The 143,231-nt window shown below is 35.7% G+C and overlaps 13 protein-coding genes across 19 annotated transcripts; 6 read left to right on the forward strand and 7 right to left on the reverse strand.

The window, feature by feature from the left end:
• Positions 1–10,984: 10,984 nt before the first annotated feature.
• Positions 10,985–17,304, forward strand: LOC132064894 (B3 domain-containing protein Os03g0184500-like). Of its 3 annotated transcripts, none has more exons than XM_059458058.1 (8): positions 10,985–11,221; positions 11,321–11,395; positions 13,771–13,802; positions 13,914–14,085; positions 14,193–14,399; positions 15,916–16,006; positions 16,524–16,712; positions 16,774–17,304. In XM_059458058.1, the coding sequence occupies exons 1-8, from the start codon at positions 11,075–11,077 to the stop codon at positions 16,881–16,883; spliced, it is 1,023 nt and encodes a 340-aa protein (XP_059314041.1). In that variant the 5' UTR covers positions 10,985–11,074; the 3' UTR covers positions 16,884–17,304. The 3 variants fall into 3 exon arrangements, with proteins under 3 accessions (XP_059314041.1, XP_059314040.1, XP_059314042.1); XM_059458057.1 differs by having other exon boundaries at positions 10,986–11,221; positions 13,908–14,085; XM_059458059.1 differs by having other exon boundaries at positions 10,994–11,221; positions 13,908–14,085; positions 16,786–17,304.
• Positions 17,305–20,697: 3,393 nt separating this feature from the next.
• LOC132064895 (B3 domain-containing protein At3g19184-like) lies at positions 20,698–24,098 on the forward strand. Its single transcript, XM_059458060.1, has 7 exons — positions 20,698–20,969; positions 21,753–21,851; positions 22,862–22,893; positions 22,992–23,151; positions 23,344–23,550; positions 23,710–23,798; positions 23,883–24,098. The coding sequence occupies exons 1-6, from the start codon at positions 20,826–20,828 to the stop codon at positions 23,743–23,745; spliced, it is 678 nt and encodes a 225-aa protein (XP_059314043.1). The 5' UTR covers positions 20,698–20,825; the 3' UTR covers positions 23,746–23,798; positions 23,883–24,098.
• A 476-nt stretch (positions 24,099–24,574) lies between these two features.
• LOC132064896 (uncharacterized) lies at positions 24,575–39,550 on the reverse strand. Its single transcript, XM_059458061.1, is given in 18 exon segments — positions 24,575–24,933; positions 25,040–25,126; positions 25,267–25,353; positions 26,833–26,910; positions 27,087–27,215; positions 28,149–28,244; positions 28,822–28,932; positions 29,130–29,225; positions 29,320–29,421; positions 31,128–31,208; positions 31,631–31,757; positions 32,194–32,377; positions 32,727–32,826; positions 34,259–34,335; positions 34,539–34,644; positions 35,860–36,041; positions 38,131–38,304; positions 39,318–39,550. Coding segments are annotated over 18 exon segments (1,923 nt in total). The 5' UTR covers positions 39,373–39,550; the 3' UTR covers positions 24,575–24,882.
• Positions 39,551–59,417: 19,867 nt separating this feature from the next.
• Positions 59,418–77,149, forward strand: LOC132064897 (autophagy-related protein 2). 3 transcript variants are annotated; one of them, XM_059458062.1, is made up of 15 exons: positions 59,418–59,863; positions 61,458–62,521; positions 63,280–63,428; positions 63,930–64,105; positions 64,210–67,425; positions 67,517–67,629; positions 69,683–69,887; positions 70,194–70,307; positions 71,766–71,873; positions 71,965–72,097; positions 72,534–72,736; positions 75,417–75,613; positions 76,160–76,235; positions 76,404–76,466; positions 76,793–77,149. In XM_059458062.1, the coding sequence occupies exons 1-13, from the start codon at positions 59,660–59,662 to the stop codon at positions 76,233–76,235; spliced, it is 5,958 nt and encodes a 1,985-aa protein (XP_059314045.1). In that variant the 5' UTR covers positions 59,418–59,659; the 3' UTR covers positions 76,404–76,466; positions 76,793–77,149. The 3 variants fall into 3 exon arrangements, with proteins under 3 accessions (XP_059314045.1, XP_059314046.1, XP_059314047.1); XM_059458063.1 differs by having other exon boundaries at positions 76,409–76,466; XM_059458064.1 differs by lacking the exon at positions 61,458–62,521 and having other exon boundaries at positions 59,708–59,863.
• A 1,174-nt stretch (positions 77,150–78,323) lies between these two features.
• On the reverse strand, positions 78,324–79,561 carry LOC132062824 (uncharacterized). The gene is made up of 2 exons (XM_059455307.1): positions 79,077–79,561; positions 78,324–78,661 (listed from the first exon to the last, which is right to left on the reverse strand). Exons 1-2 carry the CDS (start codon positions 79,477–79,479, stop codon positions 78,651–78,653), a joined length of 414 nt encoding a protein of 137 aa, XP_059311290.1. The 5' UTR covers positions 79,480–79,561; the 3' UTR covers positions 78,324–78,650.
• An 18,703-nt stretch (positions 79,562–98,264) lies between these two features.
• LOC132064898 (pentatricopeptide repeat-containing protein At2g15690, mitochondrial) lies at positions 98,265–100,800 on the forward strand. The gene has a single exon (XM_059458065.1). The coding sequence runs from the start codon at positions 98,358–98,360 to the stop codon at positions 100,206–100,208; it is 1,851 nt and encodes a 616-aa protein (XP_059314048.1). The 5' UTR covers positions 98,265–98,357; the 3' UTR covers positions 100,209–100,800.
• Positions 100,801–102,060: 1,260 nt separating this feature from the next.
• Positions 102,061–102,945, reverse strand: LOC132064902 (calmodulin-like protein 30). Its single transcript, XM_059458070.1, has one exon. It carries the CDS (start codon positions 102,795–102,797, stop codon positions 102,240–102,242), a length of 558 nt encoding a protein of 185 aa, XP_059314053.1. The 5' UTR covers positions 102,798–102,945; the 3' UTR covers positions 102,061–102,239.
• Positions 102,932–106,839, reverse strand: LOC132064901 (protein disulfide-isomerase SCO2). 3 transcript variants are annotated; one of them, XR_009416664.1, is made up of 4 exons: positions 106,226–106,839; positions 104,957–105,083; positions 104,400–104,602; positions 103,298–104,297 (listed from the first exon to the last, which is right to left on the reverse strand). XR_009416664.1 is itself a non-coding variant. In XM_059458067.1 (3 exons), the coding sequence occupies exons 1-3, from the start codon at positions 106,625–106,627 to the stop codon at positions 103,294–103,296; spliced, it is 600 nt and encodes a 199-aa protein (XP_059314050.1). In that variant the 5' UTR covers positions 106,628–106,830; the 3' UTR covers positions 102,932–103,293. The 3 variants fall into 3 exon arrangements, 2 of the variants coding, with proteins under 2 accessions (XP_059314050.1, XP_059314051.1); XM_059458067.1 differs by lacking the exon at positions 104,400–104,602 and having other exon boundaries at positions 102,932–103,364; positions 106,226–106,830; XM_059458068.1 differs by having other exon boundaries at positions 103,298–104,602.
• A 254-nt stretch (positions 106,840–107,093) lies between these two features.
• Positions 107,094–109,280, forward strand: LOC132064900 (GDSL esterase/lipase At5g03980-like). Its single transcript, XM_059458066.1, has one exon. It carries the CDS (start codon positions 107,974–107,976, stop codon positions 109,108–109,110), a length of 1,137 nt encoding a protein of 378 aa, XP_059314049.1. The 5' UTR covers positions 107,094–107,973; the 3' UTR covers positions 109,111–109,280.
• Positions 109,281–109,630: 350 nt separating this feature from the next.
• LOC132062825 (probable LRR receptor-like serine/threonine-protein kinase At1g67720) lies at positions 109,631–113,728 on the reverse strand. The gene is made up of 9 exons (XM_059455308.1): positions 113,367–113,728; positions 112,467–113,001; positions 111,223–111,686; positions 110,844–110,979; positions 110,662–110,733; positions 110,510–110,578; positions 110,209–110,280; positions 110,040–110,111; positions 109,631–109,952 (listed from the first exon to the last, which is right to left on the reverse strand). Exons 1-9 carry the CDS (start codon positions 113,446–113,448, stop codon positions 109,922–109,924), a joined length of 1,533 nt encoding a protein of 510 aa, XP_059311291.1. The 5' UTR covers positions 113,449–113,728; the 3' UTR covers positions 109,631–109,921.
• Positions 113,729–114,432: 704 nt separating this feature from the next.
• LOC132064903 (uncharacterized) lies at positions 114,433–117,948 on the forward strand. Its single transcript, XM_059458071.1, has 7 exons — positions 114,433–114,586; positions 114,697–114,770; positions 116,968–117,034; positions 117,121–117,243; positions 117,330–117,413; positions 117,502–117,588; positions 117,691–117,948. Exons 2-7 carry the CDS (start codon positions 114,703–114,705, stop codon positions 117,775–117,777), a joined length of 516 nt encoding a protein of 171 aa, XP_059314054.1. The 5' UTR covers positions 114,433–114,586; positions 114,697–114,702; the 3' UTR covers positions 117,778–117,948.
• A 615-nt stretch (positions 117,949–118,563) lies between these two features.
• LOC132064904 (protein CYPRO4) lies at positions 118,564–121,888 on the reverse strand. The gene is made up of 3 exons (XM_059458072.1): positions 120,086–121,888; positions 118,712–119,103; positions 118,564–118,681 (listed from the first exon to the last, which is right to left on the reverse strand). The coding sequence occupies exons 1-2, from the start codon at positions 121,703–121,705 to the stop codon at positions 118,804–118,806; spliced, it is 1,920 nt and encodes a 639-aa protein (XP_059314055.1). The 5' UTR covers positions 121,706–121,888; the 3' UTR covers positions 118,564–118,681; positions 118,712–118,803.
• An 18,379-nt stretch (positions 121,889–140,267) lies between these two features.
• Positions 140,268–141,463, reverse strand: LOC132062826 (ethylene-responsive transcription factor ERF109-like). The gene has a single exon (XM_059455309.1). The coding sequence runs from the start codon at positions 141,383–141,385 to the stop codon at positions 140,510–140,512; it is 876 nt and encodes a 291-aa protein (XP_059311292.1). The 5' UTR covers positions 141,386–141,463; the 3' UTR covers positions 140,268–140,509.
• Between the last annotated feature and the right edge of the window lie 1,768 nt (positions 141,464–143,231).

Consider the following 143,231-nt stretch of genomic DNA (forward strand, 5'->3'; position numbering starts at 1 on the left):
AAATTATTTTTTATATATAAATAGTAGATGTTGAACCCCCTTGGCTTCCTCATTTCTTACTCTTTTATATTTGGGAAATTTGCTTGCCATAACTACCTCTAAGACTTATTTATGAATAATAACTACCTTATTTTTTATTTAATTTCGTAGCTTTATTTTTCCACAATTACATTCCATAACTGGTCCAGTAACTTTCAAAATACATATACCTCTCTGCATTCTCCCTCATTACACATTTAAGATTTTTCATCTTCTCCAAACCCTAAAAGAAATTCTCTGTCCTCTCCCCTCCTTCCCCTCACTGCCGCCTCTCTCCCTTCATTTCTCTATCTCCGGCCTCTCCTCTCCATCCCCTCACTTACCTCTCCCTCCCTCCTCCATCTCCACCACCAACGCCGCTGTCAGCACCACTACCACCACCACTACTAACATCTCCAAACTCGAGAAGCTTAAGCTTCTAGTTCTTCAGATCTGAACTCCATATGCTTCATGTTGTTGCTTTAGATAAAGCTAAACATGGTCATAAAGTTGTGTTTATCGCAAAAAACAAGGCTCGAATCATCGAATTACATGGAAAAACAGATTCCTTTTACGGGGATTTTGAGTAACAAGGCCGAAGAAAATCCAGGTCATTTTAGTTTATGATATGACACCATTTCATCTAGGAGTTGAGCATATTGTGGAGATTTCCCTTACTTTTATTTTTCATTTTTTCTTAAAAGGAACTGGACCCAATGTTGGGGAAACAGATGTGGCCATTTGTTTTGTTCTCCGGTGAAAGTTTGACTCGCGTTTCCACCCTCTGTTGACTGTATTCTCCATTTTTTTAGTGTACATAGAGTGTATTTTTTGTATTTTCACCGGAGATCCGACCGGATTTGACTGTATTCTCTATTTTTTAGTATACTTAGAGTGTATTTTTTGTATTCGCTTGTATTTCTGTATTTCGAAGGAGAAATTGTGTATTTGAATAATCAAATATAGTGAATGTTCCAAATATAGAGCCTTTTTTTGTGTAAATATAGTGAATGTTCCAAATATAGAGCTTATTTTTACTCCATTTTGTTTTCCCGATTTTTGTATCTCGTTGTATTTCAATGTATTCATCTTTTTTTGGTGTAAATATAGTGAATGTTCCAAATATCGAGCCTATTTTTACTCCACTTTGTTTTCACGATTTTTGTATTTCAATGTATTCATCTTTTTTTTTTTGTTGTAAATGTAGTGAATGTTCCAAATATAGAGCCTATTTTTACTCCAACTTGTTTTCACGATTTTTGTATTTCGATGTATTGATCTTTTTTTGGTGTTAATATAGTGAATGTTTCAAATATAGAGCCTATTTTCACTCCACTTTGTTTTCACGATTTTTGTATTTCGCTATATTTCAAAGTAATGAAATACAACAGCTGGGACATTAAAGGTAGCTACGGTTTGTAATTACCAAACTTGTAGCTATATATTGTTAAGAGCTAATAAAAGGTAGCTATTTATATAAGTTTCCCTTTATATTTTTGAACCCCCTGGTGAAAAATTTTGGCTCCGCCATTGCTCATGTGAAATAGCCCACAAACCACACAAAAGAGATAACCCGCACTAGGCAAGCCCGGTGCGATGAGCTAGACCCAGACGGTAAATCCGTGTTGTTGTAGACAGGGGTTTTTGAATATGAGACCTTCATTATAGAAGGCCCATGCTCAACCAACTGAGACACCCTTGCAGGTGATTATATGTAAACTTTTAACTTAGAGAAAATTTTAATAAGAATTAATGTTGGACAGTCAGAGGAACAATATGCTGCTCTTTCCATTTAAGTCGTTTTAGCCTTGTCAACATTTACTAAGTCACCCTATTTATTAAAAACTTTTTGAAAATTGATATCAAAAATAGTAACACTTCTTTCTTGAACTTTTAAAGTGACAATTACTTTTAATATTTTTTCTTTATGTAAAATAATTGTTAATTTGAGACAAATATAGCTACTACTATGGGTAAAAAAAAAAATGGGCTTATTATGTGGACAGTGGAAATAGTGGGTGTAAACTTTAAAATAGGAAAGTTTTGGAGGTGCAGTGGACTAGTGGTAGATATCGCTAGTGGACAAGTGGGAAATCACACTTTTCCGCTCGAGAGGGGACCTTGTTTGACAAAAGCCGTAGACTTTAAACTGGTACATATTCTGTACTTCATAAGAAATGTAGACATTTCATCTACTTCACCACTTGTCATAAGATATTAAACTACAGTTAAATACCATTCGGTCATCTAGTTTACAAAATATGTAGACAATGTACATGTAATCTATAGTTTATACTAAATATACATATGCTATACATATATACATACTTATACACTATCTATACAACCAAAGTATATAGACAGTGCATACATCGGTCATATTTGATAAGCTAGATGGCCGAACGATACATATTCGTAACTTTTCCTATTAATTAATGCAGCGGACTTAAAGCAGTACATTTTGATATTCACTTTATGTTTCTTTTCCTCTCTCAAATTCGTTGTTGTTACTGTTGCCTTTTGCTATCTATTTATTCAAGAAATAAAAGAGGAATTTTACAAGATGAAAATTGTCATTGTAATCTAGGCTAGCCGCTTTTCCCATGGTGGATTTTGATCACATGTTGTTTGTTTTATCAAATTGGTGACGATTCATGATATTCAAGTAAAATCTTAATTTTTCATATTGACTCAATTTGGAGAAAATGATATCTCTTGCCCTCTTACAATTTGAATAAAAGAAAATGATCTTTTCAGATATCTTATGTGATTCTTTTTTCATATTTCTTATATGTAAAAATGAAGATCTCTTGTAAAAGGGTCATAAAACTTTAAAAAAAATTGTAAAGTGCTAGAAAATCATTTCTCCATTTGGAGTTTGTAATATGAGTAATGAACAACAATAACATACCCAGTATAATCTCATAAGTGGGGTCTAGAGATGGTGGGGTCTGGAGATGGTGATGTGTTCGCAATCCTACCCCTACCTTTGTGAAGGTAGAGAGATTGTTTCTGATAGACACTCGGCTCAAGTAAAGCATACAAGAAACATTATAGAAATGAAATACGGTAGTGAAGAAGTCATGCTGAAAATAAAGGAGAAAAAAATAGTAACAACAACAAATAATACGATAACCGAAGTAAAGTAAACAACTGGTAAAAATAAAATCGAAAATTAAGATAATAGGAGAGTAATAATAATAATACTAGTGAGGAAACCTAGACAACTGGCAATATCTACTTACCTTCTACCATAATCCTAGACATTCATATCTTCCTATTTAGGTTCTCGGTAAGCTGCATGCGTGTCTCGTCCTGTCTAACCACCTCTCCCCAATACTCTTTCGGCCTACCTCTACCTCTTCTCAAAACCTATCATCGCCAACCTTTTACACCTCCTCACTGGGGCATATGTGTTCCTCCTCTTCACATGTCTGAACCATCTGAGTCTCGTTTCCTTCATCCGGTCCATCACGGAGGCAACTCCAACCTTGTCTCGAATGTCTTCATTCCTAATCTTATATCTCCTAGTATGCCCAGATATCCATACAACATAACTGACCTGACAACCAACAAAAAATCATGTATGTTAGTGAATTTAACTTGTTATTATTTGGAGCTTGATTTGTTAGAATTTATGGATTTGCACATATATTGTATCAAGAATAATTGTATGTTGTTTGCTACCATTATAGTCGACCCTCATTAACCTGATCTATTAGGTTTAAAGTTAAGTGGGCCTAATTGGATAGCTCATAAAGTATGGGCATTTATGTGTAGATATCCGGTTGTAATTTCTAATTTGGAGCCTATTTGGATTGGCTTATTTTAGGTGCTTTTAAGCCAAAATAGCTTTTAAGCACTTTGTAGTGTTTGTGTGAAATAAAAAAGTGTTTTTAAGCACTTATTTTTAAGTCAAAGCAACAAAAAGTCATAAGCTAAAATTCTGAATTCCTAACTTATGACTTTTGATTCCTAACTTATGACTTTTGGCTTATAAGTCAAAAGTCATAAGCCCATTCAAATGAGCTCTTAATGGGCTCATAAGCTAGAATTCTGAATTCCTAACTTATGACTTTTGGCTTATAAGTCAAAAGTCATAAGCCCATTCAAATGGGCTCTTAATGGGCTAAATTAGAAATTCAAAATTTGTGTCACTATAAATACAAGGGTGTCGTCCCTAAACCATACGTGGGGTTTCTTTCCTGATTTCGGCCGTTTTCACGAATTCAGGTACGCTTCCGGCATCTAATTTTTATTTCTCGATGATTTGACATGATAGTTCTTGAGAAAGACGGTGGTCTTCATCTCTTAAAGTTTTGATTCCAACATGGTTTTATTTTAAGTAATTTTTTTAAGAAACCAATAAGGTTTTAATTACGTGCTTGCTTTGTAAATTTGATGCAAAATAAGTGATTTTTCACAAAATCAATAAAAAAATAAGTCTACTAAAAATAGGTAGACTTATTTTTTTAAAGCAAAATGATTTTATAAAAAAAAAAATTATTAGCGAAAATGGTATGTTTGCACCATTTGTGTAGCGACAAGGTATATATGAACTACTTTTTTAACGAGGGGTATACCTGCTCTAAATCACAAAGTTGAGGGGTATGTTGCACATTTTCCCTTTCTAGTTTAATGGGCTAAACTAGAAATACAAAAATTGTGCCATTATAAATACAAGGTTATGAACCCCAAACCAAAACTAGGGTTTCTTTCCTGATTTTCACCGTTTTCAAGGATTCAGGTACGCTTCCCCATCTAATTTTTATATTCTCGATGGTTTGACGTGACAGTTCTTGAGAAAGACGATGGTCCTCGCTTGTTGAAGTTTGATTCCAATATCGTTTTCTTTAAGTAATGTTTTAGCTTTTAAATTTAGTCCAAAATAAGTGATTTTTTAAGAAATCAATAAGGTATTGACTACATGTTTGCTTTTTTAATTTGATCCGAAATAAGTAATTTTTCACAAAATTAAGAAGATATTTATTGTTTTTCCCTCAATATTACCATTGTCTAATAAATGATTGAACAAATTTTTAAGAAATCTTTACAATTTTTCATGAGTAAATTTGAGAAAAATGAAAGTTAATATAGCCAGTAATATTCTTAGTTAAAGTTTCAAAGTAGCTTTCACATGCATGAGTTAAGGCCTCATTTGTTAATGTTTTTATTAAGATTAAGATTTAGATGTCTGAATCTGAATATATATATATATATATATATATATATATATATATATATATATTTAAATATTAAGATGTTGTATTATGAATTGAATACTGAATAATTGAGGCTTTTTATTTTTTAACATCTGAGTATATATATAGATTGATTTTTTATTTAAAAAGTAATAAATATAAAATTTAATAATATATTTAATTAATTTAATATCAGCAAACATCTTAAAATATCATATAACGGTTGATGGTGGTGATTACCCGTAGTGACGGTTATGGGTGCCTAATGGAAGTGTTTTGGGTAGTAGCTAATGGTGATGGTGACTGCTAGTAAAGATTATGGTGGTTGTTGATAGTTCTGGTGGATGATAGTGATGGCTCATGGTGTAGTGAATGATGATTGTGGTGGGCGATATACGGTGGTTGACTTATGGTGGTGATTGTCGAGAGTGATTGGTGATTGTTTTGGTAATGATAGTTGGTGGCGACGAGTGTAGATGGTTGCTAGTGATGGTGATGTCTGATTATAGTGATTGACAGTAGTGGTGGTTGTGGCTAAAGATGGTGGTCGTGGTTGGTGATGGTGCTAGTTGATAACATTCTTAATTAAAGTTTCTAAATATATACATTTTGTTTTTATTTAAAAATTAATAAACATAAATTTAATAAAATATTTAATTAATATAATATCAACAAACATTTTAAAATATCATATAACGATTGATGGTGGTGATTATCCGTAGTGCCGATTGTGGGTGCCGATTGGGGATGGTGTTGGCTAATGGAGGCGTTTTGGGTAGTACCTAATGGCCATGGTGACTGCTAGTAAAGATTATGGTGGTTGTTGATAGTTGTGGTGGATGATAGTGATGGCTCATGATGTAGGGAATGATGATAGTGGTGAGCGATATACGGTGGTTGACTTATGGTATGATGGTTAGTGATGGTGATGTCTGATTATAGTGATTGACAATAGTGGTGGTTGTGGCTAAATATGGTGGTCATGGTGGTGCTAGTTGATACTGATGAGCGGTGACGACAGTAGTTGATAATAGTGAGTGATAGCAGTAGCAGTGAGCAGTTGGAATTAATGAATTGTCATCTTTGAATAGATATCTTAATGACAGTAGTTGGTAATGATGGTTGGTGGCGATGAGTGTGTATGGTGGTTAGTGATAGTGATGTCTGATGAGCGGTGGCGATAGTAGTTGATAATGGTGGGTGATAACAGTAGCAGCGAATATGTGGAATTAGTGAACTTTCTTTGGATAGACATCTTAATGACAGTAGTTGGTAATGATGGTTGGTGGCGATGACTATGAATGGTGGTTAGTGATGGTGATGTCGGATTATAGTGATTGACGATAGTGGTGGTTGTGGCTAAAGACGGTGGTCATGGTTGGTGGTGGTGCTAGTTGATGATGATGAGCGGTGCCGATAGTAGTTGATAGTGGTGGGTGATAACAATGACTTTAATCTCGAACAATGAATAAAAATGGCCAAACTTTGATCTCCAGAAATAACATATAAAACGAATACAGAAATAAAAAGAAGATTAAGTTCCTTAAGGTTGTGATCGAAATTGCATTCATAAAACTATAATATAAATGTAAAATAAAATAAAAAATTAATCCAAGCCCACAAAATTCACCATGTATCCTTAAGGAACTTAATCCCATCAAATACCGAGGTAATGAAATGCTTTACCGTAAAAAGGGTATCTCAAACTCCAGTAAGATCACACGGCACGATATACCTTTAATGCAGAAGTTAGAATTTTTTTGGATCGATGAAAACTCAGGCTAGTCCTTGTCACGACCCAACCCCGTAGGCCGCGACTAGTGCCCGAGTTGGGCACCCGTACACGCCCGTTAATCAGAGGTAGCATACGAATAACTAATACGACACACAAATAACATATATATACGTAAAAGTGGAACGTCACCCCGAAGTCACAAAGGTACAAATATACCTATCGCTATCGCGATCCAAATGGAGATGATATCACGTATAAGCCGATAAGGCTATCATAGTATGTGACGTCCAAATCACAAATCACAGAGACACGACCGAACAAAGGAATACCCATAACTCACACATATATGTCTACGTACCCCAAGAGTCATACCAGTAATCATATGACGGGACAGGGCCCCTGCACCCGTGAATAAACATATACATATGCACAACAATGTATCCGGATCGAGTATAGGCTCGAAACATCGCGGAGCGCTCCAAGTCACCGAACAGAATCCTAAGTTGGTGGATCATCCAAATAAATATCCGTACACATGCGCGCACGAAACGCACCCCCCGAAGAAAGGGGGTCGGCACGAATATGTATCGAGTATGCAAAGCATGAAATATAGTAAATAGGATCATAGTCAAACCGTAAGGCTACAAAGTAAATGCAATATTCAAAATATCAAAATGCTTACTCATAAAAATACAAATCATGCATAGGCTCTTAGAACCCGGTCGCCCGCTGTCGTCGGCGCCACGCCACATCATACCTTTAAGATTTCATATCTCCGACACCCGACATATCATATCACATCATAACGCCGTAACACCCCATAACGCCAAATATACACGGTACCGGCCATTAAGTGGGACGCGCGTGCCGGACACATCATACTCCGAATATATCATAGCGCGCACGAAACATAACCCCGGACTCGAAGGACGGACATAGCAACCATACGCACGAGCAGCAGTCGGGAGACTATATGCGCTTTAAAAACATTTTTCCAAAAACTCATAAAATAATCAAAGTTGAATTATCATTTAAAACCAAGGCGATAGTCAAATCAAGTTTCTTCCGAACGTTGTTCGGAACATATCAAATGTAAATTTAGGACTCGTAGACACGTATTAAACCATGTGAGATAACTTATGAAAAGAAGGGGCATAATCGTCATTTCAAACTCGATAGAGAAGTAAGTAATCGGCGTTCGAAGGTTAAGACGTTAATCACACTAAATCCTTTTTGAACGCCGCAGTATTATACAAAGGAGAGTCTCGGGGCCCACGGATGAGTATCGAACCGATCCGGTCCATTTATGAAAGTTAGAGACCTTATCCATTGTAGAATCTCCCGCGAATGTTTCGAAGCGATCCGAGCTCGTCATGAAAGTTACGATTGTTCGTAGTTACGAAACCTTTTCGAATAAAAACCTTTATAAAATCCTTGAAACCAAGTCATGTAAAAACACAAGGATCATGGTTCGACCGCATTAAGAGTGCCAACATAAAGGAATGAATAAAAATCGCACACAAGCCTCGACCTTAAGAACGTGGAGTCACCCCGAGACTCGTATCACAATCTACTTACGACTAAGACATGCCACAAGAAGGAAAGTAAGCTTCACATACCTCGTCCGCTTCCTAGATTAATCCAAGCTTACGTCTTGGCTTCTCCAAAAGCTACAATAACATCATTAGACGCCAAACATTAGTCATACGCACTTAGGAATCCAATTCTAGGCTAGCACTTTATTTACAAAAAAAAATTGCAAAGATCTCCCCTATAAATTCAACAACCCCGAGAATTCAACTCGGCCAAATCTTCAACAACAATACCAACAATCATACTAGGAACATCAACAATCAATTCAAAAGGTATTCTACCATCAATAACTCTTTTCTACATATTTCGACGACATTCCATTTTTATTCAACTCAAGCACTTATATAATCAAGCCAACATCAATGCTTACATACATTCAAGCGTCTAATCCGAAACCATTCAAACAAAATTCAAAAACATTTCAACCAAACCACAAAGTATCCAAACGGCCCAACCATTGTACTACATAACCCGAAGCCTTCCAAATTCAATCAAAACTACGACAACACATTTCTTTCTTCCAAATTCATAAACTACATCAATAATCCGTATGTTAACAACATCATTTTCATCAATTCAAGAAACTATATTAAATTCACATTAGCTTCTAAAACAGCCCATATACGTTTTTCCACTTCAACTTACATCATTAAGCTTTCATTATCATCATATAATCCACAACAACAACAACCAAAACACTAAATAAAATTAGTTCATCATATTCTACAAAATGACCCACTACACGGCTCAACTTCAACACGCAACATATCATGATTTCCATCCATTTTTACACATTACAACACATTCAAAACATCCATAACATGCCTAATTCCAACCATTCAACCCACATAAAATAGCCCCTTAATCCATAAATCTCAACAAAATAACAAACTAGTTTATAACAATATTTTCTCCGTTCTAATCCGTTAAAACTCTAATTAAACTTGTTAACAATGAAAAAGGGACCTTAGTCTTACCTTTAAGTATGCAACAAAGACGTCACCCTCTTCTTCTTGGCTGATTTTTAGCCCAAATTGAAGGCAACGTAACGTACAACACTTTTCTCTTCGCGAGCTTCGCGATTCGGGCTTAGATTGTGGTCAAAATTTGGTTTCTCTCTCTACCTCTCTCTCTCTCTCTCTCTCTCTCCATCTCTCCGAAAATCTGGATGTTTTGGTCTGAAAATGAAGGAGAAAGCTGAAAATTTCACTTAAATGGCATGGGTATTGGGCCTCGACCCGACTTGGAATCGGGTTGGGCCGAATCCACTGTCTCGCCTCGACCTTTTGCCTTAAAACGTCCATATCTCCTTATCCCGATGTCACTTGTGAACCCACGACCTATGGTTGGAAAGCTATTTCAATTATCTACAACTTTCATTCTGGGAATTTTCCCAAATTCCAAACTCATAATACCGCTTTGGCCCCTCGAAGTCAGATCACCCGAAGACGTTTTCTTAAATCGTCCTTCGAGGGCTTACACTCATTTTTTAGCTTATCATGTCCTTCTTGGACTTGCTCAACTTCACACGTACTACTCATATATCTCTTCATATGTCCTTTATAAAATCCCAACATGTGGGTCCCACCTAACACACTACCACTTTGGCCTTTTCATGAAATTTTTATTTCAACTTCTAGCCCCTAATTTCTCTTAATATTCCATACCAATAAAATTCATAAACAACTTATACATTACACCAAATCGAAAAATAGCCTTGTCCTTAACTTGTCGCAACTAACTTAAAATATTCCAACGTACAAAATACGGGATATAACAGTCCTCTAAATTTATAGGCAACGAAGGATAGTGTAAACATGTGTTATTGTGCCTTATCGAAAAAGTTAAAGTTTTTCAATGTGAAATGAGTTGGTGTCTTTACAAAAAAGTCACAACCCATTCAAAGTGAACGGGTACCGTTCAAATTGCATCTTTTTTCGAGTAAACAACTCTTCATTTCTCATCCACACCACACATAACCCAACAGATTTTGGTTCTAAGATTTCAAATAATAATATTCGGTGATTATTTCAAATAAGTGATTGTTTATGAAACTGATCAATTATTTCAATTTCAAATTGTTTATGAAACTGATCAATTATTTCAATTTCAAACTTAAACTATAGAATTTGAAATTAAAAAAATAAGTTTTAAAATCTTTTCAAGTATTTTCAGGTTTTACTTTACTTTCATTCATATTCAGACATAACTCCAACTATCAAATATTAATTTTAATTTTATTTTGATATTTTTATTTAAACCCCACTGAAAAAATGTCCAAAATACCAAGTGTTAAATGGAGTTTCCCTTTATGGACAACTTCTTACTCCAAAGTTACGTACAATACAACTAGCAGTAGCAGCATCCTCTGACTGGGCCCGCATTTCGCTGTACTTGTCTCGGTTGCCTATATTTTCTTTCTTTGTGTCTTTCTCTTTTCAAACTAATATTTTAAAAAAATATTATATAAATAAATTTCTATGTATTTCAGGTAGCATCTCTCTGCAAAGAACCTACATCGACATCCATGGAAGATAATAGGAATTTAATTAGTTCTGTAAAACCTGTGAAAAAAAAATGTAAAGAAGGTCAACAAAAAGTAAAAACTCATAAACATAAAGCCACTTCACATTCTTCTGCTTCAACTTCAACTCAAACTGATCCTAAACCAAAGGTTTCATTTCTGTATTTGTTTAAGGGTTTTATTTATTTATTTATTTAGGGAGATTTTTTTTGTTTTAATTTTTTTTGTGTGTGTTTGTTTTGCTTGCAGATTAAGACGGTGGAGTTGGATAGGAAAAAGATGGTTCCTAAAAAGCCTAGAAGTGTTAAATCTAAGGAGAAGGAAGTAAGAATATTTACTTTTTGATTTATGTTTTGTTGTTTTGCTTGAGGATCTAATGACTTATACTAGGTAGATATTTTTATGTGTGATATTTTTGTGGGTTTTCGATATGTTCTTGACTTTTGATCTGATTAGATTTGCCCCTATTTGCTCATGAATGTTCTGCTTTAAATCCATTAATTGCTTATGGATGTGGATGACAGTAGAGGCGGAGCGACGATTTCAACTTTATGGGTTCTGGATTTTAAAACGACGACTTCAAGTGCTAACGATTTTTTGTAACGCAAATGAACTGTTTGAGCAAAAGCTACTTGGTTCGGCTGAACTCGTATCCGTGCTTCTTTTTCAACTTTATGGGTTCTGGATTTTAGAACGACAACTTCAAGTGCTAACGAATTTTTGTAACACAAATGAATTGTTTGAGCAAAAGCTACTGGGTTCGGCTGAACTCGTATCCGGGCTTCTACCTCCGGACGCGGATGGGAGATATATTTTCCTGCTTGGTAATTGTAGGATTATCCTGTTTTCTTTCTACGTTATTCTGTTAACGAATAAGATGGATCCCTAGCCACCAACTGTATTGGTTAGTTCTCAAAATGGATCTGGATGAGAAGGAGATGGGGTAGGCGATTGCACGCTTTAGATGTGTACACTGGTGCGGGTTTCCTCCATTTGCAGCTGATTCCATGAGTTGTTCTCCTCCTCAATCTTACTTGTAGTGAAGGATAGGAAACAGAAGAATGAAGAGGCGTCCTCGAGGAGTCAGAGTGTGAGCGTGCAATTCTACACTTAAGTCGATGGTGTTCTATGAAAGATGACCGGAGTCAAGGGAATAACAAAAAGGCGTAAATAATGTTTTATGAAAGATGACCTGAGTAAACAAAAGGCATGGAACTTAAATCAAAAGGCTCACAGTGGGTGTGTATCCTTTGTTGAGCGTAGAGTGTTTACGAGTCTGTGTAGGGTTACAAACTCGTGCCTTCTTTCTTTTGTGTATGTATGTGTATCTCTGCCCATCTCCCTTTTTCTCATGTTTCTTTTGTTCCTCCTTTGTGTACTCCTTCTAGTGTTTCCTTGGTATGTTTGTGTGTCCTCTATTTCTCCTCGGTGCCTTTGTGTCCTCTCTTGGCGGATAAGTCATGGGACATTATATGGTTGCTTAAAGTTTGTTGGATAGTTGCTCTGGGTTGGTTGCCTATAATGGTGCTCAGTGGTAGTTATCTTGTGTTGGATAAGGTGTTTAGGTAGGTACTCACTCCTCTTGTCTATGATAGACAAATGATTGAAGTTGATGAGACTTGCTATGACACGTTGATGGTGATTGTTCTGCTGTGTAATAGCATGGAAGGGTTTTTAAGATGGAAGTAGGAAAAGATGCTTGTTACTTGTTTCTCGAGTTAAATTGATCGTGATGGTTACTGATATGAAGCCTTAGATTTCATTGTTGATCGTTGCTCCTTTCATTTCTGGACTTTCTTTATGATCTGCTTTTCTAATGTTGGTTGGGTTATATTGGCTCATATACCAACAAGTTTGGTAGTTGGAGTAAACGTGAGATTAGGTGAAGATACACACAAGAGTGTGAAAATCTAGCTTCATACGAGAACTTAGAAACTCTATGGTACTTGGTAGATCAATTGATGTAGTTTGCGTGCACTTGCTTTATCTCTCAATGCATTAAATTCTTATACGCACGTTCAAATATCTGTTTTTTTATCTTATGATTTGGACGTCTGTTAGGATGCAAGGTCTGAGGGTATTGGCTTAAAAATAGAGTGTGTTAGTGTACACCATATAGCATATTGTGTTTGATGAAATGATGTGAACAATGTAGAAAGAAAGGAGATGCTATCTTCACTGAGAAGCTAGTAGTAATTCACGGATTGCTGCCTAAAGAATATGCTACAAACAATTTTCTAAGCCTGTAGGAAAAGATCTTGAAAGCACTTGATATGCTCCCCGTTCGTTTTTTTTTCTTTCGATTTTGGGATAATGGTGGTGTCTGGGCCAAATTCTCACGTTTTCACTTGGTTTGGCTGCACAAACAATATAACACACAATATAACTTTTCGGCAAAGACTGTTCAACTAACCACCCTTCAGCCTATGTTGCTCTGCCAATGCTCTCGTCTATAGGTGTCTTTTACTTCTTCAATTGGAGGCGTAGCATCTCTTTTGAATCCTGCACTTGTTTGCTAATAATATGTAGCATTTTATGTTGTAATTTTTTTTTGTTTTTAATTCTTTAAGTTTTTAACTTCTAGCTAGCCAATTGTAACAATATAGTGGCACACTTGAAACTTCTGTACCTCGCGTATGATGCTCTTTTCTTATTGATTGACTATGAAATTATAACCGAAATTTTGCATTGTCGTACAGGTGAAATCTAATCATCCCACAAAGGCTGAGAGGTTGGCATTTTATTTGACTTGCTTTTCCTCTTTCCTATCCCCAAATCTCCACTTTTTTCTTTTTCTTGATGGTAACTCATAAGCAAATTTCTGAATCTGTTGAAGTCATAGCAATAAACGTAAGGGGAGTAAGAGGACAAGGATGAATGACCTTTATGATGATGTTGAAGCTAAATATTCTGTTTTGGAGCGAGCGGAAAGGGTTTTATCAAGCCTAGCAGATGAATTTCCCAGCTTTGGAAAGTGTATGCTCCCTTCAAATGTTGCTCATGGATTTTGGCTGGTAAGCCTGAAACCTCATAATCTCTTTGGAGCAAAAAGGTCATAGAGATAGAATTTAAACAATTTTTTCTTCTAACTTCAATTTTTCCTTCCTTTTTGCAATGGTAGCATCTTCCAAAGTCATTCTGCAACATGCATTTACCCAGTCATGATACCACTGTCATTTTGGTTGATGAATGGGGCAATGAGTACAAGACAAGTTATCTTCTAGAAAGGAATGGCTTAAGTGCTGGTTGGAGAGGATTTTCCATCTCTCACAGACTCATTAAAGGAGATATTTTGATTTTTCGCTTGATTGAGCCTTGCAAAATGAAGGTAACCTTTTAAAATCGTGACACCTACATAGTTAAGCCTAAATTGTTCTTGATATTGGAGGAATAGAGATATTTTTGTTTCATCATAATAAAGATGACCTCTTAGACATGCTTGTAATTTTACTTTTAATGTTTGTTATATTGAGTTTGGTAAAGAGGTATCTATAACAATTGTTCGAGATTTGAAAAGTAGAATAGTTAATTGATAGGATGTCATATTAAGTTTAAATAACATTAACAAACTACTTTATATTGGTTATAAAAAAATAATGCTAGCTTCATATCAGTTTGCCTTATTGGGGAGAGGGGAATTTTCACCTAAAGGAATTGGACAGGGGGAGTGTCAAAAATGTGAAGTTGTTTAACCTTAACTTATGGTGTTATATGAGGCTAGGGATTGTTTGTTACACGGCTGCCAGACTGTTAGATTCAATAATGGCTTTTAAAATGCTGACAATGTTGTCTTGTCATGAAATTAGATAAAGACTACAGAGGAATATAGGCAACATGGGTTGGTGGGCAAAGCTTCTACGAGTGTCTTGGTTACAAAATACAACTTACAAGTAGAAGCTGCAAATCTGGATTTCCTCCATCTTACTAAAAAGGGAAGCCCGGTGCACAAAGCATCCTGCATTAGCAGGTCCAGGAAAGGGCCACACCCCAAGGGGTGTGATGTAGACAGCCTACCCTAATGCAAGCGTTAGTGGCTGCTTCCACTGCTCGAACCCGTGACCTATAGGTCACACTGAGACAACATTAATGTTGCCCCAAGGCTCCCTTCTAATGGGCTTAAATTGGTTTGCGTCAGATTGGCCTATGGACCTTAGTGCGAATGCTTTTTGTTCCTTTTTCCCATGGACACATCTGTTTTGAAAAGGATAAATTAGTTGAGCCTGATAAGTTTCTAACAGTGGCAGCAGCTCTTTGTTCTCCATGTTCATTTCAAAATATCATTCTAGTGAATTGTCACGACTGATCTTGTTTGTCGGATATATATAATGGATCTGATGGACGAAAAGATTGTTGACCACCGAACCCGTTGTCCCCAATGCTACAACAACAAGGGTCCAATTTGCCAATGTGCCCTATTTGTTGTTGGCTATTGGCAAATAAAAGTTTATATAGTGAAATCCATTTTTGACTATGGATTTTGGCCAAGAAGGGTCAACGTTGCTAACAAGTTAGGGGGTAAAACTCTGGATAAATTCTGCTTCTTGTAAAATTGAGGTCGTAGAATATGATAATTTAACTGGCTACTGATTGAATATCTTGTAAATATCTTGTGATCAAAATGGCTTCAGCAGTTTTTGAAAGAACTCATGGATCTTCGGCAATGAAAATGATAGAAGGTAAATTGAGATGGGAAAGCAATAGAAAGTCTATTTTTGTTAGAAGCTGTGATAGTATGATTGAGTGGGGCTCTTCTGAACTCTTACAATGCTCCCGCTTGTCTGCTCCCTTCTTAAGACATTGGTTTCATTTATGTATTTTCTGATTATTAAGAATGATGTTTCTAGGTCTATATAGTCAGAGTAAGTGGCCGAGACGTAGTAGATGCAGCTCTTTGCCTCATGAATTTGGATATTTTGAAGAAATCAATGGAGTTTGGTAATTTCATCCTTTCTGCTTGTCCACTTTTATTGCTTTAGGGTCGTTTGGTAGGATGTATTAGAGAAAATAATGCTTGTATTAGCTTTGGTATTACTAATCCCTTGTTTGGTACACTTTTTCAACCTATTTATAGCTAATGCAAGTTTTAGTTATACACCAATTTAACTAATACATAGCAAATCATGGTATTAGCAGTACCAACACTATTAATACATGCTAAGCATGGTTAAAAACAACATTGCCCTTGAAGTCCCTCAAAGCTAAAGAATGTGGAGGGTATTTTTGTAAGCAAATAATGTTTTAGTAATTATGCAATGCATGTTAGTTTTGATAGACCACACCAAACATTCGATAAGAAATAATCTCAGCATAACTAATCCCAACATTACTAATACAACTTAATCAGTACTATTATTTGTATACACCCTACCAAACGACCCCTAAAGGTAAAGGTTCTCCAGATTTGGTTGTTGATCTCCCTTCTTCTTTCTTTGCTTGTGCTTGGAATGAGAAGATCTTGTACAGAAAGATAATGGGAAGCGAAAAAAAGCAAAGCGTTTGGCGGAGCCTTCTTTCGTCGATTTATCAAAACCAAAAGAGCATGTTCAGAATGACAGCCATAGTGCTGTTGATTTAAATGTTTCACCTTCAGAGCACCGATCTGAAAATAACAGTGAAGATTTGGGTTCCGAGGTTCTAGAAGGTAAGGTGTACTCTTAATTGCAATGCTTATAAATGTTTCTGGAAACCATTATGATATACAGGGTCAATTGCAGGTTCGGATGTTACCAACCGCTTGCAAGCTAGTGAAATATGCTTTTCCGGGACATCATTTTTACATGATAATCCTCAAAAGAGCATATCTTGTAGGTAGATTGCGGAGGACTCTGACCATTCGTTTGAACTAACAAGTTCTATCATGAGAAGCTCTGTAGAAATACAACAAACACAACTTATAGGTTTTTGCGCTGAAGCATTTGATGAATATATATGTGGCAAAGGACTGGAATGAAGCAGAAGTTGACTCCTCAAAGTGAAGATCTTTTTTGGATGTATAATGCTTTTGACCTTATAACTTAAAAATGAGTTTTGTCTATTACAAAAAAAACTTAATACCTTGTCCTATAGGCTTGAAAGATGTAATTTTGAGATGATAGCATATGATATGTACACTTTTGATATTTGTACATAGACGCACACAGGGATGTAGTTGCATATCGCACAATACTGATCAATGAATTTCTTTTATTCATTTGAAAATTACAAATTAGTCCGAAATACGAGGTTTACTTTAACTATCTCTCTTTTCGACGATATGCAGCTGGTGGCATTTATTTGACTTGAAGGTATCGATGATTTCATAAAAATGGCAGATGAGAAGACAATAGTTGAATTTGTAGTACTCACGGAAAATATTACTCCTCTGGATATAATGATTTTGTAAATTTTGGTCCGAAAGAAATATACGTAGTAACTACAATCCTTCACCTAAACGTGGTTAATCATTACATATTCCTGCCTTATTAAATCATTTAATCATGGTAAGTTAATATAACTTGGTGTAAACACTTGGTAGAATAATGTTTTACCCATTACCTCCTCCACCCGTAAAAATTTACCTGTTTGGCCATAAAAATTAGTATTCACTTTTTCTTTTTCGAAATAATTTTTCATTTTATTTAAAAATCAGTGTTTCGCTGTGAAAATTTCAAATGCAACTTGAAGTTAGATTCAAACTTGAAAAACAGCTTAAAAAATATTTTCCAACTCCATCTTCATAATTCAAAATAAAATATTCTCTCCTCTCCTTTGCAAAATGTATAACAAGAAACAGCTTCATTTTCAAAATTTTCAAATAAAATTAAAAATATTTGATTTCTACGGCCAAAAGCCAACTATGTAAGTTTCATATCAGTTGTAATAATTAAAATAGGGTAAAAGGTCAAAAATACCCCTCTACTTTGTCTTAAGGGCTAAAAATACCCTCATACGAATTTGGATTAAAAAAACCCTCCCGTCATTAAAGTTTTTAAATATATCCCTGTTTTAATGGAAATTTCAAATCCCCAAAATAACTCGATTTAATTTTTAAATCCGCTTCATCATTTACGAATCGGATTCAAATGATGGAGCGGGTTTAAAAAATGAAATTGGGTTACTTTGGGGTTATAAAAATTAAAATATTGATACTAGACTTATTTTTTAGGCCTGCAACACTTCTCAACTTCTGTACTGGGTAACGTACCCTCACCTCATTCTACAACCAAAAAAAAAAAAAAAAAATGAGGTAAAGGCAATTCTTTTATTCAATTATTAGTATAGAGATTTCTGACGGAAAAAAGAAATTAAAAGTCCAGAGAGACGAACATATTAGAAATTTTAAGTTCCAAAGAGTGTTCAAATACATTTTTTTTTTGTACGGAATGCCCTCAAAGGCACTGATTTTTAATTTTTGCCCCTGAAATTGGTGATATTTAACTTTTGTCTTTCGCTAAAAATCGTTTGATTTCGGGTTCAAATCCCCACTTAGTCAAAAATTTAAAAAATAAATTGTAAGGTAGAATTTGGATTCACAAGACAAAACTTTGCCTCAAACTCTACTTGATCATGCAGAGTTTGAGGCAAACTCTGCCGTAAGTCATAGTTTGAAACTCTGCCTGATTAGATAGAGTTTGACTGCAAACTCTACTTGAAACTATGCCTTAAGGCAAACATTTTTTTTTTGTTTTTTTTATTTATTCAATTGAAATTTTGCAAAACTCTACGTTAAGGCCTAACTTTTGCCTGAATATGCTTAATTTTGCTACGAAATTCTGTCTTGCAATTTTTTTTTATTGAGCCAGAATTTGAACCCAAAACCTCGAATATTAGGCAAAAAATAAAAATTAAAGACCAGTGGCTTTGAAGGACAATCCTGCAAATGACCCGTTGAAATATAGATCACCTTTAAAACAGAAATCCAAAGGGGATTTGCTAGTAGATCCTGAGTTCTAAGATTAGTTATGATTAGTAGAAGAATATTACTCCCTCCCTCCACCCCATATTAGTTGTTCACGTTATTATAAATATTTATTCCAAAATACTTGTTCATTTACAAATTCAAGATAGAATTAGTCAAGTTTTTTTTACTTTGTCCTTAACAATAATTATTTTTTAAAGTAACCAATATTAATTAGAGTGCAGTTAATTGGAGAGACATAAAGGTAATGTAGTAAAAATACACATTTATTTATGAGTTCTTAACTGACACAGAAAGTTTGAAAAGTGTTTGACAAGAATATAGACTTTAGGAGTAATAACTCAATTAATATATCGGCAATCAAAGAAGTTCATTTATTTAAAAATAACCCAATTAATAGCTCAATTAGTAGAAGAATATTAATAACTCAATTAGATCTTAAAATATCAGCAATAAAAGAAGTTCATTTATTTAAAAAAGCACCGCTGGGTCAAGACTATTTGTCCTCTAATGCAACTTTTATCATTAAAATAAAATAAGAAAATTAAAAGATATTATTTTTTCCGTCTCAATTTATGTGACATTTTTTTCTTTTTATTCAATTTTGAGAAAATGACAATTTTCTATATTTAACGTAATAATTTAATGTTGAACTTTCCATTTTATCCTTAATGATTTATAACAACACAAATATCTATGCATTATTTTAGACCACAGATATCAAAAATCTTCTTTTATTTTAAATATCTTGCTCCGTCAAACATCTTCACATAAAATTATTACGATTAAGAGCCTGTTTGGATGAGATTAAAAAAGTAAAGATAAGCCAAAAAAATAAGTCAATATGTCGCTTTTTTTAAGCTGTCAAACGCGTAACTTATTTTTTTGCGCTTATTTTAAACATAAAATGACTTATAAATCACGCGCAATTCGCAGAATCTTCTTCTTTAAAGGCTTTAAATTTTTGGCTTCTTCATATTAAATCGCTTAAATTTCGCCTTCATTTAACACCCATAGCGTGCCAAAGTTCAACTCACGCCGCAAATAAAATTTTTAAAAATTGCACATAGCTTTTTTAATTTCGCGCCATTAATAAAGATACACCTTCATATGGAATTACACATTTACGCCGGACCAAGATACTCACGCCTGATGGCAGATTTTCAGATAAAGAGCCATTGGACATAACTTTGATAATTCCTTCACAAAGTTATGCCATGGGGGTATACTTTTAATGGCAAACTTTACGCCGACTCAAGATAACTTTGTGAAGGAATTATCAAAGTTTATAAATGGACCCTAAGATACTTATGCCGAAGTCTCATACTACAGTAAGGCATAAGTATGCCGGTCCCGTGATAACTTTGATAATTCCTTAACAAAAGTATGCTTGATCCGCAGATAGCTTAAATTTAAACTTGCCTTGCGAATTTTTTTTTTTAAAATTTTGATCCGCGTCAATGTTCAACCGGAACTCATGGGGTGTTAGCCGAAGGGCAAATTTTAAAGATTTCAAATATGAGGGACAAAATTTAAAGACCACCCCAAACGAAGGGCACTCCGCGCAAAAAAATGTAAACTGATCAGCCAAACAGTCAAACAAGTTATACTTAGGTAAATTTTTATTATGTGCCTTACCTGACACACACTAATAGCGGGAAGCGTTTTATCTTTTGCCTAAAAAAAGAAAGTTAAATGAGAGTACAGCTAAATGGCATTTGAAATTCAAAAAATCCAAAGTGGAGCCAAACGAGACATTATTATATTATATTGTCCACAAATCAAGGGTTAAAACAGTGGCTTGTTTGTCCGATCATCTTCTTTCTCTTTTTTGGAATCTTGTCTTTTTGAAGAAAAATGGTGGAATCAAAGAAGAAGATGTTAGCCTATGAAGAAAGCAGATTGAAGAGATTGGAAGAGAACAAGAAGAGAATGGAAGACCTTAATCTCACTAAGCTCGCTCAAGCTGTTCGTAATGCTACTTCCCCTAAGCCCTCTCCTGTAAGTGTCTTTTTTCTCTCTGTTTTATTCATTTGTAGCTCCAATAGAGCGGAATCGATATACATCACTTATATACCCGATCTTAAGCTAGCGTTTGTACATAGATTTGGTTGAAACTTGGAAAAAAAAAAATATTGGAGATGCATTTTAGTACCGGGGCCGGCTCGACTATAAGGCAAATAAAGCAATCGCTTGGGGCTTCAATTTTTTTGGGGACCCATTGTTCCCTTAAATATGTATTTTATATTAAATGTTGCCTCAACTGAAAGAAGTTTTTCAAAATTAAAATTGATAAAATCTTATCTAAGATTAACAATGTTTCAAGAGAGATTGAATTAGCTATATTATCAATTTAAAAGGAGTTGTTAGAATAGATTGATTATAAAACAGTAATTAATGATTTCTCATCTAAAAAGGTTAGAAAAGTAGATTTTAATTAAAAAAATAAAATATATGACTATTTTTTCTTTTAAAAAAATCAGGGCGGGCCTCGGTTTGAAGTTTGGGTTTAGGCTCCAATATTGTTGAGACGACCAACATTTTACTTGAAATGAAGTTGAAGGTTTGTGAGTAGAAAATTTGAAAAACTAGTCTAAATCACTTTTCGAAGCTTGAAAAATTCATCTTTAAAAACTGGTCACTTTTTATAACCAAACAATGTTTTCGAAAATATTTTTGAAAAAAGAGTGAAAAACGATAGCTTAAATAGTTTGGGATTGAGATGTAGTTGATTGATTGGTTTATCGTGTCTTGATTTGCTTAAATGTGATTATGGGATGTTAGATGAAGAAGATGAAGCCGCGGGTTAAGCAGGAGGTGGATAAATCTACTGTGAGAAGGTCTAATCGTGTTGCTGATAAGCCTGCTCCAAACTATAGAGAAGTAAGCTATATTTCCTCTCTATGTTTCTTACTGCTATTTCCTTGGGATTTTTGTTTGTTTTCTTGCTTTGTTCCCCAACCCCTCAGTATATCAACAGTCATTTTCACTAGCTTCATTGTGACTCCAATTCTCAACCAAGAAATGAGAGGTGGACGCATTGTTATCTATAGCCTGTTTGGATACGTTTTTGGGAGGCCAAAAGTGTTTTTTTTTTTTTTTTTGGGAAAAAGTGCTTGTTTTTAAAAAGTGAGTTGTTGGGCCAAGCTTTTAAACACTAATTGCAACTCAAAAGTGTTTTCCAAATTGATTAGTTAAACACAAACTGATTGATGTTTTTTTTTTTTTTTTTTTTTTTTTTGGGAAAAAGTGAGTTGTTGGGCCAAGTTTTTAAACACTAATTGCAACTCAAAAGTGTTTTCCAAATTGATTAATCAAACACAAACTGCTTGCTTCTCAATACTTTTTTGAAAAACACTTTTGAAAAAAGCTGTTTTTAAAAAAGGTGATTTTAGAAGCTTGGCTAAGCAAGCTATTGATTTGAGATTTTTCTCTTTTTTCTTTATCTTACTGTGGGAAACTGGAAATGATTGCATACTGAAAAAAATGTGCTCAAGATACTATATTTGGTAATCTGAAAACTTCTCCAAATAAGTTCACAACTTTCAACATCTGATGCATATTTCCTAGTTGATCCGTAATAATCCGGATATATATTCAATAATACTATGCCACCATCTATTCATTATGTCCTGTTATTACTTCAAGCCTATGGGCTCTCTGATAAAAAAAAATTGTGGTTGTTTTTACTTTTTATATCTCTTCAATATTTGATGTGTATAAGCGAATTTCTTGGTTGATCCGTTTCTCTTCTCCTATGATATATCCAGTAGTCCTCAGTAATACTATGCCACTTTGTATTCAGTATGGTGTAGTATTAGTTTCCTTCCAATTGATATCTCAGACAATTATGATCAAGTTCATTGATGTATTGTATCTCTTGATTCTGACAGGTTCCTGTTGAACCTATGGAAAGACCAAGGAGGTTTGACTAAAAAATATATATTTCCGTTTTTTCTTGATCTCTTGAGTGATGCATCTATAGATAATCTGGGCCTAACATTATGACTTTTTGATTTATAGCTACCAGCGAAGGGATTTGTTAAATCGCGTATATGCAGCAGATGAAGATAGGCGGTATGCTATAGAAAGAGCAGAGCAGTTAGAATCGGAGATAGGTGCTGATTTCCCAAGTTTTGTGAAACCTATGCTGCAATCACATGTAACTGGTGGGTTTTGGCTGGTAAGTGAAAGAAAAATGATAAGCTCGCTGAATGGTATTCCCTGAAAAGTTATAAAGTTTCTCACTTGGAGCTTTTTTCTGAAAGCTTAAGCACTGTTAAGAATGTACCACTTCTTTTTGTTACAGTTTTGTTGACCCAAACTAGTTTGTGATAAGGTATAGTTTATTGATCTCAAGTATGGTTCTTTTTAGGGTCTTCCTAATCACTTTTGCAAGAGACATCTCCCTAAACGGGATGAATATATCACCTTGATTGATGAGAATGGAGATGAATCTGAGACAAAATACCTTGCATTAAAGTCAGGGCTGAGTGGTGGATGGAGGGGTTTCGCCATTGATCATGAATTAGTTGACGGCGATGCACTGGTTTTTCAGTTGATTGCGCCAACAAGATTTAAGGTAGACTGAGCATGTTATGTACTATCATTGCATCTTCTTTTTACAAACAAATGCATTTCTAAATACATCTTGAATCTATAAATGTCCTCCCTAGTTGTGGGTTCTGAATCTTGTGTGACAGAACACTCCCAGATTTTTGAATCCTACTTGATATTTCAGGTTTACATCATAAGGGTTAACCAAGCGGAAGATTAGGAGAAGAAGGGGCACAAAATGTTATAGAATTGGTGCAGCATGAAATGAATCACGTAAGCAGTTGTAACCGCTAGTTCTTAGTACTAATTGTTAGTACAATATTTGGTACTAATGTTTTATTTTCGTGTGATTGGCAGGGAACAAGATGCAATTCACCTGAGTGTAGCTTTTGGGACTATCCTTCTCTCCGTAGATGTATGTTTATTAAAGAACTTGGAACTAGCATCATTGTAATTATTATTGCTGCTTGAACACTCCTTGGTTTATGACTTAGTACTAATGACGGCAAAGTTCTCAACTGCCAAAACTCAACCATGCAATTCGTATCGTGCTGTAGTTTTGTTTATCCTGTAGCTTTTCCTCGTAGTTTACAGGATGTATTTAGTCAATAGTTATTATTTATCTAGCACTAGTATTTCATTAATTTACGGGTGTTTTATTTTGTCAGAAAATCCCATGATAGTTAGCAATATGTTGTCAACTGATGGAATGATATTACGAGTTAACAATATCTAGGGTGCCACTATATATTTTATACAATTTGTCTGGTTGTAAAGAAGCTACATAACACAACAGATACTATTTGTTTAGTAAGAGCAAGATTAGACAATAGGAACAGCAAGAGTGTAGGAAGAATGTTATCTTATCATAGATTCAACTTAGTTCTCCAGGCTCACTAGTTCTTAGACCTTCCTAGAAGGTGGCCAGGACTTTGAGTATTCTCTTAGGTGTACTGATCCTTTAGTTGGTATGGTAATATTTCTTGTTATTGCCAAAAAAAAAAAAAAAAAAAAAATATCTAGACCAAAAAGAAATGATATTAAGACTTAACAATAACCACTGCACGATAGATTGATAAACATGAATAAAGTGGGTGTTCTGAGAAATTTAAAGGAAGATTGAAATACGAGCTGGAAAGTCTCTTAATTTCATGTATTTTCAACATAAACAGGTTGAAACAAAACAGTCACCTTATGACAGGGGAACAAGTTCGAGTAATGTTGTACCGAATGATTATCACAGTTCCTCTGTTTTGTCATTGTACAGAGCACCTAACACAACAACAGGGCTATACTCTCAGAAGTGTTATTACGGCATCTTTAATTCTCTTTGGACTCTGATATAGTTGGTCTGTACCTATAGTTTTGCAAGTTGTTGAGCGTATTTTGGGTCAATGCAAACAACAACCTGCAAGGTTTTCCACATCATGAAAACGGATAGTAAGAATTAACGAAAGGCTGAAAACAATAGAAAACAAGAACAATGAAAATAACTAAACGCCCTTCTCCCATACCTTTCCAGCACTTTTACCAGAATGAAGGTACTCAACAGCATCGGCAACTGAATGTAGGCCAACAAATTGTTTGGGATCTATGGCAATCTTCGAAACATAGATGACAGAAAATTGTTACTTTTATCAGCCAAACATAAGATAAATTCATGAGTGGGTGGATAATAATCAGCTCTTTAACAAATCCAATTCAACTTCTTCAAGAAATTTGATCTGGCAGATATACCAACCTTAAGCTTTCCAGAAGAGAAAAGATTAACCAGTCTATCCAAATGCTCTTGCCATAGGTGAGCATATTGTATCAGGAAAAATCCAGCCTGAGAACAAACTCAAACAACCAAATTAGCCAAAGATATAAAGATACCATACACTTGAAAAAGCCTGACATCCAGACAGAGGTAAGCATGCTTCTGTAAAATATTACAGATAAATTAAACAAGATGATCACAAGCAGTGTCAAAATCCTATTTAAGATCCACAAAAGAAGAGTTTCTGACCACAAATTCCAAATCTCTTAGGAAATCAAAGAAACTTCTTTACTGACGACAACTGCGAAATTGTGTTCAGCCCCAAGAAGTTAGGTGACTGGTGTAGGATTCCTGTTTAAGCTCTTTATCCTACTCCAATATCTGTGTTTCCATTGCAGTGGGCACTCAAAGCTTCACCACTCACTGACTTCATTCCTGTTAGGAACTATGCTAACATGCTCTTTATCTCCTACAATTAATGTTCATGCTCCCAAGATAGGTCAGCCATGGATTTCTTAATAACATAAATTTCTGGTTGGATTTTTGGTAGTCGATATCCTTCTCCATGGCTGCCATTGCTGTCCAAAAATCGATAGACACTGATAATGTTGTCACAACCAATTCAAATTTCTAGCAAGAATCTCCTAAGGAACCAAGGAAGAAAGCTCCATGAACAGAGATCTAGTTTTTCAAGGACAGAAGGAGAGATCAGAGAGAGAGGGACTTATGATATGATTCCATTGAATGTCTTAATCTTCTATACCAATGACAATATATGACTAGAGGTGGCGGTCCAGTAAATAGTAATTATAAATTATAATATGCCCTTGAAAAATATTTTGATGCAGATCCTTCCCAAATTAACTTATCAAACTCCTGGAACAGGGTGTGATGATTGATATTATGTACTATAAAATATCCAACCTCGTTCCGTTCCCAGTCTGGGACTTCCTGAAGATAGGTCCCAGAGCACTTGGTTTCCATCCCTCCTTCAGAGTTTAGCTACTGTGACCTCTTTATCTAATCAAAACTAAACTGGGAACTCTTCTTCTACCCTTTCAGGGCCGAATTCCAGCACCATAACTCCAACCTAAACCAAATTTGGTTGCTGACCTGCCGTTACCAACATCAAATCAAATAACGACTAGGCAATCCTTGATCACCTCATATACCTCTCCATAAAATATCTATAATGGTGCCTTCCTCAGAAAACCACCATACTATCAGCACCCATATTTAGGAAAAATCAGCTTCCTCTTCACATGCAAATTCTTTACAACCACTTTCCAATGGCTTGGTTGAAGATGCATATACCTAAGCCTCCTTCTCAGATGGGACCATACCAAATGATATCAAACATACAGATTAATGTGATGAGTATTATGCATTTGTAATCAAGCATGAAAAATCAAAGTGTAAGATCTAAAATTCATATTTTAGTTGTTCTATAACTTGAGTGAAAATTCACAATTGCAGTGAGCACATTCATGATATGATACTATATAAGGAACATATTAGATCACTGAAACAAGAGACAGCAGGACATACCACCGTTTGACTTTTCGCTAGAAGCTTTTCACATATTCCAGAGTAATTCCGAGGTTTCCATCCATGTTCTCCTTGATACTGAAACCAGAACTTAGTGAGTTGGCTTTCAAAGTCAAACTAACAAGATAGGTGTGTTGAGATACCGATAGAAATAGTATTACTAAGAGATCATTACAGCAGCCAACAAGAAAAAGAAGAAAACGACATTAAACCACCAAAAGAAGAATAAGAAAGTGCATCTATGAGAAGTTAACCTGGGAAATCATCCCAATGACAACAAGTCGTCCATAGACAGCCAATGCATTCAAGCAAATGTCGAACATCTCACCACCAACAGACTCATAGACAATATCAGCACCTTTAGGGAACTCCTTCTTTAAAACCTAGTAAAGAAAAATATGTATATACAACTAATTACAAAAAGTAGCTCTAATCTGAAACTAAGATATCAGATGCTCACCCATAAAATCAGAACTACAGCAAACACTAAGAACTTGTTTCAAAAGGAATGATAAGCAACATAAAAACAGAGCAGCCACCCTGAAATTAGACATCCAAGCTAATACTGCACTAGGTACTCAGGTTTTGCTGCTAATATATCTACATGGTAATGGTCAACTTGCACTCTCCACCCACTACGATGTTTAAAATTATACTTCATGAACTTAAATTTACCGAATCGACATTGCATAACACTTTGTTTCCACTTATTTATTCTGTTTTTGCACATGTTCTGGGCCCTTTAGGAAGAAAAGTTACAGAAAATGAGAGTTCTGTATATAAAGTATAGTGTGACAGACACTCATCTCTATCAGTGAGTTCTTGATTAGTGATAGTCGGTGAGAAATCCAGCTCCTCAGCACACTTTTATCTTCCAATGATGGCTGGTAGAGAAGGTGTACTATGATGACATTCCTTTTCAACAGCGAGGTGACAACATCAATTGATCAATCAACATGCTAAGCCGCAATCCCAGAATATTGGTCAGCTATACAAATCCTCGTATCCGTTCCGCTTTATTCAGGTCCATTTCACTCAGCTATGACATGATTTATTTTTAAGGCAAATTAGTGATTCTCTAAAACTAGAGGTTCTCGAAAGACCCCCATTGAGAAGCTCTTTCCCCATGAAGAGTTTGACATTTATAAGAACTACCCTGGAGGGCTTCCATGCTTTTTCACAAAGAATTCTGAGGGATTACATGTTTAATGCATTACAATAACACTTGAATGACAAAACTAATAATATGATATGTACCCAAGACAGCAGTGTGCAAGTTATAAGCACAGATAGCCAGTGAGTTTGAGAAACTTAACAGTTTTTAAATCTTCCGCTTTGTAGTCAATGACTCGATCAACTCCCAAATCCTTAAGAAGCTTGGCCTTTTCATTACCTCCACAACATTACATATACTGTGTTATCCAGCTAATTTTCAACCCCAAGCTGTTATAAAATAGTTCATGTGTGTGTGTGTGTGTGTGTGTGTTACATACATATTATATAACAGGACAATAAGAATTAACAGTACAATACAATATATACAGATACAAGAAGCAGGGAGAGAAGATATGACATGAATTCACCTATACAGACACTTCCAGAGGGAGAAACACTTGAAATGTGGAAAGGGAGAATATATATAAAAAGAAAAGCAGCACAACTACTAGAAAGACCAATCTAGTAGGTAAGAAGCATTCTGAAAATGGATAATTTTTGCAAGCTATTTGTTCATTTTTTAACTTAAACCTGTACGGCTAGTTTCCCATTTTTAAAAGGGAAAGGCAAAAACACAAAAGATAAGTTGTACAATAACTTCTGATATTCACTGGAAAATTGTTTGATAAGAATGGTATTTGCTGCAAATTATTTGACGGGGTCAAAAATATTTTATGATAGGTCAATAACCACTTATTATTTTCCTTATTACATCGTAGAGCACACTTTTATTATCTTATATGTGTTGTGGACAAGAAGGCTTAACCTAGCTACTCTTCTTGCAGGTTCTTTTTTTCTTTTAAGCTATACCTGCACTGCAAACTGCCCTGTCGCTCCTGCAGCAGCAGTCACAAGAACAACTTTTCCTGATTCCATTTGAGCAGCCTACAGATTCAATGGTAAATAATCTAACCCAAATAAGCAGAATGAACTGAAACATGCATGTATCAACCCCAACTGTTACTAGTATAAAATAGCGAGCACGCTGTATGTGACTACAGACTGTCCTCCTTCACCTGAGGCAACAGAAACAGGGGGACAAGATTCTTCAAAGACTTATACAAAAGAAAGCTTAAATTAACCTTTTCCAAAGCAATTGATGCAGTGAGTCCGGAGGTAAGCATTGCAAGTACTTCTGGATCTGGCTTTGCTACAGGAAGGATGTGTTTGGCAGGGACCTGAATATAGAAGCCAAATTACATAAAACTCACCAAGGCAATGACAGATTAGACAATTAAACCTGATAAGAATAAATGTGCAAAGCTGCAGTACCATGACGAATTCAGCATAACCACCAAAAGTCATGATGGCAGCAGGCATACCAATCTTTAAATTTCTAACAGCATCACCAATTGCAGCAATTATTCCCACAGCCTGCAGTACAGGAGGCTTAAATTTGAGGCAAGCTAATTCAGGAGTTAAAAAAAATATTTAATGAAGAAAGCACGGAAGTACTCCAACTTAAGGAATTAAATTATGATCAAAGTAGAAAACTGACTATCATGCAATACTCCACAACACATTCAGAAACCAATTCAATCTTCCAGCATTACGACTGGTACCAGCTAATAAAACTATAGTTAACCATCACGTGGTCAAAATGAAAGCCCAAGAAGGTAGCAATAACATAACATGACCAAAGAATACATTAACAGGAGCGTCTCCATATAGGCCTTCAAACTTGCAACTGAAGGGGACTGAAGTACAGATGGTATGGTTTAAAGCAGCTAAAATTCAACAAAACACACCAAAGGCTAATTTTAGTCATCTTGCGTTGAAGTTGACTGAACTCTTGCCAACATCAGGATGCGGATATCAGGGAGAGGGATGATGGAAGAAAAGGAGAGATATATCATAGGTAAAGGAATTTGTCTTGGATGCCTCCTTTAAGAAAATGGGCTTTAAGGAGCCAACAAGTGGTTTGAAACTTTGAGCAATGGAGGGGTGTTCATGTAGACTGGGAAGGAAACTAAGGAGAAGACTAAGAATAAGACTGTTGCTTCGAGTCTGCTTCTTTAATATTCCTTTTCAATCAATTAAAAAAATAATATTTTCCTCTCAATCACCATTTAAAAACAATTTAAAGGATGGGAAAAGAAAAACTTGACATTTGAAAGTGATAAACAATTGGACCAGCCAATACTTTTAGCATAACCTTGAAGAGACGATTTTTATTAAAATTGTTGTTGTTGTTGTCTTTTAGGTCGGTGGAATACCATAACCTCCATCGAGTCACAACCATTCTTTTTGTAAAGCAGAAAGATAAACCAAAAGAACGCTGAAATAACTTCACTAAATGGATTGATGTGGAAAGTTAAATAGGTTCTAACTGATTAGTGCACATCCCTACCCATGTCTCATTAGCAGCTTCCGGAAAGCACCACCACTTTGTTATCTATTTTAATTTTATTTTTTGGCTCAAGGAAAAGCACCAGAAATTTGTAATAAAAAAAAAAAAAAAAAAAAAAGGATACTTTGAAAGAGCTAATGCAGTAGACTCTCATCCTTGTTCAATGTGTTAGATTACCTAGTCGAATCAAATAGGGCAAACGATACAGAATCTCAAGTGAAAATGTGCATCAATAAAACATTTACCATGAAAGTAAGAGTTCACTGAAACTAAATCAGTACAACTACAAATCCACACAAACATTTTCTGCTAACTGCTTGACTAAAATATGGACCAATATCTATGTCAGCTTGAAGGACAGTGTAGGAGCTTCTTTATTTTTTCCAAGTGCTAGTAGTTGTAGCTGTGGGTGGGGCTTTTGTTCCTATGGATCCGTATTCCAATCTATGACATCTCAGAAATCATGCATTTTGATAGAAAATAATAAAGACAGAAGATCGCAGCAGCTATATGGTTTTCCTATGCTGCTCCCTCCAATCTCTCTCTCTTTATATATATCTATATATGTGTGTGTGTGTGTGTATGTATTCAAACACACACGCATACACACATTTATAGACACATACACATAATATGTAGTGGTGTATATATGTGCTGCATCCATTCATTTTTTTTTCTCATAGAAATTTTCAGAAACAAACCCAAAGAATTAAGAAAGTTCTTTTTGTACCTCGAAGCCAGAATCCAGTGGAAGGAGGGAGGTGATGTCTTTGCCATTTCCACTGAAATATCGCCCTGAGCTGAAGTTGACCTATTGCAAAATGCTTCTGTCAGTGAAGAACTTATTAACCATGTTTGTGTATGCATGTCTGGGGGGGGGGTTTACGGGGGCTTGCAAAATGCTTCTGTCAGTGAAGAACTTAACCATGTTTGTGCATATGTAGGGTGGAGGATAGGGGGGTTGGACATGTCCATCATATGCATTGCCCCAAAAGGACCTTAATAAAATCAGCTAGTTACAAGTATGTATCACAAGCAGAACAATAAGCAAATAAAAAGGATACAAAATTCTCTGATGATTCATACAGATGAATTTGTATTTTCCAGTTACCATTTAAACACAGCTTGCACAGACTGCATGAGGACAGGGAACCACAAAGTCTATGCAATTATTTAGTCTGATGTCAACAAAACTGAAATTGTGCATTGCAGAAATGGAAAAATGAAACTCACATCACTAGCATTCACACCAGCATAGATGACTTTTAATAGAACGTGATCTGGCTTGAGTGGCAACCTCAATTCAGTGCGCACGATTCTGGTAGCACTACGAAAATTGTGACTCAACGTGTGAACGACTCTGGAGAACAAGAATCAGAAGCAAAAAGCGTCAAAAAAATCATCAGAAATAACGAGGGAGAACCTCCGCAGAATTAATAAAGTAACGAACAAAAGTAACAAAAGCAAATAAAGAAAGGGGAAATCTTGCAACACTAGCAGCATTGGCAGTCACCAACTGCATATGCCAAAGAGAGGTTGAGGTGGAACAATGATAATGGGGTTTCTTTTCTTTTCCTTTCTTCCTTTCTCTTTATTTTTCTCTTTTTGTTTTTTGTTCTCACGTTCCTCTGTAGGAGGATACATTTGTAGATCGGCACCGTGATAACATGTGCAGTTGAAATTTCACATGTCCTCAACAAGAGAAAATAATCGATCATGCTCCTCAACAAGAGAAAATAATCAATCATACACATGATCTTTCCAAGAGTAGAAGAAGAAATCACACAATTACTTACACTTTTTCAAAGCTGTGAGGAATCTGAAGATCCATTGGAACTGTGACCAAAGATTTTTTGCGTGCTTTCGGGAGGAGGTATTTTGCTTCTTCTGCAGGAGTTGGCCAATACTCCAAGCCCCTTCTGTTAGTAATCCAAAGACATGACCCTGCTTTACTCTCATCTCTGATTAGTTCAAAAGCACCTGTAAAAAGCAGGTATTGCATTAAAACTGGAAAAGCTATATTTCAGGCTCTCTGTTTTTGAAAGAAAATCTCTTATTGATTTACTTCTATCTTGAATGGCATACTTTTTCCATATTCTCCAAGTGAAACAAAACAATTTGAAATAATTTAATGGTGCAAAGAATTTCACCTAAGAAAAGAATAGATTTTGCTTGTTTTCGTCCTTCAAACACAGAAATAAGTGGACACCAGTAGAGTAACAAAGTTATCGGTCACACAGCTTTATCATGTTATGCCCAAATAAACGTAGTGGTTGGTATTGACAGTTAAAACATAATTCTAAGGCAACGGAATTGCAGTAAAACATACCTTCCACCACAAGTTCCATAGGAAGATACCCTCCAAGTTGACCAACAGTTGAAGAATTGATTGAAGAATTGATCTTTTCTGCCAAGTCAGTTTGGACAAACTGTATACGACAAGTAAACAGTAAATTCTTGTCTGAGGTTAACACACATCAATCATGTTATGTGCTCTCTCTTCACATCAACAATATCATGTTTGCAATATAAGGCAGCTTTCTAATGTCCCACAAAAATATGATGCTTTAATTCTGAAAGACATTTCTTAAAACTTTTGGTCAGAAAGAGCAACTTCAGTGATGATGTGGAAAGATCTATTTCACTATATCAGTGGTAAGAGAGAGAGAGAGAGTGTATCCAGTATTTGTACTTGTGTGTAAGGAGGGCTTGTTAGAGAGAGAGAGATGAGGTGAACACAATTCAAGACCCTCTACTCAAACTCACCTTTCTTTTCGGTTAAGCAGTTCAACTTCTCAAAAGCATTTTACCTCCAATGCACCAAAGTGTTAAGAAAGGAAAAGAGTCTCAAATAAAAATTGAAGCTGAAATCTGCTTTAATAAGACCCTAGTTCCCACTTCCACCACCCAAAATCCTTTTTGTTTAACTTATATCTATGCTCTGGTTGAGGAGGATGCCAGCAAGGTCATGGTCCCACTAGAAATTCTGTATGAAAACTAGACTGCCATTGATTCAAAATGCTCATCTTTTGCAAGGCCAAAAAGCCTTTTGAGAAAATACAGAAGACATGGATAAATGCCATATCTGCTGGTGTTCAGCTTTATATAGCATCCCATTTTATTCAGTTCCATCCAGTAAAAGCATGTCATGACCAAGCTGGTAAATAGCCTAGTGAGAAAACCTAAACTGCCATCACTTTGCAGCTATTATTATGGTAGTAGAATGTTTCTTATCCATCCTGCTTTAAATTAATTTCTGCAAACAAAAACTCCATCCATATCGAATCAATATTTGCTTTCTTTTGTTTTAGCTTGAATATTTAACCATTTTAATTACTCTTTAAGAAACATAAATTCCTTAATCAAACTCTAATTCACAAATTTAAGTGTAAAATTGACGGGTTGGGGCATGACTGAGCAGGTCAAAACATGTTGTGAAGTACGACTAATGACCTTCTTGCGCGAACCCAATATTAATTTTTTGAACACGCTCAATCTTACTTTTCCCTTTTGCCTCTTTGGACTTTAAATATTATAGAATCACGGTGGTAATTCATTTTTGCATGTTGTCTGTATATTGTCTTTTTCATCCATTTGATTTTCTTTCCTTCTCTTTTGCGCCCTTTCTTTCTCTATATTATTCGAAGCTGAGCTATTTGTTTGCGTGGAGCAAAACAGTGGCTCGAGAGATGGTGATGCTAAAGCTTTTAGGGCCTCCAAATGGCAGTGATAAAATAGGGTAACAGATAGCATATATGGGCCATATCTAAGACTGACTAAAATCTCTGTAATTGTGTGTGTAAGAGAGAGAGAGAGAGAGTCACTTTCCCTCTATCAACCTTATACGAAAGATCAGAGTACCTCAGGGCAGAGCACATTGATGCGGATTCCTTGGCGCTTAAAAGGAGCAAGTGATCTCGTAAACATGACAACACCCCCTATAACAAAACCCGTTCTCATTATACTCAATGGTTGCAAAGAGAAATAAATAAATTTGTGTTTCATGTAATGGACCAGCAGAAAATAAGAGAAGAAAATAGAAATGGATGAAGAAGACAGGAAATCAAGAGCTAATTTAAGACCAAAATGGGGGCTGGTTGCAAATGATATGGTCCATATGGACTAGGATAAAACATCTAACCTTTGGAGGCAGAATAGATAGGGCCTGCATACATCGGATAGAGTCCTGAAGCAGAGCCTAAATTTATTATTACACCTGGCTTTTGGGTAGTTTGCATGGCTTGAATCTGCAAAATATGCGTTTATGGTTATCTGACCATGAATGAATGAACAACAAAGAGTTTTAAAATATAGAAAATGGTAGAAAACATACTTGGAACCTGTTGCACGTATAAGGTGCTCTAAAGCTAATGCATTTCATCATAAACTAAGAGGCTGACTATTTTTTTTTTTTTTTAATCAGGTAAAGTTTTTCATTAATAATAACAAGGCCAACATGGCCGTATATACTAAGTAATATCACCTGATCTGGCCATTATTGTTTGTCGGAGGCTGTAAATGGAGTTTCCTCTGATAGGGCGCAGATTTAAGAATATATCACATGGACAATGATGTGGCATCGGGTTCAATTATGCTAAAATGTATATGACAAGTATACTTTAGTTTGAAGGATTCATACCATTACCGTGTCTTATACATTTGAAACTTGCATGTCAAATGGAGTTAAAGATAAATAGTGTTACAGAGAATTGTACGATCTAGTTGTAGTATACCTCCATTGCCCTGTGCGCACCCGAAGGGTAGCAGCTGCGGGTTCCTTTGTCATCAAAAAAGTTGTAGTATTCCTCCACTAACATTACCTTAACATCCATTCCAATGCTAAATAATTTGTCTTTCACAGAGAATTAGGGATTATCTAAAGCTAGAGATTCTCTAAATCCCACACTTAAGCCCCACACGAACATACAAGTCTCTAACCATAATAAAAAGATCTTGACAAACATTGGATCTAATGTAAATTTAAAGATTCTCCCTTGTATGGATCTTTTACTTCCATTATGTTTTGTTCGTAGTTAAGTTTAAGCAGATTCTGAGAGGTGATAAATCTTTTGAGGCAAATTAGGTCTACCTTATCCTCTTTTGTAAACTTCAGTTGTCATATTATCGCACCGAAAGACTGCAAATGGAGCCTAATGCAACTGCACTTAACAAAAACTCCAATCGAGCTAAATTATTCCATAGCTCAAATCCTAAAAACCAACCTAATGTGAACATTTACCTAATAGAGAGAACATTTTAGTCTAGTACAAGTAAATATCAACCTTAAAAGTTTTGACAGGACAACCATAGACGTATCTCTCCACAATTTTAAATATGTGAAAGAATATTGATAAAAGAAGATTTTTTTTCTTGGTTCCAATGAAGCTTCTTAACAGCTGTAACATGGTAAACATCGATATCCATCAACTTGAGCAACCATAAAACAGTGAATCAGAATTTACCGCAAGACGAGTGCTATCTATAACTCCGACGAGGTTCACATTAAGTGTGTGTCTCCAGCTTTTAGACCCATCAGTTCGATCTTTGCGGAATGGAATAATGTCGCCAATGCCTGCGCTGTTAATACAGATATCTAGTCCTCCATATGTTACAAAATGCTTCTCGAAAGCAGCTTTTAGTTCTCCTGCGCAGATGTTGAAGACGCCATTACTTATTGTAAAGATAGGTTTATATTTTGCAGAAGACTTACTTGATGACAATTATGCATCAACAAACTTCCATATACAATGTGTGTGTGTGTTTTTTATTATTTTGCAGAAGACTCACAAACAAACAAACAAACAAACAACAACTATGCCTCAATCCTAAGCAAGTAGATGTGGCTATATGAATCCTCACTGACCATGTCACTCCATTTTGTAGAAGACTTGCTTGATGAAAGTTATGCATCAATAGACTTCCATACAGGATGTGCGTGTGTGTAATCACAAGCACATTTATCCAAGCAAAAAAATCAGTGCATGGATCAACTAGCTGGGAAGATTCTAATTCTTAAGGGTTTCTTTTGAATCTTGAGTCTCTTGATTAGAATATGTGATCCACAAAATTAGCATCCCTTTCTGTTAAGGCACAGAATGATGGTCATTTGAACGCTTAAAATATAAAGGGAACTGAAAGAACCAGGACCTGCTCCAAATCCTATTATTACCAATGGTACTGCAACCCTCCAAAGAGTAAGGATAGCATCTCTCTATTTATTTTTATATTTTATGGGTAAAAGAAGGACAGCATCTTATGCCTGCTCAAATATTTCAACAAAAGCAACTCTGAGCACCAACCATCAGATGGTTAGCTTATATGATAGACGGGAAGTTTCAAAGACTGGAGATTCTTGGAGGCTACTATGCTGTAAAACTTCTAGCTATGATTTGACCCTGAAATTCTGTTTCTCTCAGAACATAAACATCAGTGCATTATATTGTACTCACTAAGTTTGTTTTTTTGTTTGTTTTTTTTTTTTTTTTTTTGATAAGGTACTCACTAAGTTGTATGATAATTTCTTGTGCTGAAACCCGTGAAATTAGGCACCTCTAAGATGTGCCTTCATTGTTTTATAAGTCTTTATTGCACAACAAAGACATAAAAGACTTGTCTTTTCAAACTGATTGTCCAATTAGCAACAGTTCTCGTGCCAAACAGATGCATTCAGCAACTATGTCCAGACATAACATATCCACCGAATGGATAGGCTTTCCCAAGCTTTTAAAAGACTGTATCAAAGATATAGATAGCCAAGGCTGAGCTAAAACCTGTTGGGCAATTTGGAATCTATGACCAAGTTGCACATTTTTTAAAAGGTTATTGTGGCAAGAATCAATCTATTGTATCTCTAGTCAGATTTACGCACATAAACAACATACAATATTTGTTGCTTTTGTCATTGGTTCTCAAAATTGACAAGAATGCACCACGTTTGCTTGATCAAATTGACACTGATTGACCAATATAGAAATATGCTAACTGTTGATAATACCAACTGACTGAATAGTGTTTACTAGCATCGAGACTCTACGGTTTCTCTCTTCTCACTCTCCTATCTCAGCCATGACCCCCTTCCCCCTTCCTTCTTTCCCATCTGACAAACTGCAGATTAGCCATGTTTTTTTTATGTGCATTGTAACAGCATTCGTAAGTCAAGTAGAAGAACCTTAGTAATAAAAACACCCAGCAAGATTGTTCTTAGACAAAAGGCCTAGCAAATCCAGAAAGAAAAACCCCAACCTATTAAAACAAGCTAAAGGTTTGGCCCCCTTGAGATTTGAGAATGTTGTCCGACTCACCCCCCACCCCCACCACTCCAGGATGTTACAACCTCAAAACTACACAGCATTCACATTTCATTTACAAGAGCATTTATGAACATGTTAGATAATGAAAGGAAGTCTCAATTACTTGCCAAATGACCCAAACCAGAAGTTTCATCTTCAAACATACATAGACACAAACTGCAGCGCGAGAAGTTAGGAGGTTCACAGCCATAAGTCCAAAGCGCGTACAACTTGGTGTACCACAGCATACTGCTGGACCATCATAAAGGTGGAAGGTAGAAGTAAAACAGAGTCCAGTCTTAACTGTGCACGTGCATCTACGGCGTTTAAAACAAAAGGAACTTCAAACTAAAGGAATACTATGAATAATGCAGTTGATTTTGTCACTTCTCGTTCCAACAATAAGATTTAATTTGACTCAAACGACTTAAAGATGTTACGTGCCTGCATCAGTGACATCACATCTGATGAACATAACAACTGGAAATTCCAGTCCAGAATGGAATTTGGAGCACTCTTTCTCAGCAAGGGCTGCAACTTCTTTGCCTTTCTCTTCTGAGAAATCAACAATTGTAACAAAAACTCCCTTCTGGGCAAGAGCCAGGCTAAGTGCCTTACCTGCACGTGAACCATACAGAAAACATATTAACATCTAGAAGCCTTGCTTCACAGCTCGTAGAATCTTAAAAAGGCACTTTCTGGACACATCGTACAAAGGAATATTCAGCTGGCTAACCCAAATGTTACCTTTTAAAGGAGCTCTTTAAGCAAGCATAACAAAAAACTCTGCTTATGAAACTCAAAAACAAAAACAAAAACAAAAAATTGACATTCCTATAAAACTAGAGCTAGTAAGACTCAAAAAAACCAGAACAGGCATCCCTATTAAACTAGAGCCCTCCATCTTGATAATTTAAAATCAATTGCAATTAACCAACTCAGTACCAGATGAGAAATTAACTGCAGTGTTTACTAGCTCATTCATACATATATACATATAATATGTGTGTGTGTGTGTGTCCATTTATATAAGTATATAAATATGGATAAATAGCCAACCACAACAACAACACTACTACACCTCAATCCCAAACAGGTTGGGGTTACATAGCCGACACAACTAATGTGACATAATTTCACACTGATACAAAGTTGATTAGAGGAATAATCATCCAATAGTAGTAGAGCAAGTATGAATCCTCCTGGATGGTGTTATTTGCCTATTTTCTTATTGATACAAGCACGTTTTAAATTGTTAGTCTAGACAGTGTGAAACTCGTACACATCATAGCTATCTCAATTCCTTAAGCTAAGAGTTGATTTTTCGGATGATCACTCAACTAATAATTATTATCTCATAAGTCACCTTTCTTCTTTCTACTTGATTCCAATTTCCTTCAACAAAGAAAATGAGTTTCTGAGATAATAACTATTAGTTGAGTGATGATCTGAGAAATCAACCCCTTATAAACTAATACACCAATGAAGTGATTACTTCTGTATCTGTCTAGTGCATCTGTGAATAACACTTCACTTTTAGTTCGAAGCAAAAAGAGTAATACAATGACAAAGCAAAATAGAAATATATATAAACGATTTATGATGAATTGAAGTTGGGAGTAATAAAATACCAATTCCGGAGGCACCACCAGTGACTAAAGCTGATAGGCCTGGCTTGAGCTCCATTGGATTTGATTGATCAACTGGAAATGTCAGACGGCAAATTTACTTTGTTGTTTCTGTTTCGGATTTACGTGTGAATTAATTCACATTTATAAGTGACCAACCCATGCCTAGAGTTCATCTTTATCGAGGCGGGTGCCCCTATGATGCTAACTTTTTACGACAGTGTCTTGTAACTTGGCCGGCTCTTGTCATGCTGAGGTTGGCAAAACAAAATATTTAATATCAACGAAAAATATTTTTTTTGAAAAATAAGTAATTTTATTTATTTGTTACTACTCCAAATCCAAATTTTGTCCCACGAGGTAAATGAGACAACATCCTGTTCTATTTTCTTGGGCCGTTTATTTAACTATTTTGAATTTCCTTTTATTTAGAGTTAGAATAAAGGATAGCATAAGACACATAAACACACCCAGACGAAAAAAATTCACTAACTAAATTATGTGAAATTACCAATTACACATGTAAATTATAAGGAGGTCCTATTATTCTCTGAACTCTATGTTGGGTCCTATTATTCCTGAACTTATTTTCTTGTATTATTTACGCCCTTCACTAAATACTTAGTAAAGAAAATAATTTAAAACATGTACATACACGCGCCTATACTAAACGAAAAGTATTAGTCTTAATGTCTTATTTCAATTGATTCTTTTAGACCAAAACCGATCAAACCTCACTATCTTAAGCCTCGCCCCTTTATGAGCGGTAGGATTTTCAATTTATTATATATGGTATATATCTTAATGGAGCATGAATTCGGTCCTTTTTATATATGGAAACTGTTCTTTGCGTCTGATATACACGAGGAGTGTGGTGTAGCATCCCCTTTGGGAGGATGCCACTTACGAAACAAAAGCTAATTTATGTCAAAAAATATTCACAATAATTTAGTGGCGGAAATAGGCCCATGCGAAAAAGGTTTAAAAGTGCGACATTTTTTTCTTCTTAACAATACACTTCGTAACATCCCTGAAAGAAATACAATATCAGAGTATCAATTTAAAATGGTAGCACCCTTCTTGAATAATTAAAATGTTGAAGCAACCTCCTAATGAAATTATATTTTCTATTCAGCACCATTGCAGGTTCATATTATACACGAATTTCAAATGTGTGAATACTAAAAGAAAACTAGTCTCCTCCTTGGTACATAATTACAAGACAAACTGTAAATTTAGTACATGCCAAGACTTGGGTTAAAGCACACCCTAAAATAGCAAAACAAGTCACCGAGTTCAATTATGGTCTTGTGGTCCAACAAACCTCCAAAATTTCATACATAAGTGTGACATATGGATCATGTACAAGTCCCAAAATTTTACAAGACCTAGCTGCATATGCAAATGTGATCTTCACTAAAGCTCCCAAAAAGTCTACTCCAAATGGCCATCTTCAAATCTCTTCCCGTACATTACCTACAATAAAAAACAACTGTCGCTAAGCATAAAGCTTAGTGGCATATAATCTTTGGGCTTGGAGCCATTAGATTCTCCAATTCCCTTATCCGTCGTAGGTAGCTCAATAAGATAATAATAAATCAAGTAAATAAGTATATCAAAGTATCAAATATCAAACCTTGAGGAGTTTCCAAATGTTGAAATCAATATTCGAAGGCTCAAGTGTCAAGAAAACTTATAAATCAATTCACGAGAGTTTGTCAAATAACCAATTTTGCCCAATATGTACGTCATGCCATCACACAAAGCATAATCAATATCAAGATGGACCGAAGCCCCAAATCAAGTAAGGTCGTCACCTAATAATCAAGAGAATCAAGAGTCATGTTGAAAATGGCTTTCCACTCATACTCAAAAATGGACAAAAGTCCATCACCAAGATGAAATGTAAATCCAAAGTCAAGATGGGCAAGATCCGAATCAAGAGGCATGCCGATATTGGTGACAAAGTCACCGCAACAAGAAGGACAAAGTCCCAACAAGAATGCAAAATGATCAAGCAATTCGTACAAGTGGGTGATTTAGCGAATATTTTCCAATACTTGAGATAATAACCATACAATGATATAAGATGAAGAGAAAGGAAACAACACATCAAGATACTTCAAAAATTTCAGAAAATAAAGATATTCCAAGTTCAAGTTTATACACAAACCTTGGTGTTTTACCACACAACAAGTTCTACCACAACTCGAAGAGTTCAAATCGTCTACGCCATAGACCAACTAAAGTCCACTTCGTCAAACAATTCCTCTTAGCTTGTACAAGAGCATATATACCTTAAATACACAATCAAATATCTACTTAAATTCAATGGTTTCAGCACGTCGAAACTAAACATGAAATCGATGAAAATCCTAAACTATCAAAACAGAATTCTAGATAGTACTCTGTCTTGTTTTGTGGCTCGGTTTCAAAGGGGTGAACGGCAAAAATAGACTTTGTGGCCTTAATGAAAGTTGTAGATATATGTCTTGGAGTTTCAAAGAAATTTAAATCACTCCTATAGCGACTTTGTACAAAAAGACATGGTCAAAATACTAACGGTAGTACATGTAGGGTTTGCAAAGCAATCGGCGAACACACGCCCCGTACTTCATCACCCCTTTTCCAGTAAATAAAAGAAAAACTGGGTTTTGGAGCCTAAACGAAAGTTGTAGGGCTATGAAATATCTTTCTAGAACATCTTGGATCACTTAAAACTAAATTTTATACAAGGAATTATGCTGAAAACACTAACAGTTGTCCAGTTAAAAAACGGGTTTTGTAACTTACTCAATAGTGTGGAGTAGTTTGTGGCTCAACCAAAACAAGTCTTGATGATTGATTTAGAGGATGAATATTATGAGAGGAGAGAAGCTTTGGGGTTTTATTTTGGTGGAGGAAACGAAATATGAAGAGGAGGTGGAGAGGATATGAGCTAAAGGTAATATATTTACCTTTGGATAACTACAAATTTTTTGTTTTGTTTTTTGTTTTTGTTTGGATAACTCCAAAAAGGGGCTGCCCTAAATACATAAATATCTAATACATTTAATAATTTACTAAGATAATAATAGGAGTATCTTACATAACTACACCATAATACTTCGAACAAGTTCCAAATATCATCAAGTTCACGCTCAGGAAGTGCGGAGTAAAATATACCCTTACTATCAAGATATGGTCAATCGAAAATTCAAGAGTTAGTTTAAAAAAAATTCGGGGTGTTACACGTGGACTTTTCTCATGCTTGGACTTGACTTTATTCCTAATGCAGAATCTTTGATTAACTTAAAGAGATGTTCGATATTGCTCAACATCCTTGACTTCATATAGTGTTGTGTCTGAGACTTGAGAGACAATGAGGTACAGTCGATTTGGATATGAAAGAATAAAATGAAACTAGATATTGATACCCTTCTTTTTTGGTATAGTATAGACGTGTGTATGAGCATGATATGTTTTAACTTATTTTCTCTATCAAGTAATTAGTGAATAGGTAAATAATGAAATTAGGAAAGGAGAAAAAAATGAAAGGAAAAAAAGAAGAGAAAACATGTTTAATGTATAAGTAAAGACAAAAGTTATATAAAAAATGGTTGACGAATGTTTACTATAGCAATTATCTTTTCTAATTGTATAGAAAAAGAAGAAGAATAAAGAAAAGGAGCCAAAGAAAATTTGGATGAAATGAGATTAGAAAAAAAAGAATTAAATAAAATTAAAAAAGAGCAAGAAATAAAGAAAACGAGAAAGGAAAGACATAAGAAAAATATGAAAGAAAGAAGCCAAAATTGAGTATGGAATCAGATTATAGTGAACAAAGAAAATAAAGCATAATATGATATGAAAAAAATAATTAAAAAAAGAGAAAAGCAAAAAATAAAGAAAAAGGCGAGAAAAAAGAAGAGGATAAAATAAGGGGAAGAAAGGAAGAAGTAAAGAAATAAGAAAGAAAAAGAGAAAAAAGAGATAATTATCTACAAAAGCTATAATGCGTAGAATAGCTAATTTGCCTTTTGATGGGCAATTATGAGCCCGTTTGGATTGACTTATAAGTTGCTTATAAGCTATTTTCAGTTTTTTTTGAGTATTTGTCTGGCCAGCTTATAAGTCATTTTGTGCTAAACTAAACCCAAAAAAATAATTTGACCCGTTTGATTTAACTTATCTAAAGCAGCTTATAAGCCAAAAAAATAAGTTGGGCTACACTAACTTATTTTTCTTAATTTATAAGCTATTTTTGGGCAATTGGCGCGAATGCCCCTCTTTTGGGCTGGTCTTTAGATTTTGCCCCTCAAAATGGTGGTCTTTAATTATTGCCCTTCCGAGCAAAACTAACATAGTAAAAAGACATTACTACCCCTAACCGTTACATATAAAACACAACAAAAATCGTTATTCTCAAATCCTTCTATAGTTAACTTGACCCCAACTTCGTTCCCAAACCGATTTCTCAATTATTCAAATCGTTGTTTCAAGCGATTTCTCCATTGATTTTCTTTGCTACAACATCATTAAAAAGGTACAAATCTTAATTCAACTCAATTTAACGATTTTATGGAGTTTAGATTGTTAATATTTGAAAAAGATCATCTTCTACGACCTGATTATTAAGAAACAGATGACATACAGCTCAGATTGAACATTACGCACTATAAAATTATTCAGCAAAATAGAATCGATTGGATTTAATGCTTTGCTCTGATTTTAATTACTTTATACCTTAATTAAATTAGTATACAATGCTTATTTACTTGAAATTGTAATTATAGTAAATTCAATTTAAATCGTGCAATGCTTATCGATTTAAACTTGAATTAAGGTAAGCGTATTGCAAATTTAGAACAAGTATGCGGAGGAGGCAAAAGTTCAATTTGCAAAAGAGTAGAGTATGCCGTTAACGACAATGTTTTGAACCAATTTCATAACAAGTATGCGGAGAAGGCAAAAGTTACGGTTTATGTAGAAGTATAAATTAGTCCGATTCGCATTATCATCAAGAAAACAAAAATTCATTATGCGGAGGAGGCAAAAGTTCAATTTACAAAAGAGTAGAGTATGCGTTAACGGCAATGTTTTGAACCAATTTCATAACAAGTATGCGGAGAAGGCAAAAGTTAAGTTTATGTAGAAGTATAAATTAGTCCGGTTGAGTCAATCCTCTAATTGGAATTTATTGCGTGCATTTGATTTTATTTGGATGAAGGTAGAGGAGGTTTTCATTTTTTTTAATTTTTTTTAACCAAAAACAATTCTTTGCATTATCATCAACAAAACAAAAAGTGCTTATGTCGGAGGAGGCAAAAGTTCAATTTACGGGGAGTAGAGTATGCCGTTAACGGCATTGTTACGAACCACCTTAATAACAAGTATGCCGGAGACGGCAAAAGTACAATTTACAAAGTAGTAGAGCATGCCGTTACTGGCAAAGTTCTGAACAAACGTAAAACAAATATATATATATATATATATATATATATATATATATATATATATATATATATATATATATATATCCACAAAACATAAAATCTAACTTCATAAGTACCAAACTACCATCATCGGTTCTAATTTCACGTGTACCCATTCCAAATTGCCCCATCGTCAACTTGGCCAGTGTCTTTGGAATAACCTCTGCCTTACAAATCGTAATTCTCTTCGTAGATCATCATTTTCTCTACTTAGAGCACCGTAAAGAGCCCTCAGAAAATCTATATCTCTTTTGATATCAGCAATTTCATGAGTAATTTGCAAATTTGCAATATTAGGATGGATTTGGTTATGAGGATGGGCATGTTCATGTGCTTGCCCGTGGCCACCATTAACATGTACAATATGTTGATTTTGGTTCATTTTGTATGTGATTATATCTGGTTTTCAGAAGTAAAGTGTTTTTTTTTTCCTCTTCAAAGTTGTGTTGGTTTATATAGAAGTATAAATTAGTCCATTTTAAATTGGAATAACTGTTGCATGGATTTGATTTAAATTGGATAAAGACGAGGAGGAGGTTTTTCGGTTTCATGAAAATAAGCTGTTGCAATTTCATTGGAATAAGCATTGCGTGAAACGAGTTACTCGTTTTTTGAAGAATGTTTGGTATGCGAACTTGTTTACAAAATGGTAGAGTATGCCGTTTCGGGCATACTTCATGACATTACATACAAAAACTTTGGGAAGGGCGAACTTAAATTTTCAAAACTAACAACTTAAATACATTTCATTTTGGTTTTTTTCTCAAGTGAATCTCTCTTCGTGGGAAGTTTAACAAAAAAATGACACCGATGCATCTACGTAGCCTTCAACGGCAAATGGGCGCCGCCTACAATTATGTTAATCATGAAACCAAGCTAATACTTGTCAATGATGGTGTAAATTTTCAACAATTCACTCAACGATATTTGCGGGGCATACACAACATACTCAGCAAAAAGAGGCCAACATATGGTTTGACACCAGTGAGAAAACATCCAAAGGGATGCGTGTAAAAAACGACATTGATCTTCACACTTGCTTGTACCTGCTCAACAACAATGACAACTTCAGGAATTCCCGTTTCATATTAGAGTTCGATTCAGCTGATGCGGAGGACAACCCATTACAAGAACATCATAATGAATCTATCCTAATGACAGAAGGACAAACCATAGAGGAAATTGACAGACAACTCTGCATTGCTTATGAAGAAGACATGTCGAAGTTGGATTGGATGACGAACAACACACCTCTATTGGACATAACCTTGGGATTACACTTGAGCGAGCGAGATAGTAACTCCTAACCGTACACCTCAAATAGCCTACAATGGCAACCGCCAAACATTGAGCAAGTTGTAAACAATGACCTTTCTCGGCATTTAATGTTGTATCACTTACACGATTGAAGAGACACAAACACAGCCATGCAACAAACAGGCAGAGTTTCGTACCTATATGTCACAGATACAACAAATCGACCCAAAAGCTGCAGAATACATAGAAGAAGAACCACCGGAAAGATGGGCACGTTCATTCCACACCAACAGGCGTTACAACATGCTCACAACAAACAATGTCGAGACAATGAATTCTCGTTTGAGGAAAGCAAGGGAGTTGCCAATAATGGCATGTATTGATTACATCCAGAACAAGCTCCAAAATTGGTTTTACCAGAGAAAATTGGACGCAACAGGACCGTCCCATGACCTGACGTGTTGGGCTGAAAAGATTCTGCTTGAAAAGATAAGTAGAGGCTTCACAATGAAAGTAAGTACATTTTACCAACACACACTTCAATATTAGATTGGTGAGCAATGAATAGTTTAATTTTAACCAAACACAAAAGTTATCTTTGGATAAAGGAAAAACTATCACCCTATTTTTATACTTATTACTTGGGAAGGGGCGTAAACTTATATTAACTAGCATGGAATTATGCCGGTGAGGGCATAACTATTACCTTCGTTTTTATGCTCACAATGAAAGTAAGTAGATTTTACCAACACACACTTCAATCTTAGTTTTATGAGCAATGGATAGTTTAAAATTAACCAAACACAAAAGTTATGCTGGACAAAGGAACAACTATGACCCTATTTTATACTTAGTTCGCCGGAAGAGGCGAGAATATTATTTTCAATGTACGGGAAGTATGCCGGAAAGGGCATAACTCTCATATAATCTCGAAAATTGCCACAAAAAATATCACTCATTTATATTGTCAATTTCCACGGGTAGAAAACATAACTCCCGTCAAATTTGTTGTGAAAGATGAAGGATATCAATACAATGTAGACACAAGAATATGACTTGTGAGTGCTTGGAGTTCCAAACCGACGAGTTACCGTGCACACATGGAGTTATAGACAAAAGAAGTTTACCAAAATCTACATACCGTGCGGATCGGTTCAAGAAACAAGCCACAAGAGACATACAAAGGTGAAATACTATCGGTTGGAAATCAAGACTCATGGATTATTCCACAAAACATTTTGGATATTAAAATAACGCCGCTCGATGTTAAAATAAGACCTGGAAGAAAACAAACAAAAAGATATCGCCCAAGCGAGAGAATCGACAAAGTACACGTACGGATGTGGTAGATGCAAGTTCTTTGGACACACTAGGGCAACTCGTAACCACGTCCAGCTCTCAATCCATATTCAAGAAGATACAGGAAGAGGAAATTGTCATCCTAACATCACACTCTTATACATGGTTTATATGAATTTATCTTATGATTCTTGACGCATAATGCACACTCTGCCTGAAAAGAAATGGCAAAACTTTGGTATTACTAAGACCGAGACTTCAAGCATCTTATCACTCATTTATTCTTCTCGTCCATTATTTCTTTTATTATTTTCTTTTATTAAGTTGTTATCTTCTTTTTGTCTTTGTTGCGATTGTGGCAAGTTCTGCGAACTTAATTTTCGCCGAAAGGGGGAACTTCAAAAGCATAAGTTGTGATGCAAATGGCATAACTTTGGTTTTCAACAAAATAACGGCATTACGTCACAAATAATCCCCAATAAATGCATTTTGTCCGGTCAATAACTTCAAAGGGTTTGTCTTTGTTCTTGGTTTTGACAACTTTTCCGAACTTAATTTATGCCGGAATGGGCGTAACTTCTATTTATAAAATGAGAAACTATGCTGACCCCGGCAAAATTCGATTACACAACCACCATGAAGTTGTGATGGAAAGGGCATAACTTGGATTTTCAACAAAATAACAGCTTTTATGAACGTATAAGTTGAGATTAAAAATGAACACCATCAAATTACAAAGGGCTTAAATTTGAAATTTATAACACAAACAAACTATGCAAACTTAATTTATGCCGGAACGGGCGGAACTTCTATTCATAAAATGACAAAGTATGCCGACCTCGGCAAACTCCTATTACATAACCAAAGATAAAGTTGTGATGCAAAAGGCATAACTTTGGTTTTCAACAAAATAACGGCATTACGTCACAAATAATCCCCAATAAATGCATTTTGGTGGTCAATAACTTCAAAGGTTTTGTCTTTGTTCTTTGGTTTTGTCAACTTTTCGAACTTAAATTATGCCGTAATGGGAGAACTTCTATTTACAAAATGAGAAACTATGCCGACCCCGGCAAAAATTCTATTACACAACCACTATGAAGTTGTGATGGAAGGGGCATAACTTGGATTTTCAACAAAATAACAGCTTTTATGAACAGAGAAGTTGAGATTAAAAATGAACACCATCAAATTACAAAGGGGCTTAAAGTTGAAATTTATAACACAAACACAAACTATACAATCTTATAACATTTACAAAAAACACAAAGGGCGCACGAAAAAAGAATTACATGGTGCAAAAATAACTAAAACAAACTATTTTTTTTCCTTTCTTCACGGCATCTAGCTCAACTAAAACAAACTATATTTTTGCTTTCTTCACTGAGACCTTGCTCTCTTTTCATCTCATAATCACACACCATATTGTTATGCTCATGATAATCACTTCCAGCTGTATCTGGTGGCGTGTCATAACCCTTTTTCAGCTTATCTTTCCCATGACAAACCAAATTGATTGACCACTCTTTCATGTAGTCCATCAAACCAGAACCATCCCAATCAGCAGGATTTTCCCCACTAATCAGCATATCAGCAAACTTGATCAAAAACCGACCACAATTATAATCTCTGAAAGTCATAAAAAGAGAGATGTTTTAGAACACGAGAGAAAACCAAAAACAATAAACAAAAATAAAAATCAACAAAAAACAATGGAAAAAGCTAAAAAAGATAAGAATGAAACGTACGATCCTTGCTTTGCACAAAAGAGAAGGTATATGTCAGATTACTGAAGTTATTGTATGATGGCCTGAATAATTGAAAATCATTGACCTCCAACAACTTAGGAATCATACCACAGTAGGCCTCGAGAATGCGAACCAAACGATCATCATTATGATTGAGTGAGTTATAAACTACCAATTTACGCTCATCAATCATAAAAACAGCAAGTACATAGTGAGAAATTGCTTTAGGATCATCAGATCCTGGGCGAATAGGAATTAATACCCGTCGACATTCTCCCACGATATACCACATTTTCCTCTTTGCCCATACACAATATTACTCAACAAAAATGCATCATCACTGCCACCAGCATACCAGTGGTAATTAACCGGGTCTTGGTAGTATCTATTGATGTCAAATTGCACTTTCGATCAAACATCATATCTACGGTTGTGTACTTAACGACAAAGCGGTACCGGAGGATGATACATCATTTTCTTCCTCAAATAATACAAACATCACATCAATATGCTGTGTTAAGGAAAAAAAAATTAGCGATTCAGCAATAAAAAAAAAAAAAAAAGCAAGAAGCAATAACTAATAGAAAAATAAGAAAAGAAAAAGTAAAAGACAATCACGAACCTCATCATTAAGCGCATAGACATCATGGTACAGCTCCAAAAAAAACATCCTATATTTTGGCTCAACATCACCCAACTTATAAACTTCACTCAGTTGGTTCAACTTTCCAGGATACATTACCTCATCTTCTTCCCTGATTAAAGAAAAGGGAACAACAATTAGAAAAATACAAACGAAGGTTTGCGGAAGAGGCAAACCTTATGCTTGAAAAAGGGAAAAGTATCTTAGGAACGGCAAGATTTGGGTTTCAAAAAGTAAAAGTATGCCGGAGTGGGCGAGAAAATAACTTTTAAGAAAGCACACAATAACTAAAAACTTACCCAGTAGGTCGAAATCTACTTGCTGGAAGATTTTGAGGATTGATAAATTTTTTCCAAAAGTTCACGCCAATTTTGCTTTTGAAGTAATGGAATGGGCACATCCTTCTGTACTGTTCATCCCAGTCACTTTCGTCCTTCCGTGACCCAAAAGGAAGATCGTTTCGTCCAGAATATAGCATCCACGGTGGCCGGGGTATCACCCACTACTTTCCTTTTCCTCTGGCGCCTTGTCTTCAAGGAAGACAGCACTTCCGCCACTTCAACAACAGGTTCTTCTTCAGCAATAGGAGGGGTTTGACTAACAGTACTCTCTTTGACAGCGGAAGAAGCGACATTTACAATATCTTCAAAGGACACATATCGAAAATTGTCCTCCATTCCTTGAGAGTTCTCACCCTTTCCATCAACAAACGGACTCCATTTAGGAGTACCGACTTGAACGGGTGTGCGCATGGCCGGTTCGCTCCTCAATGGCTCAACCGTATTAATAGGCTCGGGCGTGTCCGCATTGGCCGGTTCGCTCCTCAATGGCTCAAGTGCATTAAAAGGCTCGGGCATAACCCCAATACGAGGAACAACATCGTGTTCATCACCCTCGTTAGAAACTTGAGCTTCAGGTGTTTCACGTCTTATATGCTCAAGATTTTCAAGTGTTGTTTGCTCAAGATTTTGAGCCATATCTCCTTTTGGTGGAGATACAATGGATTCTTCGCAATTGGCGTCACCAAACTGTTCAACGCCCAATTGTTCCTCCTCAACAACCTACATAAAGTAACAAATTAAGAAACACAACATATGCCGGAAGGGGCAAACCTTATGCTTGAAAAAGAAAAAATTATGCCGGAAGGGGCAAGATTTAAGTTTCAAAAAGTAAAAGTATGCCGGAGACGGCAGAAAATAACTTTCCAAAAGAGATGAGTATGTCGGAGAAGGCAGAACATGAGTTTCCATATAAAATGTGAAAGTGTTCCGGAAGGGGCAATAGCTAAGTTCAAAAACTAAAAGTATGCCAGTGTAGGCAGAAAATATAACTTTGCGAAAAAAGATAGTATGACGGAGTAGAGAGAAAATGAGTTTGCAATAAAAGGGTTGATTATGCCAGGAGGGGCAACACTATCATTTGCATAAGCAAAACAGAAAAGAGCAAACAAAGTGTTAAAAACAACAAAGTATAGAATGTAAATTTACCAAAGCCAATTCAGCCTCAACATTTCCAGTTGCATTTCCTTCAGCTTGAGATACAATGGATTCACCATGATGAGGCGACACCAACGTATCACCCTCTTCTATCCTATCATCTCTGGCAGGAGATAAATCTCGTTCGAGATGATCAGAAACCACCACATCTTCATCTTGAATTTGCTCAACATTTTCAAGCATATGTTCTTTCGGTGGAGAAACGTTGGATTCTTCACGATTGGCATCACCAAACATTCCTTCGGCAAATTGTTCCTCCACAACAACCTACATAAAGTAACAAATTAAGAAACACAACATCCATCATCGAAACAAAAATATTAAAATAAAAAATTAACAAATTCTGAAAGTGGTAAAAGATTTATGAACAAGTTTTGAAAAAATATGCCGGAAGGGGCAAACCTTATGCTTGAAAAAGGGAAAAGTATGCCGGAAGGGGCAAGATTTAAGTTTCAAAAAGTAAAAGTATGCCGGAGTCGGCAGAAAATAACTTTCCAAAAGAGACGAGTATGCTGGAGGAGGCAGAACATGAGTTTGCATATAAAATGTGAAAGTATGCCAGTGTAGGCAGAAATATAACTTTGTGAAAAAGGTAGTATGCCGGAGTAGGCAGAACATGAGTTGCAATAAAAAAGGGGATTATGCCAGGACGGGCAAAACTATCATTTGCATATGGGGAAACAAAAAAGAGCACACAAAGTGTCAACTACCAGAAAAGTGTGCCAGGCAACTTAGATTTAGAAAACAACAAAGTATAAATGTAAAATTACCGAAGGCAATTCAGCCTCAACATTTTCGGTTGCATTTATAGATTCAACTTGTTCAACATCTGTCTCCATGGGCCTTGTCACATTTGCTTGGCCTTCTCCAAAAACATCTTCAAATGCCACATTTAGAGAAGCATTTGCATCTTGTAATGTTTTGCGTAATTTTCTTCTCTTGTAAAACAGCATTTTGCCTCCCAACTCTGTCTCATCAACGGTTCTTTCACTAGAACCGGCTTGCACATCTTCCATCTGAATTTCTTGGTTACTTTCACCCTCAACATTAGACAAATCAACACCGTTGCCCCCTCGTCTCCGGTGGCAGTTTCAGATTCCTGTTCAAGATCAGCAACATCTTCCTCAACATCAGACTGCACCGATCTTCTTCGTTGCCCAACGGAAGATTGCTCAACATTTTTACGAGGCATGGCTTGTTTAGTTTTCCTTTTAGCAGCAGCACTTTTACGAACAGATCTTGTGCTCTTGCGCCTACCCTTTTCAACATGACGAGGAGAATCAACATGTCGACGAACATTTTCGGCATGAGAAGCGATTGGGATTCAAAATTTAACCACGCTTTTTGCAAAGGCGTAAATTTGATCCATCCGGGCCTTCTCCTTCTGTTGATTATTCAAAATCCTATCCAATTTAACTTCACAAACATTTTCCAGGAACTGTAAATATAAACAAATACAGCAAAGTGTTAAACTCAAGAGAAAAAAAAAAAAGGAACAAAACTTTTATAGGAAAAACAGAGAGGACCCGTGAGAAATACCTCAATGCGACGCTCTAGAGAAGAGCTTTCACTGGATTTGCCAGCAATATTGGCATCTTCAGATTCACTTTCATCAGCACTTGAATTGTCCGGAGATTCATCAACCACCCCTTTACCTCGCTATTGAAATAAAATCCATACAACAATAATAATAAATAATGACATCAAAATAGAAAAAGAAAAACCACATTAAAAGTTGACACGAAAAATAAAGGGCAATAAACACCATTACCTTTCCACTCGTGTACTCTTCGGATACAAGCAATTTCTTGACCTCATTGAAATGCGGAGATTTCTTCCGACATACGACAACATCAGAGGTTCACGACAATCGCCAATAATATCAACATATTGTTTGCGATAGTCATTGAACCTAGACCAAACCCAAACACTAAAGCCAAAAACAAAACCAACAACACCATAATCAATGGTATGTCTGTTTGTCCCTTGCTTATATATTGATTTGAAACACCTCAGGAGTTCGGCAAAACAAACAGACCCCCAATTAAACTGCTCAAACAATTCAGTGTCCTCTATGTATACAATATGCTGCCACAACACCTTTTTATCAATTCTACCGCCCAATAAAACACGACCAAGAATGTATACCTCTGCTAGCATCACCGCATCAAGGTCATCTTCAAAATCTACATTTTCAGCACTCATCACATTCTTCAAATCCCTAATTTCCAAATTCCTTTTACCATCTCCAACACCAAAATATCTTCTCAAAAGACGACTGCCATTGGTTTTGTTATATTTAGCATAGAAAGATCTAGGAGGTTCAGTAATTGATAACCCAGTGACTCTCTTAAATGATTGCTCTGTAAATGTCACAAGTTTATCTTGTATATTAAAATGCATTTCATTTGTTTCGAAAACGAACTTCCGACAACAACATAAAATTCACCAAGATACCCGACATTTTTATATTATGTAATTCCATAAATTTCCCAAAAGGACGATTCTTCAAAATTACCAACTGTTCTTTTGTAAGAAATTTCTCAACAAATTTAACAAACTTTTCATCCCCTCGCCATACAGAGACGATGCGTGTGTCTGTCCACTCTTCCGGAGGAATATAATAGTCAGCAACTTGTCCAAATTGACGTCTCATCATTTAGCACACTAACATGAGCAAAACATAAAATTCAATCAGGAAAAAAAAAAGTAAAAAAAAAAAAACACATAAAAAACATTACCAACAAAAATACATTACCACAATGCATTAAGAAAAACGTAAAAGAAAAAAAAAAACACAAAACCCTATTCAAATAAAATAGAGACACCAACAATTGAAGGAAATAACTTATCAACAAGTAATAAAATAGTAACTAATAACTTACAGATGATATTGAAACCCCACTAAGAGAAATCAATGAAAAAACTGATAAAGATGATATAGGAAACGTCACAAAGCAACTGCCTTCTTCAGCTTTAAAGTGAACAAACGAAAATAAAAAGTAAATTACAGGAAGAGCGGGCAAATATATATTGAACCAAAAAAAAAAATTTAAAGCTGCACACGTGCTAACCACGTGACAAAAGTTATGCCGAAAGCGGCATAATGTAAGTGTGTCAGGAATAAAAGTTTGCCGTTGTGGGCATAACTGTGTGGCTTTATATAAAGTTTAAAAATGCACACGTGCTAACCACGTGACAATTGCATAATGTGTCGAAACGATTGGATTTCAATTGAATGAGGATACGGGGAGTTTTAAGTGAAATTTGTCGTTGGAAAATTATTGACAAAAATACAAAGAGTTTTTCAGTTTCTTCTTTTTTCCATTTAAAAAAAAAAAAAAAAGAATTAATACATTTTCAATTGGAAGTAAATTTAGCAATACCTATTAGAGATATTGGGAATAAGAGTCACTTTTTAGTTATCTTTTTTTATTTCTAGAAATTTAAAAAAAAAAAAAAAAAAAACTGTTACTACGAATTTAGCAGTACGCCGGAAAGGGCAGAACTTCTGTTCCCAACGGGCAAACTTATGCCGGAGGCGGCAAGATTATTTGGCTTGACTTTTGCATATTAAGCTCTTTGGATTTCAATTGGATTTTTTTTTTTTTAAAACCAAAAACAGCTACTCAAATTTAAATTGGAGTAACTGTCGCAACTATTGACAAAAATACAAAGAATTTTTCAGTTTTTCTTTCCATTTTTATTTTTTTTAAAAACAAATGTATTAATTGGAAGTAACTGTCGCACTTATTCGAGATGTAACTGTCACTTTTTAATTATCTTTTTCATTTTTAGGAAAAACAGTTACTTCCATCTTAGAAGTATGCCGGAAGGGGCAGAACATCTGTTCACAAAAATGGCAAAAGTATGCCGGTTAAGAATGCGGACTACAATAGAGCACGGTTGAAAAAGTGAAACTTCATTATATGTACGAAATGAAAGACCAATTTACATATACATCATTCGAAAAAAGGGGGAGACACAATAACATAACACTTGCCATAAATAACAACAAAAAAATCAATTCACTTTCCTAACTCTTTAAGACAAGTATACATCTTCAACGAGCGAGAACTCAACCGTTTCTCAATCGGAGTACTGCTTGGTGTAAGCAAACACCAATTAGGATAACCATCATCTTCTTTGTTTCCATCTTCGCATCTCGGACGTTTTCTACTATCTTCAACAGTGTTTGCTACTTCATTTACATTTTGTGATGCTTCATTAGAAGAAAACAGATAATCTCCGCATTGAAAAGCATTATTAATTGCAGCAATTTCTTTAAGTGCTTCTTTTTTTGCGCGGTCTTCATTTTCTTTCACAAATTCCTTTTCAAGGCGAGAAAGAGTTTGAGTTTTATCGACGATTGACTTGATGAAGAAACAAGGCAGCATCACAGAGCATATCGAGCATGGGAGACGTCTCATTTTTTGTAAACCTTGCTTTACAAGATTCCTGCAAATCTTTTCCAAGATTTGCATCTAACTTCACCTCATCATTCACTGAATAACCCAAATCTGGTTGTCTTTTACCAGATGCACAAGCTTTACAAGATTTGTTTTCGCTATGCAGTCGAACTAAACTTTCAACACAATGCATCACATAATCAAATTTACTTTCCAAACTGTCAAGTCTACTTTCCAAACAAGTTCTTTTAGCACTTTCAGAGAAGCTGCTACACATGACTTTGTTTCATCATGTACACGAACTAAGCTATCCACAGCCTTAATCGCACCAACAAAATTTTTATCCAATTCTTCGAAACGGCTATCCAAAGACTACAAAACAACGAAAAAAAAAAAATTAAACAAAGAAGAAAAGAAAATGAGAATAAACAAAAACAACGAATGCAGCATGCAAAGTATACATATCATATTAACAAACTCAAAAATAAAAAAATAAAAAGCCATACGTTTACTTGATTGACAATTGTAGATCGTTCATCATCAAGTTGATTCTTCACACTAGACAAAACACCCTGTATAACAGATCAATAAAACAACACATTACTTTTGATGTCATTAAATTAATGTTGAATAAGTATGCCGGACCAGGCAGAACTTAAGTCTGAAAATGAAAACAGTTTGCCGGTAGCGGCAGAACTCTAATATGAAAGGAGAAATGTATGCCGGAAGGGGCAGATTTTAAGTTTGCAAAACCAAAAAATATGCCTCAAGGGGCATAAACTTTCATGAGAAACAAAATGTGTTACCTACTAAAATAAGTCTCAAAATGAGAACAAGATGCCGGTAGCGGCAGACTCGAAATATGAAAGGAGAAATGTATGCGGAACGTTTGCAAAACCAAAAAGTATGCCCCAAGGGGCATAAACTTTAATTTCCATAACCCAAAAAGACTACAAAAATGTCACCTACTAAAATACTCTCAAGGCCTCTAAAAAAATAAAAAGCCATAAACTTGATTGACAATTGTAGATCGTTCATCATCAAGTTGATTCTTCACACTAGACAAAACACCCGTATAACGGATCAATAAAACAAGTCTCACATTACTTTTGATGTCATTAAATTAATGTTGACTAAGTATCTTGGGACCGGAATGCAGTAACTTAAGTACGAAAATGAAAAAGTCTCGGAACTCTAATATGAAAGGAGAAATGTATGCGGAAGGCGATTTTAAGTTTTACCTACTAAAATAAGTCTCAAAATGAGAACATTATGCCGGTAGGGGCGAACCGAAATATGAAAGGAGAAATGTATGCGGAAGGGCGGATTCTACGTTTGCAAAACCAAAAAGTATGCCCCAAGGGGCATAAACTTTAATTTCCATAACCAAAACAGAAAAGACTACAAAAATGTCACCTACTAAAATACTCTACCACAAGGCCTCTAACTCAGAATTCAGTTAAACAACCAAAAACACAAAAGGCAAAGTACAACTTACATCAACTATCTGAGAAGTAACTTCAGATGGAAAAACCGCACGGGAAGAACAAGGGCCTGAATCATCAGGAAATTTAAGTGCAACTGGATAATCCAGCATCTCTTGTTCCGTACCAACAACAACAGCATGGACAATAAATTTCTTGAATCGCTATAACACAATATAAACACATCAATTAGACAAAAACACAAAAAATAACAAAGAGGAAAAAGAACCAAGAAAAAGAAGCATCAACAAAAGGGAAACACATACTTTTTCGGCATGGAAGAAATTATCGGTAATAACTTTATAATCAACTTGCTTTGAAGGACCCCAAGACAACATACGAGGAGACTTCGAGACCATGAAAACTTGAAAACCCTCGAAAGATAGGGAAAACTTCCAATGACCACACATTTAAAGCGTAAGGGAAACCACTAATCATATAACGTGTAGATGGCATGCTCTTGAAAGTCTTCACACAACCACGAATCGACCGTACCAACCAATTAAAACTACGGGAACCCCAAGGATAAGACACTCGAAGACTCAAGACCGTCATCATCAATTATCTTCATTAGATGACCTTTAACAACACATTTCTCGTTACGACCCAACAAAACCCTCTCCATTATATAGATCTCAGCAAGTCTAACAGGATCACTAGATCTTTCCCAAAAACCACCAGTACGATTACTTGACTTGATCTGTAAGAAACTCTTGAGATCACACAACCTTATTCTATCCTGATTTGGAAAATAAAGTCTCAACAATCTATTTGGCCTGCTAGACACAACACTAAAATCGCCAAGACAAGAATCCAAACCAGTAATAAGACGGAAACACTCGGAATCAAATACACACACACGATCAAATATCTTAAACTTTAACGCACTATCATTACTAGATGAAAGTTGCGATAAGATCAAGCAATGGAAAATACTATCACTCAGGTGGACATCAACCAAATCCATAAAACATGTCCAAACACACCCCTTTTCAACAAGTCCAATTGAGAGACACTCAAAAAGGACAAAATCAAACTCCGAAAATGAAAATCACCACTCCACATGCCACCTCCTTCAACCCAGTGTTCAAACTTAACCAAGGGATGTTCCTCCTATAAAAGAAAAATCAATGTCAACAGAAACCAAGAATTTACATAAGAATAAACCAAAAATGAGAATGAAAATAATTAACATATACCATAATAAAAAATCAGGGTACACCCATAATAGAAGAAAGAACCAAAACACATAAAATAAAAAGCCATAATAGAAGAAAGAACCAAAACACATAAGATTGCATAAAAACAAAAATTATTAACAAGAAAACACCAAAAAACCAAGACACACATAAATTAACTTAATTCATGAAGTTATGCCGGAACAGGCATAACTTTATGCCGGAACCGGCATAACTTCAGTTTCAAAAACCAATAACTCTGCCGGACCCGGCATATGTTGCCTCAGACAAACACAGTCTTCATGAAAACACAGGTTACTAAACAAAAAAAACACCAAAAATCTTAAACTAAAGCTTATAATCAGGAAAACATATAAACTATCATAAAAACCAACATTATTAAAAAAAAACACCAAAAAATCATAACACATACAAAGTAACTTAAATCACGAAATTATGCCGGAATAGGCATAAATGTAGTTTCAAAAAACAAAAATTCTGCCGGAACAGGCATATGCCGCCTCGCACAAACACATTCTTCACAAAAACCAGATTATTAAACAAAAACAAAGAACAACATAAAACAGTATTGCTCACAGCAAAACTTCAAAGATTCAACGAAGAGAAAACCAAAACGCATATCAAAATCAACTAAAACATATTACGACATTCATAATACGACATTCAAAAAACCAAAATATATACATGGGCAACGAAAACTAAAGTTCAAAAAATCATACATACACTTTAACAAAACACTATAATTTTAAATCAAAAAGGATCAATTAAATATAAAAAACGACGAAGACAAAGATATCAATTCAAAAAACAACAATTTAACATAAAAACAAATATTGAAACGAGCAAAAGATCCAAATTCGTACCTAAATTTTGGAACAGATAAGACAGACACACAAAACAAAGGAGGAACGAAGAAGCAAAAAAAGAAAAGAAAAGGGCAAATGACGAAATAGAAAGGGTTTTAATGGGGTAAGGGTAATTTCGTCAAAAAACTTTCATTAAACGGGCGGCGGGGGCAAAAAATTAAAGAAGGCATAAATGAGGGGCAAAATATAAAGACCATCATTAGTATGTCTGATTAATCGCAAGATAACACGTTGGGATTAGTATTACCGTTAACAAGAAAGCAACAAAAATTGCAAATTAAAATATTTGAAGGACAAAACACAAACGAAATTATAGCCTAAACACGTCTCTCCTTCATATCCCTTTTGACTACTCTTTTTTAATCCTCTGAACCCCAAATTTGATCCCTGATTGATTCCAAGAGTTGGATGGAGGTGAATAGTATTCTGTTAATTGGAAACCCTAAATTGAAGTGCAAAATTTGGTAAAAATGTTTTCGTGGAATTTTGCAAGGTCTGCAGAGACGTTGTTTTCTCGATGGGCAATAAAGAGGGTTTGTAAGTTCTTGTTAAAGAAGAAATTGGGGAAATTTATACTTGGTGATATTGATCTTAATCAGCTAGATGTGCAGCTAAGTGCTGGTACTATTCAGCTATCTGATCTTGCTCTTAATGTTGATTATCTCAATCAAAAGGTACGGACTTGTATCTTTTGTTTTTCACTTGTAGAATTTTTAATGAATGGATGAATTTTTTATTTGATCTCTATTTATCTTGAAGAAAGATTTTCACAGGATAAGTTTAATCCTTTATTTATGTAGTTTTGTTGAGTTATGTTTGTTAAGTTGTAGGTTTCTTTAATTCTTTTAACTTCGGAGCTAGGTAGTGGTGGTTTGGGGATTTTAATCTGGAACCCACCCTGAGAGTTACTAATAATGCTCTTTAGACGTGGAATTTATTTTCCTCGTTCTTGAATGAGCTACGTTTCAACTCTAACTTTAAGAACCCAGTTAGTTGTGATCCTCTATATGAATTCTTTGTATCCATTTCATTCTATTCTTTTCAAGTCCATTTTATTCCTAAATAATTGTCTTTACGGCAAGTCTTGAGTTATTTAGCATTCCAAAATTTTAAAAATCAAATCCGAAATCAATCAATAATTAGAAAATCCATATAAAAGATCCAAAAAAAATCATATATGGGGTTTGCCCAAACTATGCCCACCCTTACATCACCAAACTTGTATGGTTTGCTATGAACAACACCTAAACTTCTAAACAAATAGGAACCTCGTGGATGTACCAAAAAAAGGTCAGAGAGAAGAGCCTGTTCCTTAAGTGTACAAAATCCTTCTCTATACCATAGAATACTCTCCTGTTTTTTCTCTCTCCATATGGGACGCATAAGTGCTAGAGGAGAAACATTCCATCACCCGCGTCTTCTCCTCTGTCTGCTCAAAATCCAGCTAAATTTCTTTAACAGTTACTGGCATCACCGGCTGGAGGACCCCCCACCCCCACCCAAGGTGGAGGAAATTAAAAGGACAGACAATACTTTATTTCCGCTGTTTCTTCTAATGGTTACTCCTGCCCGATGAGCCTTGTTGAAGTCAAGGTAATAGGATTCAATATCATCTCTGGAACTCAAAATCTTTTTTCCTGCATTCTGGAAGGGCAGGGTAATAGTCTCGATCTCCGCACTTAGGTACACATTTTCCTTTTAGCTATAACTTTCTCCTCTTTGGAGGCGTATCTTAATTTGGTTGGTGAATTATTTGAAAATAGAAGTGCTTTAAAATCAAGTTATGGTATCCTTTAGAGTAGAAAAGAAGGATTCTGCGGCTGCTAGAGAAGGTTTCAAGCTTTTTATGTGTTTCTTACGTGGAAGTTACATGCTAACCCCTGTCACATGTAGCTAGCTGATTTTGAGGTACTTCATAGGGGTGTCATGAGCTGCATATATGTTGGAGCCGATCAATTTGGATTTCCTGCGTTTCTTTCACCTATCTTCTGTGGATTGTATTGCCTCTTGTACATTCTCCCTGAAACCTCTATTTGTTTTTTTTTTTTTTTCCTTGCGGCGGGGGGGGGGGGGGGGGTTGAGGTCAGAGAACCAACAACATACATTATTCAATTTATCTTACTAGTCCGGTACTAAAGCATCAATTATACTCGACCTTGGTATATGTGAATTTCCTTCCTGCCTATCTCAAACACGCTACATTTGCTGTCTTCATTATCCAAAGAGATGTTTGATTTTTACTGAGTATGACACAGTTGCATTTTTCAGTTTGGTTCCGCAGCAGCCATATATGTGCAAGAAGGGTCAATTGGCTCTCTGCTTATGACAATGCCTTGGAAAGGGGATGGTTGCCGGATAGAGGTGGATGAACTTGAACTTGTGCTTGCTCCTGAGGCAAACTTTTCTCGAAGCACACTTGGAAATTGTCTGTCAACTCAAGATGGTGCTGCTTCGGTCAACCAAGATTCGGGAAACCATAATGATGATGCTGTTGACGGTTGTGGTGCTAAAACAACTGCTTTTGATGTTCATGAAGGAGTCAAGACCATTGCTAAAATGGTTAAATGGTTGCTCACTAGCTTTCATGTAGAAGTTAGAAAATTGATCATAGCATTTGATCCCTGTTTAGGTGACGAAAAGCAGAAAGCGCTTTGCAGAACCGTAGTATTAAGAGTAAGTGAGGTGAAATGTGGGACATGCATCTCGGAAGGGGCTTCTCCGGATATTGATGCAGCAGATGCTAACTTTCTGGGGTTGACTCAAATGACAAATTTTATCAAATTTAGAGGAGCAGTTCTTGAATTCCTTCAAATTGACGAGGTTGTTGATAAGACACCAAATCTATGTGCTTCAGGAACAACTACAGGTGAGTGGTCAAGCAGCTATTCACCAAATGTCACAACCCCAATAATAACTGGGGAAAGAGGCGGACTTTCTGGGAACCTAAAATTGACTATACCTTGGAGAAATGGTTCCTTAGATATCCGCGAAGTGGAGGCAGATGCTTATATTGATCCTGTGGTAATCAAACTTCAACCCAGTAGCATCAGATGCTTAATACATTTGTGGGGAATTATCAAAGATATGGTTCAGAAGAAAGATACAGAATCTTTCCCCTGTGATTCAGTAAATACTTGTGATTCAACAAAGGCAGATAATTCCATGCTCAGTAGGGACGAGGGCCTTCCAGGTTCTAAAGCATTTTCTGCTGAATGTACATTCGAGGGTGAACCAGTGAGGGAAGCCTTGCTGTCTGAGTCGTGTCTTATATCGGACTGGGTGAGTAGAAGCCGGAAAGTGAATGATGAAGAGGAACCAGATTTTGGGGAAAGGTTGATACACTTTTGCATTTTACTGATCATGCAGTAGTGCCTCTAAATTATGATAATTCTAGTGGGAGTTCATGAGTGTTTATATGTGTTATAAGCTTTGACTAAAGAAATACAAACGTTTTGACATGCTGCTAAGTTTCACTGTGCATGCGTCTTGGGTAAAACAGAACAAAAGGTCTGCCTTTAGGTGCTTCAACCCTTTGCAATGTCTTGTAGGAACTGCACTATTATTTATTTTTGTTAACGAGGTACATGGCCTTGAATAGTTTGATCTTTCAAAAATTGAGCTATTTTCTCCTTCACCTCTATATTAGTTGTTTAAGACTTAACTAATTAATTGAAAGTGTTCTCTCTCTAGCGGATTGAGCTTTTGGATGACATGTTGAAACAATTTAATATGATATCAGAGTAGGCAGAAGTCTCGAGCCACGTTTTTGATCCAACAAAAAGAGTCAGATCCGCACGTGAGGGGGCATATTTAAGACATAATTAAGTAATTAAAAGTGTGCTTTCTCTAACCGCTTAAGCTTTTAGATGGGATGATCACAAATTCAATACTAGCTCTTTACAATAATCACTGTCATTTTAGTTGGACGTGGAAGCTTTATGCCGTACCTTTGCTTCGACACTTGGAATCTTCAATTACTGATAGCACCACAACAAATTGTTAAAGGCAGCAAGATCTACTAATGCTGATATCTCCTTATGTTCATTTTTATAAACGATATCTTCTTATGCTCTTATGTTGCATCTTGCAGCGTGCACCAGTTTTTTGAATGCTTTGATGGGCTGAGAAACTCGCAGTCAGCTTTAGGAAACAGTGGGATGTGGAATTGGACTTGTTCAGTTTTTAGTGCAATAACAGCTGCTTCTAACCTTGCTTCTGGGTCGTTGCTTGTTCCTTCTGGTATGTTTTTTGGGCCCGCGTGCACAAACACACGCGACATTTTATTCTTGTTTCATCGTGGCAGAAAATGTGCTGATCTGCCTTGTGATTAGTTATTTCTGTGCAAAAATGGTTCATATAAACCATTGGCATTTTAGAACGGAGTGTTCTAGACATCGAAAAGTAATTGCACACAAGTCTAATAATGCTTAGTGAAGAAAATATACATGCTGAGTACAGGGAGGAGCTCAAACTGCAAATTCTTTTTTATCTCTTAAGATGATTACACTAAGCTGATACTTGAGTTAGTTTGTATTTCCCATTAGTTTGTATTTTTAATTTTGCTGTTTCCACTTGGATTGGTTGAATTATACAGCTCAATGTATATTATTTATATCAAAAAGTGAAGAAAGTCATTGAGATTGTTTAGTCACTTCAGTTGGGACATCAGTAATGACTTCTTAGTATTTTACCTCATCCCTTTATCAGGAAACTGATTTTATTTCTTTGAATTCACTGCAGATCAGCAGCATCTTGAAACCAATCTTAGGGCAACGTTTGCCAAAGTATCTCTTCTTTTTTCTTTTATTGACGAGGAGGAGAGACATCGCTGCACCGTGGATGCTGATAAAGGGAATGCTGGTTTTTATGTTCATTATATAAGTGCAACTTTTCAAGATTTGCTTCTGGTGTTGCAGGTAATGTTTTGTGTCTTTGTTGTTGATTTTGCTTCATAATATTTAAAATTCATTGGACATCTAGTAGCTTCTCTATTAACTTTAAAAACATTAAGGCTTAATAGGTACGACGCCAGGAAATGAATTTTGAAGCGACAGTTCAGCATGTGGCACTTACTGATCACTTCTCAAGAAAGGATGACACAGTTGATTTCAAATTGCGTACCTATAATATCAAAGAAATACAAGATGCAGTTCAAACTGCCATCCCACCTCTTGATTGGTCCAGCAAGAATGTTGATCCGCATAATCCGAGTGCATCTGCTGCTCCTAATCTATTAGGGATGAATTTTACAGATGGGCTCACTCATCCAAGGAACAAAATAAGTCTTTTTGCTGACGACGTTGTGCAGGTAGAATTGCTTAAGACTTTTGGTGCTACCGTCTGCCAAGCCACAATAAGTTCTTCAGGAAAATCATTTGTTGGGCCAACATCTTTTTCATTGAAGTTTCCACCATTTATTTTCTGGGTAAACTTTGATTTGTTAAGTGAGATCTCAGAATTTTTCAAGAAAATTAAGGATCCTATTGAAACGACTAGCACTCTGTCCCATGAGCATAGATGTATGGGTTCATCCAAAGGGAATGAAAGGACTAGCCCTTTCTCTGATACTAGAAGAATTTCAGAACAAGAAAGTTTCGGGGGCACTGTATCTCTTCCAACGGCCAGGATTATATTGTCTTTCCCTTGTGGAAAATGTGAAGATTTTAAGAGCTATTACTCTTGGCAACAGTTTATTTCTCTTGATGTATCTTCACCATCAGCTCCTGGGGGGAAAGCAACTCATGCAACTAGAAACAGTGCTGCTGCTAGTTCTAAGAGTCGTTATTCTGTGGCTAAATTGTGCTCTTTGTACTTGAATTTTGGGAAGCTTGCGGTCAACTTAATCACACCATTGTCTGGAGAGAATGCCGAAAGTACCTGTGGAACTATTCTAAAGTATAGACTTTTAGCTCAGGAAATAATGACCACATCTATTGGAAGAGGGCCTTCTGTTATTACCTTTTCTTGGCAGGACTGTGCCAGGACTGGTCCTTGGATAATGAAGAGAGCCAGGCAGCTTGCTTGTTCAGAGAATGCAAGGTGCTTAGAGAAGTTCAGAGGAAAAGGATATGACTTTTCGTCTGTAACCGCTGTCAAGGATTCTGGAGACTTTGGTAATATTACACAAGAAATGATTATAAGCTCTGAGTTCTGCATTCATGCACATTTATCTCCCATGACAATTGCTTTAAGCAAATCAGAATTTGTGCAGTTAAATGATCTTCTGAGTCAGGTGATTGATAGGTTATCAGGACTGGGCTTTGTTCCTGTTGATACTGAAGAAGTGACTACTGGCTCTCAGTCATTAGTTCTTGTTGAATGTGATTCTGTAACCATATCAATTAATGAGGAAACTGTGGAGAAGAATAATAAGGGTTCACTACAGAATGAAATTACTGGTTCTTGGCATAGTTTTACACTGGAACTACCGAATTTTGGTCTATTATCTGTTTCAAATATTGGAGGAACAAATGGTGCTGGCTTTCTCTGGGTGACCCATGGTGAGGGCAACTTGTGGGGTTCAGTTACAGGGGTTCCAGGTGAAGAGTTTCTCCTCATCTCCATCAATGACACTTCCAGCAGCCGTGGTGATGGAGAAGGTTCAAATGTATTATCTTCTAAGTTGTCAGGTTTAGATATTATCCACTTTCACGATCCACAGAGCAGTGCCTTGTCCATCACTGTCAGATGTGGCACTGTTGTTGCAGTTGGCGGACGCTTGGATTGGTTTGACACAATTTTCTCCTTTTTCGCTCTACCCTCTCCTGAAACTACACCAGTATGTGATAGTAATGCGCAGAAAGAGGATGGTGAAACTAGTGTCCCTTTTGAATCTTCTTTTATCCTTAGCTTGATAGACATTGCCTTGAGTTACGAGCCATACGTAAATAAATCGGCGCATGGTTGTGCTGATTCTCAGTCAAGTTCTCCCAAATGTGAGGAAGCAATAGATGAGCAGTATGTAGCATGTCTGCTGGCTGCATCTTCCTTGAGGCTTTCCAGTACAACTTTTGCTGATTCTGTTATCAGGGATTACAAAATTACTGTGCAAGATCTGGGTCTGCTTCTTTCTGCTATGCGCGCACCGAGCTGTGCTGGCAGTGTCTACAGTGTGGAGCATCTTCGCAAGATTGGATATGTTAAAGTTGCGCAAGATGCGGATGTTGAAGCTCTTTTGAGAATCAGTTCTGAAAATGGGAGTCTTTGGGAAATTGATTGTTCACAGTCACAGATTGTTCTGAACACTTGCCATGATACAACTAGTGGATTGACACGTTTAGCTGCTCAACTGCAACAGCTTTTTGCACCTGACTTGGAAGAATCCGTGGTTCACTTGCAGACAAGGTGGAATAATGTTCAGCAGGCACGTGAGGGCAAAGAATTCTGCACTTCTGATGTGGATTCTGTATCATCAACTTCTGATATGCAGCCTGTGACTGGCGATGCAAGTGGTAAAGGTGGTAATATCAACTTGATGGATGAAATATGCGAAGATGCATTTCAGCTGGACCATGAGGAGGATGACCAAGCCGATCATCGTGAATCACCCATTTATCTGTCACCGAGTAATAGTTTCATTGGTGAGACTTTTTATTACAGTAACGAAGACTCCCCGAGGTTTTTGAATAGCTCGCCTCTCACTGGCTCAGTTCCTGTTGGTGGGCAAGAAACTAGTGAGGCTCCATTATCACCCGAACAGCTACCTCAGTTTATTGAAGGATATTTCCTGTCTGACCTATGTCCTCTGTCTGAACTAGCATTGACAGACCAATCCTCGAAGGATATTCCTAGATACACACCTAGTCCTTTAAGGAGTGGTGATGACTTAAGGGGAAATACTGGATGGTATGGGGACAACTGTTTAAGAATTTTGGAGGATCATGTTTCAGAAGTCAACAGAAAAGCTGGTTTGCAGGAGCTGACAGAGTCTGAGGCTTCTAGCATTTTCAGTGAACCTGATGAAACTAAAAATGTTAAGGGTCGCATAGTTCTTAATAACATGAATATCATCTGGAGATTGTATGCGGGATCCGACTGGCAAAATGTTCAGAGTAATGCACAGCAATCTACAGGAACTTGTGGGCGGGATACAACTGTTTGTTTAGAACTGACACTGTCTGGCATGCGATTTCAGTATGACATCTTTCCTGATGGTGGAACTCGGGTATCTAGGCAGTCCATAACAGTTCATGATTTCTGTGTTAAAGACAACAGCAACGCTGCCCCTTGGAAACTGGTATAGGAAGCTTCTTCATGTAGTTGGAATTGCAAATAGTTCACATCATTTATGCTGGATCTAAAAATCTTTCTTCTGTTCGATTATCAAGGTGCTGGGGTACTATCAATCAAAAGGCTGTCAAAGGAAGTCTTCTTCCAAAGCATTTAAGCTGGATCTTGAAGCAGTAAGACCTGATCCTGCTATCCCTCTTGAAGAATACCGGTACATTCACTCTTTCCCTTGAACTTTTCCTCAATTTGGCATCCTGTCTCTTTCCCAGGGAAATTTTGCTTTCTGTAATTTGCTCAAATTATTTTAGAGAGCAGGTCTTTATGTACCCTTTATGTGCATGTTTAGTTTCATTAGGATGCTCTCAGAAGTGAAGTGCCTGAATTCTAGGTTATAAAAATGGTAATTGGAGAGTAGTTTGAGATTATGTGCTTTAGAGTTTGAAAAGGGGGAAAAAGGGCCTGAGATGTAAAGAAGCATAGGGCTTCAGGCAAGATGACATATACTCATTTTCACCCAGCATTTAAAAAAGGAGTTTATGACCAGTCTTTTACTATTATGAATCCATTTGACGTGGTTCATTTTAGTTTAGTATACTTTGCACAAAAGTTCACATATCTTTCCTTTTCCGCCTCTCAGACCCTTTATGTATCATTGTATGTTTTTTTCATAATACAGTCAGACCTCTCTATAATGGCACCCGCATATAACAACACCTCTCTAATAACAAGCAAGTTTTTTGGGAACCTATTTTTTTATATTATATTTTACTTCTCTATAACAACATTTCACCTTTATAACAATAAGTAAAACAACCAACTTTATAATAATTAACCATCTTTATAAAAATAGAATTTATGTACCAAAATTACCCCCCATATAACTTGAGCACCTATCTTCTTTTTTTGGTAATAGAATAATTAACCATCTTTATAAAAATAGAATATCTATGATTACCAATAAATAAGTAATTTAATTGTAGAGATGGCAATTTGACACTTAATCCAAATATTTGATCATTTAATACACTATTTATGACAAAAAAATATCATATACACTATTTATGACAAAAAAATATCATATGAATATATATGTTCATTATTAAACGATTTTCCTTCGTTATACAAACTGTGATTAAGCTTAGAATTTCACAATTAAAAATGAAAATTAGATTTTATGCATCTTTTTTGCCTATAACAGCGAAGTATTATTTAAATGTCAATGTTGTTATAGGTGTATAACAATCATTCTCTATAACAGCTGAAATTGTTTGGACCCAACGATGCTGTTATAGGGAGGTTTGACTTTAGTAACAGCAAGGCCAGCCCGGTGCACTAAGCTCCCACCATGCGCGGGGCCCGGGGAAGGCCCGGACCACAAGGGTCTATTGTATGCAGCCTTACCTTGCATTTCTGCAAGAGGCTGTTTCCACGGCTAAATAATAGTAACAGCATGTATCATTATTTATCTGTGGTAGCTACTGCTCCTTTTTTCTTTTTTCTTTTTTCTTTTTCCGGACTGCTTTATCATGGCTTATTCGCTTCCGTTATTTCCATTTTCATACTGCTTTGAATTGCTTGTCCTAATCCGAGGGTCTATCGGAAACAGCCTATCTACCTCCCAAGGTAGGGTAAGGTCTTCGTACACTCTACCCTCCCCAGACCCTACTTTGTGGGATTTCACAGGGTATGTTGTTGTTGTTGGTAACAGCATGTATCATTGTATGTTTATATTCGTAAGATACTGTATCTGTCCATTTTGTGCTTAATCTGTTGCTTATCTGTCTGTTAGAGAGATATGCAAAGGCCAGATTATTTGTCCTTAGAGGTGGAAAAAATGCGTTCGGGTGGTGGAAGGCTACTAGACCTGTTGAGGGTTTGTCAAAACCATCAACCTAACCGTAACCTGTTATGAACCAAGACCTGGTTTATCATCAATGAATTTACGAAATAACAAACATAAAATTAGCTGAGCTACGTATGTTTCTGTGGTACTCTGATGTGTTTGTAGGTTAATGGCCAGTATAAAAATGATGATATATGTTTGTATAGACACACTTGCTCACGTGTATAGTTTTAGCATTCATTGTTGTTCAACAGAAAGCTCCTCATGGAGTTTCCCTCCAAAAAATTCAACCCAAACTTGTTGAGAGAATCTACCCCATTCCTTTTAGATAGTCTCTATGTACGTAGTGATTGGACTGATATGATAACCTTTACCTTATCAAAAAAGGGGGGATTGGATTGATATATGCTTTCGTTTTCAGGTTACGCATCGCTTTCCTCCCAATGCGTTTGCATCTTCATCAAAACCAGTTAGATTTTCTCATCAGCTTCTTCGGAGGAACAAAGTCAGCAGTTAATCCCTCCCAAAGTACTTCACAAAATCTGAGTAAATCCGAAATAGTAGCAAAGAGCACTAAATTTGGGGGTCATGCAGTCATTGAAGAGGCATTGCTCCCTTATTTTCAGGTGAGAAATTAGAGGCTTGTTTTTGCCAAATTTAACATATAACTGCCTCCTTTCAAGTGAATTTAAACACTTGCAGTTGGATAAATTTGCTAATCTTTGTGAAAAGATATAGAAAAGGAAAACTGATACTTCTTTCCAAGAAATATTTGCTATTATTGCCTTCATTTGAATCCTTTTCCAAATCCTTTGATTTGTGGACATAGCATCTTCAATCTGAGAGTGGCTTTGCTGGTTGGTTGATTAGCCTGCTACAGTTATGTGCATTTCCTGATAACTGAAGCTGATTTTACTGGATTTTGGTTGCAGAAATTTGACATCTGGCCTGTTCATCTTCGGGTTGACTATAGCCCTTGCCGTGTTGATTTAGCTGCATTAAGGAGTGGCAAGTATGTCGAACTTGTTAACCTTGTACCATGGAAGGTATTTCACTTATCCGTAGTGATTTTCCTTTATAGATTGCTTTGGCGATATTGCTGTAGTCTGGTTTTAGAGATTTGCTGGTTAGAGTTTCTTCTTTCTTCTTATTTTTTTGTCATATAAGGCACATTCAGATGATGTTGACTCTATGAGTTGTCATACTTTAAGGCCACATTAACTTTCACAATAAATGGAAAATTCTAGCCGATCCATATTGGTTAACATGACATCTGACCGCCAGGTATTTAGTGTCAAAAGCCCCTTCTCTTGAAATCTCATTTATCTAAAAATGAAAGTTCATCACATTTAGGGTGGGGTGTGGGGAAGAACATTACACAAATGCTTTCGAGTTGTTTTCTACCCAGGTATAGTCGTATAGTATGTGTTTCCTAATGATGTGGTACTCTGTAAGGACTCTTCAAATGCATGCAAAACTTGCTAAAAATAGATGTTTCCTGGTTCCATACGTCCTTTTGTTCGATACTCATTCAAGTTCATATCTTTCTATTGGAGATACTAGCAATCACTCTTGGCATCATGCTTTTTAAGATCCGCTGTACCTTTCATTTTTCTTTCAGTAGATATTTTGTAGTTATAGGGAGCCTTATGGACCACAACTTAGATTAAGACCTCATTGAAATTTTGTTGTTGGGGAAATGACATTCATTTTAGTGGGCTTGCATGCTTGTTTCCAGATAGTACTCTCTCTCTCTCTCTCTCTCTCTCTCTCTCTCTCTCTCTCTCTCTCTCTCTCTCTCTCGTATGAAACTATGGGTGGTTTCATGACCTAGCCAATCCGCCCAACTTTGGACGGGTTGGGCTGGGCATATTTTCACAGAAGGCCGATTTGGGGACACCCCAAGGCAGCTCATTTAAAAGTTGGGCTGATTTGGGCTAAATACGTAACCCCAATTGACCCATAAAAAGACAATGTCAAAATATTTTCAGAACAAATTTTCTTTTGTTTGATATGTTAGAAATTGCCATAATGAAGATTCTTTTTTGGTAATTAAACAATTTCTAAGAAACAAACTACGAAATTAAAACTTGGTTAGAGTTGGGTGGGTCGGGCTATGACTCATTGTTTAGCCCATCTTAACCCACAACCCATCTCAGGCCAAGTGACCTTTAACCTGCCCATTTACTGATTGACTGATTCAGCCCAACATGCCCGTTTGACACCCCTAATTGAAACATTGGAAATACAAACTATAAGGTAGAGTTATGAAGTAGTTTTAAAGTTCCATTTTTACCATTTATAAAGAAAGAGGATCAAGTACACCAAATAAGGATAATTTGATTCAAGACCTTAAGGTGCTTGGCCTGGCCACTTTGACTTGGCATTAGTGGAATTGCGTATTGATATAGCCAGCAGTATATTTTGTTGTACTTGACGTACAGGAGGTGAAATATTTACATACAAGTTCATAATATGGTGTTTCCAATACCCTTCTGATGCAGGGGATTGACCTGCACCTCAAACATGTTCAAGCTCTAGGTGTCTATGGCTGGAGTGGCATATGTGAAATAATAATAGGCGAATGGTTGGAAGATATTTCCCAGAATCAGGTTTGTGTAATTTCTTAGAATTGTGGATAATTTGAGGCTTGCATGCAAAGTTTGCAGTGGGTACTGATCCTAATTCTTGTGTTTCCTTTAGATTCATAAACTTTTGAAAGGCCTTCCTCCTATTCGGTCATTGGTATCTGTTGGTTCTAGTGCAGCAAAGTTGGTATCTCTGCCTGTGAAGAGTTACAAGAAGGATCAAAAATTGGTAAAAGGAATGCAAAGAGGTAATAATAATGAAATATATCTCTTACATCCCTGGAGAATACATGTAGTGCAAGAAATAAAAGCCCCTCCAGTATGTTTAGTGAATTCTAACTGATTAAGTTCTTCTTGATTGTGGAGCGCTTATAATAAGAACTTAAAATTCTGCGCCTTCTGTCCTGGTAAAATATTTGCTTTTTTACACTGCTTTATATCGTTATTGTCATGCAAGGAGCTGAAACTACAGCAGGTAATCAAAGAAGTATGGTGATAGATATAGACATAGACATATACGTTTAAATATATATGTGTGTGTGTGTGTGTGTGTGTGTGTGTATGGTGTGGGCGTGGATTAGCCATTGCGAGATGTTTTTGTGTGTATAGAGTAGACATTTTCTACTGACAGTATATATGAAATTTCCCTTTGATAGCTCTCAGAAAGGCTTCAATCTTTTGCAGGTACAATAGCATTCCTTAGAAGTATCTCACTTGAAGCAATTGGGCTTGGAGTGCATTTGGCTGCTGGCGCTCATGAAGTCCTTCTGCAAGCAGAATATATTCTTACAAGTGTTCCACCATCAGTACCATGGCCTGTGCAAAGTGTAGGAAACACTGGCGTGAGATTTAATCAACCCAAAGATGCCCGGCAAGGGATCCAACAGGTGATAATCCTTCTTCTGAGACATTATGTTGTTTTAGTTTTTGGCTGGTTAGCGCCGTTTCTGAATTTTAATCCCAAAGCCTGCAATTGTTCAAAATAATTTGGAAGTATAAAATTTCTGAGTATTTGATTGGTAGATAGATATCTTCTTTGTCTATGACTTTTAGCATGTAAAGGAGAATTCATTGTTTTCGAAAAGCAAGTTACTCTAGTCTTTTATGGATTTTCTTCCCCAAATTGTTATTAGCAACTCAATCCAAATAAATCTTGAGGCCATTTGAAGCCTGTCTCCATCTTAGTCTAAGTTGAATGACATGGACTTAGCATGGGTTGTTAAGCAAGCGTTGTATAGTCCTTAAAGGTGCATCATGAGCAATCGGTGAATTATATTTTTTTTGATGAATTTGAACCTTTGATAATCAAGGGTTTACCAATGCTACAGTGTCTACTGTCTATAATAGAGAATTGATGTATCCGTAATCAAAACAAATCTTGAGTCCATTCGAAGCCTGTCTCCATCTCAGTCTAAGTTGAATGACATGGACTAAGCATGGGTCATTAAGCAAGAGTTGAATAGTCTTTAGAGGTGCATCATGAGCAATCGGTGAATTATATTTTTTGATGAAGTTGAATCTTTGATAATCAAGGGTCTAACAATGCTACAGTCTCTACTGTCTATAATCAAGAACTGATGTATCCGGTAAGAATTATATTCACTTTGGAAACTGAAATTGAGGCAGCGAGAATAGCTTCTTCGTAGTAATTCTAGTTAGTGTTGCAATTTTATTTGCATTGGAACAATTTAATGTTTTGCTGAGGTGTTACAAACTAGTAATGTAAGCATATGATTTTCTGGTCTGTGGGGAAATCTTTTGGTTTTAGCGTTATTTTCTGGGTTTTCTGTGTTCTTATAGTCTAAACCAAGTTTAGAGATACTGAGGTGCAAAAACAGGTGGGTAGTTGGAACTTCCAAAAACAGTTACTCCCTGTGTCCCAATTTATGTGATACACTTACCTTTTTAGTCTGTCCCAAAAAGAATGAAACATTTCTATATTTAGAAATAATTTAACTTCAAACTTCCCCTTCTACCCTAAATGAAATGATTTACAGCCACACAATCTATGACCGGTTTTAGCCCACAAGTTTTAAAAGTCTTCCTTTCTTTCTTAAACTCCATGCTAGTCAAACTATATCACATAAATTGGGACGGAGGGCGTACATGTTTTTGTAAAAAGCTTCAAACGGTTCTTTATGCAAAAACGAAAAATCTGAATTTTGCAAATTAGTTTTTTTTTTTTTTTTAAAATAAAATAAAATAAATAATTATCAAGAAAACAAGAAGGGAAACACAGCTTTTGCAGAACTTGGCCTCCCACCCTGCCCTTCCCTGACAAAGAAGGGACCAGTCACCATTCATTTCTTCTTTAGATGAGTGGATTAGGGGCTGCTGAGTTGGAGTGGCATTGAATTCGAGAAGAAAGGGAATCTATTTAGATTACTATCTAGCTACACGAAGATGGAAATTTCCAGGCTTCCATTTGGATTTGTTGATTTCACTTCCTTGACTTTGGAACTTATAATTTGTCATAGAAATGATTCTAAATCCTTTTATTGTAACCATAGAACAGGGAACATAAAGATTCCAAATATATCATGAATGGGGAGTATTTGAAATCGAATGGAAGTAGTTATAAAATTCTTATATGTCAACAGCAAGAGTTTCAATTACATGTTTATTTATGCTTACTAAGTTACATTTTGAGGCCCTTCATTGTCCATTGATATAAATTTATCAAAATAGGAAAAGAAAGGAACAAAAGCTATATATTAGGTCACCTACAACCACAAAAACACTATATACTTTGGAGCCATAAAGATTGATTATTAAGGCCCTTCATCCTTCTCCTTCCTTTTTTTTTTTTTTTTTCCCTGAGAGTGGTGGGGTGGGGTGGGGGTGGGGGGAGTTGGCAGAAAATTAATCATAGTGGATGTCTTCATGAATCAAGTTACATATAACATAAAATAAGTTGGAAATTATTGCCTATATGAGAGGATACATGCTATTTCGCGTGTCAGCTTCCCCAGTAAAGGTAGGGCTTATCGGCTGCCTTCCCACATTTTTTTGTATTCATGTGATTTACCTTTTAGCTTTGGTTCTCATATACATGCTTGAAACTTGTAAAAGGCACCAGAGGAATGATCATTTTATAGATTAAAATTTTGACTTACTCCAATACATTTTGGTATCTGAATACGCACATATTATCCCGTATATGTTTTAGGGAAGATAACTGGTTCACTGTGACTAAAAGTGTCTGCTTAAGTTTCCATGAGGAGTGGGGAAGTAGGTGACATTGCAACCCCTTACCTCTCACTCTGGGGGAAATGCTGCCAGAACTATATATACAGATCGCAAGCATTCCTTTTCCTTAGCCAAAAAAAAAAAAAAAAAAAAAAAAGTGCAAGCTTTCACAAGCCTCTGTCCTTAGACTAAGAATGTTCAAGTTTCTTATTGCCCCTTGCTCCCTTTTCCTCAAACCCCTTTTTTCCCTCCATTTAGCTTTCTTTGGTGAAAGTTTGGAATATACTCTTATGTATTCCAACTAAGATACTGATCCTGAAAGTCTTGGCAAGGCTTATGAAAGTATAACTGAGATACTGATCCTGATAATCTTGGCAGGCTTATGAAAGTATGAGTGACGGCTTTAGTAAATCTGCTTCTGCTTTAATACGCACTCCCATCAAACGATATCAGCGTGGTGCTGGAATGGGGACTGCTTTTGCAACTGCTGTCCAAGCAGCTCCAGCAGCAGCCATTGCCCCAGCTTCTGCCACAGCACGAGCTGTTCATTGTGCTCTTCTAGGTGTAAGGAACGGGTCTGCTCTCTCTCTCTCTCTCTCTCTCTCTCTCTCTTTCTTTATCAAATTGTGTTGTTGGGCAACTGAATTTCATTTTTTATCCAGGTAGAATAACAAAATCATCAATTAATTAATATTGAGCATTTTTCTCTTTTAATCTATTTTAACTTTACTGTTTTAAGTTTTTTGTCAAACTTTAATGCTTTAAATTTAATTTTTTATCTGGTTGTGTTTTGGATAAATAAAGAGTTTGACTAACTGAAGATTCTTGCTCTCATGAGAAATCTTACCTTAAAAAGTCTTGCCTAGGTTTGAAGTTTAAGGTAGGAATTTGAATAGTCATCGTTATTTTTCAATCAATTTATAGAAGTCCATTGTAGTTTGCTTCTATTATTATTGATCGGTGGTTATTGATTATGACAATCACTCCTTTTTCATTCCCAACCTTCAATTCCTTAATCAATTTCATAGCTTCTGCTCTATCAGTATGATATAATGCAATGTCATGCTGGCAATGTGTGTGTATTCCTATATGTGGAGTTTTAAAACATAGTACCCATGCAGCCTCAATCCGGAGCGCAAGAAAGAGTCTTTGGATAAATATTTGGGGACCTCTCCACCTCAGCAGTACATGCAGTAGGTATGCCAGCTTCAATCCCTAGTTGTATCTATTGGTGCATTTTTAGCATGGTTGTGTCTATTGATACAGCTACTTTAACCAGTATGAAGAACCGAGACATTGGAAGCTTTTACTTAACTGATTGAAATGGGTTAGAGGCAGTAACACATTTTATTATTGTTTGCATAGGGAAGTTTCTCCATCAAGAGCTCCAACAAAATTTGCAATCCAACCAGCACTAGTTTTGTATAGGTGAGTTCGGAGGTTATTTATATGTTTATCCCGGGGCTGGTAAAAGTGAAACTTCAAAGTTAACTTAGTTCTTTCTTCTGAGAAAATGCTATCACCCCCCCCCCCCCAAAAACCCCCCTCCCTCTTCCTCCACCCCAGTTATTGACTTGTACTTGGTCTGTTTTTTATTTTTATTTTAAATAATTTTTCACTAACTCGAACCTTCTCCCCCCTCTCATCTCTTTAATCATGAGATCATGGTTAAACAAAACAGGAATAATAGTTTTTTGGTTTAGGTTTTCCTTTTGTGCTCATGTAGTTTGTTGTTTTGCCTATATTGATGGCAGGTGTACAGATCGTAGGACAATTAGACAGATTCTTTTATCTGAGGAGACAGGTAATCATGTAAATATCAGAGTGGTGATCTTATTTTTTGCTCATACGGCCGGGCCATGCCGTTGGTTTCAATTGTTCGGCTATGTCAGCTGTCTTATGAGTAAATTGTAAATATATTGGTTCCTTGGTTTTGCTGGCAGAATTGCCATCTGTACAACGTCGTTTCTTGTAATTATCTTCTGTATATACATGTGTATCCTTTCTCCCACCTTTGTTCTCTTCCTTCTAGTAGCTGTGTCCTGTATTTCGTGATGTGTAATAGGAGTTCTTTTCAATGTGAAAAGGGACTGTTCAGTCTGTTTTATTTACCGTCTTTTGGCAATATGCATTCTTGATATACGTTATATCAAGGGGACCTTGGTCAAGTAAGATTTTTATCTCTCGTGTTACTGGTAAATTTCATTTTAATATCAGGTTATACATGATTCATATATATTGGATGATGTACATCAGAAAGCAATAGAATGCATGTGCAGCACTATGTTTCTGGAGATTTTACTATCAAATAATTTAGTCAAATTATGCAATAGAGTGGGACAAGGGTTGTTTTCATGCTCTATTTGTGATTGTCATAGTGTACTATACATCCTTCATGGTTTCGCAGTAAGTTCTTATGTATTGCCAACTGTGTAAGGAACTTTTCTTTGGCAACTAATTAAAATTTGAAATTTTTATTGATGATATGCCAACAAAACAATAAAATCGAACAGTCGAAATGGATTGTGTAGTGTTTATTAATTTATCAAAGAAAGTACCCATCGGAAAAAAAACTAGCAAAGAACGTAGTCGCGATTTCTGAACGAACCAGTTTGGAACATAAAAATCAGGATGAATACTAGGAGAGACTCTAGGGATGTGGCAACGCAGCTCTAATGGCGTGCCTACAACGAAACTGTTAAGACCTTTTCATTGGTGCTTCTAACTTTCGGAGCAGTAGAAACTCGATAGTTATGGTGTTTTGGCAAACGTGAGCACGTTGATTTGTTTATACAGGAATTGTGCACTTGTGATAATATGGCTAGAGCGCTAGCATGGAACTTATTTTACTCTATCTTTAAGTTACGTGCTTCTTTTTTTTTTTTTTTTTTTTTTTTTTTTTTTTTGGGAATAATGGTGGTCTCTGGCTATTCCACGGGTACCTACTATTTACCATGAACGCATTTATAAGTAATTCTAAGACAATCTTCTAGTGTCAAACTTAATGATCCAAGTAAGATCTCCTTGTGAATTTTGCTTTACTGGAATCAGAGCTCATTGGAACTACAGTTGGACTGAAATGGGGGCCTGTGATTCACCGCTCCCACCACCCGTTCCCCAAAAAAAAAAAAAAAAAAAAATGGCTTTATTTGAAGTATTTTATGTTCAATTTATTTACTGTCATAAACTCCTAGCAGTGCCATTGTATCCAGGAAGTTCGTGTCAAGTTCCCAGAAGCACTCAAATTTCAATACCAAAGTAACTAAAAATGGGCACACTAAGAAACAGAGTGAAAATATAGCAGCATTATTAGATTAGATTCTATCAGAATTCAGACAAATACATATGATTACATCAAAAGTACATAAAAGTCGAAATTTTTTGTACAACATAAAAACAATCACGACGCTGCACATGTGTACATGTCCAATTCTCTAAGGGGTGGATGAATGATCAAAGAGATCACAAGTTTTCCATCTCCTAATAGTCAAGAAAAATCTTAAAATCTCTAAAAACACCCCAGACAAGAAGGACAAAAAGAAAAAATTCCGGCCTTGTTAGATTCAAGAACTTGACGACATTACCATTTGCTTATCGTCCCTCTTCAATCTATCAATTAGCTCCTGCAATATTAAAAAAGAAAACTTAGAAGTCTGATATATGATATTATGAAGTTATATTATTTCCATTGGGATCTAAGATGTATATACTAACCGTGCAAAGATCTTTTACACTATTAGTGTAGCTTAACTTGCGACAATAGGTTAGTTGCATATTTATCAGGTTATCAATTAATGCATATAACATAGAGATTTATATGTAATTACCTTATAAGTTATGTTGCTCGGACTCTTCAAAAATGTCGTCAGGTGCGTTTTCGGATCTTCAAAAGTGCATTTTTTGAGGATCCGACACAAATGCGATATCATTTTTGGAGAGTTCGAGCAACATAGCTTATAAGTGATGTGATTATGTAAACTCTTTCTGTTGCAAAATTATAATTTCAAGTCAATGAAATAGTTCAAATGTTCGGCTTACCTGTAATAATGTCATTGAAGAAATCAGGCATCTTTGTCTCTTTATTATCAGCTTTCTTCGGCATAATTGGAGCTCTCTTAAAACCAAATCTTTCTTTCCAGCTCCCCTTTCCTACTGTTGGAAATATATCTTCATAATCATCATCGTCAGCAAGTAGTTCATCTTTAAGTGTCGTTGCCTTTGTGCTGTTTTCTCTCAAGGGCAACAATTTACCCTTGAAGAAAACTTCATCTGCTGGAATCATCTTGTAACCAGAGACCGAAAACTCGAAATCGGAGGAGACAGGTGCCTCTTTGTAGCCATGTTCATGCCTTAATGTTTGCTGAGTATCAGCAAAATCATTAGAGAATGAGATTCTTGGACCCATAGTTGAACAAAGTCCTTGTTGATTTAGGCATGCCATGGACCATTCAAAGGCAAATACTGATCTCACTAATAATTTTCAATGTGCTGCTTCTCATTAAACTCTTGAGAAGTCACATGCAGTTTTTCTAGTCTTTATATAGATGGTAACTTGTTTATTGTGTTGTCAACTTTTGACTACCAAATATCTTCAAAGGACAATGACCACATAAGTGCACATAAAAAATTGTCTATAACTCATGTCTATCGAGCTTGCTCACATTACTGGTCTCAAGCCTGAATAAAGGTTGTCGTGATAGGTTGACAATTAGAATAAAATTAATCAATTTACGATAAACTCTTGACAATTTAGAATATGTTGGAACAGACTTACGTAAGCGCTCGTCCCATCGACTGTATAGATTCATATAGGCGATCTCAACTTGCTTGGAGTTGAGTTTAGAAACGGATGAAGTGTATACATGGTTCAATTTTGCCCAACAACTTCGACACAAAATAGATATATATGTGATAAAACATCAAAACTGTAACAAATATTAAATCTGAATTCATAATTTAAAAAATGTAATGGATTTAGTCATAAGAACCTAAATTTAATTTCTGGATCCGCCTTGTGTATAAAATTGTGTAGAGAGATACATTATGCCATTCAGATCTGTTGCATAGTGGTCAAGTCATAACAAATTAATACATTATCTTTTAGTTCTCTCTCTCTCTGCTTCAAAATTAGTTCATTGAACAACTGCTTTTAACTTAATCTAACATTGAAGGCATGTGAATCCATTAAATTAAATCACATTGCATGTGTTTTCTCCTCTGTTATAAGATAGTGATATCTATCTGCCACCATCCAAGCATGAAAGATGGAAATAAATTTATCACCTGTATCTCGAAAGTTATGCTAGATGCATTGTATAGAAAGGCAGCTTTTTTCACTCTCAATATTTTACTGCTCCTAGTTTATTTTTGCTTTCTTTATTGACTATTTACCTCTCCAAGATGAAGACTGCAGAAAAAAAAGGGAATTTAATATGATTCTGAGTAGATTGTGTACACACTACTTTTTAGTGATTAGTAAAATTTCATGTATAAGCATGCCATTAGAAATCCATAGTAATTGTCCTGTTAATGACAAATCCACAGTTTAAAAGGTCTCCAAAGTTATACTTTCAAAAACCTTAATTATGAAGCAGAACATGTCTGATATTGTTTCATTATAAAATACCTTGCTATTATTTCTAGCAGAGGAAAGGCGGTAAAAGAAGAGCTTAAATTATATGTCCACTGACAGTGTAAAATATACATTTACATAGTAAAGTCAGTATAAGGTAATCACATGTAAATCTCTATAATAATTATTAGTAATTGGAAATCTAATGACTAACCTGCTATTAATACACTCGTTGGGTAAAAAAATCTCTCAGTATATAACTAAATCCAAAAAAAAAGAAATGTTCACTTTATAAGTATGTATTGTATTCTGGGTGGAGCAGAACGTACTACTTTTGTTACGGAATACATCAATTGAAAATAAATAAACAAATCAAAGAGCTTAGATGTGGTGAAGCAATTCCCTAATCTAGAGGCGAGAAAGATGTGGTACAACGCATTTTAGCATCGTTTTCTTCATTTTTTTTTTTCTAAAGTAACCTTCTTTTTCTTTTGTTTTAATTATATAGTTATGTATTTGAGTCAGTTTGTATGCACTCTACTATTCCATTGGATATTTATTATCGTTCACTAGTCCACTGGGGATCTGAAAAGATCAAGGGCTGTGCAAAAAAGTGGTCAACACACAACTAATGCAGAACATGGGAAGCACAGTGGACTACTAAACTACTACTACTACCACAATGTACTAAATTGGAATGCTTCAGAACCAAGTCTTGATATTTCTTTTCCTTTTGTTACGCACAACTGATGCTCATAAAACTTGTGATATCCTCTCTTTAGTACTCTGAAAAAGTTGTGCCGACGAATCAAACAATTAAAGTTAGATCTTTGTGATAAGGTGGTTGCCGTAATTACAATTTTCTACAGCAAATCAAGAATGGAGTTATCTCCTAGGCCAATCTGGCAACTTCTTATAGCACATGTTCTCGTGAATCTTTCTCTGCTTTGAATTAATTCTTTAAGATCATCCAAGAAAAAAAAAAACTGGTTTAGGTATTTGATTGACTAGCTAGTAATTAAATATGATACACAAAAGATAAAAAAGATTCCAACTTTATGGATGGAAAAATTGGTGTTCACATGGTTTACTGTCATCAGAAGGGTATAGATATCAGGGGGGAATCTTCAAATGGATGACCAACAGGTGGCTGATTCCTTTGACTAAATATTATGAAAAATTACTGTGAGAGGTTTTGTCCAATATAAATGTGTCTCTTATGGTCTCCTATATGGTGAACACTTGTGAACATTTTTGTTGTTCTACTCGTAATATAAGAATTCCTCATCTTGTTACTATATGTTTATTGCTCTCTAGCACGTTTAGCAAAGTCAGATCATGCTCCCCCACACCCCTTTGTAAGTTTAAATTTACCTAGTGTGTATAAGTTTTTTGAATTTAAGATTTTTTTTTTTTACTATCATGTGATTCAATGAATCTCTACAAATAATTAAAATTTGAGATTTGTAATTTTAAATATAAGATATATTACTTATTATAACGGTGCATATAACTTAAACTCAACTTTTATACTATCAAGCAAAGATGACCTATAGTAAGTAACATGAGATAGTCTTATTTGGATATCCTAAATGATCTAGTAGTAAGTAACCTTGTTAAAACTTATTCGCATCGGGTGTTTACACCAAATTAATGTAACATACTATGGTTAAATGATTTAATGAATTGAATACATATATCAATTAATCATGGTTAAGTGATAGTTATATATACTCAAACATATGTCATACATTTATTGATTTAGTATAAGCATCCAGTGCAGATAAGTTTTTACCAAATAACCAACCGTCAAAAATTTATGTTACACTAACTGTATTTATCAAATGTTTTGGCGTTTCGCATATTGGCCCTTATAAATCAGTCCCCCTAGTGATCACTTACTTTAATGTTGAATTCTTTTAGCATCTCAAGGAGTTACTCCTTTGACTCAAATTATATAGCACAGTTCTAATTTCAATAATTAAACAGTTTAATATAAATTTGAATATGAAATCTTTAAATTTTTTAAAATAAAATTTACATATTTAGAAACTCTATAAAAAGTACTATAAGTAATTGATAATTCAAAATATTTTAAAGACATATGAAAATTTTATCGTAAAAAAAAAAAAAAAACTTTATTTGAATCTCAAAATACTATAGGTGCCACATAAATTAGGATAGAGTTTTTTTTCTCTTCCAAAATGTCAAAATGGAAGAAAATGACTCTTCAGTCTCTGGTGAAGATAAGGATTGGGCTAATGCCAACTCATATCGAGTAAGTCAGAGTCTTCCCTAAATTACGGCCAGAAAAATGGGGTCCTGATTTCAAAATTTAACCCCGAATTTTCGTTCATAAATCTCACGATCTCACCGATAAGAAGTCACTCGGAGTCACTCTGTATGCGGCCTAGATTCATTTATGATTGACCTCTATAGTTAGGGACGGAGCTAGGTAAGCTCTAGGTTCATCCGAAATTACGGTGTATGTATAAGATTAAAATTATTCACTTATGCATATATTAGTAGATATTGAACCTTTTTACCTTCTCCATGTATTTACTTCTTCATATTTTTAAATTCTTTTGGTGAAAATTTTGGCTCCGCGGCCACAATATATTATTTACTTCTTCCGTCTCAAATTATTTATTGTGATTACTAAAAATAATTGTATCAAATTATTTATCATTTAGAAAGTTCACAACTAATTACTTTTTTCTCATTTTACCCTTAGTAAAATTTGTCATTAATAGAGATGACACATAAATAGAGTAAATATTTGAAGGGAAGAGATTATAACTTAGACATAAATAAGAATAAAGTTCGTGAATACCCCTCTTAATTAATACTCCCTTCGGATTAAAAAGTGTATTCATTTAAATTTTTTTTTATTATCGGTCAAAAAAAGTGTTCACTTATCAAATCAGGAAAAAATTAATTTAATTTTTTTAGATTTACCCCTATTAAGTGTTATGTGATAAATCTCAATCCCTATTTAACTAGGAGCAATTTAATCAAATTACCTATTTTTGTCCTGAAGTTAGTATTTTCTTAAGGGATGTGCAAATGGTTAAGTGAACACTCCTTTTATTTCGGAGAGAGTATTTCTTAAGAGCGTGTAAAACAAAAAAAAAAACAAAAAAAAACACATAATTTGAGGCGGAGGAATAATGATGAAAAACTTATGAAAATAAAAAAGTGGATAGCTTCCAAGAAAGTCATAACCATCAATGCATAATTAGAGGGGATAATATTAACAATAAATAGTGGGAAAAGGCAGAAGCAACGGAGAAAGCAATTCATGGACCTCAAACGTAGAACTTAAGCATTACCAGCTTGAGGATAACTGGTTACTACTGATATTGAACATCCACGGTTTTATCTGGATCAGCCATGCAAACCCGAGAGCATATGCTATTATTTTGAATTTAAGTTATCTATGATAACAATATAATGGTCATTTTTCTATGTATAATTTAAGTTGTTATAACGTGTTATTTGCCATTTATTTTAATTACGAGTCAATTAAATATTAAATAAAGTTACTTGCAATTACCTTTTAAATATAGATTTTGAATTGATATTAATGCGAGGTGTTATATTGTGCAAGTACAATAGTATGCTCATCCTCATATAATTTGAATTAAAGAAGAAATTAAACACATCCCGTAGTCAAACATGCATTAATCCCAAATTTTATAATTGGGACGACATCATCAATTGTGAGATTTTTCTCTCTCTCTCTTTTTTTTTCCTTGTGTGTTCCAAAGTCTTGTCATCGTAATTGGTACAATTGACGTAACATGCTATAATTCACTACCTAGCTCCTTTGGTCAAGATATAGTGCAGCTGATATTACCTAGGTGACTGTATTATAACTTCTGGTTCACAAAGTAAAGCAGCCTGCTTTTAGGATTAAAGCATCTTGACATACTGTTCTTTATTGTTATCAATTATACAAATCTATATCTATATATACAAGAAAGCTAGACATAAATAAGGTAATATAACCCTTCTCTTACAGTGGTGGATCCAGTATTTTTATTCAAAGGGTTTAAAAAAAAATAATAAAAGCTAAATATAAAAAATAGTGTTGTTCGTAGGAATTGAACCTAGGATGCTAGAGATAATTTTGAACACTCTGGACTACTTGAGCTAACATTTTGTATTTGCTCAAGGTATTCAAAAGTTAATATATGTACATAAACATAAAAAAATCTACCCTATATATGCACTGTAATTTTTTGTCGAGGAACCTCTAAATCCGCCCCTGCCAGCATTCCTATTTATTTATTTTTTTGAAATTTTTGCCTTTTTCTCAACAGCATCTCTCTTCAAATTGTATTTAAGTAAAGGCTTATTAAGTTTAATTAATTGAAATTATACGCATCTATTACTACTACTGTTTGGCCTCTTCAACGTATCAAAATCAGTTACAAACTATTTCTTTATCTTTTTTCTCTATTGTTTACTTTTTACTTATCCCTTATTTGATGTCTATCCCTTATTTGATGTCTATAAAATCTGCAAAAAGTTAAATGCACCGTATTTATGGGATCTTTTATTACTGGGGAAAGAACATGCATGCCCTCTCAAACAAAAATAATCACTCGTCCATACTTCTATTACTTTCGTATCCCCAGAAAAAATCGGAACTATTTACCCGAGAGGCCCCCAAAATTATGATACCAACATGGTATATAATGGTATCATGGAAGACTGCTTCAATCCTTCTCTTAGTCCTCCGTGATACCATTATGGTATATAAATATACTAAGATGGTATTACAGATGAACATGTTCATTTATTAAAAAAAACACTTTTCTCGAAAAAAACCTCTATGATACCATTATCTTATATACATAAACTGTGATGGTATCATGGAGGACTACTCCAATCCTTCAATGAGACACTCTAGACCATGGTACCATCTTGATATATAAATATCGAGATGGTATCGTACCGGCTCTTCTCTTAGTCCCGTGATACCATCATGTATATATAAATATATGCGATGGTATTGTTGAGCGTCTTGTCCTAAAGATACGCGCATTAGTACGAGAAAAGAAAAAGTAGCTATTTATACGAGTTGGATCTCTTAACGATGTGAGCCTGGGGGAAAACCGTCTTTACTTGGTCCAAAGCGGACAATATCACATCATGTTAAGAGTATCTTTGGGCCATTTTTGGCCCAACAACCCAGTATTAGAGCTAATGGTTTTGGCGGAGCAGTATGAAAATAGTGGAGTGTAGCGTGGGGCCGCTTAGTGTTTTTGCTTGTCTTCAAGTAGGTTTAGGACTTTATTCATAACTTTGAAGACGCATTACACGACCTTGGAGGCCGCAAATACTCGACAATGTAGGTGACACACGAATGCCGAATCTTTAACCCGCGGTATGATAATGAGCCACGTGGAACTTAGTTCGAGGAGATTGTTGGGCGTGCGAACAAAGTACCACGTTTGAATTTGAAAAGAAAAAGTAGCTACTTATAAGGAGTTGGATACACCTAATGATGTGAGGCCTTTTCGGAAAATCGTGCGGGCTTGGCCGATAACGGACAATATCACATCATGTTAAGAGTATCTTTGGGCTATTTTAGCCCAAAAACTGGTATCAGAGCCAATGATTTGGCGGAACGCAGTATGGTGAGTGTGGCATAGGGCACGACTTATTGCCTTTGCCGTCATGGGCCGATTTACAATCTTTACTCCGTAGCTTTGAAGACGAATACCTGAGTACTTTGGGCTTCGGTGATCGTAAATACTTTGACGATGTGGGTAGCACACGTACATGTTGAATCTCTGACCCGAGAGTTATGGTAATGAGCCATGTGGAACTTAGTTATGGGGAGATTATGGGTGCGCGAACAAAGAACCACACACGTGCTCTGAAAAGAAAAAGTAGCTACTTATAAAGAGTTGAATGCTCTTAATGATGTGAGGCCTTTTGGGGAAAATCGTGCGGGCTTGGCCTAAAGCGGACAATATCACATCATGTTAAGAGTATCTTTGGGCCGTTTTAGCCCAACAACTGGTATCAAAGCCAATGGTTTGGCGGGACGAGTATTGTAACACCCTAACTTTATTATTGCCATTTAAATAATCTTGCCCTTGTAGTAAATACTTTTTATTATTTTTCTTGAATTTAAAATTTTAGTTTTTGTTTGAAAAAAAAATAAAAATTAAGACTTATCATATTTATTGGATGAAGCCCATTAGTTGGACCCATTTGATAAAAATGGGTACTACCTTTCTATCTCAAAGCAAAAAAAAAGACCATTTTCTTTTACTCTCGCTCTCTACTTGTTCTTCTTCTTCTCATAAATCCTCCATTAGAAATCCCAATCCACCTAAACTACTCTCCAAATATCATCAAGATCCTCCTAATTTTCATGCTTTGTATATATTCTGGAAGGTTGCCACCAAGAATCAAATAGGTTAAGCCTTGTTTTGATAATCCTAGTTTTTGAGTTTGTGAAGAAGCTCAATCAATCTTGTGATAACCTTGTTATTCCATATTTTATTGGGTGAAATATTCAAGTTTTTGTTAGAGATTTTGAAACCTTGAAGTAAGACAATTTAATCCCGTTTTTGGAGCTGAGCAGTTAGTATTTTGACCATAACTTTTTATTTATAAGGCGAAATTAGGTGATGTTTCGAAAGAAACTTGAGAATGGCCATTTGAAGTAGACTCTTTGGATGCTTAGATGAAGATCACATTTGCATGAGCATGTTCATTCTGTACACTTTTGGGACTTGTACGTGATCCATGTGGTACACTTAGATATGCACTTTTGAATGAAATTTGGGTCATGATGCAAATACTTTGTAACTTGGTATTGATGAATGACTTGACTATTTTGGGAGTGTCCATGCCCAAGTCTGGTTATATTTTAAATTCAGTACTTGTGTTGAACTTGAAAACTTAACTAGTTTGTATTTTGAGATTTGGAGTTGAATTTCATGCTTGGTATGAGTCTTGGATGTGGTACGCATGAATACATATGTATTTATTATTTTGTTCTGCTCGTGAACATGTTGTCAAATAAATTTTATCCTTAAATTTAGTTATTAGTCTATTTTGCAAAAAAAAAAAAAAAAAAACTTTCGGGACGAATATTTAATCTAGTTAGTATGGATAAATTTCAATTAGTAGCATCCTCCCTTGGGGGTTGCTACAAGTATGAAGATGGCGGAGGGTGGCGTGGGCGACTCGCAGGTCGCTGGTCTCGTGCATAGCCCGACTTTAGGACCTTTACTTATAGCTTTGAAGATGCATACACAGCTTTGGGCTTCAGTGACCTAAATACTTTGACAATGTGGGTGACACATAGACATGTTGAATCTCTGACCCGTGGTATGATAATGAGCCACGCAACTTACCGAGGGGAGATTGTTGGGTATGCGAACAAAGTACCACATTGGTAGCTGAAAAGAAAAAGTAGCTACTGTTATACCCCGTTTTAACCGGAGTCAAAATTAGGAGTGTAACGTATTGGTGATTCCTATTTTGTTTTATTTTTTTTTAGGAGTCGCCACCTAATTGATTTTAAGGTGAATTAGGGCACCTAAATACTAACTAAGGTAAAGCTAACTAAACCTCCATTAATGGTTTGCTTAACCAGTGTGATTCTAGGTAAGGGTTCTATATTATCCTAAAGGGAAGGAGTTAGGCATCTTTTAGGATCCGTTAACTTACGGTTTACCTACCAAACTTAGGTTAATTAATTAAGATTAAATAAGGTGCTTAAATTTTAAGAAAATAGCTTATAATATTATTAAGGTTTTTAAAGGAAAATATAATAACGTTGTTTAACATAAGATTTAAAAATATGCTAAGGCTTTAAATAAAAATTTTACTTTAAAACAAGACTTGTAGGATAATTTGCACAAAAAAGAGACTTCGAATGTTATTTAAAGTAAACTATAAATATTGCTAAACCTTAAATAACAATGTTATTTTGAAAATGAGACTTGCAAAATATAATGATTCGCATATAAATAGAAGCTTTTAAGAGAGAACCTAGCCAATTTAAATTTAGGATAAAATTACATTATATTAGTATAGTGGTGTAGAAAATCTAGACTTATTTTATAAAATAGAATGCAAAAGGAGATGAGTTTCTTTCTCTTTTACCAAATTTATTTAGCTATGTTTGGCTAAATATGTATAATCGAATCAATCTAAAATATTTATGAATATAACTTGGATTAATACTTATATATTAGGGACGTTTGAAATTTTAGGATAGTAAAATAAAACGTAATTCTTTTGATTTGAAATGGGTAATCTTGCTATTCTGAAAATCAATTATTCGGAAAGTAAATATTAAATATTATAAATAACTTTAATATAAAAAGAAGAAAATGAAGCCTAGGAAATTAATTACTAGTTTCTTTTGGATTAATTACCCTGTATACTAAAACTAAACCACTAGTTTCACTAGAATTCGTCTAAGTTAAGAAAATGAAATAAGATAAGGTGTTAGTCATACAAAACAAATCAAAATACACAACAATAAAATAAAGGAGAGGGAAAAAAATTAAATGGATCAGCCCATTATTCGAGGCCACCGTCGCGAATTAGTCATACTATTGGGCTTTGGCCCAAAACTCGTTTCTTTCTATTGAATAAGGCTGCGGACAGAACTGGACAGAGGGGGAAATGATATTTCGTTGGGCCTTGGCCCAACATCGAATGCGAAGACGAGTCCCTCGGACTCGTGTGTGTGAAGCGCTATGCATAAAATAAAAGAAAAAGGATTAGTATATAATCAATGAATAAGATTAAACACGCAAAATATAAACTCGAAAACAGATTAGTAGATTGTGTATATTATATGCATATTTGTCCTAATTTAAACAAGGGATTGGAAACCCAACAGAAAGAAACAAGATAGAAAATAACCAGCTTGGACACTTGGGACAATAATTGTCTTGGCCGTGACAACACTTTGCAAAATGTACTGGCAATTCATAATATTTAGGCAAAGCAGGTATCCCAAATATCCCAAAGGAGGTGATATAACGACAGTGTATCGACTAAAAATAAAGGCAACTCAAAGGTTTTGAACATGTTATTACGCAGAACCATACACAGGTGTTTAAATATCCAAACAACCAGCTAAAGGACCTCTTAATAAAACAACATGGCACAGGACGGACAGAAGGCAGACAAGCTCAATTATTCAGATATGATACAAGAACAACATCAAGTTTTAGCTAGGTTCAAAATGATACCAAGAAATGCATAGGTAAAATTTAAGATTTGCACATGCTATAGATTAGAAGATATGGCAAAAGACAGGAAATCAGTCTTGCCTTTGGAGGGCAAAGACTTTAAGTGATCCTAGTGATCAGATGATTCATTTTAATGAATTTAAGATTCAGATTCCATCTCTGTTAAACCTTAACCTTCTTTTTAAGATTCGAAAAGCCAATCACAATGAGCCACAACAATAAGCTTATCAAAGCGAAGAATAAATGGAACCCTAAATTTAAAAAATTTGGGATTTAGAGTTATTTTACTACCGTTTTAAAGCCTACGAAGTTGATTGTTGGAAAAAGGAAAGAATCTCGACATGTCGTTTCTAGCTTCTTGTTTTTGAGGACAAGCTGTGTTCTACGCTATAAGCATTCCGGTAGAGATATACATATGAATTTGATACAGGTTATGAAGTGATAGTGGCTTAATACCCTTAGTTTCATACGAAAAAGATAAGAACAAACACACAGAGACTCAGAATACGCAATTTTATCCACCTTATACTAGTCTAAGCCTTTTAAAATGTTTACAAAGTTAAACATAGCAAATATCACTGGCTAAGCCTACTGGTTGCTCATTTCATTCATTTTCTTTCAATATTCCCCATAAGATGACTGAAAGCCACAAACAAATAAATTTCTTTTCTTTTAGCGAGACAATAACGATTCTCAGACGAAGGGCTTCTTTCTCAATTCATTTCATCCCTTTGAGCCATTTTTAACTTAAGCCATCCATAACACTAACACAACATTAATATCCAGACCTAACTACGCACGGCTAAATCACAACATTACCTAAATAGACTTGTTCAGGCTAACTGTCCACAGAAAAGGCTAATGCACACAAACATGATTCACAGGTCACCTAGTCTAGACTAACATACGATTAATCCAATGACATACAAGTGTACAAAGGTAAACTTAAAGCCCAAAGGCAATCTAGACTTGCATATGGGATTTAAAACAATCACGGAATCAGACTAAACAGGACTAAACATGCTTAACGCAACCAGAGTAACCACAAACAGATTAAAACACGACTGAGCAGACAAATCGCATAACAGTTTAGAACACTCACGCAAATGCTAAAATAACTCACAGGAATGAAAATTACCTTCCTCGAGTGCAGCGAACAAGGAGCGGGGTTTTCAATCTACACTCGAACACTCTCGAATCCGAGTTTGCGGTGCTCGGATTCAAAGCAATACCAATGCAAACGAAAGCAAAAAAAATGATTTTTTGTGTTCTTAACTCGATATTGTAACTATTACCACTACTAAAAAATATTCTTAGGGAACTTTGGGTGGCTGAAGGGAACTCTTTTCAGTTCTTTTTCGGGATTCCAGGCGGCTAAAAACTGACCCTCTTCTACTTTCGAAAACGAATATTTATAGCGGATTTGTTAGGGTTTTACAACTGGAAATTGGGCGGGATTTAAGTTGACCCTTTTTCAAATTAACGTTGGGTTCATTGTCGTCGAATACCCGAAGTTAAGACAACGTTCATTAAAATCTGTACTTGAAAATCAACGGAACAGACAAAGGAGATCAATTTTCAATCCACAAACGGCCAAAACCCATTAAGTGTTTCCAGATCGGAAGGAAAGAGAAAAAAAAGAAAACAGAGAGGAGAAACTCGACTTTCAAACTTTGACCCTGATGATGGAAGGTACAAAACCATTAATTTCGTCCCCGAATTAGCTATGCATAATTTCTGCTGAGGCAAAAGATCTCTGTGATCTTGCCCTTTTCTTGACGACGAAGGAGAGAGGAGAGAAAAAGGAAAGGGGAAGGGGGAGGCGGCTTGAAGGAAAATGGGAAGGGAACCCTACTCCCTTGTTTTGAACGAGAATTGGGCCGCCGGGTCGGGTCCATTTTGGACTGGGTCGATTTTAAATGTGGGCTGGGGTGTAAAATGTTGGGTTGGGTATTAAAATGTAGGCTGAGTAGTAAATTAAAATGTAGGCTGGTTTCACGAATTAGGCCTTAGCCCAAATAGTTTTAGGATTTAATTATGGACGGACTTAATATAAAATATGTAATATGACATTGTAATACGTCAACAATAAGTAAGCGATACTATTAAATTACGCAAAATTTATGCGCTAACGTGTGCAAAAAAGCCGGTAAAAAATGTCAAAATGATAAAAAAAATTGTGAATTATAAATAAAGCTGGTAATAATAATAATAATGGTAGTAGAAGCGGTAATAAAGGATAATGACAGGATAATGCAATGCCAGTATTAATAAAAGGCTAGCGTAAATAGGTATTTCGAAGGAGAGGCGGGACAAAATTGGGTGTCAACAACTACTTATAAGGAGTTAGATACTCTTAATGATGTGAGACCTTTTAGGGAAAAACCGTGCGGGCTTGGCCCAAAGCGGACAATATCACATCATATTAAGAGTATCTTTGGGCCGTTTTAGCCCAACAAGTATCACGGAGGAAGGGGTTTGGCCGAGGGGTATGTCGGGTAAATAGTTCTGGCCGGCTGGGGTAAAAGCGAAATTACTTTAGAAGGGATATGGGGCGGGTAAATATTTTATATTTTAGGGATATTTGGTTTTGTTTTCCCTGTATTATTCACATCTACTACTCCACGTTTCATTCTTTATTGAAGCATTTCTCCTCTCCTAATGAATATCACACACTTAATTCTCCTTTCTATACCCATGTTCCTTTACTCGTTAAATCAATTACTTCGATCATTGATTACGTCAAACCTATAAATATTGCTTCAATAGCATTTGATTTTATGCGACATCCTCTTTCATTTTAAATCTCACGTCTTTTTCTTGTAGGTCGCCTTCAAAGGATCGGCAAGAAGATAGGAAAAGAATTTTATGCCGACGATTCGGCACTTTTTTCCAGAAGCTTGCCTTCACAACTTGCAAAGTCAACATTAATTGATGAATATGAGGATAAGAATGAGATAGGATAGCAAAGAATAACTTTTTTTCCCCTCTTTTTATACTAAAGAATATGCTCTAAGGATAACAAAAGTATTATAGGGTGTTCTACTCTCCGTCTCTTCTTCTTCGTTTTTTGGATTCCTTTATATTATATTACATGTGATGAATATAGGATGATTATCCAAGTATTGGGACGGTAAGTAAAATATTAAAGGAAGAGGAAGAATTATGGGCCGGGATTTTGCATAAAATTTGGAGTGAAAGGAGAAAATCAGGTGGTAAAAATGGAAAATGAAAAGGAATAAGGAAAGTGAGGAAAAATCCACGTCCATTTGTGCCAAGATTTGTGTATGTGCATTTCCTCTATTTGGGGTTTTATAAGTACTACTCAGTGTATTACTTTCCTTATTGTGTTGCTCTTAATTTCGCCTTTTTATTCTTTTATTATTAGATTAGGGAAATATTTTAAAGACAACTATTATTTTACTTATGACCTATATCAAATATATATATTTATCTTTTTTTTAATGTTTTTGCTTTTTTGTCCTTATTATTTTGTTCAACTTATTCTTAAAAATGTAAAAGTAGTTAAATAATTACTTAATTAATGAGGAAGACGTTTTTAAATGGTTGATGCCAAAACGTTTCAAACTTATTTAATATGCTCTCCTTATTTAATGCCTTCACAAAAAAATTCTGTTTTAAAATTAATTCTCGCCCTTCTTGATAAAAGACTCTTTATTCTCTAAATAAGTTATTTCAGTTACAACATAATTCTCCATTACTTAATTATAGAATTTGAAAGGTTCTGGAGTATTAAAAATTAAACATATAAACAGACATACAATATGCATTCTTCATCACACATTTTTATGAACCAAGTCCGAACTTTGTGTAGTATAAATTTTTCTTCCTACGTGATTAGACTATTGAAGAGTTTCATTTACAGACTTCTCTTTAACACGGTGAAGTGACAAAGCTGTTTAGGATAAAGAAAATTCTTTCATCATAGACTCTTGTATGAATAGTAGTTATTGCTCTTCATCTGTCTCTCTACCTTTATTCATTGACATACTCTAAATTCGTACGAGAAAAAAATGACAATATTTTAGGAATTTCGCACAAAATTAGGAGAAGACAAATTGACCTGGAGGAAGTAGGGGATATACGGAGTAACGGAAGAAAAAGGAAAATGAAAACAAACAAAGAGGAATATATAAGGAAAACAAAAAAAGAGAGGTGCCAATAAAAAGAAGGGTAAAGGGTCAAATATACCCCTCTACTTTAGTTTATTAATCAATTTCTATAGTTAGCTAAAGTGGTCAAATATACCCCTTCCAATAATAAAGTGTACACTTCTACCCTTAAGTGGACGGAAACCCCCAACTCAGCCAAACTTAATCATTTAATTAAAAATACCCATACCCCAAAAGTTGACCCGCCCTGATCCAAAAAATAATTTCACCCCCATACAAATAACTCAGAAAATCAACAAAAACTTAGACGAAACCCTTATTCAAAGTTAACCCAAAACCCTAACTTGTACGAACTTCAAATAAATACAAAAACAGAAGAGAACTCGACATAATCGGAGATGGATAGTTAAATTTCATACCTTATGAGCGTTTATATGAGCAAGAAGAAGGAAAGAGCTCTAGATCGCCATTGATACACATCTCTCTCTCTACCTCTCTTGTTTGTGTCGTACTGATGTTTCAAGAATAGAAAGAACGCGCAAAGGGGTATATTTGGGAGGGGGTGAAATTTTTTGGATCGGGGCGGGTCAACTTTTGGGGCATGGGTATTTTAATTAAATGATTAATTTTGACTGAATTGGGGATTTCCGTCCACTTAAGCGTAGAAGTGTACACTTTATTAACGGGAGGGGTATATTTGATCACTTTGGCTAACGGAGGGCAAAGTTAACTAATAAATTAAAGAAGAGGGGTATATTTGACCCTTTTCCCTAAAAAGAAAGGAAAGAAAGGCTTCCATATAATATAGCCAAAATTAAATTTTAATTTGCAAACAATGATTCATTTATTTTGTTACATGTATAATCTCCCTAAATTTATAGAGATAACGATTAATTATTTAAATAGTAGGAGATATTACTAAAAAAATTAATAAAAATTGAGATATTTTGTAAAATATTACGAGGAGAAAAAGGAAGGAACTGAGTCTGTTTTAAAACATGCATTCTGTTGTGCATGTGTTTTTTTTTTTTTTTGGACAAGGTAACCAGATCGTATATTAATTATCGCTTATTTCTGCATCCAAAAATTTGACATTGAATCTACATCCAAAAGAGTAAAAACAAAGACTATCTCTAAATCCTATTTCATCTTATAAAGATCCTAGGATGTCTACAATAGAAACAGAGTCATCTACATACTTAGAACTACACCAATAACAAAAGCTTAGAATGCAATTCATTTTGATCCTTTGCAACGAGCTACTATTGCCTTCAAAACACCTGAAATTCCTCTCCTTCCAAATAGTTGTGCATGTTTGTAGGAATTGTTTTGTGGGTAATAAAGATCATTGTGGTTAAAGCAATTGCTTTTTGTTATCATATTAGTGCTTATTTTGATCAGATTCAAGAAGCTATATTTCATCAATACTTGATTGAGACACCATCAAGTACTAATAACACGCCGAAGAGTAGGAACCTATCGTTTATTTTCAAATTAAGCACCAAGAATATCTTTTCCTGAAAAATGAAGCTGTTGGTCTAAAGTATTCTTGTAAAACATAAAATATTTTTATTTCACATAGTAATATTATTACTTATAATAGTAAAGATTAATTCAAGTTAATAAGATGTGAGCTATGTGTTTTCAATATATTACCTTAGATGTTGTTGTAAAAAATTTATTTATTAATAAGAAGATTTGAGTAGTTTAGTTCAAAGTTTTAAAATATTTTTGTTTAAAGAATTAGTAGTTTTTCTTTCTTTTTCTTCTTTATATAAATTTTCTACTTTTTTTGTTTCAATCTTCAATTGTCTAAGAAAAAATAAAATTATAAAATTCACCATTATTTGCCATGCAATTTGAATTCATGTTTCATATTTTGATTTCAAATCAGCCTTTGTTTATGAAATGTGAAACAAAATTTCAACTTCAACTTTATATCATGGTTTCAAATCCCAAATTCTCAAAAAAGTAAGATTTGAGATTCTAAATCATGATTTTTATTTAAATGTAAAACTTGACCCATAAGTTTATATTTTGAAAAAAAAAAACCATCATCTTATATTTTCTAAGAAAAGACTCATGCTTGATGTGAAGAGATTGTTCATACCAAGTGGAAGGATTATATTAAAGTATAGCTAGTTACTACTATTGTTATTGTTGATTGTAAAATTATGTGTATTTGAAAGTTTGTACTAAGATTTAATCGCAAACATTTATATATAAAAGGAATATGAAGATACACAATTTATTAATATAGCGTCTTAGGATATTACGATACCCCTGAACCTCCAATCTCAGCCAAAAAAAGCCTCTGTTTCGCACCACCAGCGGCTCCGCCGTAACACCATCCATGCTCATCAAAAAAAATACGAAAAAAACACCCATCAAACCAACTTAAATCCCATCAAACTAAAGAAAAAATTCATTAATTAGAACCCATTTCATCATGAGCGGTGGCTCGATGGACCTTTGGAGTTTCGATGATGTCTGCTCAACAGTGTCCATAACCTAGTTATAACAAAATAAAATAAAATTGGGCTATAAAAAGCTTTAGTTAATCATGTTGTTAAATTGTTGCATCTTTCATTTTCCGATTTAGGAGAAGGGATTTTTGTAATCTTAATCAATTGTGTAAAATTATGTTTCTAATTCATTAATCCATTTTGTTTTCAATTCTAGTATTTTTCAAAGGCGTCCATGGGGTGGCCGGAGACGGAGCTGTTCGTTCGGAGCAACGAAAGGGGAAGAGGGACTCCGGCTTTAATTTGGTGGTTTTCTCCTTGGTTGATTAGGCATTTAAGCCGGGGCGAGTTAGGTGGATCCAAGTTTGGATTGAGATCTAAGTAGTTTAGGTTAATTATAAAACTAACCAATAAGAGCGTGCCACATAATAAATAAAAAATTTAATTATATTTTCCGAGAGACATTAATAATAAGGGCAATTTAGGGCCAATAGGTTGACGTCAAGGGCATTTAGCGAATAGGTAAGGAGGATATTTTTGTACCTTAACCAATAGTTCGGGGGCATTTTAAGCCCTTTTCCGTTATATATTTAAATAAATTCAAATAAAGAAATAAACAAATTACAAATTTATTCATTACTAATTACTAATGCCATTAACATAATATTGAGCATAATGACGAATTCGGTTGCTCGGCTACAACGAAGCTCTTATCAAGTACGAAGGAAAAGATCTTCACCATTGAGTCGTATGTGAGGAACTCACACATTAGATTCTTAGGGAGAGAGAAAGCTCGTAGGATTCATACAATCCCACATATATTTGGAGCTTAATTTGAATTTCCATTTTCTTAGAATTATATGTGTACCTAGAGCTGGATCGGCTTATTCTTTTCTTTCATTCGTGTTTTGCACTTATTATCATTTACATAATGGATATATATTGGCTTAACTGAAATTCCCTCTGTCCCAATTATATGGCACACTTTTCTTTTTATTCTGTCCGAAAAAGAATGTCATCTTTCTTTATTTCGAAACAATTCAACTTTATGAGATAATTTATAGCCACACAAATAGGGGTGTGCATTCGGTTTTTCAGTTCGCTTTTACATTATTCGGTGTTCGGTTTCTAAAAACTACAATCCAATCCGAACCAAAAAAAGTTTGGTTTGGTTCGGTTTTTCTCTAATCGGTTTGAGTTTTTTCGGTTTGGTTATTCGGTTGCGTCATATAAAATAATTAGCATAATCAAAATGACAAAAAAGAACAAATATTATAGAGAATGAGAAGTAATCATGTCAAATCTCTTAAATATATTTTCTAATATAAGTCACACGGTAAAACTTTAAAAAAATAATATTTAAAATTATATAAATACACGTCCATAACCTAAAGATTGAGAAAGAATCATTTTATACTCTAATACAAATTGCCACTATGTAAGAAACTAAACCAAAAATCCAAAATTTTTAATTTTCCAATCCGAAACCAAACCAAAAAATCGAAAAACCAATCCAAATTAAAATTCTGTTTGGTTCGATTTGTTTTTTTAGTTTAATCTGAATAATGCACACCCCTACAAACAAATATCTAAAACTTGTTTTAGATCACAAAATTAAAAAATCTTTCTTTTCTTTCTTAAACTCCATGTCTAGTCAAATAGTGCCACATAAATTAGAACGGGAAAGTAGTTTAGTTCTCTCATAAATAATCCCAGAACTCTGTTTTTTATTTTATTTTTCATAAAAGCGAAAACAAAAACAAAATCAAATAAATTTTGTTTCTAGAAAGTCCGACCCACAACCCGGATTACAAGCCCAACTATTTCAAAAGGTCCAGAGCTTTACTCCAACGCTAGGGTTTAACAAAGGGTTTTTATTTTTTCCAGTTAAATCAGTGGTGTAAAAAATGTCTTCTCTAATGGCAATTCGCAGAACTCGAATCTCCATTTTCACTTCTTCACACAACAAGGTACGTTTATTATACTCCTCTTCTTCACGTTCTAAAACCCTAACCTTAAAGTCCTCGCATTTGAAAACCCTAACAACATTTGCAGCACAAAACGATGTTCAAATTCCCCCAAATACATCTGATTCACATGGGGTTCCGCAAAACAGGTGGAATAACCAAACCCCTAATCATCCGAATAATAATCAGATGAATATGTCGTATACTCGGTATCAAAATCCTAATCAGGGTTATTCAAATTATGGAAATGTTAATCCTAGTCAAGGATATGCTAATCCTGGTCAGGGTTATAGCCAAAGCCCTAATAATGTTCAAAATCAGAACATTTGGTATAGGCCAAGTCCCGGTGAGCCTCGAAACTATCCGCCACCTGGCAATGTCAACCAATGGAATAATCAAAATCAAGGCGGCTTTAGGCAACAGGGAAATCCTAATGCTGCTCCAAGTTATCCACAAGGTGGATATCAGAATCAAGAACACGTACAAAGTCCGAATAGAAATCAGAATTATCCGCAGCCTAATCAGAATCAAAATTATGCTCCACGAGTAAACCAGGGTCAAGTGGATCCTCAGGCACAGAGGGGCCCACCGGGAAGTGGGTTTCCTATGAATAATCAATTACATAACCAACCCCAGGTTGTGCATAATCAAGTCCCGAGTGGTGCTCCTATGCCTACTGTTGATTTAATTAGCTTTTGTCAAGAGGGTAAAGTTAAGGAGGTTATTGAACATATGGAACAGGGGGTAGTTGCGGATGCACAATGTTTTGAGATGCTCTTTGAGTTGTGTGCCAATTCGAAGAAACTTGAAGATGCTAAAAAGGTGCACGATTACTTTTTGAGATCAAAGTTCAGGGGTGATCTTCGTTTGAGCAATAAAATTATTAGTATGTATTCCAAGTGTGGAAGTATGACAGATGCGCGCAGAGTTTTTGATCATATGCGTGATAGGGATATGGACTCGTGGCATTTGATGATAAACGGATATGCATTGAATGGGTTGGGGGATGATGGGTTGACATTGTATGATCAGATGCGGGAGATGGGAATGAAGCCAAATGAGGAAACTTTTCTTTATGTTTTCGAGGCTTGTGCTAGTGCAGATGCCATTGATGAGGCTTTCGTGCACTTTGAGTCGATGAAGACCGAGTATGGAATTGCTCCACAGGTGGAGCACTATTTAGGACTTATGGGTGTTCTAGGAAAATGTGGACATCTTGCTGAGGCAGAGGAATATATATCGAAGCTTCCATTTGAACCAACAGCAGTTGTCTGGGAAGCATTAATGAATTATGCCTGTATACACGGCGATATTGATCTTGAGGATCGAGCTGAGGAGTTGATGGTTGGTCTTGACCCCTCTAAGGCTGTTGCTAATAAGATTCCCACTCCGCCACCAAAGAAGCAGTTAGCGATTAATATGCTTGAGGGAAGAAATAGAGTAGCTGAGTTTCGTAATCCAACCCTCTTCAAGGATGATGAGAAGTTGCGGGCTGCAATGAAAGAACAAGCTTATGTGCCTGATACCAGATATGTCCTTCATGATATTGATCAGGAAGCCAAGGAACAGGCTCTGCTATACCACAGCGAACGTTTAGCCATTGCATATGGTCTGATTAGTACTCCTGCTAGAACACCTTTACGTATCATAAAGAATCTCCGTGTATGTGGTGATTGTCACAATGCCATCAAGATCATGTCAAGGATTGTTGGGCGAGAGTTGATTGTCAGGGATAACAAGCGGTTTCATCATTTCAAGGATGGAAAATGCTCTTGTGGTGATTATTGGTGAAGTACGGTGGCTAAAACAAGTATACATAGACTGGCTTCTACAGATCTCAGGATCATCAAGAGTCTGCATGTTGGGATGAGCGCGGTGTTAAGATGCCTGTAGGCTTGCTGTGACACTGTTTGGAGTCATCTAAAATACCAACAATTTGCATGTACTGCTAATTGCAATGCCAAATATCACCATGTCTTGCAATTTATGGATTGCTTGCACCCTTGTGGATATCTAAGACTCGTTATCGTAGTTTGGATCTTTGTGTTTAGAGATTAGTCCCCAAAGTGCCAGTCAAATTAATGTTCCGTTGTATCTGCACAATATTTTCACGTTTTCTGGTTCTATCGCTTTATAGGAAAATGCTTTAGTTGGGCAATGTTATTGTTTTTTGGAACTCATAGTTGAAAGGGGTTGTAGAACTTCATTGGAGGACATTAGTGCATCCCTTGAGAGTTCCTTCAAGGACTTGGCTGCTAGCTTGCACAGTTGCATCCATGTGTGGGGCATCTGAACTTGTGAATTTAAAAATTAAATAATCTAAATTATTCTGTATAAGTTTAAGAAGATAATGCAATAATTGTTTTTCCCTTGGATGGCAAAATGGTCTTCTTAGAAGATATGTCGATGTTATTCTTTCTTATTACATGCTCCATTTTTAGAATGGTAACAGTATATTATTATCAGGCTATACGCACAAAAGGCGTGCATGAGCCATATTAACCATTCAAAAACCACACAATAGCACTTGTTATTCTTAAAGGGATCTATTATGTCTAAGTAAAGGTTCTACTTCTTTAAACCAAAAAAAAAAAAAGTTCTAGTTCTGCTACAAAGCGTTTTTTAAACCAAAAGTGGAACAGAAATTACGATTCATCTAGATTTTTCTGAGTGGTAGTACTATTACATTCTTCATAGCATCTTGCATTGTTCTCTGTTCGAATAGTTCACCATATAAATGCTGGTATTGTTTCCCACTTCTGTTTTGCATAGCCAATATTGTAATTCCAGCACATTAGAAGTTCACCAGTAGACTTTGGTATGATCCACTTGAGCCCAACTGTTTTAAGGAAATCTGCCACACCTGATCTCTGATTCTGCTCCGCATAAGAAACGCCTAGAACACAGTTGAAATCCCCTTCCTTTCAGGTTCTCCTAGGCCAAGCAAGCCCCTTTTGCCACCACCCAAGAAAAACAAGCCACCTTGTATTGATTCTTCACTTTCCAGATGCATTTCCATGACCAAAAAGCTCCTTGATGGGTGTTTGTGTGATGAGTGGAGAAAAGGCTTTAACTGTGAAACATCCATTCTTGTTGTCACTCCAATGAATTTTGTCTTCACTGTTTTTAAGACCTTGAAAGAAATCCATGGTCTTAAAGAAAATCAGCTAGTACTTCCATCTCACAATTTAGATTCACGCTTCATTCTATCATTAGATTCTGAAGCGTCGATATTTAAGCGGTGGTTTTAACTTTTCCAAGTTCTGTTGATATTACTAATTCAGGTACTGTAATACATTTATTAACTATGGACTACATAGTCCCTTGTTAATTGCGTCTTCCCCTATAGTTGATCCAAGGAACAACAAAAGGAAAAGCGCCAACGAAAAGGATAATGTACGTGAGCTTGGCAACCGTGTCTTTTGCTCTTTCACCTTTTCTATGTGAATTAATATGGGGAACAATTAATGAAGTGCAGTTGCATTAATAAAAAGTTCTTTAAAGCACATTTACTCTCGACCTTTCTCATTTCTGATTGAAATATAATTTTGCAACATCATGGCAGTTTTAGGCCTCAGGGGCGTGAATCGTATGATATGTACCATAGTTGGATTAACGTCAGCTTGTTGGATGACACCTTAAATCATATTGAAACTATAGACTTCTTATAAAATATCTAACTAGTCAGAACTAATGCCACCAGCATGCAGTAAGGCATGCAGAAACCTTACATTTACACAAGTAAAATATAAATAGCGAACTAGTGATTACTAATGAGCTTGGAATTCCCAGTTGGGGCCTTTCAATTAGGGATTAAAGCTTCTAACAAAGTGTCATAGTGCGATTCATCATAGTCACGAATTCATCCAAATCAATCACACCATCTCCATTTGCATCCACTGCCTTCACCATCTTCCTGCAATCTTGAAGGCTGCATCGTTGTCCGAGCCCCTTCTGCAACTCGTACACTTCCTGCACACTGATCTTTCCATCGCGATCCCTGTCAAAAGTGTGGAAAGCACTCTGCAAATCCCTAGTATTAACTCCGCCTTCCTTCTTCTGCACTTCCACAAACTCATTGAAATCAATAAATCCATCACCATCAGCATCTGCAACGTCGAAAATCTTTTGAACTTCCCTTGTAAGGAGGCTCTTCTTCCCCATGGCTTTGAGTATAGCCTTGTACTCGTCTGGTGAAATCTTGCCGTCTTTGTTTGAATCAAATCTATCAAAAACTTTCTTTAGCTCATCAATACTAGGTTGGTAAACAGACAACGAACGTGAGTTCTGCCTCTCTCTAGTAAACATCCTAGTTGGCTTACGCAGGAAACTTCTCTTTGAGAGGTTGTATTGGAAATCAAGAAAGCTCGCCTTTGACATTTTTCTCCACTTGCTGCTGTTTGGGTAAAGATTTACTTAAAAGTGGAATGAAGTTGCGGACTAACATTGTAGCAGAGGACCTTAAATAGTAGAATGGCTATGAACAAAGGAGACATATTCTGATGCTTAAAGTAAAGAAGATAAGGAAGAATATTTTTTATTCCTCAACTACTTGTTAAAGCAACCAAGATTCTCAACCAAACGTATAAAAACATTTTCAGAACCCAGAAGGAAAGAGCTGAAGTGAAAAAGCTAAGCTACAAATACATTCGAGATCCTTGCTCAGTTGTTCCAACCGCCTCATCTCTTTCTCCCAAAGTAGTTTGTTCTGCTACGGATGTATAGAATCTGTGCTTTATTTGATTTAAGAAAATTGGTTTAGTATTGGGCCCGCACTTTGCTCCTCAAAGAATACAACAATTCCGTGAAGTTAAGTGTCTCTTCAAAGCTTCCTAATGTATACTGGTATAAACAAAATGGTACGAGTATTCTTTTGTCAAGGTGGTTTGTCATCCAAGTCCACCATCACATCAATATCCGTGCGTAGTGTTATTTTCTGCACATAACCTGAAATGTCAAAAGTATTAAGACCTGGGATTGAGATTCTGGACGGATCTGTTACTCAGCCACAAATTAAAAAGAAGATTGATCCCATAAAGAAATAATGCACATATCAGTTCCGAAATAATCAAATAATAAACATTCATGATCCTGATTTTCAAAATAGCAACAGACTCACTTTTAGGGGCTAATTTTTGATAGAGGTATAGATCCCTGTGTGCATCACGTATACCTTCTCATTTACTTTGGTGGATCACATTAGATACTGAAGGATCGAGAACTTAAAATACCATTATAGTGGTTGACAACTTTAATTGGGGAAAGAATGACCTCAGGAATCTATTCTCCCTTTAGAGGCATGAACATGAATATCTGAAACCACAAGCACAAAACGCGGAATCTGGAAAACATGGAAGTAAACACGCTTTATCCTTGAGGTCATCTGCAACTGGACAAATTTAAGCCAGTACAGGAAATATGCTAATTGGACAGATTATAGGACAAAAGCACAATATGCAAAATACGACCAAAAGATGGAGGTCATTTGCTTCATCACGAGGATCTCCAGTTCCCTCTTGAACAAACTATGGAAGTTACTTGCTTCATCGTTCTATTATTTTAATCATCTTTTGATTTCTCTTTTGAAGTTTATGCAAGGCTAAAGAGAAAATCTTTTTTTTTTTTTCTTTTTTGATAAATCCATTAAGAAAAAAACTTCTGAAGATGACAGACAGAAATGCTACATCCTGGGACTAAGTCCTCACTGAAATCCATAAACTAACCTATATTTAAACTTTAAACTCAACAACTCTGAGAACCATGTATATAATCCTTCCAAATACTAATTCATTAATTTATTTACCAAGGGACGGACCAGTTCCCTAATTCTTTGTACCAACAGCAGCTCACATAAATGCGAGATCCAACTTGGTCATTCTCCTAAATTCAATCAATAAGAAAAGAAAAGTTTATAACGGTAAAATAAAAACACCAATTTTTTGAAGCATAAAATGTCTGATATAGACCGCTAAAGATATTTACCCTAAAATCACATTACAATCAAAGTAATTCTCCAGAAAGTACAGAAATACAATCCTCCTTCTTTTCATTCATCTTCAGGAAACTAAATGATATATGAAATTTGACATTCCAAGTCACTGTACAGGCTCATCAAATTTGCTGCTTGAAAAATCATAACATCATATGGTGATATTGATCTTTTGATCTAGCAGAAACAGGAACATCTGATAATATTGAAAGGAAAACCACATTACATTCACAAAATTTCACTTTAATTTTTTCCAGCTCATGAATTATCCCACATTATGCACTTCTTTAGTGTGCTATAACCAAATATGCTATGAGAGAAGTGCTTAATCCTTTTTTTTTTTTTTTTTTTTTTTTTTTGATAAGTCATTTTTATTAAAGAAAACAGTATCAAGGTGATACTGTTAAAAGTATCCTACCATAGATATTCGATCAGAACAAATGAAGTGCATTCTGTGGGCTCCAAGCAAACCAGTACAGATAACTATGTTATGCAAACGTTCATACAAGATAATATTCAGAGAGGAAATACAAAAGTATGATTGTCATACCGATTCCAGCGCAAGGTATGCATTTACAGATGGTCTCCTTCCCCCTTTTGTTATAGTAACTAACAAGTCCTGACCCTTGGCAACTCCGACATTTTCCAGTCCACTCATAGACGACTTCCTTGCAATCCTAAAGTAATAAGAAGGACAACAGAAAATCTTCAACCCTAGATTGAGATATAACTTTAACTTTCATTTTTAACAATCGTCAATGTAAGCGCACACACATAGAACAAAACTTCATAGGATATCCAGAAGCTCAATTTCATTTTTCCTGACAAGTCTGTCTGTCTCTCTCTCTCTAGGCTCTATCACTTTTTACTTTTCTATTTATTCCAAAATTATACTAGTGTTAGAGGCTCCAAATTGTCCATTCCATACATGAAAGAGCTCTGTCTAGAGCACTGAAATGTTCATTTTTTTCTCACGTTCACATTTAAAAATCATGAAATAATGGGACAACAACAACAACATACCAAGTATAATCCCACTGGGTGGGGTCCGGGGAATCATGAAATATTGCGAGAAAAAGAGAAGAATACAAAAACCCACTATCTAGAATTCGGGATGTCAGGGGCGGATGTATCCTCAATCTTTGGGTTCAATTAAACCTCTAACTTTCAAGTATGATTATAAATTTATGTGTAAACACTGATTAAAAATTTAATAAATAGTAGACATAAACCCATATCTTTAAAATTTAATGGGTTCAATGCTACGAATCTTAAAAGATTGAACCCATAGAGTTTAAATCCTAGATAATTTGGCCTGGTGGCAATTGACTTGAGCCTTGGGGTGCTCCCTTTCAAGGTCTCAAGTTCGAAACATTTGGGTGCAAACAATTTCCCGAGGGCCATCGGCCGGGGAAACACACGTGGTGCACTTGCGGGAAACTCCACTGTGCACCCCCGAGATTAGTCGGGGCTCAAAGAGACTCGGACACCCGGTGCTTAATCAAAAAAAATCCTAGATAATATAAAAAAAAAATTGAAGGAAACATTTTTAGAAGTATGTAGATATACTAAGAGGTGTACCTACTATTGAGCTTAAGTAATGAGTTGATTGTTAGCACATCAAACAGTTCAAATTATTCTTATCCTCGTGCATTAGGTTACTATAGACCATGTAAGTAGTACCAAAATACCAACCATATCTCAAATTAGGACTCAAGACTCTCAATTGGAGCCAACTTTACAAAAAACCAGCAAATACCTCAACCAAATAAACCATTCCACATAAACAGATTCTAAAGAAAACTCAAAAAAAAAGAACCTCAATAATAGGATCACAGCGGAGGCGGCGGTCGATTTCGTCAGGGGAACAAGGAGAAGTATCAGGGTAAGTCATAGGAAGAGGAAGAGGTTCTCTATCATCACCCAAATAACTCTCTCTGTTACGTGACCAACGCCTTTCCTTAGCATTCACTTTCGTCTTCTTATCATTCCCAATTCTCTTATCAGCAATTTCATCGGAGTTTTGGCTAATTCTGCCAACCCCAGGTGCTGCTGCGGCATTGGCGGCGGCGCCGAAGTTGAACCACGAGGGGCCGCCGGCTGGTGAGTCAGCAGCGGCCTGGCAACGAATGAAGGTGGTGGGTTTGTGAGATGGAAAAAGAGAAACTGAAGTATTTGGAAGAGTGAAGATTGAACGAGGATTTATTATCGTAGGCAACATTCGGAACAAATAAGGTTGTTATCAAACTGTGTTGTCCAATGTTGGTTAATGGCTTTTATCTATCGGAGAAAAGATAAAGGAGTTCCAATGAGTTGATTGAAAAATGATAAACGTGGATGTTTTTATTTAAGGAATTGTTAGGTATGGACGGAGAGAAGACAGCGGATATTTTTTGTCAAACTAGAGAAGGCCAGTGCGATATTGCGACGTGTAACATGGCTTTCGATCCAGGAGTTGTGGAGGGTACAATTTATCCCACATGCACCGGTCGACGAGTACAATTTTATGAATTTGAGATTTTATTATATCGTATATTTTATCTGATTTAGTAAGTTTGAAATTTATTTTTATATTAATATAGTGGATTTGAGCCAAATTTTACAAAAAATTGGATGAATCCATTTCTAATGCATTAGGTCCACCTTTGGAGGCAGATGACTCATGTTTTTAACACAACATATATATTTAATTTACTAAATTTTTTGACATATATTAAACTCTGAAATCATAATTTCATAATTGGGATAGGTTCAATAGCACTTATGCAAACCAATAATTGTAACATAGACAAGAACAAATATTTATCATTTAATTATTTGACTGCTAAAATTAAATTAGCTGATAATAAACATATGTATTTATGGTTGTGGAAACAATTCAATGGTTAATTCTGTAGCTTTATGATTATTCTCGTTCATTTAGACCTTACTTTTTACAGCAAAAATGTTGCTATCCTATTATTTATTCATCATAAGAAAGAAAAATATAAATCCAAGGCCCAAAGGATGACCATTAGGTTTTCTCAGACTTTCATCAGGTCTAAGATATTTATACTAAATTGCAGCTTCAAATTAAAGTTTCATCTAGGTAAAAAAAATTCTTTGATAAAATTCACTATATGTCAAACGCGGCTGATAATCTAAAAAACAAAGTAGAAATTATTTTTCTACTCATTCTTGTTCTAAAAAAAAAAAAAAAAAAAAAAAAAGACGCCAGAAGCTCCGGTTCCAAAAGAAAACTAAAGAAAGATCAGAATTTCCTTGTCTGTTCAAATATCTATATTTTTTTCTTGCAATAAAAGAAAGAATAAGTAAACACCGCCTTATGTAAAAAAAATTGGTATTTCCTAAATGTAAACAACTACGGAGTTTTTTGTTTCTCCTAAACAACGTGGGAAACAATTTAATTTTGATTAAACGCCAAGCATCACCACCCCTATAAATATCCTTCACGGTTCCTCAGAATTTTGCATCACAAAACTTACTCACTCTCTTTTTTCTTTGATTCTCCAATCAATTTTGCTCTTTTCCATCTTGTTTGAGCTTTTTTTTTCCGTCTCTGCTTCAATGGCTTCCCATTGCAGTACCCATCATTTGTTGATCTTGGCATTACTCTGCTCTTGTCTTCTTGTTGTTCATTCTTTTTCTCTGGCGAAAGAAGATGAACTACTTGGTCCCTTTAATGCCATATATAATTTGGGAGATATCGGCGACTCTTCATCTTCATCAGCTGCTGATCATATTGCTGCAACCCTCAATCTGCCTTCTCCACAACCCCACACCCAACATGGCACTGAATTCTTCGAGTCCGGTCTTAATTTTGCCACCCCTGGAGCTACCATCATGAGCCCTTTTTTCTTCCTAAAGAATGGTATCAAACCACCTCCGCATTCTCATGACCTAACTCAGATTGTCACTTTCATGAAGTTCTTCTATAAAGACTGCTTCTCTTTTCATGACTGTGGCAAAAACAAGGTTCTTCGGAAAGCTCTCATCTTTATGGATCAACCTGGAATTAACGACTACAAACAGGCCTTCTTAAATGGAAAATCTATTTCCGAGGCGTCTCATCTTGTGCCTGAAGTGGTGGAGACCATTAAGAATTCAGTGGAAAGACTCATCATTGAAGCTGAAGCCAAAACTATTATGGTTTCTGGAATTTTACCCATGGGCTGCTTTCCAGTTTTTCGGACTCTGTTTCCCGAGAGCGATTCAATGGGCAAAAACAGATGTCACAAGGGATTGAATCTGTTCTCGAAGCTTCACAACGATCACCTTTCGCAAGCAATTATGGAGTTGCGTTTGAAATACCCTGAAGTTCACATCATATATGCAGATTACTACAAAGCATTCATGGCTGTTCTTAAGAATCACGCCTTTCTGGGATTCAAGACAAAGACTTTGATGAAGGCGTGTTGTGGCAGTGGTGATGGTCCATTCAACTTTGATGCGAAGAAGAAGTGCGGTGAGAAAGGAGCTGCTACGTGTTCTAAGAGGGCTTCGTATTTACATTGGGATGGATTTCGTCTGACCCCAGAGGCTTTGGAGAACCTGATCGATACACTCTTCAGCAAAAAAGGATTCGTATTCCCAGAATTCAAGTTTGGAGAAGAAACAGCAGCAGCAGTAACAAGGCATCATTCCAGGATTCATGGGGGAGTTAGAAACATGTCTTCAATTGTTAGGCATTTACTTTTCGTCTAAGCCAGTTTTCAATATTCAGTTTTGTCAATGTTTTTTTTTGCTTATCTGTTTGATTCAAAGGGTAATACCTCATTGCTTTGTATATACAGTGGAATGCCCCTCTTAGCTTCTGTAAAAATTTACCATTCTTTTGACTCGTATCAAATAAAAGTATCCTGATTCAGTTCAAATATTTTTCTAGACATGATTTATATGTTTATTAGATATCTGCTTATCTTTGCTTTTATCTTTCAACCTTATTCATAAGCCTGAGATTAACAACAAAGAGTTTAACTGTTTGTTAGAAGCTTACTATCAGAAAAAAGATCATGCTCTTCCCAGTTTGAACTGGTTAATACAATTAACTTGATATAGTAGTATTGTTTTCCCTGTTCAGACAACTTTTAGGTGGTTAGAATAGGTGATGATGGTTTACATTTTTTCTATAACTTTGGCATAGTCCCTTTTATACGGAGTCTTTTATACATATCTTTCATTTGAATCACAGAGAGAGAGAGAGAGAGAGAGGCAAAAATTCTAGTAGAAAAACATGGTTACATCTATCTTCTATTAATTAAATGATTACTAGTCATGACAAATGTACAAAGACACCTTTACTTTGCTAATTATTTTCTTTTCAAGTATTAGATGTGATTATGTTTATGCTATACAAGAAGTACACCAAGACTAAAAGCTCTTCTTCCGAATCCCTTCATTTCATCTGATAGCTTGTGTTTCTCATGTGTGGTCCTGAATAATTCTGTCCACATCCTCCTGAAGTGTGTAACAAGTTCTAGTAGTTCTTCATTTAATCCTCTCTTTAGGCCGGTCCCTAACTTGATACTTCATTTCCAGGAGAGACCCTAAAACAACAGATTATATAGCATCAATAAGATCATAACTTGTATCAAGTTGGAAATAGAAACATGTTCTAATTCAACATTACTCACTTTAGGTTTATGCTATTCTTGTTTCTTAGGCTTTGTGGAATACTCCCTTTGAGATGGTTGTTTTGGAGAAACCTATAAAACAGAAATATTAATTATGGACTTACAGAGCAGAACATTAATTATCAAATGTACAAAATCAAAAACAGATCAGTAAAATAAAAGAGCATACACTTCTCGAAGTTTAGGTAGATGTCCCAATGTTTCAGGGATTGATCCTTGCAACTGGTTGTTCTCCAAGTGCCTTTTCCATTGCAGGGGAGATGGTTATATTTGTTAGAAATTCAAATTAGGATAAAAAATAGAGTAAAGTAGGAAGAAGAGAAATCTATTGTTTTTCCTTTTCGGACAAATATTAAGTGGAGAAGGGTAGAGAAGAGATCCATTATCTACTGAACCATGAGCCAGTTGGCTCTCTGAGATTTTCCCGTTGTTAAAAAATGTAGGAAGAAGAACAACAAATAGGAACTTACAGAGTTTCTAAGTTTATCAATGAGCTTAAATCAGGTATTTGACCTGTAAGTTCATTGCTTCCAAGCCACCTTAAAATGAGCCATTTTCAATTAGTATATTACATTGATAGATAACAAAACCAAGAAATATAATATGATAAAGGATAGCTTACAAATGATTGAGTGCAGTTAATTTAGATATGCTTGGTGGCAATGATCCAGCAATTCCAGCATTGGTTAAATTCCTTCATAAAAAAACATAACCAAGGGCACAAAATTGCATCAAAGCGGTATATTATTGATTCAGTAGTCAAATAATATTACTCCTGGATTAAATCTGAAAATTTAAACTTACAGGGAGATGATTCGTGTGTTCGTGCCATTAGAGCATGTAACTCCGGTCCATGAATTGTCCTTCGGAAGACATGGATCACCATGCCAATTTTGAGGTTTTTTGTTAAAGCTTTTCCTTAAATCGTCCATCACCGCCACTATTTAAGTGCAACAAAAATGTGTTACTGTAGAAACTAACAAAATTGGCAGACATATAGTAACAGTGGTGGATCCAACAATAGGTTCATGAATTCGCCAGAAGCCAATTATATAAGTGCAAAGAAACAAGCATAGATAAGTAATAAGTTATATTTCGTACTTACTATCAACTCAGAATCCACATCATTTTGGATCCGTCATTAACTAGTAAAGAAAATATTGCAGAAAAAAAAAAACATTACCATCTCTAGTGAGAGTTAATCCAGCAAGAGGCAAAAGTTGGAGGAGTTCACCAGCGGCAACCACTGGACCAACAGGACTATTAATCGCGGGAATCAATGTAATTTTTGTTTCCCCTTCAAGAGGCCAAGTTGTGCTATAAACAGTGACACCACTGGTTGTGACATTAAGGTTGCTAAAGAATTTTGCTCCATTCACTAAGACATCAAAAACTCTCCAGCTATACGGACTTGGGGTTCTGTTTTCTTGGAAGTACAAAGCAAGGTAGTAATAAGTCTTTGGAAGTGAAAATGGTGGCCAATTTACCACAAGAGTCTTCCCTCTGCTTGCTGTCACTGAGTTTTCAAAAACTTTCTCTGGTGGCATATTCCAGAATGTTGAAGGAGTTACAGGAGCATGGCTTGTAACAACTGGATTTTCATCTAGTAATGGATACCAGTGACGATTGAATTTGTCATCTGGAAAACTAGTTCAACATCATCTATCAAATGTCAGTTAATATGCATGTAACAAAACACATTTAAAGAAGCATGTAACGAAAATTTCAACATTAAATGGATTTATTTTATGGGTCATAAAAAGTTTAATATAGGGCATCAAGGTGCCGCCTAACGGTCAGTGAATTAGGTGAAAACCAAAGAGAGTATGGGTGTGTTTGGTAATGAAAGTAGTCATTTTCAACAAAAATGTTTTCAAATATGAAGTTATTTCTGGTGTTTCGTACTCACAAAGGGGAAAGATGACTTTCTTCACTTATGGGAAGTGAGGGAAGTTATCTGCCTTACAGCTATCTTAACTTTTACAACTTCATATTACTCGTTGCAACTAACGCTTGACCATAATTATTAATATATAGTACTCAAAATTTTCATTAAAACACTCACCGGTTTGCATATATATATATTAGTACATTAGTTCTTCAATATATATGTTTTTCGAAAAATATTTTCATCTACGGAATACCTGAAAACATCTTCCACAGAAAACAATTTTCATGAGAAAATGACTTCTGTCATGCCAAATACAATCTCAAATGCCAGCAACGCTAGGTAACTTTTTCCCCATCTACCTAAGTTTTGATGTGCATAACTCCCAATATTTGTGCTGCTAGTAGATAATAGATATACGGTAGAATAATCGAGGTGTCCTCAAACTGGCCTAAATCACCACCCCTATGAAAAAAGGAAAATTCTAACAGACAAAACTCAAAGGAATAAGATAGAAGAGGTAAAAAAGGCATACATACGTTATGGTATCATGAGATCCAAAGCTATGACGAGCAAGAGTGACCAATGCATATTTCCCAAAGTCAGTAGAATTATAAAGGGAATCATCAAGATACAATACTTCTATAGCTGAGATAAAAGGGTCTGAAGTTGTATGCTCATTTTTAGCAAAACAAATACTCAAAACCTTATTATGAGCAACCATAATAACCTCATAATAGGAGCTAAGGCCTTCTGCATAATCCGCCGATGTATTAATATTCCACTTTGTACCATCAATTATTTGATCAAATATTGGTGGCTCTTTGCCTCCATCAAAACCTCCATAATAATATATGGTTTTTATCAGCATTTTCCTCCCCTTGTTCACTGGCAAATGATAGCAAAATTTCTTTTCTACATCATCTGGGAAATAACGAACAGAGGATAATAATGGCACTAGCCCTTCTTGTTTTATCTCTGACTTATTTCCTGTTTTTATATAGTTATCATCTGGTGCATATGTAAGCGAATCTTGTTTGATTTTTTCACTTCCACCGCAATTTAAGAGGAAACCTGCAAGAACATTAATGGATTCATACAGTGGCAGAGCCAGGAATTCAATAAATAAATTTCTTACACCAATGGGATACAACAACTTATATATATGCAAAAAAAAAAAAAAAAAAAAAATTTACCCCATTTACATAGTATAATTTTTCAACCAAGAGGGTTCGGTTGGACCCCTTGCACCCCTCTGCCTCCGCCTCTGGATTCATATGAGTATGATCGCTTTATATGTATACATTTTTTTTATGTATGTATATATAATTCGAGCAGAAAGCTATAGGTTCAGTCATTCACAAAACGCAAGCAATATTAAGACAAATGTTAATGTATATTCTAGAATTGATATTGAAATTGAAATGAACGTTAATTACCATGGGGTTGATCAACATTGATGGTGGCATGAATTGTTAGAGGAATGCTAACAAGCCAAAGGAGGAAAATGCAAGTGGACATTTTTGAAAATAATAATAATTGGCAGAATAAGGAAAGGCCTGCTTGCTCCTGGTAAAGGGGAGGAAGAAAGAAAGAAATTAAAGACTTTTGGCCATTAAGAGATGGAGATTACTCCTTTCTTCGGAGATTGACTGGATCACCTTACGTTGCATTCTTTTATATGTTTAAAGAATTGTGAAAAGAAAAAAAAAAGAACATAGAACTACAAATTTTAATTAAGTACTAGGTGAGGGTTATTTTGAGAATTTTAACATAGCTACTTATCAATTATTGTAATTGAAAATAATCATTGTTGTGGACTTTTAAATTCTCAAAATTAAAATTTCTGGACATTATTATGGAGTTTTACTTGTGAAATTTGAAATTTCATAACAATTACTCCCTTCATCCCAATTTATTTGATAGTTTTTCCTTTAGAATCGGTCTAAAAAAGAATTATATTTTTCTATGTTTTGTAAGTAACAATTTAGTTTTAAAATACTCTTTTTATCCTTGATGAAATAATTTATAATCACACAACTATCTATTGACTTATTTTAGGCCATAAGTTTCAGTTTTTCCTTTAAAAAAAAAAAAAAAAATCTATGGTTAGTCAAATACAATCACATAAGTTGGACGGAGGAAGTATTATATTTTTATTAATTAAAGATAAGATTGAAAAAATGATAAGTAAAAGCTATTTCCACCTTTTATAACTTGTAAATACATATTATAGAACCTTGAGTTATAGATAGAGATTTATTTTCAGAAATTATTTATTCCGTAAAACTTAAAAGGTAGGATAAGGGAAGTAAAAAAGAATTGTGAAAAAGAACCTTGTGGATGTTTTTACAAACACGGTTACACAGGTTAAAATTCAGGTAAAAAATTAACATGAACGAATATAAAGGAACAGAAAGAAAACAAAAGGAAATATCAGGGATGAAAAAGACATCATACAATACCTTTGGGGCCATTGTCTAATTTACTCAATTTTTTTTTTCTTTTAATTGTCTGATTTACTCAACTAGAATCCACCTTAATAGAAGTTTAGAAAAAAATAGTACCTCTTTGTGCAGACACAGCGCCGCTACTATCCCTGTCGACGTGTCTTGGTTTTCTTCTCCGATTCTTTGGAGCTAAGCTCAGTGCAAAAAAGGTTTTTTTTTTTGTTCTATTCCTTTTTGCCCCCTCGAGTTTCTCACTTGTAACTTTTGCCCCCTCGAGTTTTGCTGTTTGCTTCATTTATTTGGAATTTCATGATTTCAGTTAGCAATGAAGGCGTTTGAAGTCGGTGGAACCACCCTTTGTCTTGCCCTTTTCAATGATGTTACTAATTCCAAGTACGTTCTTTTCTCTCTGGGTATCCTTATAACATGTCAATTATGGAATACATTCTCTTTTATGCCTGTCTTTTGAGTAATTGTAGGTAATTATGTTGTAAATGATTACTAAAGTGCCTATATTTTTAAAACAATTGGCCGGTGTTATTTGCTTTTTCCCCCTATTGAATTGGATGTAAGTTTGAGGTTTCACCAGATGTTTAAGCCTTTAAAGATTAAATGCTTCAGTTAATCGGAACTGATATCTAGCAATGCCTTAACTTGGAAAGCTGGAATTCCTATTTGTTATGGACATGTGTTTAGCCCCTGTTTTGAATTTTGAGCGTGGTTAGATTATGCTGGTTTAAGGTTTATATAGAGGCAACACGTTCTTAAAATGTAAAATTGCCTTGAAGAAAAATTTCTGCTTTTATTTCTGAACTTTTCCAAGACGTGTAGATGGAGTTAAGTCTATGGTTTATGTAGAAGTAAGAGATGCATGTAAAAGCTGGTATAAGGCTATAAATCAGCTCCCATCTGCTAGGTTGGTTTAATGACTTGTGGTGTTGCTGATATGTTTTTCGACACTGCTCAAAAGTGAACATCTTTCTTTCCATTTGTGGACTTAGAAATGGCTCGATGACTATGCTGGATATGAATATGTCACAGATAAATAATCCAACTACTTTCCAGTTAGTTTTATCTTTTTCTGATTGGTCTAGCAAAGGAGCTGTCATGGGGCATAACAAGTTTTAGTTTTTTCTAACTGTTTTCTTTTCTATCCATGAGGAGTTTAGGGCAAGGCATTATCTAAGGTTGTACAATTATGCATGGAAGACCAGAACTGCATTAGTTCAACGGATGGTCTCGCTGTCTATAACTTGTAGATTTGGATTCTCTATTCCTTATATTGGAACTAATGGCAGAATGACACTGTAACCTACATTATATATGAAGAGAGTTAATGCCAGAGAATTAATTTCCTCTTTCCTGGAGATAAGCGTTGGGGGTGCAAAACCTAAGCTTCTGGTAGTGTACAGAACTCAATGTGAACTGTGAAGTGTACAACACAAGTGCAAATTTATACTGTTTCCCCTCTGCATTTCTTTGGCTAGAATTACAGATAAGTAAATAACTGTGTGTTCATGCTTAATGTATGTTCGTACTCTTTACTAGCCTTTAGATGCTTGCTTTCAAGACTATGGCGCACTTGACAGAAGAAAATGCTATCATAGCCTAAGTTGTTAGCAAGAATTTTACAGATTGCATTGTCATATTTAGTCCTTATAAAAAATATCATGCAGTGATAGCTCTGCTTTAATTCTGTGGCACAGACTAATATGGAGAGAACCTTTCTATCTTTTGGTACAAAAGTTATAATAACTTGGTTGAATCTAGTCTAAGGACTTGACTGGATTTATCCTTATAAAAAAAAAGGACTTGACTGGATTTACCAAAATTAGCAATTAACATAGAATTTCTTATTACAAGGTAGCACTGACAATTATCATATTTATGGCTATTCTTCAGTAGTTTGCAAAAGCCCAACAGTATACAGAATATAGGATAAAAATTGATCCAGGACTTCGACTCTATCACAAGGTTCAGTTGTATATACGTTATCACATGACATCTTTTCAGGAATTACTAGACTACATAATTGCACTTTTGGGCTTTCTTCTGATATCTTCATGTGCAGTAAGTAAGTAAAACTCATTAAAAAACTCATTCCCCTCACCACCCCCCCCCCCCCACCCCCCGAAAAAAAAAAAAGAAAAAAGAAAATAAAAAGAAGTGCACTAGGAGCAACACTGCATCAATTTCATGTTTTACCTTGATGTATACTTTACTCAGCATTAGGCATCTGAAAATTTGTCTCTTTTTATTATTCTCTCTGATTTAAGAAGAGGCCTTAGCTCATTGGAAATTAATAAGTGGTGCAGCTTGAGGAAGATTGTCGGATTGTTGCTTTTTATTGAAAAAACTTTGGAAACTACTTGTATAGTGCATTCTTAGGTTTCCAATGATGCATGTTTTGGGTGCCAATATGAAAGAAGTTTACTTGCCTTAATGGGAAGATGCTCATTAAGTTCTAACTAAAGTGAATGACTACTTCAGCAAAAGTGAACTATTAGTATCAGAGAAACAAGTTATGCTTCACCCAAAAGTTCATTACTAGATAAGGTTTAAACAAACATAAGAGATTTATCTTTTGCAGAGAACTACTGGACTTAATGCAGTCTGCAACACTGGAGCCCGAAGTAGCATTTCTGAATGCATCACTTGTAAGCACTCTCTCTTCACTCATTCGAAGCTCACTAGTTGTGCTTTGTGCATTTCAGCTGATTCCTGTTTGGTCATATTACAACAGATCCCAGATGTATTTCCTGTTTTGGCAGCTGCACATAAGACACTTGTAGCTAAATCACGGGATTCACTGACTACACGGACCCTCCATTCTGAGCTTGTTTACAACTACTCAGGATCTAAGCATGTAAGAAGCTTTAAGTCTTAACGTGAAGTACAATGGATTTATCCTTTTGTGGTCAATTCATTTTTACTTGACTTTTATCATAGTAGATTTCAGAGTCTTTGAAAAGATGTGGCATCGCCGACAACACAAGCTACATCCTGGCAGCACGCTTTGGTGCTTCGGCTGATGAGGTGAGCCGGCAATGTTATGTTACCAGAGCTGATTTTTTTTTGTTTTCTTTTTCCTGACATTAATGATGTGTTCTTACTCTGTAACTAGATGGTGGCCATAGAAAAACTCATAAAGGGCAGTGAAATTGACTTGAAGGAATTGGAACAAGGAAAAAACCAGGCCCAGATTCAAAAGGTGGGTGCTGGGTGAATATTTGTCTTTCAAAGTGGTTTGTGGTTTAAGGTCGAAAGTCTTCCTTTCTTTATAATTAATTTTAATAATTTGAATTTCTGACAGCATTACAAGATATCTAATCTGGAGCTGGAAGTATCATCACTTGCAGATGCTATAGTCTGCAGAATTGCTGCCAGAGATGCTTTATGAGCATTACAAGCCTACGCCACTATTATTATTGCATCTTCTCTATATGTAAACTAATTATGTCATTAACTCGAAAATAACTTTCCAAACCTTGTGCGAAGATACTCTTTTGCTACTCTGACCGTTCTATAGACACTATGAAACCGTGATGCCGTTGCTATTGTTTTTACCTTAGTTTGCTTGTGTTCCATCTCTTGAGAGATTCTGTAAGAGCAATGGCTAATCTGGCCTTTCAAAAGTAAAACATGAAAGGTTGACTAGTTTTAACTCAGTGACCAAGATAAAGGCCTCCAATCTTTTGACAATTTGTGATAGAACTACTTCTTCCGGATCAAAAAGAGTGTTCACTTAGCCTTTTTTTCTTGTATCAAAAAACTGTCCACTTATCGAATCAAAAATGAATTTAACCTTATTTTTTCAAATTTACCCCTATTAAGTGTTATGTGGTTAAATTTCAATACATATTTAATTAGGATAATTTAGTCAAATTACCTATTTTTGTTTGGGAGTTAGTATTTTCTTACGGGGTAATGCAAATGACTAAGTGGACACTTTTTTTGATCCGGAGGGAGTAACGAATTCAATTCTAAAACTTAAAAGCGGAATTTCTCCCTTAATTGATACGTATTCATCCTGTATTTGGTATTAACCGTGCATAGCTACTCACCTGGTTTCCAACAAATAAGAGCCACTGACAAGTAAAAGAATGCAAAGATCCTTCGCGACCATACCATTCATGCACAAGAGAGGGACAACTGCGGAATCAATGTCAAAAGAAAATCATAGGGCTTGAATCGATAACCACTCACTTCTTCATTCCAAACATTCTTTGACATAAAATCGTGCACGTCATAAAGAATTCCACTCAATACTTACAGTAAACGGTTTAAAAAGCAAAGAGCCTTTCTCAAACATAAAAAAGCAAACAAATAAACAATCAAACAATTTATGGATTGGAAAAAGAAAAAGAACTAGGACTTATATACACACAATAGAAAAATCTTCTTGCACACATTGATCAACCACCAGTCAACTAGTTCCATGTCCACGCTTCTTGCCCGACATGCTGATAGAAGTAACTTTCATCGGAGTTGCTACAACCAGGGGAGCCTCTGGTGAGTCGCTGACCGCATATTTGTCATGCATGAAACGACTCTCAATAATGGACTCATCCTTCGGCACAATTTTGTAACAATAACAACTCTTTAGGCCTTGCTGATTCTGATAGCAATTATGAGCACTGTCCTTCACCTGTTGGAAGTTCCATATCACGCTGAATTTGCCTACTGCTGCAACCAAGTGACGTTCTTGTTTTCCACTTTCAGTAACCTGGCAAATGAAATGCAAGGCAGGTCAGGTTATTCACATTCTTTCAGCTTAAAGAGGAGCGAAACACAAGCATGCACAGTTACAACAGTGCTGTCCTAAATCAGAGAAGGAAAAACACATATAAAAAGGGTAAAACACTAAAACCTGCTAGGACAAACAAATTTCTCATGTAACAAACATTAACCAGATACTCGGAGGATCTGGTGCAGCACAGGTAACAAAAGATGGCAGGCAACTGAAGAAGAGGTAATACTTCGCATTTGTTAATCATCCTGAGAGAGAAAAACTTTTTTTTTGCAGGGAACTCTTGAACTTCTGGTTCATTCAGAACAGATAATTTGGTCAAAAAAATATAAAGAAAAAACGGATTACTGTCGCTATAAAGAAGAAATCAAGGCTGATGATTAAAAGTATCGTGACTTAAATCGCAGCATAGTGTAAGTTGGGGTGAAAAAAGTTGATTAGGAAATCATATTTTAAAGAAGCAAATATATAGCATACAAGAAAAACGAGAAACTATCATGAGTACAGTAACCAGGCTATGGCAAACAGCAGATGAGGACATCACATATGCTAAACTTCCATAAGACGATAACTTTATGGCAAAAAGAGGCAACAAAAGAATCTATAGTAAAGATTTCAACTTTAACATATGGGACACTCTCCACAAAACTATGAAACAAAAAAATTAAGGATAGCCTCTTCATCAAACAAGATAAAAAGTGAGTATTGATATCCAAGGTCAATTAGCTAGGCCAAATCATTACAGTCCAAGGTGATTGCATTTACTAAAGTTGCATAAGAGCTACACGGAAGGAGCAACAACCTACTTATATGAACTCACAATAAAAAAGACAATTTTCATGGAGCTATTAACATGAATACTGATGTATAGCCTCTTCAACAAACAAGCAACATGAAAGTTGCAATTACCTAACCAACATTTACATGTTAAGCAGCAAAAGAAATTAGGGGTTCTTACCCATGAGAAATGGCCACCATGGAACTTGTTATTTGCCCCAGCCATATGCGCATCAACAGGAGTCAGCTTTAATAATCTTGGGGCTGGGATTTTATTTCCCATTCGACCAGTAAAACCAGTTTTGGTCTTCCCATCCTTATCAGTAAACAAAGTGCATATCAAGATCAAGTATGTATCAGTCGTGCCCAGTATCCATTTGCCATCGTAAGTAACATCAACATGTGTAATTGGAGAGCCAAGGCCAGGGAATGCAGTCTTTGCTTGCCTCATCGAGGTCTTAGAGTACAAGCGAATCTTCCCATCAAGTGATCCAACTACAATGGAGCCATCACCAGTCGTGGCAAAGCATTGAAAATTTGTTCCTCTTGAAAACTGATGCCCCTGAGTCCAATTCAACACAGGAGAACTCGAATTTGCTAATGTCTGAACAATTCCCTTCTTATCACGCATATCCCACTGACACAGCCGGTTATCATCCAACCCCAAAAATGTTGACTCAGAAGGATCCAACTGTGACCCTTTGTTATCATTTGTTATATCCTTCATGGTAATATCAGTCCCGTCCTTCTCAAACTTCCATTCCGTAACAATCTTCCCAGTCTCAATATCCAATTGGTGAAGTCCAGTTGAACGGGGCTTCCCTTCCTTAAAAGGACTCATTAGCATCATATTAGTTTCACCACGCATCAAAAGAGCCTTTTTAGGCGTCGACCCCTCTCCTCCTCCTCCCCACTTATCCTTCTCATTAAATTTCACATAAACACCTTTCCCGTGAATTCCATGGCTGAAATTTTTCACAACTTGAACACCCGAATCATTCACAAGAAAACTATTATCCAACGCCCCTAACGCCAAACTCTGTATACCTCCACCAGTCGCAGCTTCCTCAAATTCCTCAAGCAAATCTTGACTATCCCGGTTATCCCTCACGGGACTCTTTCCGCTACTTGTCCAAACACCCGAATCCGCATCTTCCCACATTGCATCATCCGATTCCTCGGGTTTTAACCACCCAATAAAATCCTTTCCATAAATCTTCACTTTATTCGCCTCGGTAGCCTCAATTCCATACACATTCTCAAACAAACAATCCTGAAACTTAGTAATGAAGTTCCTATACTCATCATCCACAAAAAACTTCAAAGCCCAAACTCCATTATCCACAAAATCAACTCTCCTTTGATCACCAAACATTTTCAATTGCATATCAGTTGAAACCCTAACCCTAATCTTATTCCCCACTTTTAAAACCCAAAATCCCTCATCTTCACAATCATCATCATCATCACTATCACCTTCAATTTTCAATGTCTTAACAAACTCATAATGAGTTAACTTTAGCGATATTATCCATTTAGCTTTAGGCGTGTTACCGCCGACATGCAAGTACAATTTAACGGCATTTTTAAGGTTTTTCGGTGATTCCGAGGAAGCGTATTTAAGTTTTAGGGCTTTTAATTTGGAATCTAAATCGTCCAGGGTTTTGTTACTCACCTGTGGAGTTTGATGATTTTCGGTGGCGTCTTGGTAGTGTTCTTCAGTTTCCACGTCATCATCATCATCGTAATCAGATTCATAATCGGAAAGTTCTAGACCTTCACGACTGTGAGAAGCTCCCATGATTAAGGAATTCTGATTAGCAGTTAATCGCCGGAAAAGGAGATTATGCGTTGTTAAGGTGAGAAGAAAAGAATCACAATTCGAATTTCGAAATGAGGAAAAAGTGAAAATAGGAAAGAGGGAATTTGATTAGCTTCTAGAAAGAAAAAAAAGGAATTTGATAGCTTTAATTTGGAAGTTTTTGAAAAGTGAAAATGGATATACATATATGTATATTGGGGAGATGGCGTGTATCTGACGGTGACACGTAGCTTCGTGATGAAGTAAATGGCGGCACTCTTTTCGTCCTTGCGCGTTAAAAACTCTGGGCTTTTGCAATTATGAGGGCCACCTGGCAAGTTTATTGTTGGGCTCATATGGTAGCCCTTGGGCCTCTAATCGTAGTAGTTTTGCGAGGACTTTTTTTTTTGCGCGGATTTCCTTTACGGACTGGTCTTTAATTTTGGGGACAGATCACGGATGTCCCCTCAAATAAAAAAAATTATCCGTCCATACTTCCATTATTTTCATGCTATCAGAAAAAATTAAAAATATTTCGAGTTGTCCCCGATTATGATACCAACATGATATATAAATATACTGAAATGATATCATCGAAGATCTTGTGATCCTCTCTTGATGTTCATTTATTCAAAATGATACTATCGTGATATATAAATATACTGCGATGGTATCACGGAGAGAAAGGGGTTTGACCGAGGGATACGCCTGTGACACCTCGTAAAATCGGTACTAAACCATATCCATGACTCAGGAGGTTAGAAACCCAAGAAAGAGAGTATTGGAATCGAAAATATCTTTCAGTACAGAAAATCATGTGTTACGCTCCAAGGGACGGCTCGTAAAATATGTAACAACCCGTCTCTCATACCGTAACAGGCACGCTTGGAAAATCACCGTCTCGTAACTTTTGGACCAAAGGACGGTTCATCGTTACTGACTGTAACACGTGTTACGGCCCGTAACGTGGCAGCGTATCATAACCTTAGAAAATCAGACATCATTGGAATTTTCACTCATGTTACGATCCAGTGTTACGGACCGTAACATGTGTTACGGACCGTAGCAATGTCCGTAACGGTGCCGCGACTGAAACGTTAAAAAAACGGGAATTCAATTTTATTTCATTATTTCCATTCCTCTCAAGCCCTAACACGAAAACCCTCTCCTCTCAACTTCTCCGAGCATCAAGGTGAGCCTCTTAACACTATCCTAAGTGAATTTCATTAATTTCCTGTTACACCTCGCATTTTGTGCGTATTCGGAAAAATTGAAATAAGTCGGAATTAGGAAATAAGGTTGCTTGGATTTTCTTAATGTGCATGGATGTTTAAGGAAATATGGACGTGGACATATTAAGGAAGGTTAAGGACATTATAATGAATTGATTTTGCTTGGGATATAAGTTGGTTGTGAAACTTTGGATGTGGAAATATCGGAAAAGACTAAGGGCAAAATTGGAATGTCGGAAAATTTTTGGATCACCAAAAAATATTTGTGAAATTGGGCTAAAAAAAAAAGGAAAAAGCAAACTTGGCAAAATCAAGGCCAAGGGGCCGGCCATGGCCTTGTTTTGGCCCCACATGGGAAAAGTTGGTCATGTGATACATGACCAACAAATTTTATCCTTGAGAGTTCAAGAAAATTCAAGAACAATTGAACAAAGAAACAAGAAAAAAAAAGAGAGAGAGAGAGGAAGAGAGGCCATTCGAGCCTAGGTCTCTAAATTTTGCCCCTCAAAATCTTGATCCAAAAATTATTTTCTTGTGGTATTTATACTAATTCAAGGTCCCTTTACAACGTGGTGCAATTATTTCGGAAGATAAACCATTGGTTTTGTCGTTTGGATGAAGTGGTGAAGTGAAGAAGGTTGAAGAAAAAGGTAAGAATTCATTCTTTTAATTATGTCATGAAGGTTGGTTTGTGTTGTGGAATATGTAAATGAGAAGAAAATATAGAAATATGGAAGTTTGCATGGTGGAAGTATATGCATGAATATGGCCGTGTATATGTATTGTTGTATAGGTAACATGAGTTGAAGTTTATGTTGTAATTTAGTTGTGGTGATTGTGGAAATTGTTTTGGAAATGAAAGTTGAATGGAAATGGAATGTAGTTGGAATTTGGCCTATGGCCGTGTGGTATATGGTAGGAGGAACATGTTGAATTTATTTTGTTTAATGTGTTAGTTGTGTCGTCATGATCGTTATAATGTGAATGGAGCATGTATGGGTTAAGATTGCATGAAAATAAGATGTAGAGAATTGCGTCGTATTAATGTGATTTTATGATATTAAGATAATGAGGTTGTTGGAGTGTAGATTATTGTTGTTGGAAATGAATTAGTGTGTAGAAAATGGGTTGGGATGATTTGGTTGTGTATTTAAGGATTTTGGATCAATTATGGAATTATTGAAGATTGGATGTAAAGTTTGAAATATTCTCGGCTTGTGTGTGTAAATGATTTCAAATTAGTATGTATGTATGGAAATATTGATGTTGACTTGAAATTGTGAAGTCGGAATGGAAATTATTGCATTATGTCGAAAGGTTGGCTAGTTATGTTATATTGTGTTGTGTTGTGGTTATTGATGTTTTTGGTGTTGTTGTTGGGTTGTTGTTGACTATTTTGAGCCGAGTTGAATCTCGGGGGTGTCATGTTTATAGGGGAAGTGCCGCCGAAATTTCGGTAGCCAAATAGAAACCAAAGATTGGAATGTCAACTTGCATGAATAGTAAGCGGTAAGAATGACCATTTGCGGATTTTTGGCGAAACAGGATCGGCGTTTTGGCGATCGTGAAGAGCGTGAAAGGTATGTAAAGCTTACCTATTCTTTATTTGGCACGTCCTAGACCTATTAGGCCGAAAACGGAACTTTAGGGATAATTCTGCTCCTAGAAATTCAAGTTTGATTTTGAATACTATTCGTTCAATACAATTGAATCATAAAGCTTGCTTTTGGATATAAGAATGCTTCAACCTTCGTATCTTTTGCAAATGAACCCGAATCGCTTCGAAACTTTCCAAAATAACTTTATGGAGCCCAATGATTAAAATTTACGCCCGCCACCTCATTTGACCCGAGGTGGGCCCGCTATTCCCGAACTTATTTCTATTATGCAAATGAATGATTTTTGAACAATATTTAAAAGAGAACGTTTTAGCTACTCTTCTATTTATTACTTAAAAAAAAACTGTTTTAAATATTCCGTTAAGTTCTATGACGTGCTTTGATAAGTATCACGAATCCGAATGTTCCGTTCTGACATAATCCTCCGTGATGTCCGAAAGGTACGTACTATGACCTCGTCCGATTTCATTGATTTGATTTGACATCCGATATGCCTCATCGAGTCTCTGGAAATATATATGTTATTTTTATTGCCTTAGTTTCTCACTACTCCACTCGTGGATGCCTCAATGTTTCCCCACCGAGCCGGGCCGGGATATGTTCTCAAGCGCTTTCCTCCGCATTGTTCGCCGTGCCTCGGTGTGAGGGGGCAGGTATGACATGTACATGGGTCCGAAGTATGATGTGCCATGTACATATATTTGATATACGATTATGTGATGTGATGTGGCCACTTGGTGTGTTATGATTTGTTTGGAGATATTCCCTACTCGAAGTATGATGTGTTTTGGCGCGGGACGAAGGGAGCGCCTGTTTGTTCACCGAGTCCCATAGCGGGGCCGGCTTTTGCATATGTTTTACGCATGCATTACGTATGATTTACGGTACGCATTTTTGATTTGCTATGCATCTCGTTCGTTTTCCGCACATTACGTTCGATTTTAGTTTTGTTTATTACATTTTACGCTTTACATATTCGGTACATTTTCCGTCGACCCCCTTTCTTCGGGGGCTGCGTTTCGTGCCGCGCGGTACGAACGGCGATTTGTGGATCCGTTGCTTAGGTTATCGCTCGGTGTTGAAGTGCTCCTTTGTCCGGAGCCCGTATTTTGATATGAAATTTTTTTGCTACATATGTACGTATTTATTCGGGTACGGCGGGGCCCGTCCCGTCATATGATTATGTTTTGTTCGTAGAGGTACGTAGACATGTAGTGTGGGTTACGTATATGCTCGTGAGTGTTGCGTACGATTATGGCTTATCTATGTTTTGTGACGGCCTTATCGGCCTTCGTGCGTCATGCCCACCGGACTTGTTGGATTATTATTTACGCTTATTTGTAATATTTTGCTAATTTAGGTTAAGGTACGTATGAGTGCCCAACTAGGGCACGTGTCGCGGCCTACGGAGTTGGGTCGTGACAAAAGTGGTATCAGAGCGGTTAGGTCCTCGGAATGTCTACAGACCGTGTCTAGTAGAGTCCTGTTTATGGTGTGAAGCGCGCCACATTTATAAACAGGAGGCTACCGGGCATTTAGGAATTGTTGACCTTCTTTTACGTCTTAGATCGTGCGATAGAGCCAAGTCATAGGAAATAAAAATTCCTTGCGTACGGCGGAAAATGGTAAGTGGTGACGGGAGAGGTCACACAGGTAAGTTCGAATATATTTATCCCGTTACCTGAAACAGAAGATCTCGAATGACTAGCGTGGGATACGAAGCTGTATATTCTGTACGGTATTATGGGTATTTGCGGCGTACAGATTTCGAGTAATAAGAATTTGCAAAGGTGACTACCGAAGGTCAAGAAGGGTAAAATAGTAATTGCACAAGAAAGGACGTGTTGTGAATATGCCTCGGGATCCGTAAGGCCTCGGTTAGCTCTAAATTATGTAATAAAGGTCGTGTGTGGAAATGGACGTGATTATACCGACATTAAGGGACTAGAATCCGTTCGAAGTTGCGAGTTAAGCGTGCTCGGGGGGGAGCAATTTTAGGATGGGTGACCCCCTGGGAAGTAAGTGAAAAATTTTACAAACTTGGAATTTAAGGGGATAAATGGAAATTTGGGGTAACCTAAAGGAAACGGGAGTCTGTGAAGCGGATAGCACCCTTACAGAAGTCGCGCAGACCGGAGCAGATTAATGAGGAAAAAGGAAGAAAGCGCAATATCGCTTGGAAATCAAGGTAAATTTAAGTAGCGATTGGAAATGTTTATAAGTAGAATGATAATGAGTGTGTGTATATATGTATGTGTATGACTTTTCCCTGGTGATTATGTTGGTCGAAAGGCGAGTCCTAACGACAAAAGGTTGCCACTAACGGAAGGCATTACGAAACGGAACATAAGGGGTGAAGAGAAAGAAAGTACAGTATAGCCTCGGGATTTGTATAGGCTTGAACAACGTTGGAATTATTTTGTGGGATAGTCGATAATAATCATATAGGTGTGTGAATGCGTACGATATTCTGCATGCAATTGTATCGGTAGGTAAGTAATTCCCAGCACCGGTGCTACGGTGTGGGAAGCGACGCAATCGGACAAAGACATCGAAGTTCGAGTAACAAGGAAAGATATGGTACAGGTGTTGTAAAATAAGTTACTACTCTTTTCACTATGGATTAAGGTTGGGAATTGAAGTATTGGAAGGAATTAAGGATAAGAAATATGATCAAGTAAAAACCTTTGGAGGAGCCGATAAGCGAAGTAGGAAACCATTATGTAAGAATGAGAGAAGCAAGTTTGCAATCAAGCGAGAAGTAAAACAAGACAAGGAAATTTCCGTAGGTCTCTAAAGTAGTAGTAAAATAGCGACCACGATCGCGATTCCGTATGCCTTATTTTCGCACCCACGATCTTGATGAAACTCGTCTACTATACCCCGGTACCTCGAATCTAATTATCTTTCTATCCGCTATACTCCGTATGTCCGACTACGACTACAAATCCGTCGATACATCTACGTACGATTGACTCCGATCATGAATATGTCCGACATACGTTTCCGTCCGACCTCGACTACGGATACAAGTGTCGGTGCGCGACTCCGATACGGTGCATATTTCGGTACGTCGATTTTGATTATGGGATTGTTCGATATGCTTTCGTACGTACGGCTCCGATTTTGAGTGCGCTTAAGATAATCGTCGGAGTATGATTCCTTCGTACCTTCGTACTTCGATTCCGGATATGACTCCGTTCGACGTCCGTTTGATCTTCGATTTCGACGAAGATTCGGTTCGCCGTATATTCGATTTAAGACCCCGAACAGTTCTAGTAAAGATATGTCGAAGAATGATGGAAGGAGTTGGAAAGATGAAGGCCCTTATAAGTGTTTTGGTCAAGCTCAAATATGTGTTTGGGAAAGAAGGAACCCTCCCCCGAAGTATTAAGAAGCCCCATAAGGTCAGTTGAACATTCGAGGACGAATGTTCTAAAGGGGGGGAGGATGTTACACCTCGCATTTTGTGCGTATTCGAAAAAAATCGGAAATAAGTCGGAATGGTAGGAATTGAGGTTCCGATTGGATCTTACTTAATGTGCATGGGATGTTTAAGGAAATATTGACGCGGAAATATTAAGGAAGGTTAAGGACATTGTAATGTATTGATTTTGTTTGGTTCATAAGTTGGCTATGGAAAATGTAGATGTGGAAATATCGGAAAAGACTAAGGGCGAAATTGGAATGTCGGAAAATGGTTTTGGATCACCAAAAAATATGGGCTAAGGAAATTGGGCTTGGAAAAAAAAAAAAAAAAAAAAAGAAACTTGGCAAAATCCAAGGCTTGGCCGGCCATGGCCTTGTTTTGGCCCCAATTTTAAAATTGGTCATGTGATACATGTGACCAACAAATTAATATAAAGGGGCATGAGAGTTCAAGAAAATTCAAGAACAATTGAACAAAGAAACAAGAGAAAAAAAAAAAAAGAGAGAGAAAAAGAGAGGCCATTCGGCCATGGTCTAGAAGGGAATTTCACCCCTCAAAATTTTTTCCAAAAATTATTTTCTTGTGGTATTTATACTAATTCAAGGTCCCTTTACAACGTGGTGCAATTATTTCGGAAGATAAACCATTGGTTTTGTCGTTTGGATGAAGTGGTGAAGTGAAGAAGGTTGAAGAAAAAGGTAAGAATTCATTCTTTTAATTATGTCATGAAGGTTGGTTTGTGTTGTGGAATATGTAAATGAGAAGAAAATATAGAAATATGGAAGTTTGCATGGTGGAAGTATATGCATGAATATGGCCGTGTATATGTATTGTTGTATAGGTAACATGAGTTGAAGTTTATGTTGTAATTTAGTTGTGGTGATTGTGGAAATTGTTTTGGAAATGAAAGTTGAATGGAAATGGAATGTAGTTGGAATTTGGCCTATGGCCGTGTGGTATATGGTAGGAGGAACATGTTGAATTTATTTTGTTTAATGTGTTAGTTGTGTCGTCATGATCGTTATAATGTGAATGGAGCATGTATGGGTTAAGATTGCATGAAAATAAGATGTAGAGAATTGCGTCGTATTAATGTGATTTTATGATATTAAGATAATGAGGTTGTTGGAGTGTAGATTATTGTTGTTGGAAATGAATTAGTGTGTAGAAAATGGGTTGGGATGATTTGGTTGTGTATTTAAGGATTTTGGATCAATTATGGAATTATTGAAGATTGGATGTAAAGTTTGAAATATTCTCGGCTTGTGTGTGTAAATGATTTCAAATTAGTATGTATGTATGGAAATATTGATGTTGACTTGAAATTGTGAAGTCGGAATGGAAATTATTGCATTATGTCGAAAGGTTGGCTAGTTATGTTATATTGTGTTGTGTTGTGGTTATTGATGTTTTTGGTGTTGTTGTTGGGTTGTTGTTGACTATTTTGAGCCGAGTTGAATCTCGGGGGTGTCATGTTTATAGGGGAAGTCTTTGCCGAAATTTCGGTAGCCAAATAGAAACCAAAGATTGGAATGTCAACTTGCATGAATAGTGCTTGGTAAGAATGACCATTTGCAGATTTTTGACGAAACAGGATCGGCGTTTTGGCGATCGTGAAGAGCAGGAAAGGTATGTAAAGCTTACCTATTCTTTATTTGGCACGTCCTAGACCTATTAGGCCGAAAACGGAACTTTAGGGATAATTCTGCTCCTAGAAATTCAAGTTTGATTTTGAATACTATTCGTTCAATACAATTGAATCATAAAGCTTGCTTTTGGATATAAGAATGCTTCAACCTTCGTATCTTTTGCAAATGAACCCGAATCGCTTCGAAACTTTCCAAAATAACTTTATGGAGCCCAATGATTAAAATTTACGCCCGCCACCTCATTTGACCCGAGGTGGGCCCGCTATTCCCGAACTTATTTCTATTATGCAAATGAATGATTTTTGAACAATATTTAAAAGAGAACGTTCTAGCTACTCTTCTATTTATTACTTAAAAACTGTTTTAAATATTCCGTTAAGTTCTATGACGTGCTTTGATAAGTATCACGAATCCGAATGTTCCATTCTGACATAATCCTCCGTGATGTCCGAAAGGTACGTACTATGACTCCGTCCGATTTCATTGATTTGATTTGACATCCGATATGCCTCATCGAGTCTACGGAAATATATATGTTATTTTTATTGCATTAGTTTCTCACTACTCCACTCGTGGATGCCTCAATGTTTCCCCCCCACCGAGCCGGGCCGGGATATGTTCTCAAGCGTTTCTCTGCATTGTTCGCCGTGCCTCGGTGTGAGGGGGCGGTATATACATGTACATGGGTCCGGTGTATGATGTGCCATGTACATATATTTGATATATACGATTATGTGATGTGATGTGGCCACTTGGTGTGTTATGATTTGTTTGGAGATATTCCCTACTACGAAGTATGATGTGTTTTGGCGCGGGACGAAGGAGCGCCTCTGTTCTGTTCACCGAGTCCCATAGCGGGGCCGGCTTTTGCATATGTTTTCTGCATGCATTACGTATGATTTCTGGTACGCATTTTTGATTTGCTATGCATCTCGTTCGTTTTCCGCACATTCTGTTCTGATTTTAGTTTTGTTTATTACATTTTTACGCTTTACATATTCGGTACATTTTTTCACCGACCCCTTTCTTCGGGGGGCTGCGTTTCGTGCCGCGCGGTACGACGGCGATTTGTGGATCCGTTGCTTAGGTTATCTACTCGGTGTTGAAGTGCTCCTTTGTCCGGAGCCCATATTTTGATATGAAATTTTTTTGCTACATAGGTACGTATTTATTCTGGGTACGGCGGGGCCCTGTCCCGTCATATGGCTATGTTTTGTTCTGTAGAGGTCTGTAGACATGTAGTGTGGGTTCTGTATATGCTCGTGAGTGTTGCGTACGATTATGGCTTATCTATGTTTTGTGACGGCCTTATCGGCCTTCGTGCGTCATGCCCACGTATTGGACTCACGTTGGATTATTATTTCTCGCTTATTTGTAATATTTTGCTAATTTAGGTGGGAACATCCTTGTTAAGGTACGTATGAGTTCATGTTCGTATTCGATCTCGGTATTCGGTTTCGGCATTCGTATTTGTTCGTTTCGATTTCATGTCTATATATTATGTCCCTGCTTATTTCTCTCATGTGTTTACATACCAGTACATTCAAAGTATTGACGTCCCCTTTTATTGCCTTGGGAGCCTGCATTTCACGATGCGAGTGCGGTTCGAGGACGAAGCCTCACCTTTCATTAAGTTCTACACGTACCGAACATTAGTGATGGCCACTTTCATCCGGGGTTTAGATATTGTCTTATTTATTTGATTTTGCATCTAAAGGTATCTTTGGGGCCTTGTCAGACAAGTATGTTTTCATGTTCGAGACTCGTGTTAGAGCTTTCATAGACTAGACGAACGGTATGTCATGTCGGACTTTTTCAAAGTCGATTAGCTATTTTGACTCAGTTATAATATTATCCGCGTTTATGTTTTAAACAAGTATTTTACAGATTATTATGACTTCATGTATTTTCTTCAAGCCCATCATGTTTCATGTTATATTTCCGCTCATGTATGCCTCATGATGATTCAACAAGCCATGTGGTTCGCTCGGTCACATGCAGTCAGGTACCGAGTGCCGTGTTACGCCCAGGCTATGGTTCGGGGCATGACAATGCCGGGTAAATACTTTCAGTCGGTAGGGGTAGAAGCAAAAATAGTTTGGGAGGGGGCACGGGAGGATAGATATTTTGTATTTTTGGGGGGCAATTAATGATGTATTCCCTTTAATTTTTGAATCTCAAATCGTTGGTCTTTAATTATTGGGTCATTTGCATGATTTCCCTTCAAAGGCACTGGTCTTTAATTTTTGCCTCTCAAATTAGTGGTCTTTAATTTTTGTCCTTTGTTAAAAATCCCTTGGTTTCGGGTTCGAACCCCCGCTTAGTAAAAAATTAAAAGAAAATCGCAAAGTAGAGTTTGGATTCGCAAGGCAGAGTTTCAAACTCTACATTAAGGTAGTGTTTGAAACTTCACTAGAAGGCAAAACTCTGAGGTTTGCATTCAGGCATTTTTTTTTTTTTACACTTAGTTGGAATTTTACAAACCTCTGCCTTAAAGCCTAACTTTTGCCCGAATAGCCCTAATTTTGGGTAAAAGTTAGGCCTTAAGGCCGAGATTTGCCTTAAGGCCTAATTTTGAGTAAAAGTTTGCCTTAAGGCAAACCTCTGCCTTAAGGCCTAACTTTGCTACAAACCTCTGCCTTGCGAAATTCTTTTTTTTTTTCTTGACTGAGCTGGGGTTCGAACCCAGAACCTCGGGTATTAGGTGAAGGAAAAAATTAAAGACCACCAATTTGAGGGAGAAAAATTAAAGACCAGTGCCTTTGAAGGGCAATCCGCACAAAAAAATATTATTTTTTGCTCCTACTTCTCATTTAATGAAAATTTGTGGGCCAGAATACCTTTATTCGTTGGTCTACGAAACTAGAGATTCTGGGGGACAATTTGCACGATCGCCCTTATACGGGGTGGTATTTAATTCCCTCAACTGCTGGTCTTTGATTTTTTCCCTATGCCTAAAATACCCCGAGGTTCTGGGTTCGAATCCCCGCTCAGTCAAAAAAATAATTTCTCAAGGCAGAGTTACATAGCAAAAGTAAATATATTCGGGCAAAATTAAGCCTTAAGGCCTAACTTTTGTAGAATTCCAGCAGAGTAAAAAAAATAAAAAATCTGCTTTTGTCTTAAGGCAAATTCTGCCTTATAAGGCAAATTTTTTGCGAAGCCTTGCCTTGCGATTTTTTTTCTGCTTAGCGGGGTTCGAACTTCAAACCTAGAACCTCGGGGTATTTTCGGTTACTTTTTTAAGCGAAGAAAAAAATTAAAGACCAGCAATTTGAGGGGGAAAATTTAAATACCAGTGCCTTTTAAGGGCAATCAATGCAAAAAAATGGATTCTGGGTTCAATCTCCAGGCTCCAACAGAGTCCAAGACAAAAGTCAATTTCGCAAGACAAGGTTTCATAGAAACTATGCCTATTCGGACAAAGTTATATAGACACTATGACTTGTCCAGCATAGTTCTGTAGGATAACTTAATTTTTACAGAACTATGCCGAACAAGGCATGGCTTCTATGTAGTACATATAAAACTTGCGGCATAGTTCTGTACATAGAAACTATGTCTTGGGGCAAAGTTCTGTAGGATAACTTAATTTCTACAGAACTATGCCGGACAAGGCATAGTTTTTAGGTAACTTGGCCCGAATAGATATAGTTTCTATGAAAACGTTGCCTTGCGAAACTAGGTCATAGATCCGAATTTCTTTTTTTATTTTTTCGACTTCAGGAGTATTTTCGACCACTTTTTTATTACTTAAAGTGCCGAAGGGAAAAATTAAAGACCTGCTATTTGAGGTGCAAAAATTAAAGACCACCCCAAGATAGGGGCAATCGTGTGAATTGCCCTTGCGTGGATTGTCCTTCAAATGCACTAGTCTTTAATTTTTGCCCCTACTACTTATTTAATGAAAATATTCAGCTATGTTTCGCTAGAAAAAAAAATTGTAACATTTTTATCTTTAGAAATTGAACTTTTACCTCGCTCGGCACAAGTTCTGTATGAATTAAATTATGCGACATAAGTTGTGTAGTATTTTTCAAATTATATTGAGTGCTAAAAGTTCTATCATGTTCGGCATAATTTGTGTGGATGTTAGATATATATGTCAAAGCTAAATGTAAATTATGCTGAGCGAAATCTAAACTTATCCTGTTTTTGAGATTACATTGAGTGTTGAAAGTTTTGCCTTGTCCGGTATACTTATGACACATATGCCGAAACTAAACATAAACTGCGAAATTTAAGTTATGCCGGCCCAAAAATGTTGAAGGACAAAATTAAAGACCACAGATTTGAGGGGAAATAATTAAATACCACCCCAAAATAAGCATTTATGCGAATGACCCGAATGAAGAGTGTCTTATTTTGGCCCAAGACGATAAGGTTCCGAGGGAGAATCACAGTCGTCTCTCTAAAATTATTACTTTTCCTTAGGGATGGCAATTGGGGCAGGGCGGGGCGGGGTAGGGCGGGGCGGGTCGCTTAAACGGGGCGGGGCGGGGCGAGGGCGGGGCAAAATTTATTTTTTGAATTTTTTTTTTAATAGGGCGGGGGCGGGGTGGGGAAAAATTTGATTTTTGCATTGTTTGGTTGTTGAAATCGGATAACTTTTGTGTAGTTTGGATCATTGTGTGTCCAGTTAATTACTGTGTAGTTCGGTTGGTATATCATAAGATGGACATATACATTTTCTAATACAATGATATTTTTTTCAGGTTTTTGATGTTGGGTTTATTCCACTTTTTTGTTTCAATTTTATTGGTATGAGGCCATCGATCCGTTTCTTCTTTGTGAAGATTCATTATCATCTTCTCTGTACTTTTTTGGCAACTGGTTTTTGAAGATTGGTTGGCAAAGGACAATAAGTAAAAAAGATTGTTGAAGATTGGTTCTTGTAAACAGGTTTTAATTGAAAACAATGATTCAACTGCACTTTTTAGAACTACTGGGAACGTTGTTTTACTAAAAAACTTGTGAAAGTCGATCTTTGCTAGGATCAATCTTTGCAGTTTACAAAATACTAGTGCAACATTACTATCACGATGATTTTTTCTTTCACAATAATCTTTGCAGGAATTGATTACTAATTATATTTTTAAATCTAACGATAAAAATAAAAATAAAAAGATTCAATTTCAGGAATTATTTGTTCAACCAATTTAAAAAAAATCAAAAGGATTTTTTATAAAAAAATTCATGCTTCAAAGTGAAAAATAAAGAGGTGAAATGAAAGATAACATAAACGGGGCAGGGCTTAGCGGGGTAGGGTAGGGGCAAATTTTTTGAAAATGCTAAACGGGACAGGGCAGGGCGGGTCGAAATCTTAGCAGGTCAAGGCTTGACCCGCCCTAACCCGCCCTATTGCCATTCCTACTTTTCGTCTTAACATAATCACAAATGGAGAATTGCTTAGGCAGAGGATAAAACGAACCAACTCATTTGTCTTGATCGAACGATATAAAAAAGCAAGAGGTTCATAACTCTTTTCGTTAAGGAGATATCATCACAGGTTCAATGACTTCTTCTTCTTGTGTGGAGTAATGTTTTTATTCTCTAACACCTCTTGCACTTGTAACCTAATCCCAGCGCTACACGTAGATGAAAGCACTTTGTTTGTTTTAAATTTTTCTCCAAGTAGATTGAATAGTGGACCTAAAGCAGAAAGAGAGAGTAGTTCAACATGAGAATGGATCTCGATTCTCATGAATGAATAGAGAGAGAGAGAGTTCAAGAGGCTAAAGAGCATAGTTTTGGGCTTGATGATCTAAATTTTTTATTTTTTTTTTATTTTTAAAACTAAGCTAAAAGAGAGACAAATTCGAAGCGCAAAATAGAGAGAGAGATTGTCAAATGGGCTTACCAAATTTGAATTTGGTACTAGTATTTACGAGAATAGTAAGTGTAAATAGTGCTCACTAGTCACTTTTCGATCTTGTTTTTGAAAAATAATTATTACTCCCTCCGTCCCAAAAGGATTGTTTTAGGTTAACTTGGCACGGGGTTTAAGAAATAAAGGAAGACTTTTGAAATGTGTAGTCCAAAACAAGCCTTAGATATTTATGTGGTTGTAAATCATCTTATAAAGTGAAATTGAATCTAAATATAGAAATGTGTCAATTTTTTTTGGACAAATTAATAACGAAAGTAAGACAATATTTTTGGAACGAAGGAAATATAAAGGAGTTTCGAATTTCACTAGTGAAAATCAATGGCTTCACAAGAATCTAAGTATCCAATTTAAAACTTAAAGGCAATTAATTTAGCCATCAGAACATTATGAATGCTTAAACCTTGATATAACACACGTGAGATACGTGTATTACCTTAGCTATAAGTAGTTTTTTCCCCTTTTTCTTCTTTATACAATAAAACCTATAAATAAGTTTCATATGATTACTACATATAGATTACAATATGCGATAGAAAATTCACCCGTTTACTATCTATTTTATTCGTTCTTGGACACTCATTGCCCATTGGGCAGAATGGCATCTTCTAGTGTTTCTAGAAAATACTTTAAAATAAACGTATAAAATGACACATGACTTTTTACGAAAGCTATATAAAAAGGTATCAAGTGGTGATTAAAAGTGACTTGAGACATGTAATGTTGCATAAACGGTGTCAATATCCTCTTTTTTGTTTGGTGCACTTTTGAATTTTATAATCTCTGTTTTCCTCTGTGATTCACTTTTTTTTTGTTTGGTGCACTTTTGAATTTTATAATCTCTGTTTTCCTCTGTGATTCACTTTATTAATTTGGTACCAACAATCTGGTCGGTTCATAGTATATAGTCCCTTCGAATATTTGTTTTATACATATATGCTAAGATTAAACGTACCAATCAACAATCAGAACTTGTAAGAAAAGTATGTTCAGCCAAATTAAAGTAAGTTTGTGTTATGCTGAATACTATGAATCAAGCAAATTTACATTTGATTCTAGTTGCTAGTATGTATGTCTTTGTTATTTCAGAATAAGAAGATATGAAATATGGCACATCTCATCTCCAATTAATTATGAGACATAACATTAACACAAAAGCCAAAAAGGATCGATTGAAAAAGATGAGAACATTATAGTGCTCTTTTTTCTTTAGTAATTCAAAATCTGATTAAAGTTGTTAAAATAAGTAATCTTATAGTCTAGTACTATATATCAATGATAATCTTTCACCACCAACTTTGGTGGTGAAGCGGATGAGGCACCCTTAATCAGGGGTCTCAGGTTCGAGTTCTCGGCATGAAAAAATCCTTGAGAGAGAGTGCTTCCCCCCGAATGAGGCCCTACGGGGCATGAATCCGGATATAGTTGGACTCCAATGCGAGTACCGAACACCGGGTGGAAAAAAATAAATGATAATCTTTCACGTAATAGGCGTGACTTTAAGTCATTACTGTATCAATTTTTTCTTCCCCTTTCCCTGATTCTCAATGTACATAATAGAATTATATTAAAAAAAGTTCATTTTAATAAAACTTTTACTTTTCGTCCCATTATTTAAGTAATTCATTCGTGACGTTATTTGTATAATTTAATCAGATATTCAAAAGTTAATCTAACTAATATAATATACCATTCACATTGCAACTATGGGGTTGTGATCCAGTTCACTTGAAAGTGCCTCCATCCCAAACGCATGTCCTCATAAAGGTGACCTTTTGGGAGACAAAGTAGTAAATGGAATTGTTAACTCGATAGATAAAGAAAACAAAGCATCATAATAAATATAGTATTGCTTTTTCCAGTCGAAAATAATAATAATATTTGGAATACAATAATCAAGCTATTTCTTCGTCTCAATTAAGAAACTACATCCATATCTTTTTAAAAAAAATGAAATTCACATTTCTTGAATTAAATAAAGGTACTACAATGCAAGTCACTAACTCGTAATTAAAAGAAATGTATGAAACGTGTAAAATTATAATAAAAGAAAACTGTTTAACTTTTCAAATAATAACATGTCACAGGGGTGGATCTAGTCATTACCCGAACACCCCAGGCAAAAATTACGAGATATATATTTATGGTAAATTTTTTTTGTGTTCATGTACATATATTAACTTTTGAACACCCTGAACAAATGCAAAAGGCTAGCTCAAGTGGTTCAATTATTTTTCCGAACACCCTGAGTGAAAATCCTGGATCCGCCACTGATGTCATATAATGGCACAAATGAAATATTTGTTAAATGGATTTAAAAATTTAAACTATAAAAAGATTGTTAATAGAAACACAACAAATATAACTATATGATTAACTTATAATATGTCACTAGACCAAACCTATGGGATTATTATAAGTTTTGTTTTTTCTTTTTAATTATGAAATAGAGTCAAAATACTTTAGACTATGCGAATAATCTTAATTTTACTCGTTAATACACTTCAGAATCATTCATATTGTTACCATCAGCTTCTAGTATTTGCCTTCAACCTCGGACCTCCAACTTGAAATATAACAGGGAGTAACTTTGAATTACAAACTACATTAGAGGGCTGAATTTGAACCAAAAAATATTTGGCTTTATACATTGTCAGCCTTAACCCAATAAGTTTTATTAAGACATTTGAAGTGTAGTCTAAGAACATTCCGTAATGTATATAATTAAAGGAGGTAATATGTTTTAAGCAGTTAACTTATCTACGTAAGTGCTTGAAAACGCGCACAAAAGCTTTTACAAAATTTATGTTGAAAATGTTATTGTATCATGTGTTCAGGTGATTACTAGAACAATTCGCAATTCAATTTTTTTAAAAGAATTTCACCAACAAATTTAAAAAAATTTCGATGTATTCTGCCAAAGTATTCTGACCTGTGAAAATTAATTAATTCATACTAGAACTCCGCTAAAGTAACTACGACTCTATCTCTTTCAATTTGTTTGTCTTACTTTTCTTTTTAATCCGCTTAGATAAGAATGTTTCTTTCTATAGTGCAACTCTTTACACTCAACATCTATAGATATATTTAAGATCATAAGATTTAAATAATATTTTGATACATTATACATATATTTAATTAAAGATTATTAATTTTTTTTTTTTTTTTGAACGGCAAGTCAAATTAAGATAAATAAATTGAGTATCAAAAAAATCAAATCCGTACGCGTTATGTCAACCATACTGTCAACCATTCCGAGTAACTGACTCTGCTGTGTCCATCACTCAATCCCACTCACTCCACCAAATCTTACACTCGTGTCCTATTAATATTAATTATTGTTGTCTCTATTTCGGACTCGTCCGAATGTTTTGCTTCTTTCCCCAACTTGATTGTACTAGAATAAACTAATGAGTGGATAACACTTCTATATTTCCCCTCGTGGCGAAATTTCTTTCTTTATAACAAAGTCAGCACATGTTAAATGTGCTTCAGATGTTTAATTTATGCACGTTTTTTCCTTTCAGTCGACATTTAAAATGAACCTTTTTAAAATCCTTTTGCCAAGATTAGTGGGCCCGTTTGCTCTTTAACTTGCCATCAAAATCACCAGGTGATTTCATATGGCCCCACATTTTTTGGTCCGATGTCTAATATCCGCATTGGAATTCAATTAAATGGCTGCAGGGCCTATTTTTGGGAGTGACTCTCCCAATATGTTTTCCCATTTTATAAATTCGAAATCGAAACTTCTGATTAAAGGGTCTGACCCCGCACTTACTTCATGTATATTTTGAGCAACCATTCTGAATTTTTAACTTCTAATTTCATTTTTCATCCTTCAATATTAATAAAGTGATCAAAATTTAAATTAAATGAATTCAGTATATATTGTGACTCACTTTACTTTTGAAGGGCTCCTAATTTAATACTCCCTCTGTTTCAATTTATGTGAACTTATTTCCTTTTTAGTTCGTGCCAAAATGGATGACCTCTTTCCTAATTTGGAAACAAATTCACTTTATGAAATGATTAACAACCACACAAATATTCAAGACTTATTTTGAACCACAAGTTTCAAAAGTCTTCCCTCTTTCTTAAATGTCGTGCCCAGTTAAATGGGTTCACATAAATTGAAACGGAGGGAGTACCTATTAAAATTTTAGTGGTTAGGCTACTACTCCATCTGTCTCAATTTATGTGATACTTTTCGCTTCCCGATATTTAAACTGCATGAACTTTGACCAATATTTTAAGATGTATTTTTTCACTAAATTGATATGAAAAAAGGTGCAACTTATAGTATTATTCATGTAGTTTTTAAATATATAAATTTTAATCTTAAAATATTAAATTAATCTAATCCAATTTAGCTTTAAAGTTTAGTCAAATTGACTCTCGAAAAGCGAAATGTATCATATAAATTGGAACTGAGGAAATAGATTTATACTTTGTATTAATAAGTTTAAGTTTAATAGATTTGCTAGTATACGTTTTAAAAAAATGGATCTCACTTATCTCATTAATCACTATTCACTAATGTGGGAGTCTTCAATGCTTCACCGCATCTGGAGCCTTGGCAATTTGAAATACATCTTGGGTCTTAACTTAAAATCAAAAGTTAGCTCGACTTAAAAAAAAAAATTGTCCAAATCTATATAAGAAGATCACATATTCCATTAACCACCGACGTGGAATCATCAACAATATAAGATTAGTCCGTCTCTAAAAAGTGAGAAAGTAACTACAAAAACAATATTTCATTCAAATTTATTCGTCATAATTTTTACATTTCATTCGACTATTATGCCGAACTACATATGGCACAACCCAAAAATGGGTAGACACTTACTACGTACTATTTTTTTCTATGTACGAGAGCCCAAATTTGATAAAAAATACAACTGGGCAAAGAACCTTAATATAGTAAGTTCTTTTTTTTTTTTCTTTTAATTTCTTGTCTTTTTTGAATTGGAGTAACTGAAACTTAAAAGCTGTTAACATTCCCGCCAGTAGAATCAGAAGAATCCACATTGAAATTCATCATCGTCAACCAATCTAGAATCTCATTATCACCCATCAATTGATCCCAAATTTCACTTCCAAAATCAGCATTATTATTATTTCCTTGCTTCAACTGTTGTTTCTCTTCTGGCAATTGTTGTGGTGAAGAAGATGAAGTGCACTGTTGTTCTTGAGTGTCAACAGTATAATCAGCAAAGGAAAAATTCAACTTAGCTCGTGGACCCCTAAATTCAATGGCGGCTCTATCATAAGCTCTAGCTGCATCTTCTGCTGTATTAAAAGTTCCAAGCCAAACACGCGCAGCTTTTCTAGGATCGCGAATTTCTGCTGCCCATTTTCCCCATGGCCTCTGTCTCACTCCTCTGTAATTCTTCTTTTTCTTCTTCGCCATCGTGATTGTTGTACTCTTCTTCTTATTATCAGCAGGAGCAACAACAGCAGGAGTGGCTACAGCAGAAGAAGAAAATGTGGTTCCGAAAATGTCGCAGCCTAAACAACCTTGGATTCTGCAAAACTGACAAGGTTCTTGTTCTGCTGGGACACCCAAAACTTGTTCGAAACTCGTAGATATGCTGGTGGAAGGCGAAGACGAGGCGGTAATGGTAGTTGCAGTGGGGCTATAATATTGAAAAGGTGAAAATGAATTTTGAAAAGGTGAAAATGAATTGAATTCTTGATTACTTTCCACGGGAATACTACCATTGATGATATTTTGCAAAGCAGAAACCATAACAGAATACTCTTGATCTCCAGTAAGCCTTGGCTGCTGAAATTGGTGGTTATTTTGGAGGGAATTAGAAGTTTCATCTTGTCTAATTCTCTTATTTGACCTCTGCATGTTTGAAAATTTTGGTCTTAGGATTTCAGTCTTTCAGATAGTTCTTCTTCCTTTTTTTTTTTTTTTTTTTGAGTTTGAGTTGTGGAAATACAGTGAGAAGTCAAAGGGGGAGGAGTTATGTTTATATACGCGGGAAGATCCTACGTGGAGGGACAGCTCATACACTTTTTATACACGGAATAGAATATGAGCTGAGTTGGCATAGTATAGAGTGATTCTTTGGGGTAAGTTAAGTTTTATGAGGTGATGTATTTGATGACCCCATCTAGTGCGGCCCGTTCACACGGGGTTGTGGCCTGGATGGATCGCTTTGTCAATTTATTTTCTGCAAAACACAATTTTGGGGTCCATAAATATCGCCAATTTTCATCCGGAGTTTTTCAGGCCTTGTGTTTATTTTTTATTTTTTATTTTTTTTCCAAATAAAACAAAGGATTTAGGTTTTGGAGTGGACATATTTCTCGTTAGAAAAGTAATGCATATATCTTTCTTACTGTTACATAAATGGAGCATCACCAGATCAATAAAAAATTATTTATAATTAGGTGATGACAAGCGTCATGATCTAAACGAAAAATTAAATAGGTTTCTCAAAATTCGCTATTATTCTCAATAATCAGAAGTGACCAAATTGTAATTCATTCTTTCCATCTACATAAAAATAACTTGGGCCGTCTATGACAGATTAATAAGGAGATGAGTGCAAAAAGAAATTTGCTCATCAAATTAATAAATCCAAATTAATCGTTGAATTAAATAAGGCAAAAAGAATTCATGTGTGAGAATGTGCATATATTCCCCTGAAGTTTGCGAAAAGGTACAAATATACTCTCGCAGTAGCTTATATTTTAACTAAAAAAAAAAACTTGTCAGTGAAAAGAGTATTTTTGCACCATTTATGTAACGGTGGGGGTATATATGCACCACTTTTTAATGAAGGATATCTCAGCTCTAAATCGCAAAATTGAAGGGTATATTTACACCTTTTCCATTAACAAAATTTGCGTAAAAATTTCTTAGGTGTTTATGCACCACGTTAGAATCTCTCTCTCTCTCAAAATAAATTATGAACATGCAGCTAAATCTGAAAAGAAACTAGATATGTGCTGCAAAAAGTTAAAGGTTCGATAATTTATTTATGTTTTGAATTGAGTGAATAATGTTCGACTAAGCATATATTATTCGTTCCTGATGATTTGGACTAGTTTCAATTAAAAATAATTTAAAGATGAATTATGTCGAGTTTATTGCTCAAAAGACAAAGTGGTATATTAAATTTTGAAGATGTGGTGGATCCAACCATTGAAAAATTGTTGGGATCATACTAAAAGGTCGTATACCAAACTTGGAGATATGGAGTTTATTTGAGTCAATGTTGAAGCAAAAAACGTGTTGGTGAAATTTCCTCAAAAATTGTTAGTGATTTGTCAGGAATTCAACAATTTACTTCAAAGCTACGGTACAATTGTACTAAACTCCTACTAATTATTCTTCAAGACTTGCAAAGCCATCAATTAGAAACTTTTGGTGATTCGCTAGAAACTGTGAAATTTGTTCTAAAATTACGATATTATTTGTATTAAACTCTTCCTAATTCATCAATACTCGTGAGAACCTCCTGCTGATTTGCCAGAAATTATCACTATTTGCTCCACAACGACACAATTTGTATTATACTCCTCTCTATTCGTTATGATTGGTGGAGAGTTTATTCATAAAAAAATTCTTATAATCCGACAGGGATTTTATACTAAACCATTACTAAAAAATAAGCAAAAATCGACGGCCCGCGTTGATTTTTAAAAAAATACCGACGGGAAATCGACGGAACAAGGTCCGTCGGTCT

The sequence above is a fragment of the Lycium ferocissimum genome, chromosome 7 (genome assembly GCF_029784015.1).
Source record: "Lycium ferocissimum isolate CSIRO_LF1 chromosome 7, AGI_CSIRO_Lferr_CH_V1, whole genome shotgun sequence".
NCBI lineage: Eukaryota > Viridiplantae > Streptophyta > Magnoliopsida > Solanales > Solanaceae > Lycium > Lycium ferocissimum.

Excerpts from the sequence above, each read along its gene's own strand:
- LOC132064894 (XM_059458057.1), top strand. The coding sequence starts at position 11,075 with ATGGAAGATAATAGGAATTTAATTAGTTCTGTAAAACCTGTGAAAAAA. Across the intron at positions 13,803-13,907 it reads CATCCCACAAAGGCTGAGAG|TCATAGCAATAAACGTAAGG; the intron begins GTTGGCATTTTA and ends AATCTGTTGAAG. Across the intron at positions 16,713-16,773 it reads GGGTTCCGAGGTTCTAGAAG|GGTCAATTGCAGGTTCGGAT; the intron begins GTAAGGTGTACT and ends TATGATATACAG.
- LOC132064895 (XM_059458060.1), top strand. The coding sequence starts at position 20,826 with ATGGTGGAATCAAAGAAGAAGATGTTAGCCTATGAAGAAAGCAGATTG. Across the intron at positions 20,970-21,752 it reads CTTCCCCTAAGCCCTCTCCT|ATGAAGAAGATGAAGCCGCG; the intron begins GTAAGTGTCTTT and ends ATGGGATGTTAG. Across the intron at positions 23,152-23,343 it reads TAACTGGTGGGTTTTGGCTG|GGTCTTCCTAATCACTTTTG; the intron begins GTAAGTGAAAGA and ends GGTTCTTTTTAG.
- LOC132064897 (XM_059458062.1), top strand. The coding sequence starts at position 59,660 with ATGTTTTCGTGGAATTTTGCAAGGTCTGCAGAGACGTTGTTTTCTCGA. Across the intron at positions 70,308-71,765 it reads TTAACCTTGTACCATGGAAG|GGGATTGACCTGCACCTCAA; the intron begins GTATTTCACTTA and ends CTTCTGATGCAG. Across the intron at positions 71,874-71,964 it reads AAGATATTTCCCAGAATCAG|ATTCATAAACTTTTGAAAGG; the intron begins GTTTGTGTAATT and ends TGTTTCCTTTAG.
- LOC132062824 (XM_059455307.1), bottom strand. The coding sequence starts at position 79,479 with ATGGCATGCCTAAATCAACAAGGACTTTGTTCAACTATGGGTCCAAGA.
- LOC132064898 (XM_059458065.1), top strand. The coding sequence starts at position 98,358 with ATGTCTTCTCTAATGGCAATTCGCAGAACTCGAATCTCCATTTTCACT.
- LOC132064902 (XM_059458070.1), bottom strand. The coding sequence starts at position 102,797 with ATGTCAAAGGCGAGCTTTCTTGATTTCCAATACAACCTCTCAAAGAGA.
- LOC132064901 (XM_059458067.1), bottom strand. The coding sequence starts at position 106,627 with ATGTTGCCTACGATAATAAATCCTCGTTCAATCTTCACTCTTCCAAAT. Across the intron at positions 105,084-106,225 it reads GCTGTGATCCTATTATTGAG|GATTGCAAGGAAGTCGTCTA; the intron begins GTTCTTTTTTTT and ends TTATTACTTTAG. Across the intron at positions 103,365-104,956 it reads CATACCTTGCGCTGGAATCG|GTTATGTGCAGAAAATAACA; the intron begins GTATGACAATCA and ends TTGACATTTCAG.
- LOC132064900 (XM_059458066.1), top strand. The coding sequence starts at position 107,974 with ATGGCTTCCCATTGCAGTACCCATCATTTGTTGATCTTGGCATTACTC.
- LOC132062825 (XM_059455308.1), bottom strand. The coding sequence starts at position 113,448 with ATGTCCACTTGCATTTTCCTCCTTTGGCTTGTTAGCATTCCTCTAACA. Across the intron at positions 111,687-112,466 it reads GGATCTCATGATACCATAAC|TTTTCCAGATGACAAATTCA; the intron begins GTATGTATGCCT and ends ATGTTGAACTAG. Across the intron at positions 110,281-110,509 it reads TTGATAAACTTAGAAACTCT|GCACTTGGAGAACAACCAGT; the intron begins GTAAGTTCCTAT and ends GCAATGGAAAAG.
- LOC132064903 (XM_059458071.1), top strand. The coding sequence starts at position 114,703 with ATGAAGGCGTTTGAAGTCGGTGGAACCACCCTTTGTCTTGCCCTTTTC. Across the intron at positions 117,035-117,120 it reads CATTTCTGAATGCATCACTT|ATCCCAGATGTATTTCCTGT; the intron begins GTAAGCACTCTC and ends ATATTACAACAG. Across the intron at positions 117,244-117,329 it reads ACTACTCAGGATCTAAGCAT|ATTTCAGAGTCTTTGAAAAG; the intron begins GTAAGAAGCTTT and ends TTATCATAGTAG.
- LOC132064904 (XM_059458072.1), bottom strand. The coding sequence starts at position 121,705 with ATGGGAGCTTCTCACAGTCGTGAAGGTCTAGAACTTTCCGATTATGAA. Across the intron at positions 119,104-120,085 it reads ATGGTGGCCATTTCTCATGG|GTTACTGAAAGTGGAAAACA; the intron begins GTAAGAACCCCT and ends TTCATTTGCCAG.
- LOC132062826 (XM_059455309.1), bottom strand. The coding sequence starts at position 141,385 with ATGCAGAGGTCAAATAAGAGAATTAGACAAGATGAAACTTCTAATTCC.